Genomic DNA, 144,179 nt, shown 5'->3' with positions numbered 1-144,179 from the left:
ACACAATCCAAGTTATAGCCTAGGGAAGATATTCCAACTGAGATCCCCTGGAGTTTGGTCCATGTATGAATTTGTTTCACATGAGAACACACCGTTGCACTGGCAGCTGTTCCTCTTGGTTTACCTTCTCTCCTTTCCTATCCAATCCACAACAAATACAGCAAGCAGAAGCCTTGTCTTATTTCTCAACTACAAATATCCTTGGCTATGCCCCCAATCAGTTCTCTAGTGAAGTATCTAATCTTGTCATAATGACTGATGAAACTCTACAGGTTGTGTTTGTTATCAACACTGTTTTATATGCTTCCTTTACAAACAGTAAAGAGGGATGTTTACTCTGAAAGATCTCCATGTTTCCCATAGTCATAATTCATCTTTGATAAAGAAAAAATGTACTGAAATATAGTGGTGCTACTGACATAAATAGCATTGAGAAGGCAACTATGCAAAAGGTTTAAAATGAAATATGACTTTAAATACTTTTTCATTTGTGCTGGAAACATCGAACTAAGATGATCCATAGAGAGACCTTGTCATTATAGCTGAGTGATTCATAGCTGGATACATCTTCTCAAATTACTAAGTTGATAAATGTCAGTAACAGCAGTTAATGGTGTAAATTATACACATAGGAACATGTGATTAAGTCACAACCTTGTGGCTGGTGTGAAGCAGAGAATCGTAACTGGAGCCTATTCTCAAATCCATCAATCCCAAATATAATTTCTGAGTTGTCTTTCAATTTCTAGACCAGGTCCATCTCCTTAGTACTTCTTAATGCTTACATTGTACTTGTCACCATGCCAGGCTGTGTGCTGAGGACTTTTTTATGCTTTTCCTTAGGTTCTCTTTTTGAGTTTGATTTTTTTTTTTTTTATGATAATGGGCTTGCCTTAGTGGTAGACAGGTCGTGTTCTCCTCTATCCCAGTGATATGTTATGATTTTTATAGCTGAATTATATAAATCACACAGAAAATTCTTATGAGCGTGCTTCATATTTTTCATGTTAAAAAGTAAATACATCAGAAAAATACTGAGCACTCTACTCCTGAATCTCTTCCTGTAAGAATAGGTCTCAGTTTGTTGCTTTCTTCATGCTACATGTGGCAGCTCCTCCATCTCCTTGATGCATGAACTTCATGTCTGTCTTCTTTCTTTTTGCTTAACTTATTTCCTATTGCCTGTTGCTTCCACATATGTTGGATAGGCTTGGAGCGACACAAAATTTTTTCATCACCATGTTGTGCTCTAGTCTTTTGTACTAAACAATTGTACTGTATAACAATGGTCTGTAATGTTAACACACAAAGGCAGTCACTGTCAATAAGATTGAATTAGAAGATTGGCTCACTTAATCTTTATTGAACTCCTTTTAGAAACATGCTAAAACATTTTTTTCTCTAGTTCTGGAGCTTGGCTCCTGCTCACCTTTGCCAACTAGATGAATTACTATAACATTTGAATTCAGAAAGAAAACATAAAAAGAGATATGAGACCTTCCCCCACTCCACTGAAAAATTACAGATATGTTTTTCTGCCCAAAATGCTGGAGGAGAAATCTCAGTTTATCGAGGTGACAAGCAGTTGCTCTTAAAGCCAATGATTATGCTACTGCCTGTCTCATTCCTCAATACCTGGCTGATAAAGGTTTAGGAAGTTTTCTTAAAGGCTTCCCATTGAGTCTTCTTTCTATATTTCTTCTCATTTAACGCACTAAAAATATCCAGAAGCTGCCTCATCACTGAACACAATATTACTGATCAAGAGAACAGTATTATCATTCATTGACAGTTTTTCTTCCTACTTATTATATATGCAAAGCTTTTATGAAACAAGGAAGACTATTTCAGTAACTTGTGGACATAAAAACAAAGCAACATATAAAAACATATTCTAAAAAAATCCTTTTATTCACAACTACATACTGTGAAAATAGGTTAGGTTTTAATTGTGTGTTTGAAAATACAGAGGCTTTAAATAACTTTAAAGGAATGCTTAACTCCAATTACCATAAAACATGAACAGTACATTGAAAAAAATTCCCTTCAGACACAATAAGAATATTAAGTATACTCATAGAATAGAAACTAACATGCATGTCAATACTCAATACTCATGCATGGATGGCAAAATAAATTCAATCTATGTAATCATATTTAGAAATTAAAATCCTGTCATATGAATTAAGTCTATCTAAATGAATACTTTGAGAATTTTAATAGAAAAGATTTACTCTACAATTTCTCTGTGCATTTATTACTGGCAGCACGAGTTAAGTGAGAGTTTAATTAGATTAAGAAATTATCTTTCAAATTAACTGAAGAGGAAAATACAGAATTCAGAAAGAACCACATGTGATAGAATCCTTAATCTGTAATTATCTTCTAATATGTATATACTTTAGTAATTTCAACTACATTGTGCCTTAAAACTAAGGTGCTTTAAACAAGTCATGAAGAATTATAAGGATGAGTACAAAATTGTTTTTGCTAAAGTCAGGAAAAAAAAATCCATCTTTAATACTTTACTGATCACTGTATATTTTTGAACTATGCATGCATTTTTACAATTTAGTATCCTAATCGTAGTTCAGTCAGAACAGGAAATACGTGTCAGGGTTAGGGCATGGTGTTGAAATGTGATGTATCAAATAATCGGTGATTTATATGTATGTTTACATTCATAAGCATCATTTAAATGAATTGTGATTCAGAAACAGCTTTTGAGGAGTCCTTAAAGAATATGGTTTCCAGACACTGTGAGGTAAGAAGAACAGTATAATAAATGGGGAAATTTGGCCTAAAGACCCCCCCCCCCAGCTTGTTTCAGTCAGCTCAAGTATCTATTTTTATTTTTATTTTTAATTTTTTTTACATTGAGATTCAAGGAAAGTTTTCTGTGGAGTATAAAGTCTCATAACAGAAGTTGAGAATGACTCTTAGCAAAACATTTTTAAATGACTGCTAAAACTCAAGGCTTATATTTTTAGGGGTGCTGAGTCACTAATCCTTTGATTCATGTGGAAGAGATTAAAGAACCTTGACAATTCTCATAATTGAGAATGGTAAGCATTTGAATTTGCATTCTACCATGTCCCTGCCCTGGAGCATGTGACCATGACACCCCATTAAGAGGACCATGGCAACAGGTGGTAGAATAGAGCCAGAGTTCTCCGTGCTAATGAGGTATCTAGACGGTCCTGCCTGAGGGTATAGCCAATAAGCTTCCCTTCCTGGACATTCATTTAATCTCTGGTCCACCCTGAGTAAGAGATATGCATCCACTTTTGCATCGTGAATAAAATAAACAGTTTGGACAAGCAAGGACTGTCTCCTTCCTCAAGGACTGCTGTGTAGAAGGCTTTCATCTGGAGCTGCTGGCCTGCCGAAGGTCCCTCTGCACTCCTGACATTCACCCTGACCTGGATTCCCCTGGCTCCCGGGTTCATAGCCAGCCCCAGGCCTTTGGTTTTCATCTCCTCAGGGTTCTCAGAGGTATTTGGGTGCACAGGAGCATGAGAACAACAGCCTCGGCCCCAGGTCTGCACCATACAGGCTGACCACCATATTAGGCTATGTTCTGCCTCCCCTCAGTGGTACATTCATGTTTCCCTTGAGCCCAGTACCCTGATGGTGCTGGCAGCGAAGGAGGAATGAATAGCGCCTGCGTTTAGTCTCCTCGAAAGATGTACCTCCACCACAGCAGTGACGCGAAACGCAGAGCCACAAGCAACATTTCTTTTTTTCAGGATCCATTCTGCTTTATGAAGTACAGCATTGCTTTTCTTCACGCTTCTATTTATTCATTCATATTTTATTCAATTTATTTTAAAAACATCAAGCCTCAGCTATATTCCATGCACAATGCTAAGCACTAGAGACATGGAGATGAATAGTGCTCAACTCTCCCCTCAAATTCTCAGTTTAGAAGACAAGTACTAAATATAAATTTTCAAACACGGACGCAAATGCTCCTGTGATGTTCAGCATACGCAAACAGAACGAAGGCTTTTAAAAAACAGAATTACTTCAGCATACTCAAATAGAATTAAAGCCTTTGAAGGCAAAATTATTCTTGCTTTGTTCACTCGGATAGCAGATCTTGATTCTAGCATAAATGCTCATGTTGTTCGTCATATATCAATATGCAACAGTATGTGAACTTGTTCATTTTTGTTTTAACGGAAACCTTTTTGAAGTTGATAAAAATGACTTATGTTCATTTATGAAAACCATTTAGAATTCATTGTGCTATTAGATATATATTGAACTGTAAGAAAGGATTTCTTGTCAATATCTAGTTCTTCATATTCATTAACTAGTAGTATATTTATGGTTTTTTTAAACAACAACAAACTTCTGTTCCAGGTTTCGCTCCCTCCTCTGTTTTCCTATGAACAGCCTTTAGTTCTTTCATGTCTTTTGGATTATGCTGAAATGTTCCTATTACACTTACAGAATCTTTCTACCAAATACACAATAGTAATATATTTCTGTTTCATCTTGGATAATCAGTGTCTGTTCTCCCAGGTATCATTTTCTGTCTGTTAGCTGAAATGGGGCACCTTAGGATCTCTACTGCTATAATAAAGTATCATAACCCAAAGCAAATTAGGGGAAATGGTGTTAATGCTTTTTATCGTTCATGTGACATTCCATCATTGAGGAAGTTGGAACAGGAGCTCCAGACAGGAAACTGTAGGCATGAACAATTGCAAGAGTGTTGCTTACTGGCCTTTTCCCCATAGCTTACTCAGTATGCTTTCTTCTACCACCCAGGAACACAAAATAGAGAAGCACTGCCCAGAGCAGCCTGGGTTTTCACACATCAGCCATCAAGAAAATGTACCACAGGTTTGCCCAGAGGCCATTTCATCAACTGAAGTTTCCTCTATCCAAAGGGCTCCAGCTGTGTCAAGTTGACACAAAAATGGTGAAGATGATGGGTTTTATTCAAGTCTCTTTGGCTATAAGATTCTCCTCTTCGAAACCTGGAGCCCACATTTGCATATTTACCGGTTCCATGGTTACCAACAAGAATGCTTTACATCTGACCCTTTAAACATGTTTTAGTCAATAGCACATGGACCACATGCAAGGTTAATTCAATTTAAATATAAATTATCAGAATATACAGCAGGCATTACAGGAACACTGTCCTGCTGGGAAATCTTACAACCTGAGAAAGACTTCACTGTTTAGCATAATAGTAGCTTCAAATATCTTTGAGGTATTACCAAGTATTTATTTTACTACCATAGAGTGGCTTAAGGCTTCAGAGACCATAGCTTAATATTTGCTTATATGATTGATTTTTTTCCTTTGTACTATTCCCTGTAGTCATATATACTGCTTGTATTTCTAGGCTTGATAAATTATGTTCATCTCTATAACACAGTGGCCGTTTAATCTTGCCTCTGTGTAAGCCTGTGATGACTCTGATGAGAAAATCTAATAAAGACACTTGAACTGATGTGAGACTGACTGCTTAATTAATAAATTCTGATATCCTGAATTTAATCTGCAATCATAGAGTCCTGTTAATGAACCCATGCATGTAATAAGCAAATTAGGAAGAACAAAGGAAACCATGGAGGGGTTATTCTTAAATCTAGATGGCAAGAGTACTTTCGCTTATTTAAGTATTCATGCTTCATGATTCTTTATGACTACAGAAATCAATGCTTCCTGTACCATTAATATACAATTTGCAATTTCCTTCTTTGATGTTCTTCTAGCATCAGTGTTACTTAAGTAAAGCAAATGTGCTCTTAGCTTTAAGCTGCTATTTCAATCCTTTGAAGTATGGTGGCAAGCAGTAGGGCTTTATAGCTAGGAAGTCTGAGATTTAAATATCATTTTTGCTATTAGATATTGTGTAACCTTAGGCAAGTAATTCAACTTCTCTAGGTTTCTGAGACACCATCAAGAAAATTACGATACTAATGTCCAATATCTTTCCAGTGACTGATGTAAATAATAATCCCATGCAAGAAAGCAACATGATCCCATCAAAAACAATTATCACACTAATAGCAGCTATTATCGTTTTTATCTGCTGGCATACTAAATCTTAAGATGTTTTGAATGTAAATATTTCAGAATAATCTATTGAATATCAATGATGTTTACTTAGAATATTCTAGAAGAGTCCAATTAGTCTTTCATAGATGTTTTTTATCTTGTTTCTCAAGTTGTCTTTCAATTTTGAAGTATATGAGCTTCTTCTTTCTTACATGGAAAGCTATGCAATTATAAAGACAAAACAGGAGTCCTAAACCAGCTTTCCAAGGATGACCTAGGTTTGGGAAAACACGCGAAATAGATGCCATTATAAAGGCATTTTACTACAACAAAAGCAATTTTATACATTATAATAAAATATGTGTTATAATAAAATACGATGAGACAAATATATTTTGAAGAATTTTAAATTTATCTTTTAAATTATTTTATTTATTTACATACCAAATGTTGCCCCTCTTCTTGGTCCTTCTTCCCAGACTTCTTCACACCATCACCCCTCCCTTTTGTCTCTGAAAAAATTCTCCCTCATGAACATACTGACTCCCCTCACCCATCCACCCACTCCTACCTCACCACCCCCAGCATCTTCCTTCTCTAGTGTGTCAAGTCTCTACAGGATTAAACACATTCTTTCCTCATGAGGCCAGACAAGGCAGTCCGCTGCTACATATGTTCCAGGACACTGACTAGGCCATGTATGCTCTTTGGTTGGTGCTTTAGCCTCTGGGAGCTTTGAGGAGTCTGAGTTAGTTTGCACTGTTGTTCTTCCTATGGGATTGCAATCCCCATTCAGCTCCTTCAATCTGTATATTTATGGTTTTGATTATTATGTGGTAGAAAGAGTTTCCTTTTTAATCAAGTGTATTTGGTGTTCTGTAAGCTTCTTTTATGTTTATAGGCATCTCTTCTTTCTTTAGTTGAGGAAAATATTCTTTCATTATTTTGTTGAAAATATTTATTGGACCTTTGAACTGGGAATCTTTTTCAATTTCAATTATCCTTAGGTTTGGTCTTTTCATAGTGTTCCATTCTTTCTCAATTTTTTTTTTCTCAGAAACTTTAGGCTTATCATTTTCTTTGATGTATCAATTTCTTCTATAGTATCTTCTGCACCTGAGATTCTCTCTTTCATCTCCTACTATACTACTATGGCAAGCATTGGATATCCTAACACAGCTGAAACACAAGAAAATGATCAGTAAATGATTATTCATTTACTTTTTAAAGGCCTCTATCATTTTTGTAAGATTGGATCAATGTTTATTTTCTTGTGCTCCAGCTGTGTTAGGATATCCAGTGCTTGCCATAGTAGGATAGTTAGGCTCTGATGGTGCCATAAAGCTTTGGTTCTTGTTGACTGTATTCTTCTTCTGGCCTTTAGCCATCTGGTTGTCACTGGTGCCAGCAGTCCTCTGGGAATACAGGCAGAGTTGTGACCCAGAAACTCTGGAGCTGGGGCAGTTCATTGCTGTTGAGTGTGCTTTAGGGGGATTTCGCAGGCAGGCAGGTAAGGATATTAGGGAAAGGGAAGAGTCCTTACCTGGTTGTCTCTTATACCAGCCATCCTCCCAGAAGGCAGGATGAGTTGTGGGATGGAAAATGGAATGCATGGCACATGGCACTGCTTTCTGCTGCCAGGCTTGCAGTGAGGGGACCTGGTTTTCCTTGGTGCAGGCAGGCCTCCAAGAATGCATGCAGAGCTGTAGAGTATTACATTTGTTTTTAAATGATATTTTATTAAATCGTGGACAATTTCTTAAACCATGTTTGATTATATTTGAATTAGTTTTCCCAGAGACTGCCAGATCCCTACTACCTCCCCACCTATATACTCATCAGACTTCCTCTCCTTTTTATTTATTTTCCTTTTCTGTTTTTGTTCTTGTTTCATTACATGAAATCTAATTTGTGCTCACCACATACATTTAGGTGTAGTGCTATCCCCTGGCTTATGGTCTACCAGTAGGGGTCCAAGCCTTATAGAAAATTTTCTTCTGGTGTCTTCCAATTGCTAATGGCTTCTCAGATAGGGGTGGGAGTTTGTATTCACCTCTGCGCTCCAGAACAGAATTTTGTCTGGCTTGTACTATACAGGTCTTACATCCTTATCTTCTTGAAAATATTTATTTGAAATATATCAGTATATCATGTAATTTATATATGGTATTAAAATATTGAAAGAAGAAGAAGAATGAATATGATCAAAGTACATAATGCACATGGATAAAATGTCAAGATAAAATCTTACTTTGCTCCTATTTTCTAATAAATAGTAACTAATGTAATAAAGATAAAATTAAAGAATAATAGTGTGTATCTCACAGGTTGTGGACAAACCTGATTGTTTCTGTAATGTTGGTGTCCTCAATTTTTGGTGATGATGTTGACATAAAACTGCATTTAAATTTTTATTCTTATTTGTGCTTTACTTAACTTTTTCTACTTACCTTTTTAAGGCAATTTTTATTAGATATTTTCTTCATTTACATTTCAAATGCTATCCCAAAGCCTCCTATACACTCCCCCCACCCTGCTCCCCAACCCACCCACTCCCGCTTCCTAGACCTGGCATTCCCCTGTACTGGGGCATATTATCTTCACAAGACCAATGGCCTCTTGTCCCATTGATGGGTGACTAGGCCATCCTCTGCTAAATAAAACATAGTTTAAAATTATACATAAATTTCATTTTTCCATGCCAATAAACCATTATATAAAGTAATTATTGTATTCATTATACAAAGGTACAGATTGACTCCTTGAGACTTCATAGTTTGTTTACAAGAAATTTCAAGATTATCAACAAAGGAATTTCTCATATTAATTACTAAAAGAGCAAAAACTTACTTTGGGACTTATTATTCCTAATTCTACACAAGATGCTTTGTTCAGGTAGCTTTCATGATCTTTTTTTCTGCTTAACTTGGCTTCTGTTTGTCTTTAGATATGTACATTTTTACAGTGTATCAGGTCTGGTAGGTGCTTCTACCTTACTGCACACCTTTATTAGCCTATTTCATTTTAACTTATTCTTGTGAATTTCATACATGTATAAAATGACACATAAATACATCTTGTAACCTCAGGCATTTCCACACATGCCCAATTCCCAAGGTAATGACTGTGAGACTTAATTATATATAAATGATAAATGTCTAGTCTAAAAGCTTTGGCCTGTTCCCACTAGCTCAGACCTTAATTATCCTGTTTATTTTATGGATGTGACATGGCTGATGTTCTCAGATTCGTGTTTGTCTCCTCAGAGTTCAAGACAACCCTTCTGACCTGACTCCATCCCAGAATGTCAGTCTCTCTACTGGATGTACCAGCTTCTAATCCTGCCTCAACTCACTGGTCAATCAGCTCTTTTATTAACAAGTGCTGTTTCCATCCAGTGAACAATAAATTATCCTTACAATATCTTACCCCAATTTTCACTGGCCAACTTCTTCTGGATTCTCCCTCTCCCAAGTTCTTGCCTGTGTCAAAAAAAACAAAAACAACAACAAAAAAAACAAACATCAATTAGTATTACCCATATGTGAATGGGGAAGGCCATCAAGTGGAGGATGGGCAACATAGCAGTGGCCACACCCACTGGTTGATCTTACTCCAGTATCTCTCAACTCCCCATACTCCCAGATAAGGGTGGGTTGTCATTAACTCTTTTCAATTCAAACTGGAATTTACACTGAATTGTTACTGCACAGGCAATTGGAATAACTTTAATCAGTGCAATAGTCATGCCATGTCTAGAAGACTGACTCCGTCTCAGTCCTTCCCATCCTCACGCTCCTTCTTCTTTACCATATAACTTGGAGAGACTAGTTATTAGTCTGCACTAACTGCTAGTCACTGCAATATGAAGCTTCCCTGACTAAAGCAAGAATAGCACATGTCTATAGAAATAAAGATTGAATATTTATAAAGTGTTGAATAGCATGGCCTTTAAACTAATTACTCATGATAGGTTTCATGCTAGCACCTATGACTTCCTCATTGATGGCTTTTGACAAGAAATGAACTCCTTCCAATGGCACATATCTCAAACATAATCAGAAAAACAGTTGGTTTCATATAACAGTCATGCAACTATTGTATAGTTGGGCCCATCTTTTGAGGCATAAGTATCATAATAAACAAATCAAGCACTTGGTAAGACTGTTCTATTTCCCAGGAGTAGCCTCTTCTTGCACTAGGGAATCTAATTAGCACAAAAGAATTTTGGGGGTCCATTTGAAATTATTTTCTATGTCCTACAGCCAAAGAATATGTTACCTCAGTAATAAGATCTTACCATGTAGTTATTAGAGAAACAGCTGGCAACCACAAAATCTGGTTTATCTGGAGACATATGTATCATCCTTGACTAAGCACTTATGTGGGGTATTCTATGGTAGGCGCCCTTGTTTTTGTTTAATAATCAATGTTTTCTAGAAGCACATTTGTTCACTCATGTGAGATACCTCAGTTTAAATACTTTATATTCTTATTTTCAAATTATATTTTGAATTATAATAATTAATACATTTGCATAAGTTTTTTCATACATACTCATTTTGGATTGACAAATCTTTTGGTGCTTTCCCCCAACTCCCTCCTGCCAACTTCTCTGTCACTGTGTACACTTAACTCTTGACACAAGTTACCCTTTTTTGTATGGCAAGTATTCAACTATGTACTTCAATTATAAGATAAGATACAGATTTAGAGAAATATTTTGAAATCATGTATCCATTAAAATAAATATATTTAGGTCACACACACACTTATAGTTCTGTAATTAATTTTATTCATTTTTTTCTAATGGAAAATAAATTGAGCATATAGGTCACCACAGAAGATATATGCATGGTAAATAGTATATCCCAGGAGTTCAACAGCATCATTTATGAAGGGAATGCAAATAAAACCCACAAATCAACTTTATAATACTCAAATATGTTTATCTAAAACATAACAATTGTGATTAATAATGAAGATTCAGAGAAATCTTATATAGAGTTGACAAAATGCAAAGTCCCACTGGAAAGCAGTTCAATAGTTCAAATGTAATATATGAAATATATCCATGTGATAATATAATGTGGGACCTATAATTTGCCCTTCTAGATATCTATATAAGAGGAAGAATGCATTTGTCCATAGGTGAATTATATTTAAATGCTTGTAATATTGAGGTAGATGACAACAATCTATTGTGATTGAATATATCTTATAAAACATATACAATTCAAAACTGTAACAATAAAATAAGCAGCATATTGATGCCTAATAAATTAGACATGAATTTGTGCTAAAAATTGCTACATGTACTAAATACAAAATACACATGCATAACACTGCATAAATTACACTTTGTTTGAGTTCAGAGTAACACATGAAAAACTACACACTTATAAATCACACAAATAATTTCTGGGTATTAACTATGGCAGTGAACTGAATATGAAGGAATATAGTGAAAATTATGGGTTATAAAAATATTTCACACCTTCCTTCAGAGAGAAGTTTTGTATCAAAAACAGGCTACATTCTACACTTGTAAATTATTTTTTGATTGTCATTATGCCATTTAACATCATGCTTTCTCTACTTTTCCTTGTTAGACATTTAACATTAAAGAGGTTTCTTTTTTTTTTCTCAATAACATTTAATTAACTTATTTACATCCCAAATGCTGCTTCCTCTCCCATCCCCCTTCCAGGGTTCCTCTCTCTCCCCCCCACCCCCATTCACTTCTGAGAGGGTGCCATCCCTCCAGTATACCTGCACCCTGGTGCAGCAAGTCTTTACAGGATTGGGCACATCCTCTCCCAAAAGGGCAAGACAAGGCTGTCCTCTGTTTTGCTAGAGGCCTCAGACTAGCCTGTGCATGCTCTTTGGTTGGTAGCTTAGTCTCTGGGAGCACTCAGCTGTCTAGGTTAGTAGAGACTGTTCGTCTTCCTGTGGTGTTGCCATCACTTTCAGGGCCTTCAATGAGTCTCCTGACTCTTCCAAAGGGGTCTCCAAACACTGTCCAAAGTTTGACTGTGTGTATCTGCATGTGTCTCAGACAGCTGCTAGGTAGAGCCTATCAGAGGAGAGCTATGTTAGGCTCCTGTTTGTAAACGGTACTGCTCATGGGATGGGTCACAAATTGGGCTGGTCAATGGTGGGACATTTTTTCAGTCTTTACTCAATCTTTGTCCCTGCATTTCTTTTAGACAATACAAATTTAGGGTTGAAAGTTTGTAGGTGGGTTGATATCCCCATTCCTCTACTGGGGTCCTGTCTGGTTACTGGAGGTGGTTTCTTCAGGTTTCATATCCCCACTGTTTGACATATTAGCTAAGGTCACCCACACTGAGTCCTGGGAGCTTCCTCCATCCCAGGTCTCTGGGAGGTCCTAGAGATTTCTCCCACCCCAGCAGCTGCATATTTCCATTCACTCAGCTGGCCCTCTGGACCTCTCTCTTGTCTCTCCCCATACTTGTTTCTTCCCCCATTCCCCTCTCCTTCCTATCTCTCATCCAGTTCCCTCCTTCAGTCTGCCTCCTATGACCATTTTGTTCCCCCTTTTAGTTAAGATTCAAACATCCTCACTTGGGCCTTCCTTCTTCCTTAACTTCTTTGATTCTGTGAGGTTTATCATGGGTATTCTGTACGTTTTGGCTAATATTCACTTATCAGTGAGTAAGTGACATCACCTATTCTTTAAAGGGGAACTTTCTAGGTCCTTAGTTTTTATCATTTTGAAAAAGGTGTCTTTTAGTTTACCTCTTAGTTGAAAATCAAATAGTCTTTGATGTTTTTGTAGATTAGAGTTACCAAATACAACATTGAAATACTCTCTATTAGACACTGAAACTGTAACTCATTACATTGAATTAGCAGCAAGTCCTCTCAGAGTACTCCAAGAATGAAGAAGCCTGATGACTTTATCTATATCCCCATCTTAAATCCCTAACCTAACGACCATTATGACGAACATTTTTTCAGGTGTTTCTCAGCCATTCGGTATTCTTCAGGTGAGAATTCTTTGTTTAGCTCTGAGTCCCATTTTTTAATGGGGTTATTTGATTTTCTGGAGTCCACCTTCTTGAGTTCTTTATATATATTGGATATTAGTCCTCTATCTGATTTAGGATAGGTAAAGAGCCTTTCCCAATCTGTTGGTGGCCTTTTTGTCTTATTGACGGTGTCTTTTGCTTTACAGAAGCTTTGCAGTTTCATGAAGTCCCATTTGTCAATTCTCGATCTTACAGCACAAGCCATTCTATTCTATTCTATTCTATTCTATTCTATTCTATTCTATTCTATTCTATTCTATTCTATTCTGCTGTTCTATTCAGGATTTTTTCCCCTGTGCCAATATCTTCAAGGCTTTTCCCCACTTTCTCCTCTATAAGTTTCAGTGTCTCTGGTTTTATGTGAAGCTCCTTGATCCACTTAGATTTGACCTTATCCAGGGATCCATCCCATAATCAGCCTCCAAACGCTGACACCATTGCATACACTAGTAAGATTGTGCTGATAGGAACCTGATATAGCTGTCTCTAGTGAGACTATGCTGAGGCCTAGCAAACACATCAGTGGAAGCTCACATTCAGCTATTGGATGGATCACAGGGGCCCCAATGGAGGAGCTAGAGAAAATACCCAAGGAGCTAAAGGGATCTGCAACCCTATAGGTGGAACAACATTCTGAACTAACCAGTACTCCAGAGCTCTTGACTCTAGCTGCATATTTATCAAAAGATGGCCTAGTCTTTTGGAAAGAGAGGCCCATTGGACTTGCCAACTTTATATGCCCCAGTACAGGGGAACTCCAAGGCCAAAACGTGGGAGTGGGTGGGTAGGGGGGTGGGGAGGAGGGTATGGGGGACTTTTGGGATAGCATTGGAAATGTAAATGAGGAAAATACCTAATTAAAAAATTTTAAAAAGACCATTATGACAAAAAAGAAGAGAAAAATATGATTTTATGTCAGATTTAAATTATTATGAAAACTAATATCATGTGACCTTGTTCATTTACCATACCAAAAACTTTTTTTCTTATTGGTGGAAAGGTTTGTGGTAACTTCATTGAAATTTGAAATATCAATATTGTAGGCTGTTAATATATAGTAAAGATCAATAAACATAGAAATTAATCACTATATGAATATTGACCATTGGTTACTAACCACTGTTGGCCCCATTATTTTCAATGATAAAAATATGAAAACTTTTCCTGAAAAATTAAATGTATGAGTAATACTGTATGAGACTATTAATCTCATCCATCTTTTCATTAAAAAGTCAACAAATCCTCAAAAGAAGTTCAACAACAAAATTTAAGATGTAGGGAATATTTAATGTTTTCAGAAAAATAATAAATTTACCATAGCCATAGTCAGTTCTATTATGTATTCATTGTTAATTGTCTATGTAAACTAAATTTGCGGCTATAGATTATATCTCTGAGTTGAAATGTTTTAAGTTATGTTTATATAAGACTCTCTTGAGGAGGCTGGAGTGATAGGTTAGCTGTTAAGAGTATGTAGTACTCTCCCAGAGGCCCCAAGTTTGACTTCCAGCATACACATCAGGAAGTTCTTAACCAACTCTAACTTCTGCTCTAGTGGATCCAATACATCTAGAATTTGCAGTCACCTGTACACACATGTACTTTGCCCTTATACATGTTTTATGAAATAAAACAAATATTTAAGAATATTTTGAGAAATGCCTGTCCTGTGATATATGCGTTCAAGATTCCACCTGCACAAACTGTACATCAGATCATAAAAAGATAGAAACATTTTTTGTTGTTTAAAGTCTTTACTGGGTCTATTTGATAAATTCAAATTTGTAATATAATACAAATATAAGTATTACAGAAGTTTGCATTATACACGCACACACACACGCACACACACACACACACACACACACACACATATATATATATATATATATATATATATATATTCTTTTGAATTTTTATCATGTACTCCTGTCAAGTATGAGACTGTCTGATTTGTACTTTATCCCCTTTACCAAAAATTATATTACTGATGAAAAATATAATTTAAAAGATCACGGAGGACGATTTTATTTCATAATAATCATAAAGGAAATTGTTAGGGCAGGATAATTTAATGGTGCCTTTAACAATAATTAGAGTTCCATTACAGAATGTAGTATTGACTTCAAAGTTAGAAGTAAAATTCATTTTTTCAGAAAATTTTAAGTTATCTACTTTTCAAAATTCCTATAGACAGAGCATATCCTTGAGCTTGTCTAGATTTGAGAATTTTAGTCTCAGAACTTTTAGGTAAATTCCTGGGCAAAGAATTTATAATATCTTGTTATGTTTTAACAAAATCTCTCATAAATTTATGCTCTTTATTGACATCACCTGGAATCTTTTCTAGTGAATTCTATTTGGGTCTAAATTTTGCCTTATAATGTTGCAGACCTTAATTATTCATATTTCTGATTTAACTCCATCTATAATATAATGAAGAGTAGCATCATTCTTTGGACAAAAAGACTAGGAAGTAAATTTACAGGATAATGTTTTTTGTCTATATACTACACATGTCTCCTTTCATAAGTCTTGAAAAGGTGAAACATATATAATGGTCTGGAAGTTATAATAGGTATTTAATTATAGATTTACTTACCATCCTTTTCCTCCTCTACTGATCAATAAGGCTACAGAATGATTATTAACTTCAGTTCAAAGAACACTAACAATCAAAAATTATCAGAGTTTGAGCTAGTATAGCAGAATAAGAATGAGACAATTACTTAAACATCATATATGGGTTTCTTATAATCCTGTAGGCTAGGATAAACAAGATCATGAAACCATCATGCCTGTTGTCTGATAAAAGGCTATCTTTCAGTTGTATACTCATATGACCAAGCCAAACTTTCTTTCCCATATTTCTTTTAAAAAGGCACTATTTTCTGTTGACATGGTTTCATCATTATAGTGTATTAAATCACAATCATCCCACTTTTTATATCATCACATTGGGCATAAGAATCAGTCATAATGGTTTTTAGAAAAAGAGAAACCCTAGGGTAATTACATGACTCTTCCTGGAGCTAAAGATCAAGCCCATGGTCTTAAGAATGGAATACCAGCATTCTAATAAATGACTTATATTCCCAGCCACATATGAGATACTTTGGTTCTTTAAAATATCATCACTATTTTGAGTGTTCTGTTGTGCATTGATGCAACCAAATGCACATTGGCTTTGACAAATTCTGCTATGTCTGCAATTCTCTAACATCACCATCCTAATAAATGCTGTGGACTTCTTCATACTGACTCTCAGGAGTATTTCCCTTTGGCAGTCTTGATCTGTGGGCAATAATTGTCACAGGGCTTTGAGAATCTGCTGGGACATGTTTCATAAAATCATTTAGACTAAGGAAGTATATTTAGAAAACCCAAGCATTGATATGGGCATTGCTTAGCAAATCTTATAGGACTTGAACATGTAATCATTTATTCCAAGAACTATAGACATTGACTTTATATTCAATAACATTTCAATTTAGTTAACAGAGGTTACCATAGAACCATTAGTGAAGCAGAAAATCAAACTCTTAAAAGACACTCTAACTCCTCGAATTAATTTGTTATATTTTTCAGTACTAAAGCTCCCCAGTGATTCATGTGTTAAAATGTATTTCTTAGCTTTTGCTGGTATACTGAGATGATCTGGAAACATTTGGAATTCTGGTGTAGGTGGAAGAAACGGTTCATTAAATCTTGTGTTTTACTCATTTCATCCCAAAGTGAATGGCCAGCTCCTCAAATACATTTCCCACAATGGTATATCTTCTGCCTCTCTGTGAGAGAAGAATCCATGGAGCAAAGGGTTAAGCACTAACATTTTTTAAAATCATAAGCAAAAGTAACTATTCCTCCATCAAATTGATTAAGCTAGATGTTTTGTCCCAGTAATACAAAAGTAACACAATTTCAAAACTAAATTCTTTACTTCATCTCTTCACCCCTTCAATCATTTTGTCAACCAAGTATTATAATCTTTTTGTGTTGATCAAATATTTTATACATAATTCTCACAAGAACTTCCAAGATTTCTGTGTATAAAGATTAGCAAAACTTTGGTGTTTATGGTATCTCCTTATTGGAGTAAGAAGGGACTTGATAATAATAAATATGTTATCTCAACTTTTATGTAGTTATTTTGTTCCTCGGTAGAACAATGACAGGACAAATTTGAGGAAAATATAAAGTAGAACCTCTCTCTCTCTCTCTCTCTCTTTAGGTTTCCCTTCTTCATTGTTTCTCTGTTATAATGATCATGAGAAATTATGTTATTCTTCAGCTGCTAGTCAAAGTCGCACAGGTAGACTTATTATGGGCTATAAACCTGATAACTAGGGAGTTAGGTATTGAATAGGACCATCTACATCTGCCCTGGGGGCTACTATTTCAATGTAGAGCTGATAGCAAGACATTTTAAAAATAAAATATATTAGGCTATATACGAGGTGAGTTGAGTAACTATATAATAAATCCCTGAGGGTTTTCATGAAATGTCAGGCTGCAATAAATCTTTAAGTACTGGACCCCTTTCCTACAAGTGTCCTGTACCTTACACAAGATTATATTCCTTTGAAAAATAGCTGATTGAAGGTCATTCTTCAGAAATTCTTTCTCACTTTTGACATTTTTATGAGATGACCCTTTAAAGTAAAATATGAAAGGTTTTTGTGTCAAATATGTACTAAAATGTAGCCACTGAAATAACAGTATCAGTTAACCAGAGTGGAAAATATAGTGTTGGAAGAAATATGAGCCATTTCCTTAAAGGCATGTGCCATAATTCATTTCTATAGGGTACCATCATGCAGCAATATCAGATGTGGATTTGGAAACCTTACTCTCTATGTTCAAGTCCTGCTTCTGCCAATCAATTAATAACCCAGGAAAATCAATTCTCTGTCCTCAGATTTCTCACGTGGGGAATAAGGAAATAGCAATAATAGCCAATAGATAGGGCTTTAAAATATATTTAAATATGCCAGTCTCTCCAAATAAAATAAGGGAACCAATCCTCAGAGATCGATGAATATTAACCAATTGTCAGCTCTTGAAAGTTTGGATTTCTGAAGAGAAAATATAATACTATGATAGTCTAGAGGATAAATGAAGGCTGAATTAATTATTATGAACATATTCTAAAGTTAAAAATATAATTTAAAAATACGATAGAATATGAGAGAATGTTATTTTATTTATTTTGGTGTCTTTAGCATAGTGAAGAGTGCTTGAGTCCCAGGTGCTCTGTGAATTCTTGAATTAACTGAATCAATGAATTATTATAAAACAGAGTAGTGTTAGGAAGGAAATGTGTTGAGTGCCATTGGATGTTGTAATTGGACGATTAATTCATGTTGAGAAGTGAAAGTTTCTTGAAGGACATGTTCTAAGTACAGAAAAGGATTGAGTACTTTAAGCAAAATTAAAATTTCAGATTTTTGCTTTTTAAATAAAAGTACACACACATGTACATATACATACATGTATGTATGTATATGTATGTATATATGTGAATGACAGATAAAGAGACAGTGTTTGTAAACATCTAAGTAGGAACTGAAGACATTTGGAGTAATTGTCAATAGAGGTCTAAACAATTGTGTTACAATACTTATAATTAATTAACATAAATGCATATATTCATATAGATGATATTGGCAAAGGTAAAATGTTGATATACTAAGGAAATAAGCTGAACTTATGTTTCCTGAAGACAATAGTAATGATAAGAAGATATTTTATGAAGCCTGAAAACCTAACCAAGGCATGGAGAGAACATACTGTGATATACAGGATTTTGAAAATGGGGAGATTGCTAACTGGATCAGGTGCACACAAGAGATTACATTGGGACTATCTGCTGGTTTTATCAACAGAGAAGCATTAGTGTCACAGAGACAAAAGCCAAATGAGAGTGTTTAGAGAGTGAAAGTAAGATGAAGCAGCAGAAATGGCTATGGATGAGAGTCACGCTGTCAAAATGAATAATGAAGGGGATTTTTTTTTTTAATTTTTGAGATTACGATCTAATTACATAAGCTTTCTTCCTTTCCCTCCTTTAAACACATATATGTAGCACTCCCCACTATTCTTCAAATTCACGATGGAATGGACTCTTAAAAGCCAGGTATTTAAATATTAATGGTATTCATAAAGGCATATTTGTGTGTTAGTTAGAATATTAGACAGAATAAAATAATATATACATATACATACATACACACACACATATATATGTATGTATGTTTAAAACATTGGTCATTACCAATGTTCTTGATTATTCTCCAGAAATTAATCATAATATCTTATTGCTAAAGACAACATAATCAAGTCATAAAACAGAAAATTCTAGTTGGTACTGATGAGGGAAGTTTTCCTTTACAATCTAGAAGGTACTATGAGTGCTATTTTCAGATGAAAATAATCAGTTTTGCCTAGGCCTAAACTATTAGAATGACCATTCTGGTACACTAGTGACACTTTTTAAATTGAATGCCTGGAATGTTCTTCAAGATAGAACCAATACCTGCCATTATTATCGAGAATCAGTGACTAGATAGGTCGTAGACCCTAGGGAAACACCTTGTACGATTATTCTGTTAAAAGAACATAGTATTCAAAAGACACCTAGTGACTTACTGCTCTACCAATAGACTAGTACATCTTTCAACCCTTATTAAAGAAAATCCTTTCTGCTATCGATTGCAATTAACACAAAGATTTAAAAGTAGTCAAGATTCAGAGAACCAGAAAACCAAGTGTTCTCAGTCCTAAACAGGGCATATGTAACACACCCCTTTTCCACAAAGCATAAAGAATATCACAAAAGATGGGGCAAGTTGGTTTTAAGAGTCAGAAATGAACCATTATTTTATGGCTAAAAGTGGCGACTTCACAAATTATCTCATAGCATTGGTGACAGAATGTGCAAAATCTGAGCAACATGGAGAAAGGAGGTGAACTTGAATTTCAACACCTAGATAGAGTTTAGCAGAGATAGAGATAGCTATTTAACATCTGTCTATCTGTCTGTCTATCTATCTATCTATCTATCTATCTATCTATCTATCATCTATCTAGAAGAATAAAAGCCCATTATAGGAATGGGTTATCACTCATATAGACAGATGGGTAGATAGATAGATAGATAGATAGATAGATAGGGAGAGAGGGAGGGATAGTTTTCTTTTTCTTTAAGGGCATAGCTTTAAAGCAACTTCTCATCATAGAATATTTGGTTAACCAAAATTGGATTCTATGTGTCAAGAAAACAAAAGGAATACATGAACTTTGGTGAGTAGAGAGTTGGGGTAGAGTAGGGAGAGGAGTTGAATTAAGGAAAAACACTAAGCATCCAAAATAAATTTTATGAAACTTTCAGAGAATTAATAAAAATATTATTTAAAATAATCACACATAATTTCAAATGCTCATGAGTTGAAGACTGGTTCTTGCTTGGTGAATGTAATCATTAAAATATTCCTGAAACCTGAGGGCTCTTACCTAATCAGTGGAATAAGCTTTTAGTAGGTGCATAATCTGACACAATTATTAGGAGTGAGTAGAACTGCTAGGTAGAGTCTGGTTTGAGAACTAGGTTATAGGAGCCTACGTTTGAAGACAAAACTCTGATTTTAGATTCTTATTGCCTTTTTCCACATGGGGACTTTATTTGTTTTGTTCCCATGGTAAAAATAATGTATGTTTTACAAGTTATTTATTACAATTTTTTACTTATTGTGGGGCATGTGCATGCCACAGTATAGGTATGGAGGCCAGAGTCTAACTTGCTGGAGCCAGTTAAATTCCTCAAGCCTATGAATCTCACGAATCAAATTTAGAACATCAGGCTTAATGACAAAATTTTCTACCCAGTGGGCAATCTTGCCCTGATGTAACTTTTCATAGTATCAAGGTACTTGCTTATTTATAAAGAAAAGGAAAAAGACAAATATCTTTCTCAGCATTGTATCAGCCTTTGTACCTAAATCATAGTTTATGAATGACAAGTTGGATCCTCTATGGTTGTTGTGTGCTAGTGTCAAAGATGCACATAGCATCATCAAACTGTTGTATCACTAGTCTGTAGGGGAATATTACTCCAGGAACATGACTACTCTGCAAGTTATCATGTCAAAAGACATATCTTTAATCCCAAACGATGTAGAGATGTAGATAACATCAGTTTTAACAGAAAGCAACCATTGTTGAAAGTGACATCTAAGCTGTGGGGGCAGAAAAAGTGATGAATGAAAGAAATATTTGACAGATGAGTGAGGATAGGATACATTCATCTTGGTTTGTTGATGTCTAAATTATTGGGTTCATTATATATTTTGGATTTTAGTCCTATGCTATATGTAGGGTTGGTGAAGATCTTTTCCCACTTGTTGACTACTCTTTTGTGCTATTGATGGTCTAGAGGATAAATGCAGGCTGGATTAATGATTGTGGACACATTTTAAAGTAAAAAATATAAAAATTTAAGAAATATCATAGATTGGCAGGATTAACATTGTAAAAATGGCTATCTTGCCAAAAGCAGTCTACAGATTCAATGCAATCCCCATCAAAATTCCAACTCAATTCTTCAACGAATTAGAAAGAGCAATCTGCAAATTCATCTGGAATAAGAAAAAACATAGGATAGCAAAAACTCTTCTCAAGGATAAAAGAACCTCTGGTGAAATCACCATGCCTGACCTAAAGCTTTACTACAGAGCAATTGTGATAAAAACTGCATGGTACTGGTATAGTGACAGACAAGTAGACCAATGGAATAGAATTGAAAACCCAGAAATGAACCCACACACCTCTGGTCACTTGATCTTCAACAAGGGAGCTAAAACCATCCAGTGGAAGAAAGACAGCATTTTGAACAAATGGTGCTGGCACAACTGGTTGTTATCATGTAGAAGAATGCGAATTGATCCATTCCTTTCTCCTTGTACTAAGGTCAAATCTAAGTGGATTAAGGAACTTCACATAAAACCAGAGACACTGAAACTTATAGAGGAGAAAGTGGGGAAAAGCCTTGAAGATATGGGCACAGGGGAAAAATTCCTGAATAGAACAGCAATGGCTTGCGCTGTAAGATTGAGAATTGACAAATGGGACCTCATGAAACTGCAAAGCTTCTGCAAGGCAAAAGACACCGTCAATAAGACAAAAAGACCACCAACAGATTGGGAAAGGATCTTTACCTATCCTAAATCAGATAGGGGACTAATATCCAATATATATAAAGAACTCAAGAAGGTGGACTCCAGAAAATCAAATAACCCCATTTAAAAATGGGGCTCAGAACTGAACAAAGAATTCTCACCTGAGGAATACCTAATGGCAGAGAAGCACCTGAAAAAATGTTCAACATCCTTAATCATCAGGGAAATTCAAATCAAAACAACCCTGAGATTCCACCTCACACCAGTCATAATGGCTAAGAACAAAATTTCAGGTGACAGCAGATGCTGGCTAGGATGTGGAGAAAGAGGAACACTCCTCCATTTTTGGTGGGATTGCAATTTATTGATTATTGCACCCCATAATCAGCTTCCAAACGCTGACACCATTGCATACACTAGCAAGATTTTGCTGAAAGGTCCCAGATATAGCTGTCTCTTGTGAGACTATGCTGGGGCCTAGCAAACACAGAAGTGGATGCTCACAGTCAGCTATTGGATGGATCACAGGGCTCCCAATGGAGGAGCTAGAGAAAGTACCCAAGGAGCTAAAGGGACTGCAACCCTATAGGTGGAATAACATTCTGAACTAACCAGTACCCTGGAGCTCTTGACTCTAGCTGCATATGTATCAAAAGATGGCCTAGTCGGCCATCACTGGAAAGAGAGGCCCTTTGGACACACAAACTTTATATGCCCCAGTACAGGGAACGCCAGGGCCAAAAAAATGGGAATGGGTGGGTAGGGAATTGGGGGGGGAGGGCATGGGGGGCTTTTGGGATAGCATTGGAAATGTAATTGAGGAAAATACGTAATAAAAAAATATTAAAAAAAGAAATACCATAGCATATGATAGAATGGTATCTTATTTATTTTGGTGTCTTTAGCATAGTGAAGAGTGCTTGAGCCTCAGGTGGTCTGTGCCTTCCTGAGTTGATTGAATCAATCAATTATTATAAGGCAGAGTAGTGTCAGGAAGAACTATTAATTCATGTTGAGAAGCAAAAGGTTCTTGGAGGACATGTTCTAAGTATAGGAAAGGATTGAATACTTTAAGCAAAATTAAAATTTCAGTTTCTTGAAGTTCCATTTATTGTTAATCTTAGTGCCTGACTAATTCATGTTCTGTTCAGGAATTTGTTTCCTGTGCCAATGAGCTCAAGAAAATCCCTTGCTTTCTGTTCTATTAGATTTAGTGTGTCCAGTTTTATGTTGAAAACTTTGATCTACTTGGACTTGACTTTTGTGCCAGGTGATAAGCATGTGTATATTTGCATTCTTCTAAAATACAGACATCCAGGTAAATCAGCATTATTTGTTGAAGATGCTCCGATTTTTCCATTGTCTGATTTTGGCTTTGTGAGTGCCCGTCTCGCCAGCAAGTAAGACGCCACAGCAGGATCCTTCTGCAACACGTTTATTGGGCTGCGCATTGACTGTGTAGTCGAAAGACACCGAGCTCTGGTCCTCTCACTCTTATATAGTATATGTTCTCATCCACACACAGCAGGCCATGCCACCTCACCAGGCACGAAGCTTCAGCTAATCAGGGCAGCAGGGGCATATCTCCACCAAAATGGCTTCGCCAGTAACCTGGTACACCTGTGCAGCTCTCACGATGTTTGTGGCTTATATCCAGATGTATGAGGAAGTCAGGTGCAAGTCATAATACTTAGCTGCAGTCCCTGGTGCCTTCTTGGGACTGCTGCCACACCTGCTCCTCACATGGCTTCTTTGTCAAATATCAACTATCTATAGGTGTGTAGATTTATTTCTGGGTCTTTGATTCTATCCCATTGATCAACCTTTCCATTTCTTTAATGCCAGTACCATAAAGTTATACAACTATTGCTCTGTAGTATAACTTGAAATCAGGGATGGCAAAACATCCAGAAGTTCTTTTATTGTTCAGGATTGTTTTAGCTATCTTGAGTTTTTTGTTTTGTTTTATTTTGTTTTGTTTTTCCATACCATGTTGATAATTGGTCTTTAAAGGTTTGTAAAGAATTGTGTTGAAATTTTGATGGGAATTGCATTGAATCTGTATATTTCTTTTGTTAAGATAGTCATTTTAGCTATGTCATTTTGACTAATTCATGATCATGGGAGATCTTTCCATCTCCTTGTATCTTCAATTTTGTTCTTTAGAGGCTTGATGTTCTTATCATACAAGTGGATCACAATGATGGATTTTCATAAATTGAACCATCCCTGCATCCTTTTTATGAAGCCTATTTGATCATAGGTGATGGTGTTTTGAATGTGTTCTTGGATTTAGTTTTAAGCATTTTGAGTATATTTGAATCAATGTTCATAAGAGAAATAGATCTAAATTTTTTATTTTTTTAAGTGTTTATATGGTTTCAAGGTATCAAGTTTACTGTAGCCTCATAGAATGAGTTTACCAATGTTCCTTCAGTTTCTATTTTGTGAAATAATTTGAGGAGTATTGTCATTAGCTCTTCTTTGAAAAATCTATTAGAATTCTATACCCATCTATACTATTCCTGGGCAATACCCAAAAGACATTTGCTCAACTATGTTCATAGCAGCTTTATTCATAATAGCCAGAAGCTGGAAACAACCCAGATGTCCCTCAACTGAAGAATGGATAAAGAAAATGTGATGCTTCTACACAATGGAATACAATTCACCAATTTAAAAAAAAGACATCTTGAAAATCAAAGCCAAATGTATAGAAATAAATAGTACTCATCCTCACTGAGGAAAGATAAGAGAAGATGCAGAGAGACACTTATGGTATGTACTTACTTATACTTGGACATAAGACTTAAAGTTGAAGATACCCATGCTACTCTATAGACCTAAAGAAACTGGGTAATTAGGGAGGCCCAAAGGAGGATGTGTGATTCTCACTCAGAAGGGGAAACAAAAGAGTTATCAAAGGTGAATGGAGAGAGTTAACTGGTTGGGAAAGGAGGTAAGGAAGAATACAGCAATGGCAATCAGGTGTGGAGGAAAGGGTTTGGAGAGGACTGGGAGTAAGAATGGAAAGCAGCAGAAGGTATCTCTGGGACCAGCTGGAGTTCTGGGATGGGGGAATTTATGGGTAGATTATGGAGTGACCCTATCTGAGGTTTCTCACAGTAGGGGACATCAAGACATAAAAGGCCACCTCTTGTAGCCAGGCAGGACTTCCAGTGGAAGGAGGAGTCATCAACTCACAAACAGAACCTTCAAGCCAAAATTGTTTCTGCCAAAAAGATGTTTAGGAATAAAGATCAGTAAAGACTGAGGGAATGACCAACAAATGACTGGCCAAACTTGAGATCAACCCCATGAAAGCAAGCCAAACTCTGATACTATTAATGATACTCTGCTGTGCTTACAGACAGGAACCTAGTATAACTGTCTCCTGAAAGTTTTCATTCAGCAGTCAATGGAAGCAGATGCGCAGACACACAGCCAAATATCAGGTGGAGCTTGAGGAGTTGTGTGGAAGATTTGGGGAGAGAATTGAGCAAGCAAGGATATAACAAGAATATCTACAGAATCAACTAACCTGGGATTTTGTTGGCTCACAGAGACAAGAAACAATTTGTAACTCATAGCTGATGGAAGAGAGAAATCAGTATTAAACAATGGTTTGTTACTGGTTATATGAACCCTACTTCATGTCATGTTCCATGCTCTGACCAACACAACTGACTCTATATCACATTTTCTCCCCTCCCCTCCCCTCCCCTCCCCTCCCCTCCCCTCCCCTCCCCTCCCCTCCCCTCCCCTCCCCTCCCCTCCCCTCCCCTCCCCTTCCCTTCCCTTCCCTTCCCTTCCCTTCCTCTCTCTCTCTCTTCCTTCCTCTTTCTTTCTTTCTTTCTTTCTTTCTTTCTTTCTTTCTTTCTTTCTTTCTTTCTCTCTCTCTCTCCCTCCCTCCCTCCCCCTCTCTTTCTTTCTTTCTTTCTTTCTTTCTCTCTCTCTCTCTTTCTCTCTTTCTCTCTCTCTTTCTTTGTTCATTAACAAACCTTAGTATAGGTAACTCTTTTGTAGAGCTTTTTTGTTTAGTTTGTTTTGATTTTTTTGTCTATTTTTTTAAAAAAATGAAAAAAACATGAAGTTGGTGGAAAGAAAAATGGGGATGATCTCAGAGGGAACATATGCTCAAAACACATTGTATATTTGTTTAAGTAGATAATTGCAACACAAAACTTGCAGGCAATGGCTGTGGCTCAGTCATTCAAAAGAATGCATAAGAAAAGGATGACTTTAATGACAGTCAATGAAAAAATATTTATAACTGTGGTCAAGTCTAGTTACCCATCCTCTACGCTCAGAGCAAAGGCCTTCTTTTCCTTGGCACTACTGAGAGTTCACACTTGAATTTTTCAGCATAAGAGGAGTTTTTGTATATTTCAGAGTACAAAGCAAAAAAAAAAAAAAACATTCAGTAACCCACTTCAACCATACCTCACTCCACAGTTGCAACAAGGAGAAATAACTCCCAACATTACCGAATCTCACGTGAGCAAATTGTCCTGAAGTGAAAAGAAGCCCCACAGTGGACTCTCTCCAGTCCTTCACTCATAGCCACTTTGCACCTCCTAGACTTGAGTCACTAGGACATATGGTCTGTTCTTCCTAAGTGTGTGCTCTGAGATCCAGAAGTTTGTTTGAAGGGTACAGCAGGTCATTTTGGATTTATTTTTCAGAATCTAGGCTCCATAATTACCATATTTGTATGGACATTTTATCTTGTCTAGAAAAAGAAACAGAGTTAAGTTGCCAAGTGGTAGCTAACACACAAACTTATCATGTCTTTTTCCTTTTTCAGGTTGCAAAGTGCTTACATCTACTTTGCATATAGAGTGAACTGGAATTAGCCATTGTAGCAAATATTAAGATTTTCGAGAGGAATACCTCAGCACATATTGGGAAAATTGTGTTTTGGAAAACACAAAAAAACCCTATCATAGTAACCTTTTCCAGTTGTGACTGTAGGTAGACATCTTGCTACTATCCAAGGAAGCATCTTTCACTATTCCTTTCCATTAATTTCTTATAACTGCTGTCAGAACCATCCAGTCAGATATAAAAAGAAGAGCAAGGTGTATTTGAAAGTTATTGGTAGGAAAGCATAAGGTTACTGCTGTAGAACATTAGATGGTATCATATTTAGATAAAAATGTGGAGAAAATCCGTTTAATATTAGCCAAATGCAAGGAATAACCAGGAAGTGTTTGCTATTCATTATGTACTAGAAGTGAATTAATTCCTGCTGTATTGTTTAGTCAGATTCTTGAATGTGTGTGTGCATCCTGTGAAACCGTTAAATAATCCTTCACAAACACTGTTAAATGACAGAAAGAAAAAAAAAAAAGAACAACTTATATTTATATTGACGTCATGGACCACCTAAATGCACTTGTTTCGCAATCTATTCTAATGTACTTAATTACTCTTTGAATTATTAGATATGAGCTGCTTTAATTAACATACTTTATGGAAGAGAAATATGCTAAATAGTGTGGAGTAAGAGAAAAGGAACGAGGAAAGTCAACACACATTATCAGATGACGAGGAGTCAAAAAGAAGAAAAAAATTGAAGCAATATATGCTATTCTGAGCAACGTGGAAGAAAGGAAAAGAAGAGGGAAGAGAGACAAAGAGAGAAAGTCAGTCTCTAGCCCTGCCATGCTCATCTGGTTCTTTTAATGGATTTCAGTGGCTATTGTAGCAACAGTTCCCTTACCGCCCTGCATGCACAAGCACTGTTACTTCTGCTTCAAACTGTTTGCTTCTCACGTGAGTACATGGTACATTTCACTTCATTTCTGAATTTGGGCAATTCCAGGTGGTGTGGAGTGATTAATGATGCAGCCTAGGACCCCATCCTTGGGCGACATCCCTGGGAAGCACGGATTTATCAAGGCGTAAAGGCAGAAGATGGCTGGGCACTGAGCCTGTTTCTCCACAGCCACGGGTCTTTGCAGTACAGTTGTTCCAGCTGCCAGAGGCTTTCTGGTTGCCATGGTAACCCTTGGGCTCTCTGTTGAGAACTCAGAGCCGAGCCTCTGAAGTTAGGAACCAAACATAGGAGCTCCACAAATGCAAATGAAATGTACTTGGGCAGGAGTAACGCAACAGGATCACCCAGGCCAAACGTTACAACAACGCCTTTGACTGAAGGAGCTAGTACAATCAGTTTTATGGGTTTTGTGTTTGTAAAATACGAGAGTACTTGCCTGGTATTCTCCGTTACTGTCATTTTCCTGACTGAAGAGAGATGTACATTGCAAATCGGCACACTAGAAACCAGGCAGCAGGAGGGGGTGGGGACGGAAACGTGCTTAAGGGGAATGAGTCCAGCCTGCTCTTTCATTCACTGAGTTTTACTCTCCCCAGCTCTAGAGAGCTCATCTGTGCAGGGCATTGTGTCAGGTCCTATGTCTGCAAAGAGAAACAAGACACTGTCCGGAATCAAAATTAAGTAACAATAATTAATTATAATAAAAAAATAACAATATTCTCTTCAGAGCAGAAAGAGTCAATTGGGCTCTGTCCACAGGGCACTACCCGGGGCTCTCGATTGAAGGCAAATTAAAATAAATAAATAAATAAATAAATAAATAAATAAACAATAAAAATAAACAAATAAGTGATTCTTAGCCAAGGAAAGGGAAGAGGTAGTGGCCCCGATATAGAACATCAGGGCAGCGGGAGAAGCAGCATTTCCCTCGGGAGTCCGACTCTCAAGACCACACCAATGTTTCTCAGGGACTGGAACTGAGAAGAGGTTTATTTTTCTTTTCCAAAAAAACCGAGCCCTTTTCCCCACTGGGCTTGATTTCTAGTATGGGAAACCCCGCCTTTGTGGAACGCTGATTGGTCCAACTCTTTTTGAGATAATTTATGCCGCATCCACCCGGTGTGATTGGCTCTTTAGCTCAGTTCTGCTGGGAGTCGCATCCTACCTGCTTCGGAGGTGTACTGCCTATCCACTCCTTGTACTCACTGTGCTGCTGCTGTGGCTTGAGGCAAAACTCTGGGCTTGGGGACTGAGCTTGTGGAGGAAGGACCTTAAAAGCGACCCCGATGGGTTCTGGGAAAGCCTTCCTCTTCTCTCCTTCCCTCCTGTGGAGTCAAACTAGAGGAGTGAGGTTGATATTCTTGTTACTAACCCTGCATCTGGGAAACTGGTGAGTAAATTCAAGGACTTGAAACTGTCTCTAATTTTCTTTTCTTAAAAAAAAAAAAAAATCATTCCAAGCAATTTGCATTTTTCCGGGACATGTGCAATGTTTGCCATCATTGTATTTTCTGAGTCTGCTTACTTGGAGACTGCATGAACTTGGCCTATTTCTGGAGAATAGACGTTAGTTCATTTGTTTTTAAGTTTTACAGGATTATAAACTAATGTAGGCTTCATTTCCACAAAGGAGATTAGGAGTAGAAATGACTTTGCCAATATATTTGGGATTGAATGGTGCTGATGAACTTTCTAGATGATTCTGCATTTTAAAGACAAAGTTATTTCAGAAACTTTGTGTTAGATAGCATGTTGTTTATGCTGTTTGTGTATAAGCAAATATTATGGTTTTTTTTTTTCTCATTTGTTTTTGGGTAACATTCTTGATTGAGCTGTTCTTTTATAAGCTAGGTTTGATTATACATCTATCATAAATACACACACACACACACACATATATATACATATATATACAGAAAAAATATCAGAAATAACTATCTATTTTATTAGAAACAACTTTGAAAGTCTTTCAGGACACTCTGAATGTCTTGGCTGTATTTGTGTGTGGTACTACCATACATAAATCTTCAGTGTGGCAAGAGCAACACTGGACTGTAAAGCCTTTCAAAACTTTGAAGTCATCCTGCGAGTGAAAGAAAATCTCCCACTTGGGCTGTGAAGGAGACAGAATATAGATGTTGTCACATTTGGTTAAGGCATAGACACTTTAAAAGTTTTTATGCTTTTCATTCATTGTTTCATTTGCTTTAAATGAATTTGCATTCAGGTTATAGTATTCTATGCTTTATTGCTGCTTAGAATCCCAGTAAAGCACAATTACTGTGAAGATAATTTTTGTATATGAATTTTTGTTGTCATTACCAATAGCTGAACATCTGTATATCCTCAGAATGTGAGCACTGGATATGAGCATAAGCAACACTGGCCTTTCTGGATTAAAAATCTGATATTTAGTATGCTTAGGTTTCATAGATTCTGCCCGTCCTTTTGCCTTAGAGTTTTAAATGTCCTCTATGTACAGACAATGTAATGAATGATTCATTCTATACCCTATGTTGTAATGGTTTATGTCCTTGACTATATCATGTTTAGCAGAAGATATTTAAGGAGAAATGGTAATTTTATACCATTGCAAAAGAAACCTCAGATTGGCTCAGTGCTTTTCTGGAGTAACAACCTGCATGCTCTTTTTAGCTTTATAACTTCACATTTCTATTTCAGTCATGTAGGGATAACTGTCTCACAAAGAGCATATTGTCTATCCAAATAGATGTTTCGTTCGGAGTAGATTCACATTTCATTCATTGTAGCTGGCTCGCAAACTCTCACCATGCTGCTCAGGGTAAAGAGCTCTGAGGTGCTGTGGGGAGGGAACTCGTTGTATGCATGCTTTCACCTGACACATCTCTTTAAACTCAGTGGCTACAGTAGTTTCATCTACAAAATGTAGGATAGCAATAAACCCTGCCTGACTGCTTCAAATAGTCATAGTCAATACATCCGAGATTTGAAATGACATATTCTGTGATTTAAAGGTATTTTCATGGGTTTGAGTAGTACTGAAGAGGAAAATTCTAATGTGACCACCATCTCCTTTTTATTGTGTGTGAGAGAGAGTGAAAATAAGTTACAGGGTTCAAATTTATAAATAATTCATTTATCATTATTATATAGATAAATTGGATTACTATTGTCAAATCAACAAATGCATATTGAAACAAATCTAAATATTGCTACGATTCCATGGTTTGAGTGTCTCAATTATGAGCATTTATGGCTATATTTTATAAAGCAGGCAAAGTTGTGATGAGTTTTATATTTTCTCAATGCACACTCGTAGAAAATTGTCATCGCTACTTATAAACTATACATGATCATAAAAATACTCTCCCCTTCCCCATTAACTTAAGGTTTCTCTTCTCAACACATCAAAGGTTCTGCCTATAAGAATTTCAGTGTCATACTAGTTTCTAAAATACACTTTCAATGTCATCTATTTAGAGATTTACTAACTTGGGTTATATTACTTTTTATATCAAATCAATGGGGAGGTCTTGTTTCCACATTAGTTTCCATAAAGAGCAAAGAGAGACAGTATATTGGCTTTCCATATTGCTGAGTTATTAAAGCTCATAATCTTATTGTATCTAAAAAGCTCTGCTCATAGATCCTGGGTTTCATCCTCCAGGAGAGGCCGTGGCATCTTGAAAACTTAGTTTGATGCTTCGCCAGCTTCATGTCACTTTTGTAATGTTAGAAAAAACAATAAAAGGAAAACAATCAAGTTCACATGGAGTAAAAAAAAATCTCTTAAAATTTTAGCAGTTCTAAAAGGTAAGCCATTGTAACCTTTGAGAATTTACATTTTTGGAAACCTGAAGAAATCTATTTAAACATTTCTAAAAGTTTAAAAAGTCCACTGCAGCATTCAGTTTTCCATATTAAATGCAACCACTTTTAAAATATATTATTTTAGGTAATTTCAGGAATAAATTTATGAGTGTGGTAGTTAATAAAAGATTTTTTTATATGTTTCTAGCATTTAGGCTTATTTTTCTAGTACAATACCAATGGTAACCATGTAAATGTTCCATGATTGAACATACTGAAAGGACTCCAGAGACCAATTGATTGTGAAATGAGAATATTATAGTTGATGAAAGTTCTGGATAAAGAATCTTTTAGAGTATCTAAATACAAACTTACAGTTCAGTTGTTCTCCATTCTGTATATTGAAAGACTTTGGGCTAAGCAATAAAGGAAATGCTTCATACTGCAATTAGAGGTCAAAGACATTTTGTATTTATATACATGGGATTCTATGTTTTAGGAGTATAAGAAAGAAGGTATAGTCCCAAGAAGAAGGAGTCAATGTAGGATAGAAAATTGAATAATGGCAGTTGAGGTCTTAGGAAAATGAAGGTCACATGTAGCAAATAGCTTCCAAGAAGGGCGGGAATTTGTAGGAACAACTTAAATGAAAGATTTCCAGTGAATATTCCTATATAGGAGGTATTAAGAGGGAATCCTGGTCTTCATCATCAAATTTCAATTTCAGTTTCAGCTCTCATTTGATGCACAGAAGACTAAGTTTCCAAAATCAATTCTGAGATTAAAAATATTTGGGGAAAATCCCAGCACATAATAGTATGAGAAGGACATAGTAGCAGATATTGTGTAGACTCATCATAATTCTAATATTATTTAACTTTTAAAGTGGTTTTAAATTCAGCAGTATTAAATATTGAACCACTACATATTCTTAAGTATCATTTAGATTTTAATGAGATCATCATTTATTTATTAAAACATAGTTATTGATATCAATACCAATTGATTACAAAGTAATTACTGGTAGGCTTAATCTAGCAAATGAGGTAAACACAATGTTTATATAAATGAAGCTTATCTTTCTGCTAAGTTCTATATGTGCTATATTAAAGAAAAATGTATAGCCCAAATAAGGAAACAGAATGTCAAAAGTCCAAAGAAAGTCTGCTTATAGTTCTTCACCTAAGGGTAAGACCTTGAGAAATTTCCTCCTCCCATGTTACAATATCAAATGGCATTTAGTTATTAAGTTTTGTTTAATCAACTATATTGTAGAGATTTCATGTGTATAGCTTCCATGTCTTATCTAAAAAACATGGCTATCATAGTGGTTCTCAATTTATGGGTCAAAACTCCTTTGTGTTTGCATATCAGATATACTACATATCAAATATTTACATTATGATGCATAACAATAGGGAAATTACAGTTATAAAATGGCAACAAGATGATTGTATGGTTCTGGGTCACCACAACATGAGGGGTTGTATTAAAGGGTTGCAGCGTTAGGAAGGCTGAGAACCACTTGTCTCCTGCTTGGAGCCATTGGCCTTTACAACTTTTCTACATCCTCTTCTTCAGTTTTCCTTTAGCTTTCAGTACAAGGGTTGCATTGTAGATGTATAAATTGAGGATGGATACTCTATGGATTCTGCATTTTGACTAATTTTGGATCTCTGAAATCCTCTCTATTTGTTGGAAAGAGAAGCTTCTTTGTAGAGAGGTTAGAGTTACTCTTATCTGTGAATACAAGAGTAAGTGCTGAGACTACAGTTGACAATTGTATTGGTTTAGTAGAAGGTTCTCCTCTAGGGTGTATGACATCTCTTGTCATGGTAGTTGGCAAGTTTGTAGAATCAGCCATTAGTTTCCTTCTATTGGTCATCCTTAAATTTAATTACGAAGCTGTTTGTTATCCTTCCATTAAATATTTTATTACTGTACCAGTGATAGTATCTCATTAGGTTGATAATTGTTATGATTCATTGGCTTTTGTGATGGGTAGAATTCCTTAGTCAGGTAACAGCCTTTTCTGATAATGTGGGAGCTAACACTCAAAGAGGAGGTTGCCACATCACTTCCAGCTTTGTTGCTTCAAGTTCTTTACCTGAAGTTTGTGGTATCTTCAGCAATAGAGTTTTGCCTTTGAATTCTGGGAGGCAACCAATGACAGTGGTAATAAAGTACACTGTTTTGATAGTCTAATGGACTCATCTGTCCAACAGCTCAATAGGCAGTTTTTCATGCCTGCTACTGGGTTTGCTAGATAGTCTTTAGCTTCTAGTGTGTGAATTCTGACCCCATAATGAGCAACTCCATTGATGTATAAATAAATTTCAAGTCAGAGAATGCAAATATCACATTTTCCAGTAATGAGCTGCCTGCTAGGTTATCTAATCCCATTGGTTAGTCACTGAACATTAAGAACAACACTAAATGATTCAATTGAATATACATACATGTATATTCATATAAGGGCTTGTGACCTTTATAGATATAACTAGTATACACACACATACACACACACACACACACACACACACATATATATGAAAGGAGACTAAACTCTAGCTACTTTGCCTCATTTTACAAATGAAAATACAAAGGCATAAAGACTTTTAGTATATATTAAGGGTCATTTTGCTCTTAAGAGCTAAATAAAAAAAATTCACATGTTCTCTGACCAGAACCTGCATTCTTAATACCAAACATTAACAAATGCACTGTAAGTCAAATCAATGAGTATGGTTCTTGATGGATGGGGACTGGAGAAGAAATAAAGAAACAAAGGAGCTATTATGTAATGAAAAGAGAAGAAAAAGAGACTGAAGAAAAGAAAGAAATGGAAAGTCATGGAAATATAATTGTGGGTTCAAAGAGTGAATAGAAAATCTAGTGCATACCTATCTTGTAGGTCATTTATGCTAGGTTCATTATTTTAGGGGAAAATATTAGGGAATGCTGAGTATTTGATGACTAAAAAAATGACATGGTAGAAAAGAATCAAAAGCAAGAACTTACAGTTTAGATACAATTTGTTTTAAGGAATAGCAACTTATTGTTTCATGGTTCTATAGAAAGTCACAGTGAGATTTATTATATATAGGTGTACCACACACTACAAGCAAGCAATGAAAGTCACAGGAAGCCACAGTTTTTCAACAAAGAGATAATAGATGCCTTATCACCAAATCCATTGAAGCAGAAGCTTGTTAGAGTGTTCTTGTACTCAGTGGGAGGTTGATGAGATTTATGGTTTTTATCTATTTTTAAGCAGTATCTAATTTTCTCCATACTAAAATAGTTTGGCCAATTGAATTCTAATGCTTTAACAAATAGCCTTAGCTCTTAATTCATTCAGTGAATATTTCTTGCCCATTATTCATCTAACAACTATTTACTCAGTGCTCACCATGTGTTAACCAGTGTCTTGGAACCTGGTGCTAAAGTGGTAAGCGAGAAAAACCTATGGCCCCTTGTGTTTGTAAGGTATAAAAAGAACATTGATATGACACAGGATGGATATATCAGGTCTTATTACAATTGAGTTTGAGTTCTGTTGCTCATTGTGTTGATAGTTTGTTAATAGAAACAAATAAATACAATAAAACCCTGTAAGTGGTGCTCCACCTGCTAAATGAGGTGCAGTGCTAATGGTTAATACTCTGGCATCAGTGCAAATCCAATCAGATACCATACGCTCCGGACCGGGTTAGACTGAAATTGGTCCAGAGTTACAGAATGAGTGCATGAGAAATAGGTCACAGCCATGTGTGTGTATGAGTTGCTATTAGGAAGTTTGATATTTTTTGGAAACATCATTTCTCTGATCACCTCCTGTAACATTGTAGTAGAAACAGCATTTCTGTAAAGGCTCTGTAATTTCCTATAACAGTGAAGTTCTGGATTATAGACATCATTTTCTCCCAGGAAACATGTAGTCTGTCAATTGACATGTCTCTTTATGTTTGGACAGCTGAAAAGCAATGTTAAGAGACTACCAAGCCACGGGGACATGGGAACACACTTAGAGATTCTAGATTCTAACTTGCAGCTGCATGGATAGATCATGGATAAATCGGGAAATCAATGCTTATTGAATGTTGAGTTTAACATGAACATTTTACTATTGGTGTGGTCAAGTTTCTGAAATAGATTTAGAAGTGTTAGAATTAAGGGTTCTGGCCGTTAAGTAATCATTGTTTGTACTTCTGAGATGATCACTACAAGCTAGCAATATGAGAATTTCTTAAATGCAGGATGCATATTTTCAGGATTTACAAACGGGTATTTCCAGGATTTACTTAGTAGCAATTCCATTTTAACAGCCCAGATTGTCACAATTAGCATGTAGAAGAAAAAAATGATCACTTCTTTCTGTTACAATCATTTGTCTCCTTTGCCTTCTGAGGATGTGTTCCACAAGGATCTTATATTAATGAATACTATACTCTTATTTTTGATCTCAGGACAGGAAACTGGCCTGGTCCTCTTATTTGGGTATACTACATCTGAATTCTTTCCTTTTAAAGGTGCTTTAAAATATTCTGTAATTGAATAAGAATCAACATGATGCCTTTACTTTGAAAAACTCTTGCAGATTTAAAGCATGTATCTGATGCATAGAGGCATCAAAGATTTAGGAAATGTAAACGTCTTGACAGATTGTGTCATATATAAATCCAATTTATGTCTTGTTAGGCTTTACGGATATAAATCAAAATGGAGACTTTAATGTTCCTTTTAATATAATTTATACACAGTGGCCACTTAAAATATACTGTACTGAAGATTATGCTTGCCTTGTTTTTCTAAAAAAAATCTCCTATGGAAGTAGCTACAAGGACATTCATAATCTTTGGATATTGACCATAATTCTGAAGACTGTTTCAAAAGATCATCGGTTCCTAGTTTCCTAAAGTCAATTTAAGGGGCTAAAGGGGTGGGTGACCCAGCATTTGGAGCACAGTGATTTCAGAAGACAAAAGTTTGAGTCCAGGTATTTGCATTGGGTGAGTGGAAACTGTCTGTAACTCCATCTTCAGGGTCTCTATCATCTTGTTCTGTTTTCCAGAGGGACATATGCTTGTGTGTATACCCCACCGCCACATACACACAGAGTTCCAAAATTTTAAGGACAGAGTTCATCCAGAAAATAAATAAATAAAACAGACAAAACCCAAAATGTTGGCACCTTTCATGTTTTATTAGTAACACTTGCAACTGTATTTTTTACTGTATTATGTATCAGTAAAAAGAAATATTTCAAAATAGATATCTCAAATATTATGAAAAATATTTTTATCATTTTATTTTTATCATCTTTCTAAATTTATGCTTCTAGTCAAGATTTTTTTTCAAAAATCTACTCTGCTATATTTCTGTCTCTTTCTTATTAGAAAAAAAGTTTTCAATCTTATAGCTCTAATCTGACTTAATAAACTATGTTGCAAAAGCTTAGGAACTGTTCAAAATATTTTTAAAAGCATAAATGACCTGAGAAGACCTCACTCCTATGGAAGGAGTTATGGGTGGTAGATAACAGGGAAGGGAGGGAGAGTCACTCACTCTCCCTTTGGGGACCTAGTTGCTGGTAGTTTGCTTCTGCTGTTGATCGAGTGTCACTAATGTGTGCAAGGATAGCCCTAATAGGACTTAGCAGGTTATTAAATATAAAAGAGGGCGTGAATCTCAGAAGGAGTTGGGGTAGCACTACAGGAAGTTGGTATGGTAAGGTTAGGTACTAAGGTAGTCTTTATGGTTATGATCCAAATATATATGTTCAATTTTCAAATAATAAGAATTCATAAGATAAACAGCAGCAACAAAACATAATGTGTGAAAAAATGAAATCTTTATAGATAAATACATTTAGCTATACTCTTTTTTTATTGGCTTAGTATTTTATACTAAAGATGAAATCTGGTTTATAAAGTATATATAAATATATTTTCTCAGTTTTATACACATGAATTTTGGGCTTATGTGTCCATGGGTAAATAATATACATGACTTTTATTACAATAAGTTAATCAATATTTCTAAATTACTTCACACAGAGCAAGTCTCAGAGTCCATTAATGGTTATACAATGCCATTTATCCATCTTCTTACTGGTGATGGACCATTTAATATTGTGTTAGTGTGATGCTTAAAAGTCTTGTTATATTTTAATGTATTTTACCAGTGAATGTTAACATAGAGTTTACTCTATTTTTTTTTTTTACAATCTTTGAATTCTCATTTGCTTACTGTGGTATGTATCTCTTTCTTGTCTCTAGTGAACTCTAAAGCGAAATTTGTTATATATATTTTCTAATTTTTTACTCTTTCCTATTGATGTTTTCATATGCTCTTTAAGAGCTGGCAGTTTATTACACTTCAACATTAATTCTATCAACAATTTTCTGTTATAAATCTGGTTTTTATTTCTCATAACTGAGTTAATCACAATTTCAATGCATTTTGCTAGATACAACACTATTTTATTTCTAAATATACAAGTAATTTTTTTCTACTCAACAAATTTCCACATCAGTGGATATGATTCTGGAAATTTAAGTATTTTCCATTGAGTTTATGTTTTTGTTTTCTTTTGCTAAGTTTGGTAAATTTATTTTTAAAATGTTTCTTATTTGAGAAATGTTGCATGCATACAACGGTCATGTGAATGAGAGAGATTTCCCCATGGACTCCAGGATTTGAACACTGTCTCCATGTGGTGATGCTGTTTCTGGAGCTTTAAGATGTATGTCCATATTGTTAGATATTAAGGCACTGAGGCAGGCACTCAGGTTCAAAGCCTCACACTATCCTAAGTTCAGTCTTTCTGCCTTGAGCTCTCTTCTTTCTGTTCCTATTTTAATCTCTGAAATTTGCTGCAATGCTTTCTGTTATCCTTCAGAAAGTGTCTAGGTTATCTTTCTTATATTCAAGTCACATTATCTAGGTCATGGGTCTGTCTTAGTCAGGGTTTCTATTCCTGCACAAACATCATGACCAAGAAGCAAGTTGGGGAGGAAAGGGTTTATTCAGCTTACATTTCCACATTGCTGTCCATCACTGAAAGAAGTCAGGACTGGAACTCAAGCAGGTCAGGGAGCAGGAGCTGATGCAGAGGCCATGGAGGGATGTTCTTTACTGGCTTCCTCCTCTGGCTTGCTCAGCCTACTCTCTTATAGAACCAAGACTACCAGCCCAGGAATGGTTCCACCCACAAGGGGCCTTTCCCCCTTGATCACTAATTGAGAAAATGCCTTACAGTTGGATCTCATGGAGGCATTTCCTCACCTGAAGCTCCTTTCTCTGTGATAACTCCAGCTGTGTCAAGTTGACAAAAAAATAGCCAGTACATGGGTCTGACCACGGCAGTGGAAAGGTAGCAAATATACATACAGTGTGTCTGATAAAGCCAATCCTCCAGTCCTTTTGCTCCAATTTCTACTTTGTCCTCCATCATGACTCCCTTTCAACTATATGCCTTCTGTTTTTCTCATTTCTACACCAAGTCCATGCAGCACTGCCAATGGGTATGTGCACAGCTTAATAACGTCTACTTGAACATGAATATCACTCCTAAAGGATCATTCCTTAAAAAAAATGGTCTCTGTTTCTCCCAGCCGACTTCACTCCTAAAGGATCTTCAGTGCGGAATGGGGCCTCTTGGAACCTCCCATGAGAAATTTATAACAGATACACATTTCCTTCTTGAAACCCGCCAATTGACATATTTACTTAATGGTGTTTTCTTATGTTTGTGCACAAAGGAAGAAAAAACTAATCACATTTTTAAAAAAATCATAAGGAAACCTACTACTATAGAACCATCCTAAAATCTATACACATACAAAAAGAACTTAAAAGGAGTTATCTTACAATTGAGTGACAAAGCTCTTACTAGATAGAATAGGCTAACAAATAAACAGTGTAGTATCAGAAATGGGTTACTGTTTTTTGAAGCTGTTGCTCAGCGAGGGCCCATATTTCCCCTTATATTGCATATTGGTACCAATGATCTTGGTTAACCTGGGATTGGTAAGACCCTATCACTGAAGATACCAGATGCTTGCGTCATAGAACAAAGAGAAATAAAATTAGAATTCACCTGAAAGATTCAAACCTATTGGCTAGTTTTCCTAGTGCTAGAAGGATCAATACGTAGAGCTAGAATATAAAAATAATCATCAATATTGCCAAGTACCAATAATTACTAGCATTGGAAACATGCTTAGTCTAGCATTAGAGACATGCTTAGTGGTATAATAGTGACACAACCATCATGAGAGTAGATATCCATCCATTTGTGGTTAGATTTATTACCAGCTCCACCAAATGAAAATCATACACTGTTGGGCTACCCAAGACTGTCATTATTCTGATAAATAGACATGTCATTAGACTCAATGACTTATTATACCCATATAGTAGTGTATCTTTTGCATTAGGTGATGAACAACACAGACTCTCAACTGGACAAAATCCAGAGAATGAAGGAATGTTGAGTGCTCAGTCATAAATTGAACATCTGTATCACACTCATTCTTAAATGCTCAAGGAACATTATAGAAGAAGGTGTAAAAGTTGTAAATGCTGGAAAGGGTGGATATAGAATTAGATATAGTGGGGAATTTACATAGAAGAGCTTTAGATGTTGTGCATGCACAAGATGAATCCAGACAAAACCCAGCATAGAACTCAGATGGAACCCAGATGGGCTTGATGTCCTACTTCAAATGTGGATCCATTGGCAACTGATAGTTGCAGGAAGAGGCAGAGTCAGTTTTCTTACAGGAGTTGGCCCTGTTATGTGGAACGTGCTCCAGTGGATGATCATACATCCAACAGAATATGAGCAGATCAATTTGGACTTGAAAAGGGAAAAAAGGAAACAGTTATTTAGGTAGGGAAGGGAATGGGTCTTTGTGGAACTGGGAAAGGATGTTGAATATTATCAAAATGCATTGCTTAAAATTCTCAAAGATGGAATAAAAATAAAAATATAAAGATTATTGAATGTTTCATGAGCAGCAGATCAAAGGTGGAACTTGTGTAGGCAATCCATATTTATGTTTACAACTTACATAAAATATTTATAAATTATCTGACATTTTTTCTGTTATTTTGGAGTTAATATTAAATAAGGGAAAATAATGTATGTACATATAGAAATATAATATATATGACATACACATAATTATAGAAATGCATAATATGTTTTCTCTAAGTCTTATATATAATTAAAATAAATTAAGTATTAAGTACTTATTTAATTATTTATAGATTTTTAGAATGATAATGTGACTTGAATATAAGAAAAATAAATACCCTTAGTTAAGGCTAGATTAAAATTTCACATAAAATGATCAGATAAGTCAAAACTATATAAATATATAAAGTATTATCCATGATAATTGGTAGAGGAGCAAAAGTTTAAGATGGCAGACCAGATGAAGGAACTGGTGATAGCCTTTCTGGATGCATAGAAAACCTTCAGACTAGGATCCAGGATTCTAAAAATGGAGTGTGTGTGTGTGTGTGTGTGTGTTTGTGTGCGTGCGCGTGCGGTATGCCCTGCATTTTTACAGTATTTCAGTGTTTGTTGTGTTGATTATTAAGTATAAGGATCCATGAGCTGAAATAACGAGATCTAAGAGAGTTTCTGGTGAATTCTGTCTTGAAATTAGAAGTATGAATATTGGAAAGTTCTTCAAGTCTTTCAGAAACTTACCTTGCACTGTAAAATGTGCAGTTAACTGTACATTAATTGTAAAAATGGCCATAATGGATACCTTACTTTAGGCACATGCCTATGTATTCAGTCATGGAGAAAATAATAATAGAGATACTATTTTCTGCAGTGTTATACTGTAGGTAATGGGGTTGCCTGAGAAAACAAATGAGGCTAATCCCAACAGTTGAAAGTTTTCTTTGAGAAAGCATGTTCTGGAACCAGGAGAGATGATCAGTAATAATTGTCTCACAGAAATTAGTTTCTTTCAGTTTAAACAACTCCTAAGATCCATAGGGAAAGGATTGTCCATCTTTAGCTACTACTTGATGGATGTGTACCTGCATGGCAGTAAAGAAGTACAGACTGAGTAAGATTGACCTGCAGTTACAAAGCCTGAGTCTAAAACTATTCTTCAGAGATTTATTGACTTAATGAGGATTACCATGACAAAAGTCATGTCACATTGAATGGGTAGGGCCTTACAAATTAGATTTACTCTGTCTATTTAATTTCTTTCTTTAAATAGGAACATCTACAAGAAAGAAATTCTGACACCAAATACTATTGAGCATAAAATATTGAGTATCATCAAGTTAGTTCATTTGAGCAAAAGAGAATGGAAACTGTTAAAATCAGATTAAGAAATGTATATAAAAGTATATAAATTCCTTTCCTTTTTTTAATCTGAAATTTTCCCCAGATATAGAAGACTATGTGTAATTTTTTTTTATTCCACACTTATCATTGTCTTTCACAGAAAAATCTTCCTTAAATATTTCCAATTTACAATGGCTTAAGGACAATTTCTAACATACACAAATTCACAAGATCTGCAAATTCACAAGACTTGTACAAATTCAGTCAAACTAGATCAAATCACAGCATAAAGAAGGGAAAATAGTTACAAAATTCCCACCCCAAACAAGAAACTACTGCAGTTTATTTTATAGATTTATGGGAGGAAAAATCAGTTTTCTCCACTGTGTTACATTGGATATATCAACACAATTTAGGACTGTCTTCATGTTCAGAAATAGCTGACCAACACAAAATGGATATCATGCTGCCTGCCTGAATTTGTGTTGTGTGTGTGTTTATGTTTTTATTTACTTATTTTGACTTTTTGTTCTTTGATTTTGTTGTTATGTTTATGAGGGAGAACATGAGGAAAAGTGAAGTTGGGCTGGCTTGAGACAAGGGATGATTTAAGAGGACTTTGGGAAGGGGCAAAATTATCATCCAAATATAGTGTATATAATGAAAGAAAACACTACCTAGTTGACACATGATAACAAAATCCTATATAGAACTTGAAGAGGAAAATATTCATTCTGGCCAATTCCTTCTTTAAATTTGATCTTTTGCAGGATCTGTTAAATTTTAATAATTATATACAATTTCACTTCTGTGAACTTTGCTAAGACTGAAGGTGTATGTATCTTGGAGGAATGTTATGTTACTGATCAAATCCATATTATTTTTACATGAATTGTGGTGATATTTACATATTTGCCATTCTTTGGGTGACCAAGAACTAAGATCCAAGACTAGATATCCTGGAGACTTTAGATAAAACCAAATGCTATTCTTTTAAAAGGAAAAAAATGTAGTAGTAATAAAATGACTACTACTAACATTCTATTATATCCTTTTAATGGCTTTGCTTAGCCATCAGAGAAGCTTCCTCCTGCAGCAGATGAGAACAAATACAAAGACCCACAGGCAGACTTCACTCAGAGAGTAAGAGACCCTGGAACACTCAGATCTTAAATGGATGCCTCTATCAGATCCTTCCCCTCAAGACTCAGAGAAATTGGCAGAGGGCAAAGTGATAATAGTGGAAAAGCCAGATGGATGGAAGACATCAAGAAAACAAGGTCCCCTGAATCACAATGATCAAAGAATATGTAATGAACTCACAGAGGTTGTGTTAATATACACAGGACCTTCACAGGAAGGCATCAAATCCCCTTTGTATATATTAGTATGGCTTTCAGTTTAGTGTTCTTATCAGATTTCTGAATGGAGAAATGAGCAGGTCTGTGATTTTTATACATTGTCCTGAGCCATATTCCTTCTGTTTATTTGTTTTGTTCAATTCCATTATGTTAGACTTTATTTTATCTTATATGCTATTGTATTATATTTATTATAAATTATTATGCACTCAAATTCTATTTGTTTTTTAATATGAGACAGAAAGTGTGCGGACCTTTGATGGGAAAGGAGGTGGGGAGGGGCTGGATTGATTAGATGAAGCTAAAGTGTAATCAAGATATATTATATGAAAAAAAAAATGAATGGTTTTCTCTTTAAAAAATCCTGCAGGAAAATAGTTGTCCTTAAAACATTGTTTTGTTTTGAATGTAATAATTACTATGCTTTTCCCAGCTACTCTCCACAGCACTTATGCAAGCAGGCAGTCAAGGCACAACACCTCTCTTGCTTCAGTAAAAACAGCTGTGTGTTCTATGGCTGTTATTATTTGCTGTTCTTTCAGCCTCACTGAATTGAATTACATTTTATTTTATTTTATTTTGATTTAGGCAAGTCAGTTCCAGAAAGGACCTGTATCTGCTGCCAAGCCATTTGTTTGAGTTTTCATGAAGAGTTTACCCATGACCATATAAAGGGCCATTTTCTAGATCCACAGATGTGTATAGCTCTATACTTATTGTGTAGTTCATGTTTGAGATGTCTCCTTACCCATGAACAGTGGTACTTGTGAAACCATCTCTCATTTTGCTACTTCTGTTTGGTTTCTGAGAAACACAGAGTACCAAACCAATGTACCCTTTCAAAATACAATATTTGTCCAGCATCCAATGATTTGCAAATAAATGAACTGTAAACTAAAATAACAATCTGGAGCAAAATCTTAATAACTTCTTTAAGCCCCACAGTTTTATTAACAGACCATTACTAATGTATAATCTAAACCTTCTATATTCTACAAGTTTTAATCTGGGGTCATTGCATTTCTCCTTCTATGCTCATCACCCAGAAAGATGCTAAACACATAGCAATCACTTGATAGTTATAGTAAATAAGATACCATCATTTACAAAGTAGCATTAGAATTGAAGCTAGACTATAATTCACAGCTCAGTTGTCTAGTAAATTTGTCCAAATCAGTAGGTGCTGTATCTATTCAGCATTCTTCTCTTTTACTCATGTATCATTATCAGTAACCTATTTTTCTAGCACTCATAGAGATTACATAGTATTTCATACTCACATTCTCAAAATGAATTATGTGATTTTTATCTACCAATATATAATAGATGCGTGTCATTTAGTGGTAAATTATATAGAGTAAAATAAAATAGCTGTAACATTATTAAATTTTATAGTATTCTAGCATTAATGAGAGAGTAAAGTAGATTGCTTTATACCTTAAATGCTTGCTGAATTCATACATAGTTGACTACTGTATTATTATCTATGGTTTTATAATTCCTACCAGATTTCTTTCTACCACAGTCTCATTCTCCTAGTTCATCATATGTTTGCCTGACTTCCAGACTGGTACAGCTCTACCTGTCTTATTTGAATGGACACCCTCACACTTGTATAACTAATATTTTACCCCTGGCTCAGCACCTTTGGAAAAAATTATTTGTCACTCATATTTATTAATATTTAAAGTAAATTTCATCATTTTCATTAAGTTAAGAGCTCTTAACTGGGCTTTATTTACTGAATGTTTTATGAAAATAGTAAAATATGTAAAATATGTATTTTGATAGCCACTTTCCCTTGAAAGGGTATTTAATCATTATGCCTTTTTAAGCTCAGTAAACCAACACTAATTATTATACCAAATAATCTAGCAAATTTTATTTACTCATATTGACATGGCAATATTTAAAAGTTCAGCTAATTAAATATACAGCATGATGTGGAAATAAGATCAAAACTTGTAGTCACAATGTCTGAGTACATATTATTTTCTTGAAAATATTAAATGGGGGCAACTCAGGTTTCTTGCCCAAGTACAGTTATCCTGTTGCATTTAATGTCTGTTGCTCACTCTTATTTCTGGAAAGCAGAGTTAGAATAATCACCCCATAATCATATAAGGTGCCATATTTGGTGTCTTTTGTAAAGGTGGTTTTAGCAGTGGTAGTAGGAGCAGCAGGAAGAGGAATTTTGCTTGTGATGAAGTAGTAATCAATTTGTTGGTTCCAAATTTTTGAAGTATAAGTAACAGTAGCAAAATATGAATTATATTTACTACACAGAGATGTTCTTCCATATATTTGCAGTACAATAAGTAATAGCCACCCTGTCCTTGTCCAGTAAATATATAGGGAATAGCTATGTAAAATTTATGACCCTGTCAGGGGAAATCACTTGAAATTTTAACCTTTCTTTTTCAATCCATGGGAAACAGGCAGATAATAGTCCTTTAGAGTTTAGAGACATTCCTTGGGCAATTCATTAAGATGGTCTGGATTACACTGTGTTTTTTTCTAGATTAATGGGAGAGACACCCTTGTGTGTCAGAATTAGAACATACTGCCCTTTTTATGTGAACTATCTATAGAGTTACTCTATAATTCATCATCTTAAGTAGGTCATTTTGTAAAAGAGAGGGATTTAAAAATAATTCCACAGCAACAGATTTGAAACGGGCTTGTCCTGAGAGAAGTTAAGGAATTTTCATCTTATGAATGAAAATTGGTTTATGGTGGTAGGTTGATATGCTTTAGGCACATGTATGTTATCATTATTTAAACATGGCTCCTCTTTTGAATGTATAGCAAAACCCACTTGTCTTTTCTTATATTATCTCTTAAATATTAGGTAAAAACACTTTCTACATGAAAAAAGAAAGTTATGTAGCCATCAAAGTACTTTCTGTATGCAGTAACGTGCCATCCGAGAACTTCCTGTATTGCACCATATTAAGTGTTCAGGAAAATATGATACATATGACATCAAAACATTCTTTAGTAACTCGTTACAGATAACTGTAGATGCAGAAGCTTCAGTGTAGGGTATAGAAGCCAAGATGAGCTAGGGCATGTTAAAGATATTTGAGAGAAAAATATAGGAAATGTTAATGTGAGAAGGGAAAATAGACAGGAGAAGCTTCGTGCCAAACAGTTGCTTGATGCATGTGAATCTTGAAAAAGAAGATGAAGTTTAGATGGACTGTCTTGAGAATACATTGCTCTTCTAAGAAAGGGAAGCATCAAACATGAATAGGTTCAGTACTGCCCCTGCATGTTCTGTTATTGCCTGAGAGCAACTGCTGGTAACTAGGGCCTGTATAGTTTCCGGGATGCTTCCAGGTGCCTTCAGCTGGATAACTTGGAGAGCAATGTTCCCAGGCTAGGGAATCTATCAGCAAATTTCAGGGCTATCATGATAATTAATCGACAGAATAATGTTCTATCTCTCCCCAGAAAAAGCTCCATTTAATTATTTATTTTTTATGATTAGAAATTCAATTCAGAACACTTTTTGGTATAGATGACAGAGAAGTTCATTCTTAGGCTGTGAATACTTCTATATTAGATGCTCTATTAATATTATAAATTATATATTGAAAAATTATATAATAATATTAAATAAAGAATAACATCTGTGGTTTCACTTGTATAAAATATTGAGTATACATGTCACCTGTTTTCTCACAAAATACTTAGACTACTTTATACATAAATGATAAACAAACTGCTTAATGTTATATTCATATAGTTTTGTGATCATAATGCCATATATTTCTAGTTTTGGTAAGTAATTTTTGAGATTAAATTCAAGACCTCATGCATACTAGGCACCTGCTTGAGTTCTCGGCTCCTCGGCTAAGTTCCTAACCCCCCTTTTCAGATGATTTATAATCATTAATTGGTTACATATGAACCATCTATTATGTGAATATTTAATCCTTTACTAAAGCATAGTCATAAAATGTCCGCTGTTTCTTAACTCAATAAACCCTGTTGTGTGTGATGTTTTTCAGTATTATTTGTTTGACTATATCTGCTCCATTTTAGGAAATATTCACTAAGTCAGGAATGTCATGCTATTTGTCATTGCATTTCCAGAATTTCACACAATATAAATACATGGTAATTTCTCCATAAATGAATGAAAACAGTGTGTTGGAGACCAATCTCCTTAGAAAGCCCTTTTCACAGAGAAGGTGTGATTCCTTTATATTCACATTTTCAGAATTGTGATTCCTTGAGGAATTTTTTATTCTTTGGAACCAAAAGATGCAGAAGGACGTATTCTAGACTTAGATCTTTCAATAAGCTTCCTGCATACCATGTAATGTGATCTTCTTCAAAGAAGCAAGTCTATATCCCACCATCTTTAGTAGAGATAAACCAGGTTATTCAGGAAACTTCAGAAGACACGATTTTAGCTTGTATAAGGTTTTAGAAACAAAAAATAAATTCACTTTGTATTTTTTAACACATAATGCATCCTGTAAATCAATTCCTTTCTTATCTATGAGGTAGTGATGTATGTGTTTTCCCAGAATTAATGCATATTAGATGACATAACATGTCAAAGGAACCACCACAAGATAAAAGTAGGCAAAGTTCCTTAAAACAATTGGTATTTAGTAGGCACAATTGCTGATAATAACAATGAAACCATTAATTATCAAAGTAGATAATTAGGAAAATTGCATAATCAAGACTCAAAGACTCATTGAGGTTACATTTACATGAATTTAAATTGCTTATATACTTCTTTGAGAATGAGTCCAGAAAATTTCTAATGTTAGTAAAGGAAATTTAGTCATGAGTATTTACTTCCTATTGTTACCCAAAATATGTCGATTTTACAGTAATCTCCAAACTGCTTACAAAACCTAAATAACCAGTAGAGCGTAAAAATTATGTTTCAAAAATTGTATTTTTACTTATCCAAGTAAGACCAACATGATATCAAAATACTTAACAAATATTCTGAAACTCATTTGGATAGCCTCAAGGAAGGTGTTGTGAAATTAGAATTAATGAAATTTCTTTTATATTATGAGATAAAATGAGAAAAATAGCTCTATAATATTAATAAGATCACTTTTCTGTGTTTCATATTGATAGGGGACTATAACTCACTATAAATGTTTGTTTTTGTTTATCAAAGTCTACCAGGCAAGCTAGGGTAAAAAGAGATTTACTGAGAGATTTGCCTGAGAGATTTGACTGCAATTGTGTTTCCAGAGAATGCTATCTACTTATATATTCAGCAGCTTTTTCATACCTACCAAACACTTCCTTCTCTATAGCATTGATTGAGACATGCAAGGGGGTTTAGAAGATAGCCTTTTAACAATGTCTCAGTCTCTATATGTTTACCAACTTACAATAATTGTATTCCAAGATGTCTCACCAGCCTGAGTTCTTAGAATTTCAGTGTTGTCAATGTCTTAGTTTGCCTAAGTGTATACTTATTTATTTTAGAGAAAACAATGAGAGGTGTTTAAGAAAATAACATCAGGATATATAAACACAAATTGCAAAATACATAAAAGACCATTGAAGCAATGAAACACTTGTATAAGATTCTAATAACTAAATATTCATGAAACTTTATCTTTTTACTATTTGCAATAGCTTTTGCTTTATTTGAAGTGTAGGGGAAAACCTTCATTTTCATTTGTAAATATTCCCTCAATGAAAGCAATATTTCATTATCTTTGCAGTGCAACTGTCAGAATCTCAGATCCACCAACAGATCAACAGATCGTAGTCAAATCAACTAATCCCTCAGGTGCTGTTCCCCATATGTACTAGAATACAGATAATGGCAGAAACATGGAGCTGTGCTCTGTCAATTAACTTGTGACTCTACAATGGAGATTTCCTAAAGTTTTTTTTTCCTATGTATATTCTCTTAATTTTTGTCATCACCATTTAAGTAGGATAAAATGAAAGGACAAAGATCAGACTAAATCTTCCTGGGTACAGGATGTTGCCTTGGTGAGAGAAACTGATGAAAGTTTGGAGAAAAGAATTGGAGGCAAGAGTCACAATTATATGTCTACTTGTTTCCTAAGATAGGGAATGAAGACCGAAAAGACTTTATAAATAGGAAAATGCCAGGTTAATGTGTGCTGGTTGCAAACTAATCTGAAATGTCTGTGGCTTACGAACCTAGGCTATGGACCACTATAGTTCTGTTACGACTTGTTCATGCTGACTCATTCTTGGACTGAAAATGTAAAGTACCCTTTCATACAACTAGTTATCTGCCATGTTAAATTTATATGATATTGGACTTTCTGTTTTGGGTGTGATTAATAATTTATTTTTTAAAACCATTTAAAGAGTCAAATATTAGTTCATGAGGCCAAGGTCTGTATAATTTTCTGTGGGGCACTGGGCTATGCACAGACAGGCTGGTCTCCAGTCAAGCTGAGATGCTGAACGCTGGGACCCGGTGGTCATAATTTACCTACATGGGATGGAAGGAGTTCTCTCATGTCTCCTGGTACTCTGGCTCCTGTCTAAGTTACTGCCCCCCACAACCCTCACAGAAGAAGCATGGCTAGTAGTCATGTAGGCAATGTCCCAAGCTTCTGACCTTCAGGCTAGACTCCTCCCTAATTACCTAGCAACAGAAAAGATAGTAGCTCACTTTAAAAGGGGCTGTTCGGCCCCTCCATGCTCTTGCATTCCTTTGTTCTCTTACCTGTCACTTCTCATTCTTCTCTCCTCTCTCTTTGTCTTCTCCTTCTCCTCTCCTCTCTCCTCCCCTATCTTCTCTCCCTCTTACTCTCTTTCTCTCTAGCCTTCTCTCTCTCTCTCTCTCTCTCTCTCTCTCTCTCTCTCTCTCTCTCTCTCAGTTCTCTCTTTCTCCATGCCTTTCTACAATACAGCTCTAAAACCATAGATAGTCTCTGTTCATCAAGGCTGTGCTCACTCTCGCATGTGTGGGAAGCTCTCTTCCCTCTCTCCCATAACCTTGGGGCTACAGGATGTGGCCCCAGGGTCCCCAGGTTCGGCTGCCCTTTGTCCACCTCCCAACCCCCTAACCCCCCCCCCCCCCGTGTCAAGTGGGTCAGAGGCTTGGATGCCCACTGGGGCCTGAGTGGAAAGCATCTGGCAGCCTTCCTGTGTCTGCCTGTCCAGAGCATAGGTGGAACTCCCACTCCTTCCCCAGGCCCCTTATTAGTTCCCACAATTTTCTTGCAGGAAGAACTGACCAAGTCAGAAGCTATTGGGCTGAGAAGTGTGCCTAAATAGAAAAGAACAAACACATTGCAAAGAAACTAAACACAACTAGCTATTAGCTCAAAATATCAGAATCATTGCAGAGACGAGTTAGGAAAGCAAATACTTTAAAATTAAGCTTCCCTTTATTGTTTTATTTAATGTTGCATTGCTCAACATTTTGTACTGTAAAAAAAACCAAAAAAAGTAAAATCAATGCATGTGGATAACATTCTCATTTTGGTCCATGATTTTGATTTCGTCCAGGTTTTACCATGTAATTGTTGATTTTATTGTGTAGGTTAGTAAAGCCACATGACAGAGAGGTAAAAGCAATATTGGGCAGCTTGTGTATCCTCTTTGATATCTGGAAGCAAGGGGATAGAGAGACAAAGAGTTTGGTGGTCCACAATGAGGTTCAAAAGCATATCCCAATTAGATAACTGCACCATTAGGATCTGTCTTCAAAGATCCTATTACCTTTTGGTGGTTCCTCAGGTTGGAGATAAAAGTTTTAATTATGGGTTATTAGAGGACACTGAACATATAATCTATAGATACACACACATTAAATTTACAAAAACAGAGTGTGTACTTACTAACAATTCATGTCCACAGTAATAGATATGTATTAATAGTGCATATTGATATAAATATACCAAGATAAAACTGATGTAATTTAGAACAGCACATTTCCTTGAGTTTTTCAATGTTAGGTTTAGGTGTTGGACCTTTTTCACTGATTAACTAAAGACTTAATAAAATAGAGTCTGTTGCCAAGTCTATAATGATTCCATTGAAGAAGAATAGAGTGGTTAAGCTCTCTGTAATAAAAATCAATCACTTCTATTTTCTATATTTTAATCTATAAATAAATATTTTCCCTGCATCTATATCTGTCTTACTTGCATGTCTCTACCACTATTTGGTAATAAACTGAATGCTTATGCTTATTATAAATGTATCTGTGTTTATCGGTATAGATGAAACCAAATGCACATAAAAGTACAGAATAACAGTGCAGAAAAGAGGACACTACAGAAAAGAGATGAGGAAATGTTAAGTGTCAGGAGGAGAGGAAGGACAGGATAGAGATAATGGGCATGAGTCAAGAGAAAGTTTAGAAAGCTAATTCTTTTTCTAGTTCTAATTCTGCCTTGGAGTTTTTGGTCTGGTAGTTTTTAATGAAAGGATTAGAAATACAAACTTTTACTTCTTGTTTAATAATATGTTTCTTTATATTCTCTCTTGATTCTTGTTTTAAATATTTTCCTAGAATATTATAAATTTCCTTATGATTATTCATTTTAATTTTAACCATTTACTGTAGACAATACCAAGTCACCACAAACAACCTTGGGTATTATATCTGAACAAGTCTAGGGAACAATATTCATACCTTTATTGAATAATCTCTATGTTATGAGCAGTTTAGAGACATTCAATATTTGGTTTAGCATGCTTAATGTGTATTATTTTTAATGTATTTCTTATTTTAGCATTATTTTGTAACTTATTACAATTTAAAGTAATGTATATGTTTGCCCTATTTTATACTACCATATAAGTTACAATTTTGAAGTAACTTACATATTTATAAATAAACATTTTGATAAAACTTTTTCTATACAACATTCTCTTTGAATCATTTAGTGTCGATAAAGCAGATGATGAAGATGATGAAGATTTAACTATGAACAAAACATGGGTCTTGGCACCAAAAATTCATGAAGGAGATATCACACAAATCCTCAACTCTTTGCTTCAAGGTTATGATAACAAACTTCGTCCAGATATAGGCGGTAAGTCTGATGTATCAATCTTGGGTTTTGATGACTTCACTGGTGCGAATTTAGTCATTATCTCATATCCAAAGAATGTTCCCGATTATTATTACTGAGGATTGTTAGTTTCTGTGGTCACACAGAGTTCATGGTCAGAGAGGAAACAGAAAACAAACACTTTTAATGTGGTTGTGTGTCAACTGGTACTATAAAAGGTGTTAGCTTGGAGATTTGTTGAAAATTTTTGGAAGACTAAGGAGAATCATAAAGTGATAGTATTGAAAAAATAATTGAAGGTTCTAAATTTCTGGCAAAGGAACACACTTTTTAACCCAGGACTAAAAAAAGTGTTGGTAAAGTTACTAAAGGAATCAACCCTGTTCAGCATTGTATCTCTAAAGCCCTGGCAAGTATATCTGCATTTAGCAGAACAATTATCTCAGAAGGTTCTCACATTAACTTCAAAACAAAACCAAATAAACAAATAAAAATTTACAAAAACATTACTTGAAATTATCTTGAATAATAGTTAACAATGAAATCCATACATTTTAAAAGAATTTCCTGACTTCATTACATTTAATGGTGTAAATTATTTTTCCTTAAAACTATAATAAAATATTATTAAATAAAAGTTTTGCTTTAATATTTTAAGAATAGTAATTGTATTTTTCTAGAATGTGCAATCAGTCTATAGCAATAAAATCAATTTTGTATATGTTCTCAAAATTGATTAACTATTATTTATTTTGCAATAACTCTGCACTTGTTTAAATAATATAAAGATGTGATTATCTTCACAAAGAGGACCATTTACTTCTTTAAATTCATTAAAAAAAATGCATGACAGGACTTGAGCAAATTGTACAATATTTTCAGTTTGTTTCTGACTCAAGAGGCCTAATTCACATTTCAGTTGTATAGATGAATGATAGTAGTTATGTGAAAATTTAAGATGCGCTCCTCGCTACATTCTCTTCTTATATTGCAAGGGTTTTATTTACCTAAAACTTGAAATACTTTCTGATAAGGAACATATTTTACCAGTATTTTCTAAAAGTAAGTTTTCATCCTTTAAAAGTTTTAGGCAAGCTTTAAATTTTATGTATATATATTAGGGTGCAGCTTTTCTATTCTTTAATCTATTCATATGTTTACCCCAGTGTGAAGCACACATTTATTTTCTGGATATCTAACATGAATATACATACTTCCTTAAATATTTAAAGAAAACCTTAGGAAATTTATGTTGGAATAGAATTTTATTTGTGGGAAATATCTGCAATACATAAAAGTTTTAGTAGATTACATGCAAAGTTAAATCTTGTGTGCAACTTTTGATGATAATCATTACAATGAATATGCTGTATTTTAAGTTATTTATCTTTTTTTTTCCTTTTCATTTCAATCTTTTTTTTATTACGTATTTTCCTCAATTACATTTCCAATGCTCTCCCAAAAGTCCCCCATACCCTCCCCCCCACTTCCCTACCCACCCATTCCCATTTTTGGCCCTGGCGTTCCCCTGTACTGGGGCATATAAAGTTTGTGTGTCCAATGGGCCTCTCTTTCCAGTGATGGCCGACTAGGCCATCTTTTGATACATATGCAGCTAGAGTCAAGAGCTCTGGGGTACTGGTCAGTTCAGAATGTTGTTCCACTTATAGGGTTGCAGATCCCTTTAGCTCCTTGGATACTTTCTCTAGCTCCTCCATTGGGAGCCCTGTGATCCATCCAATAGCTGACTGTGAGCATCCACTTCTGTGTTTGCTAGGCCTGCATAGTCTCACAAGAGACAGCTATATCTGGGACCTTTCAGCAAAATCTTGCTAGTGTATGCAATGGTGTCAGTGTTTCGAAGCTGATTATGTGGTGGATCCCTGAATATGGCAGTCTCTAGATGGTCCATTCTTTCATCACAGCTCCAAACTTTGTCTCTGTAATTCCTTCCATGGGTGTTTTGTTCCCAATTCTAAGAAGGGGCACAGTGTCCCCACTTTGGTATTCATTCTTCATGAGTTTCATGCATTTAGCAAATTATATCTTATATCTTGGGTATCCTCAGTTTTGGGCTAATATCCACTTATTAGTGAGTACATATTGTGTGAGTTCCTTTGTGATTGTGTTACCGCACTCAGGATGATGCCCTCCAGGTCCATCCATTTGCCTAGGAATTTCATAAATTCATTCCTATTAATAGCTGAGTAGTACTCCATTGTGTAAATGTACCACATTTTCTGTATCCATTCCTCTGTTGAGGGGCATCTGGGTTCTTTCCAGCTTCTGGCTATTATAAATAGGCTGCTATGAACATAGTGGAGCATGTGTCCTTCTTACCAGTTGGAACATCTTCTGGATATATGCCCAGGAAAGGTATTGCTGGATCCTCCGGTAGTACTATGTCCAATTTTCTGAGGAACCTCCAGACTGATTTCCAGAGTGGTTGTACAAGCTTGCAATCCCACCAACAATGGAGGAGTGTTCCTCTTTCTCCACATCCTCGCCAGCATCTGCTCTCACCTGAATATTTGATCTTAGCCATTCTGACTGGTGTGAAGTGGAATCTCAGGGTTGTTTTGATTTGCATTTCCCTGATGATTAAGGATGTTGAACATTTTTCAGGTGCTTCTCTGCCATTCGGCATTCCTCAGGTGAGAATTCTTTGTTCAGCTCTGAGCCCCATTTTTTTAATGGGGTTATTTGATTTTCTGGAGTCCACGTTCTTGAATTCTTTGTATATATTGGATATTAGTCCCCTATCTGATTTAGGATAGGTAAAGATCCTTTCCCAATTTGTTGGTGATCTTTTTGTCTTATTGACAGTGTCTTTTGTCTTGCAGAAGCTTTGCAGTTTCATGAGGTCCCATTTGTCAATTCTCAATCTTACTGTGCAAGCCATTGCTGTTCTATTCAGGAATTTTTCCTCTCTGCCCATATCTTCAAGGCTTTTCCCCACTTTCTCCCCTATAAGTTTCAGTGTCTCTGGTTTTATGTGAAGTTCCTTGATCCACTTAGATTTGACCTTAGTACAAGGAGATAGGAATGGATCAATTCGCAATCTTCTACATGATAACAACCAGTTGTGCCAGCACCATTTGTTGAAAATGCTGTCTTTCTTCCACTGAATGGTTTTAGCTCCCTTATCGAAGATAAAGTGACCATAGGTGTGTGGGTTCATTTCTGGGTCTTCAATTCTATTCCATTGGTCTACTTGTCTGTCAGTATTCCAGTACTATGCAGTTTTTATCACAATTGCTCTGTAGTAAAGCTTTAGGTCAGGCATGGTGATTCCACCAGAGGTTCTTTTATCCTTGAGAAGAGTTTTTGCTATCCTAGGTTTTTTGTTATTCCAGATGAATTTGCAAATTGCTCTTTCTAATTCGTTGAAGAATTGAGTTGGAATTTTGATGGGGATTGCATTGAATCTGTAGATTGCTTTTGGCAAGATAGCCATTTTTACAATGTTAATCCTGCCAATCCATGAGCATGGGAGATCTTTCCATCTTCTGAGATCTTCTTTAATTTCTTTCTTCAGAGACTTGAAGTGTTTATCATACTTGTATTTTATAATTTTGTATTTTAATGTTCCTGAGATCTTAGTATTTTCCATTTATTATTCATTTTATTAACAATCTATTTCTTATTAATATACTGTTTTATTCATGAAAAATCTTGAATAAGTTTTCAATTTTATTTTTATATGAGGTCCAGTTATTTCTTTGCCATTTTTTGTGGTGAATAATTGCAGAACCACTTCACTGCTGTAAAATGTTTGATTTCTTGCTTTAGACTATTTTAGTACTTATGAATTATCTCTTTTCCTAAGTTGTTTAATTTCATATTGAAATTGACAGAATAAAAATCAGTATGTATGCTTCAATAATCTGCATTGTTAACATTAGAATCTCAGTTTAAGAGAAATTATGAGAAGAACATTGACACAAGGCTACTATTTAAACATCAGATCTCTTAACCTTATGTCTCTTTGATATCCTGCAGTATTTGTGTTTATATGACCTTAGTAAATTAATAGAGAAAAAGATCAGTCTTCTTCTGTTATTCAGAATGAAGCAGTCAGCCCTAAAATCTCTCTCTCTCTCTCTCTCTCTCTCTCTCTCTCTCTCTCACACACACACACACACACACACACACATACACACATAAACTCTATGTATACATATGTATGCATATGTGAGTTAACTTTAGACACTAAGCAATCTAAGCAGAAGGTACTTATATGACTAGGCACTTACACATCTATATCACTCTTCCTTACTCTCCTATGCAGTTTTACACTCTTTCAATCTCTTGTTAGAAAACATGAATCCAAGCAATAATAATAAAATAAAATGCAATAAGATACGTCAAAATGAGCAAATCAGAACACAACGAAGCAACTAAATAAAAAAGCACAGGAAATGTATATAAGCACAGAGATATACATATTTGCACACACAAAAATCCCAGATAAACCCCAAACTGTAAACCAAACTATATGTCCAAAGACCTGTAAAGAAATTCAAAAAGAAGGAAAAAAAAAGGAAAAGAAGAAAAAATGAAGCCCAATATACATATGTAGTACATATGTATGTCTATACGTATATACATACATACATACATACATACATACATACACACATATATACACAGTACATTTATTTACATATTTATTCGTTGGTTTATGTGTTTGTAGTTGGTATCAGTCAGAAATAGCTTGTGTGTTATGCATAAGGTCCTGTGCCCTCTTCTTGCTGCACCCCTAGGACCCCATTTGCTTCAGCCCTAAGACCCCATTTGATTAAGACCCTTCTGGCTCTATGCATGCTGCGCCAGTCTGTTCATATCTGAACCATCTCTGCTGTATCTTGAGGGCTTTGGGGTCTTTGGCACTCCATCCACTCTGGATTCACCACTGCCTCTGTAGCAGAGTGCTCTGAGCCATGAGGGGAGGAATTTAATAGAGACATTCCATTGAGGATTTCAACTGGGAGCCAGGTGGAGTACACAGGAAGGATTCAAGGAAAGAAAGAGACAGTAGAAAATTAGGTAACTATAGTTTAATGTAAAGAAAGAGACAGCCGGGCGTCTCAGCACTCGGGAGGCAGAGGCAGGCGGATTTCTGAGTTCGAGGCCAGCCTGGTTTACAAAGTGAGTTCCAGGACAGCCAGGGCTATACAGAGAAACCCTGTCTTGGAAAAAAAAAAAAAAAAAAAAAAGAAAGAAAGAGACAAAGAGCACTGGCTAGTTAAGTGCCCTTAAGTTCGAATTTGCCTAATAGTTTTAGTATAGTTGTAGTAATCTTTTTGCCTAGAATCCCACAGCAGTGATCTGATGTCTTTCAGTACATTGCTTCAGGAAGATGTGGTACTGGTCAATCCTAGTCCAATTTATTTCTTGTGATATTAACGTTGTTAATATGCTTAAGTATCAAATCTTCCAATTTTTTCTACTTAAAAGGTACTATGTTCCCCTTTACTGACTAATTTATTTTAAAGTGATACATTAAAATTGTGTTAAAGTTTCCAGCACAGTCCTGTCCATTATTTGTGAATCATCAGTGAGTCATTTGTTACTGTCCTATTTTTCAAACAGACTCAATATTGTCATTATTCATTCTATGCATATTGACTATAATTATATCATAAGGTACGGTGGCTCTTCCTATTGCAATTGCTTACCTATTATTACTATCATCAACAAAACCATGAGCAATTATGTTGCCTTACACTTCATAATCCATCATTGTCATTATTCATTTTATTGTACAAGGTGAAACTGTCACCCACAGGAGCCTCTTATAATTTGTTCCCTTTGTTTGTGTAAGTGTGCCTATTGTTTTATAAGCTCATGATTTCTTTTCATCCCACCAGACATTCCAGCTCATCTTGACCTAGAACTAGAATTCACTCATCCTCCAAGAACATTGAGTTCTCTTTTACTTTTATTTGGTTTTCGGAATGGGCATTTAGAATTCAAGATCTAAACCTTAGGTGTATTCATTATTATTATGTATCACTCTCTCTCTTTTTTTTTAATCATCTCATGGGACTATGGTAGAAAATTACATGTGTTCTACACACATTCCTGGGCATCAATACTCGTAGATATCTCTTTTTTTATATATAGCATAGAACAGAGTTTATTCAGGGCATGGGGAGGGGAGTTGAAAGGGTGGAGACAAAGAAAGGCAGGGGGGAGGGAGGAGCAGAAGCCCACCATGAGCACATGGAAAGAGTGGGGGAGAGGAATGGGAGAGAGGGGGAAGGGGCAAGAGAACCAAACAAGAAAGCAAGAGCAGATATTTCTTTCATACATGCATGTATTATGAGTCATGTTTTTTTCTGTAGTTTTGGCTTAAATGCAAATCACAGCATTAAAATCTAGTCCTCCATTTACTCTCTCTCTCTCTCTCTCTCTCTCTCTCTCTCTCTCTCTCTCTCTCTCTCTCTCTCTCTCTCTCTCTCTCTCTCCCTCCCTCCTACTCTTTCTTTTTCTTCTTCTTCTTCTTCTTCTTCTTCTTCTTCTTCTTCTTCTTCTTCTTCTTCTTCTTCTTCTTCTTCTTCTTCTTCTTCTTCTATTTTCTAGCACATTTTTATTTGATATTTTATTTATTTACACTTCAGATGTTATCCCCTTTCCTATTTTCCCCTTCAGAGGCCCCCTGATACATCCTGCCTCCCCTGCTTCTATGAGGGTGCTTCCCCACCAAATCACCCACTCATGCTTCCCCACTCTTGCATTTTCCTACACTGGGGTATGGAGTCTCCACAGTACCAAGGGCCTCTCATCCTAATGATGCCTTACAAGACCATACTCTGCTACATATGCGACTGGAGCCATGGGTCCCTCCATGTGTACTCCTTAATTGGAGGTTTAGTCTCTGGGAGCTCTGGGGGTCTGGTTAGTTGATATTTTTGTTTTTCCTATGGGGTTGTAAACCCCTACAGCTCCTCCAGTCCTTTCTCTGACTCCTCCATTCAGTCCTGTGTTCAGTCCCATGATTCGCTGTGAGCATCTGCCTCTTTATTTCTTGCAGATTAGCTTCCTTTTCCAATTTTAGAGCATGATTCTAATCTGTTTACAATATATCCTCATACTTAGCCCTCAAAAGTACATATAGCTTTAGAACTTAATGTATCTATGCATTTTATGCTTTATATTTAGTTTACCCACATATTTTGAATTAATTCCTGGATTTAATATAAATTCTAAATCTAACTGAATTTTCCAAATTGTTATACTGTTGATTCAATATCATGATTTATTTTATTATTTTCTTTTTTATTAGATATTTTATTTATTTACATTTCAAATGTTATCCCCTTTCCTAGTTTCCCCTCCAAAAATCCCTTATCTCCTCCCCTCTTATCCTGCTCCCCAACCCACCCACTCCCATTCCTAGTCCTGGCATTGCCCTACACTGGAGCACAGAGCCTTCACAGGACCAAGTTATTTTCTTATTATTTATGATTTTAAGTATTTACTTTTTTCATTTTCGAACATATTTTATATACTAGAAATACTATAGTATATAATATATACATAACATAATATTATAGCATATAATATATAGTGTCTAATATAGTAATTATTCTAGCTCATCTCAACCTAGAACTAAAATTCACTCATCCTCTAAGGACACTGAGTTCCTTTGTACTTTATTAGGTTTTTCGAATGACATTTAAAATTTGAGATCTAAGCCTCAGATGTTTTCAAGACTATAATACTGTTAATATATAATATCTTTCAAAGCTACTGTCATCTCATAATTCTAGAGTGTCTTTAATTTTTAGAGTTACCTGAGATAACATGCATGTATGTTTGAATATATCAACTTTACTACCAATATGTTTGTTCTAAAATTTTGGTATTTTTTTATGGGAATTGTACTGCATTTGCAAATTTTCTTGAAAAAAAACTGACACCTTGATAAGATGGAATTTCCCAATAGAATGATGTGGAGTGATTCTCTATTCTTTCATATTTAGTTTGTATTTTCTAAGAGTAATTAAAATATTTCCCATGTGGTTTCTTTACAACTCCTCCATCTAGTCTGAGTTATTTATTACTGTTACAGGCAATGTTTTCTCAACCATCATATCAAGAAATATTGATTTATAAATCCTCATTATGTATTCTGGGATTTCATAATTTTTATTTTAAACCATTTTATGAATTTTCATGATATGCTATCAGAGAATATGTAGATAATTAACCCCCTGCTGCATCAGTTAATATGCAGTCCCATTTAATAATATTCACTAGTAGTCTACTTGTCTTGATATGTCTGTGATCTCACAGAAGACAGTATTTTCAATTAGTTTTCATTTGGGTCCAATATCTTATCATATTATTAAACTTAAGTTTTTATCCTTTTAATCAATATTCTTTCTTATTATTTTTGTTTTTGTTTGGTTTGGTTTTTCGAGACAGGGTTTCTCTGTATAGCCCTGGCTGTCCCGGAACACACTTTGCAGACCAGGCTGGCCCTGAACTCAGAAATCCGCCTGCCTCTGCCTCCCGAGGGCTGGGATTAAAGGCGTGTGTCACCATGCCCAGCTCGTTTTTGATATTTTGAGTTATTCTTTGTGTGGGTAGATTTTGCTCACATCATTTATAAGTGGGAAGCCTTTTCTATTGACTTGATCTTACATGTACATACAGATTCAAAAGCCTGGTTACACTCTTTCTTTACCTAGTTTTCCCTTAATGGCATCCTCAGCCTTTTCATTTTGAAAAGTGTGATGACAGTTCAATTTTTTATTCTTTGAAGCTTATTTGATTTTAAGCTGTTCTTTCTGTGATGGGCTCCTTTAATTGTTTTTTAATATTTCAAAAAATAGTTTTAATAATATATACCCAAGAATCATTCTGTTTACTTAGTTTTACCCCAAACACTTGATTGTCTTTTTTTCTTTTTCTTTTTCTTTTTCTTTTTCTTTTTCTTTTTCTTTTTCTTTTTCTTTTTCTTTTTCTTTTTCTTTTTCTTTTTCTTTTTCTTTTTCTTTTTCTTTTTCTTTTTCTTTTTCTTTCTCTTTCTCTTTCTCTTTCTCTTTCTCTCTCTCTCTCTCTCTCTCTCTCTCTCTCTCTGTCTCTGTCTCTGTCTCTGTCTCTGTCTCTGTCTCTGTCTCTGTCTTTTTCTTTTTCTTTTTCTTTTTCTTTTTCTTTTTCTTTTTCTTTTTCTTTTTCTTTTTCTTTTTCTTTTTCTTTTTCCTTTTTTTTTTGAGACAGGGTTTCTCTGTGTAGCCCTGGCTGTCCTGGAACTCACTTTGTAGACCAGGCTGGCCTCGAACTCAGAAATCGGGCTGCCTGAGTCTGTTTTTCTGTTTTTAATACTAGGCAGATTCATTGTTTGTTTAGTTCACATGATTCCATTGCTATCTCTATTCCAGTGCAATGATTTCTTTGTGGATTCAATTATCAATAAGTACCTCACACTTGCTTACCCTGCATTTATCATGTACTTGTTTCTCCTTGAAATCTATTACTAAATCTCTTTATAAACTATTACTAAATTTTGAAAGTATTCACTATTGGTCATCCTGTGATTCCATCTTTGTATACAAGCAACAGGCTTCTGCCTCTCTTTTTAAGGTCAGGGACTGTGCCTCAGGCTTACTATCTGAATTTCTGATTCAAAGTGATTAGTGTTCCTTCTAGAATGCTTGCTTGAATACAGGCAGCCATTCTGAGTATTTTCCTTTGAGGTCTCTATGGCTTACTGCTTGTAAGTATTTTGTCCCAAGTTGCATTATTGTGACTTTAAATCATTTTTTAAATAATTCTTTTGTCTAATTATTTTGTGATTTGTGGATACTTTACCCCAGCTTCAATCCATCAATGTTCTCATGTGGCTATACGTACAGCATTAATGGATTTAGTAGCCACGATTGTGATGTTTCTTTTGTGTTGGATGAGGATTGAATGACATTTGGATTATTGGATTCTGTTCCTTTGTAGAAACATATAATTCTCCTTTTGCTATTTTTCTCTTTCCCCATTCAATTTTTAAAGCATGTTTCTATTTTCACTTTTGACATTGGGCTCTGCCCAGAAACACCTTGTTTTGAAGAATGTTCTTTTATAACACACTTAGTCATAGATTTCTTTCTTCTTCCTATTTGTTCTAGTCTCAAAACACGTTCTTAAGTACTTTCAGATTGATGACACACAAGTTCACTTTAATGGGATTTTCACATCATTCTGAAGCTTGTTACGGACTTCCTTCTTTCACAAACCTTATTTTATTCTGTTAACAGAAGAAAGGTTGTGCACAGAGTGAGAAGATGTTTGAGGTATTTCTAAGAGAATCTGTTCTCAGTGCTTTCTCCCCCACTTCTTTCCTCTTTCTCCCTTTTTCTGATTTTCTCTAGCCCCAGAAAACCATTTTGGAATTTGAGCATAGATGCTTTCTTTCTTCTCTGCACTACTGCATTTCCCAATTTGTTGAAAATGCTGGAATCCCGGGCAGAGATATACACATTTCTTTCAGTACTACTTTGACCACACAGTTTATTCTTCTTTAATTTCTTCTTGGGAATATAGGAAATTAAGTGAATATTGCCTAATTTTAATAGCTGAGAAATGTTTTAGAATATTTTTATCACTGACTTTATTTCTACTGAGCAATAGTGATTTCAGTTGTCTGGGCCTAAGCCTTGTATTAAGAACCTGCTTCCTTGGTTGCACAGAAATACCTGGAGAAACTGAAAAATTTCCACAATATCATAAAACTTAGCACATTTTAATATTCAGTTTGTCAGTATAATATGTAAAACTTTGAGATACCAGATGCCTCAGGACACTTCATGCAAGATGCCCAACTCCACTCTATGTTATTTCCTTTTTGCAGATAAATCCTGGCTACCTCACAGCACTTACTCATATTTTTCTCCAACTTGGTAAGATAGTACAAGCTTCTTGATAGACCTGAAGTTTTCTTTGTTGAAAGATGTGCAATCACAATTCAATATCTTTAATAATATAGGAATTCTACAGAAATTCCTATGAGCTCATTTAAGGCGTTTACTGTCTTCACATTGCTTTCCTTTTAAAACACTTGTTTCCCAGATTTTTCCTCATCTTTGCAGTATTTTGCATACTTACATCCAAAGAATTTCAGAATTTCCATATACAAGTATATGAGGTTATTACCATATATTTGGGTGGATTCCTTAAAAGATCACTCTCCCTCAAACAATAAATGCTAAAGATCTGGACATGCAGGGGTGGCCCTAAGAATGTCATTAATGGGAGACCAATATAAAGGCAGTAACAGGTATCTTTATAGATCCAAATGCTTCATAATAATAGCTAAAACAATCACCAACTCTATTCCAATATTTCTCATCAATTGTCCCCTCTTGGGGGAACCATGGACAAATTTCTCCCACAAAGTCTAAAAATTTTATTAAATCCTTTTCCTTAACCCTAGTTCCTCATGTTTTGAGTGACTCTTGAGTCCTATCACGTAAAGTGACTGCTTCAACATGCTTGCCTCATGTCTTAAGGCATTTCTCCTAAGATCTGAGCTGCCTGTTTTTTGGTTTTTTGTTTGTTTGTTTGTTTGGTTTTTTTTTTTTTTTCCTCCTGGACTGTCTCACAGCGGGTTAATCTGTGGTGTCCTGACTCAACAGAAGTCATTCTCTGGCACTTTTCAAGATGAGCGGGTAGGCCTACTCTCCAATGATGAGGAGTGTTCTCTCCTCTATGATCCCCTGGGGTCCCTGATTGGGTGCCAGTTTGTCCCGGCCCAGGACAGTCATACAGGGTCTGAAGAACCACATGTGGAGATAATGAGGGGTGAGAAACAGCAAGTCTGATTGATCAAGCTGTCAAATTTTATTATTCCCAGGCAGGTTTTATGCCCACAGAAGCAGGGTATGGGGTGGGGGATGACACAGAATCGCTTTGTTCTGGGGGGAACACACCTATTCCCAAAAGCAGAATATTGGCTAGGTAAAATGTTCAGCAGAAGAAACAGACCAGAGTGGGTTGCTAGGTACCTGTCCACAAGATCTATAGCTATTTGTTCTTAACTGGGGGTAATACTTTCCCATAGAGGCCTCAACTTTTTCCCACAAAAATCTCAACTAAGCTAATACTTTTTCTACTAAGTCTAAGAGTTTATAAGTAAGCACTTATGGTTGACAAGGCAGTTAACATTCAAACAAGGTCGCTGCCAACATATTTGTATTTATTTTTATCTCATGGATACCCTATATATCCATCAGAACTATAATGATAACACTAATATATTGATATTGATTGTGCAGGTCCCATTTCCAATTATTTTGATAATGTGTTTACAGGCTAAGGATTCAGTGAAATAACAAATATAATTTTTGTCTCTATTTTTGAATTTACCAAATTGGTAATAAATGAATAATACTGAAAAAAATCTCAAAAATTAAGGTCCCTGACTTATTTCAGTAATTGGGCAAAATTCTGCTAAACAAACCAGAGTTAGACATATTCCAAAATAAGTTGAATAATAGCTCTTATAATTATCCAATGTGGGTAAAATAGTTCCTTGGAGAAGTAATTTTCAGATATTTAATTCCATAAAGAAATTTGAAGAAAACTTCATAAAACTCTGACCATGGTTTGGTAGCTAAAATTTAAATTTAGTCAGGAATATGATAATGTGAAAACAGTCATTGTGAAAAGTCCTTACACAATGAGGCTCTTTGTATGGAAATGGGTTTGTACCATTTGTAAACAATAATACATTTGGTTTCCTGATGTTATGTCATAAACATAGGTTTTAAAAATGTGTTGTTATACAAAAATGCCCCAATTAATTATATGGTTTAATTGCTTTAAAGACTATTTTCTGACAATAAGAAAAGTCTGTAAAACTATCTTCGTGTTGTACAGGTTTGACTTAAACAAACTGCCTTAATAAACTATAGTGGGTAAACAGATACATACAGATGAAAACACAATTATTATAAGATAAAATAATGTTCAAGTCAACATTATTAAAAAGATTGATATTCTGCTGAAACACTCTGAGAGGGACTGGGAAAATGTTTCCTGGAATGCATGATCAGAACTCTCTGTGGAGAAAAGACATCCTGAAGTCCCATTTTTAAAAACAATTTATTTTTCTTTATCTTATGTAGATGGTCAAGTTCACTTGAACCTCTGTTCTTTTGTATCTTTACTCCATCTGAGGTTCCTCATTCCATCTCTATGTATGTTTACAGAAATATATTTTGTCCAAATGTGAGCCCAAAGTGTACATGCCAAAATGGAAGGTATGAGGCCCATGAGGCTACAATCCTATGCAGAGATCTCTAGGCAACTGAGGGAATCTTGGAGAAGGAGATGATAATTCACAGGAAAAGCACTCAAAGTGGTTGTCTGGTGCCAAACGCTCATCCCTGAAATCATACATGCAAGCAATATTATCCTGAATTAATCTGAAACATTTTCGGCAATTTTCACATCCATATTTCCTCATCTTGTGTAGAGCTACAATTTAAAAGACCTTAACTAATCACCAGTCAGCTAATGTTACCAAGTGGTATTTTAAAAAGGACCCATAGCTAGAAAATACGCATCTCATGATTGTTAATGGTATACATTTCACCACTGAAAACAAACAGGAAACTGTGAACATTGTCCATATTCTATAAACAAACATGGAGACTGTTTTCTCATTTTAGTAATGTTTTCATCTTGGTATCTTTCCCCTTTTGTTCGGTCTTATGAGGACACAATTCTGAAAAATATATTGCACATTTCTTATACAAACTTAATTTCCTTATACAATAAACCAGTGGTTTAACTATTAATAAAATATTAAAGTAAGGCATGGAATATATACACCAACAGCAAATATTTTGTGTTGCACTGATGATGATCCTTCCACTGTGGGAACTTCAGTGGCCTTGCTTTGTGATGTTGGTCAGTAATTCTCCCAGTAACTGAATGCCATGTAGCCTGTGCACTAACACCAGAGTTAATATTTGACTAACATATACAGTTTCATCTTATAATTAGTTCAGAAATATTGATATTATGGAGTCAGGGTAACTGATTAATATGTAGAAGTTTCTACATTTTAGTATGATAAACATGTCTTGCAAAATAAATACCCTGTAGTCATTTGTTTTTACTGTAGACAGTAAGTGTTGTGCAGTAAATGAAGAAACCAAATATTTGTTGATTTATCAGTATAAATGAAAAGTATGATTATGAAAGAGTTGTGTGTTTAGATCAGTTGTAATTGCTTAGAAAATGCAATAAATATACTTACAAATTCAACTGAGGAACCTCTTATATTGTTAATTGGCTTCATAAAAATTATCCTTTAAATCCTAGCTGTAATTAGCTTAATTATCTATTTATTGCCACCAGTAAATAGTTAGCAGAAATAAATGACAATTAAAGACACTAAGATGTCATCAGGCGCATATAGATTCCAAACCTCTAAATCATGTGACCTATTTTTATTTAAAACAGCCACATGAAGCTAGCAATTTAAATAAGGCATTTTCTTATGTTAGTCTGGAAACTCAACTTTCTTTTAAGCTACTTTTCAATAATTTATTTATATTTCTGGTTAGGTAAATAGGTATAATAGTCAATAGTTCTTGTCAGAGAAAGCACATAAACAAATCTATGTAGAGAATGAGTGATTCCCCACCTGCAGGTGCTAATCATTGGCCTGTCTTTGTGAGCACTGGTTTGCAAAAGTACCTATGAATTTCTACTGAAAATTTGTAGCTTGAAGGCTTTGTTAGATAGACCAGTGAACAACAGCCTGAAAAACATCGAAACTGACAGATTTGTCACTGTGCAAAAGAGAAAGAGAATCCAGTGAAGATTAACACAACAGTTGAACATGAGTGATGTATATCAGGTTAGAAAAGAGAAAGCATGTAAGGGTCACAATGGTAGAAGTATGAACCGAACAACATGGTTCTGGCCATGCTGTGACTGCAGACACACTTTTAACTGCAAGGTGACATTTCTCCTCATTCATTTCCTATATCAATTTCTCTGGAAGACATGATAAATGGTCTTCCTGTAACTTTTTTTTAATTAGTTATTTTATTTATTTACATCCCAAATATTGATCCCCCTCTAGCCAGGTCCCCCCAATCTCAAAATTCTTCATCCTATTTCCTCTCCTCTTTGCCTCAGAGATGGTCTCCCTCCTTCATCCTTCTTCTCTAGGGCATCAAGTCTCTACAGAATTACGTACATACTCTCCCACTGAGGCCAGACAAGGCAGTCCTCTGCTACACATGAGACAGGAGCCACAGACCAGCCTGTGTATGCTCTTTGGTTGGTGGCTTAGTCTCTGGGAGCTCCCAGGGGTCCAGGTTAGTTGACTGTTGGTCTTTTTATGGGGTTGCCATCCCCTTCAGGTCCTTCAGTCCTTCTGCTAACTCTTCCATAGGGGTCCCGACCTCAGTTAAATCATTGGCTGTAAGTATATGCATTTGTCTCTTTAAACTCCTATCCCCTCATGTCTACTTTGTGAGTATGTTTTGCCTTTTTTCAACTAGAATCCAATGAAACAAAACAAAATGGTTTTTTCATTTTTTATTATGGAGATGCCAAGTAGCGTTAAAGAAACTATATAAAAATATTCTTTCTGGCAGAAAAACAATTGTCAAATATTTTTGTAAATCTCATTACAAGGAGGTTTAATAGGCACAAAAGACTTCAGTCACCATCAGATACAAGACTTTGGTGGATAAGATTTAATTATAAATGGTATCATTTTCTAACAATTTAAATGCAGACTATTCATGTGTATTTTGATAGAATATGCACAATTAGATACATTCCCTGAAGACTACCTGAGAAAACCCTAATGACAACATACAAAGCAAAATAGATGAGGACCATAGAAACATCTCTATAGTGATTAGTAAAAATGAGTATCAACAACATCACGGAACACTCTTACCAAAACAGGGAGTAAGGAATGAATGAATGTTTGTTAAGATCCTCATGTGAGTCAGGTATGGAAGCACCTTCTTACATTACCTCCTTCAATATGGATGCTACTTTGACACTCTGTGCCAAAAGTGGCTATAATTAGTAGACACTTACTTTATAACATCTCAACTCTGTATTTAGTGACTTCACATTGTCTCTTTAAATTAGCCATCATAGATTAAATAATCACTTGGAAAACAGCAAAAGTTAGAAGTCAATGCCTTTCCCTTACTCTATGAGAGCAAGATTGCTATATACTCCCTAACAAAATATTCATTAAATTTAAATATATACATAGATTATATATGTAAAAGTATAAATATATATTATTTATATATAGAAATATAGTCTAATCCTAAAGGCCTAGAACTAACCCAGAAAAAAAATCTGGTAAAGATTTTATTGAATATAAAGTTGTAATTTTGGTGAACAAAATTTTAGTGAACAATTTTTAGATATCTGTAATATTTTAGACTGTACTCATGAAATATTAACTCTGATTTATATTCATATAACTGATTTCAAATTAAAATTATTTTCAGACTTTGTAACAGGTTTTTGTTGATACATTTCATAACGAGTACATTACTATTGAAATAATTAAATAATATGATGCAAAACTAAGTTTAGGGTTTCTCTCAATCCTTGATATCATTAACCATTCATTCTGTGCTAATTTGCAGTGAGACCCACAGTGATTGAAACAGATGTTTATGTAAACAGCATTGGACCTGTGGATCCCATAAACATGGTAAGAGCTGTGACAATACAGGGTTCATGAATGTATGCCTCACAGCAGAATGAGGAAATGTGTGAATTAAGATGATTGATTGTGAAATAATTCTCTTTTAAGACATAAATTGCAGCCGGGCGTGGTGGCGCACGCCTTTAATCCCAGCACTCGGGAGGCAGAGGCAGGCTGATTTCTGAGTTCGAGGCCAGCCTGGTCTACAAAGTGAGTTCCAGGACAGCCAGGGCTACACAGAGAAACCCTGTCTCGAAAAACCAAAAAAAAAAAAAAAAAAAAAAAAAAAAAGACATAAATTGCTATTATCTTGATTAGTATTCAATTTGACACAGAATAAGTTCATCTGGGTAGAGATAACTCCAGTCGAGAGAAAATGACTCTATCAGGTTGCCCCGAATGCAAGTGTTTGGGGAATTTTCTTAATCAATGATTGATGTGGGTAGTGTCACACCTGGGCAGGTGGTTCTAGGTTGTCTGAGAAAATAGAATGAGCCGGCTCTGGGGAGCAATCCAGTAAGAAGCAGTCCTCCAAGGTCAATGCTTCATTTCCTTTTTAAAAGGTTTTGGCCTGCCTGCATTTTTGTGAAGGCTTTCCAAAATGATGGACTGTTGTCAGTAAGCCAATAAACACATTCTTCCTCAAGGTTCTTTTTTTTTTTTTTTTTTTTTTTTGATGTGGGTCTTTATCACAGCTATAGGAAACAAACTAGGAGTACTCTGTGTCAAATATAGGCAAGTGGAGATAAGACACTCATCATGGCAGAACTAGTAACACCTTATTCCAGTGGGTTCGATTTCTAGTGCATAAGTAATTATCACCCGATTTATTAAGAGTCAATCTCTGATGAAATCTAGGGAGAGAAAAATGAGAAAGCCCAATGTGAAAAAAGACTAAAATTAACAAGGCTTGGTAGAAAAACCAACGAACAAAACAGACATAGTATATGCTAGCAATTTTATGATTAATGGAACTAAGAATTTAGCCAAGCAGTGGTGGTGCATACCTTTAATCCCAGCACTTGGGAGGCAGAGGCAGGCAGGAGAAGAAGAAGAAGAAGGAGGAGGAGGAGGAGGAGGAGGAGGAGGAGGAGGAGGAGGAATTTTAATAGCTTTTACTCATTAAAAGGCTTTTATTTTAATACCTTTTATTTATTAAAGAATAAAGATTTGTAGCTTCTATGAAGCTACAAAACCCCATTCTACATCACATACTTCTGTGTATACATAATGGGTTCAGTAATATACTGTATTATGTAGATCCTCTAACACTGCCATCAGTGGTTAGTTTTCCAGGGTTTCTATAAGCATATAGAGACTATTGTGAGAGGAATTCAATCCACAGTTGCAGAAGAGAGAAGTATAAGATTTTCATGGGCATTGTTCATGTCCATGTTCCCATTGGATCCCAACAACGCTTCTGTATGCTTGCTTATTCTTGGTGTCTGTTTGAGTATATTTTTAAATATTTTTTATAAAATTATGTATATTCTTTAATGTGAATATAGTCTTCAGACATGATATGCTTAAAAAAGTAAGTTTACATTTAAAAGTGTATGTGTCTGTGTGCATATGTGTGTGTGTGTGTCTCTGTGTGTGTGTGTGTGTGTTTGTCACTGTCTGTTGGTCTATCAATCTGTGTGTCGTTGTGGATGTATGCTCATAAGTGGAGGTATCCTGGAAGCCAAAGACTTCAGATGTTCCTAGAACTGGAATTATAAATGGTTGTAAGTAGTTCACTGTTGGTTTTGAGAACTAAACTTTGGTCCTTTGGATCAGCAGTACATATTTCTCAGCACTGAGTGACTTCTTTAACCTCATTTTCAGTATCTTAATGTTCATTTTCAATTATATTTGAATTGAATAAGGATTGAGATTAAAAGTTTTATTTGCCCGTAGTATTTTCCTTAATGATTCCTGTTTGCGAATGCAGTCATGTTCTGAGCTACTGAACAAGTAGAATTCAATATGAATTTGAAGCATATACATCTCAATAAGAGAATCTCTAAATTTTTTTTCTTATTTTTTTCCTTGAACAATTTATTCAGTATCACAGAAGGAAAATTGTGTCTCATGGTAGTCCTTAATTGCTTTTTATATACAGTACTTACTAGGGTTTGAACTCAGAGCTCCAAACATGCTAGCCAAGTGCTGCACAAGTGACTTATGTGCATAGCTCATTTATTACTATGTACCAGGAAAACTATCATGATATGTACCTTTTGCATGTTTCTAGTCATCTGAGTCATACAATAGTATCCTTGGTTTCTCTCTTTCTCCTGGCTCAGCAGTTCAGCGCATTGATTACCTCTCCAGAAGACCCATGATTGATTCCTCACCTGTATGGAAACTCATAATCATCTTAATTCATATCCCAGGGTTCTGACACCCTCTTCTAGGGACACCATACGTGGAAGATATGGACATATATGCAAGAAAAAATACATCCATCCATACATATATACATACATACAAATGATAAAATATAATGAAAAATTCACTCTCTGAATATAATGTTCTCATGCCTAACACAAACTTCCACAGCTGCTGACCTTGATGGATGTAATGACAGAATTTTGACCATACCATAACTGATGTACTCGTAATCTTAAAGGAAGTGAGTATAAGCAGGCTGTTGTTAAATAAAATTTGAGATGATAATGTGGTTCCCCATTGGACTAGCCTAAAAGATGGTCTTATTTATGGGCTAATATGCAGGGCAAAGAGGACTATAGTCAGATCTTCAAAATTTTTCTAACCCTCTTTCTTCTTAAAAGGTAATTAAATGAAATTGCTATTGAATCTAAGGACACTAAAATATGTGGGGAAGAAAAATAAGGTCTATGGCGCAGAACATAGAATTTATTGTAGAAAAACTAATAAACAAAACAGAACACAAAACCAACCGAAAGCCCACAGTTACAGAAGGGACTAGCAAGAGCCTGTGTAGAAAATAATTTTAACTAAGGAATTCAGGACAAATAGAACCCACATTTCATGCAATGAACAGAATTGCTTTGCTGTGATTATAGTCAAGAAAGGGCACCTGAGCACAACTTACCAGATAAGAGCACAGCTTCAAATTTATCTCACTAATTGCCGATACAGTTGCAGGGAGAGAAAAGTCTTCATGCACTGTTATAACTGTTACATGGGACTGGTTTTCCTTTGTTATAGAATGTTATCTTTCTTTTGAAAGTTGCCTATTAAGTAGCACATTATAAATCCTAAAACTTCACTTCATAATTATTTATAGATTTCTTTCCTGTGTTTCACGATTGTATCACAAGTTTGAAATAAAATTTTATATTAACTCCATGAATGTTTCAGCCAATTAATCGATCCTTTCTTTAATTTTTCTTTTGAGAATTTACATTGAAAATATTCAAGAATGCACTAATGAAGGCTGAAAAGAGCTAAGTAATGTGAAGAAGTATTATAGTTTTGCTTATATTCTTATTAAAATACATAAATACAGGCAGAGGAGCAGCTACATCCAGATCTGAAGCAAGATAATATCAAAAGGGTTGCTATAATGGAAGTAAACTACTTTCCCCCTTGTAAATTTACTATCTTTGAGAAATGGATATGGTTTTATTTGGCTGATCACATACAGCTCGTCATTATCTTCTGACTAATGGGTGAAACAACCAAAGTTAAAGAATTCAGGAAGGGGGACAACACTTGAAATGTAAATAAATAAAGTAACTGGAAAAGAAAAATTTCTCCAGTGAAGACAAAAGAGAAGCAACCAGAAAGTGTTTGTGTTCAGAGACTAGAGCAGGACATTAGCAGGTGTAACAATACCGTCTCATTGAAAACTGCAAGCATGCACTGTATACGAGCCTTAGTGGGAATCACTGGAAATGAAAGACAGGGAGAAGTAAACATTAAAATCCTGACACAGGGTAGAGCCCAGACCACAACTTTCAAACATAATCCCTCTTCTCCCTGTTACCAGAGTGGCCTCTCACATAGTCACAGAACACAGTTTCTGAAATCCCATAGATCCTTCTTGCTAGAATTTCTTTTTTTATTTGATATTTTCTTTATTTACATTTCAAATATTATCACCTTTCCCAGTTTCTCCTCCAAAAACCCCTCCCCTCTCCTCCCTCTGCTCACCAACCCACCCACTCCCATTTCTTTTATATATATATATATTTATATATATATATATATAGTATTTTTTAATTAGGTATTTTCTTCATTTACATTTCCAATGCTATCCCAAAGTCCCCCATACACCCCCCCCACTCCCCTACCCACCCACTCCCAGTTCTTGACCCTGGAGTTCCCCTGTACTGAGGCATATAATGTTTGCAAGTCCAAAGCCATTTCTAACTGGCTCTGGTAACAGAGACAGGGCTGAGAACCAACGATCCAGATATGAAGTGTGTAATTTAGAGACAACTTGAAGAATCAGTGGGGTTATATTCCAAATACCAGACTGCCAGTGTAGGCTACATGGCTAATGGTACAAACAGAATTGGGTCAAGTTGGTAAATAAAGTGAAATTATATTAGTCAATATAGAAATATTTCACAAACAAGCTTTTTTTCATGTTAGTTTTAAAAGGAAAGGAAAGTCAAAAGAATTTTAGAACAAAGATACATGGAGAGCTGCAAAGTCAGAAGTTCTGTTCAAAAGGAGATGGGAATAAAGGCTGGTTCTCTTCAAGTATGAGGAAGACACTTTGCTCTGTTTAATTCTCATGAATTTAACACAATAGAAAACTGTTAAAGCTGTGTGTGTGTGTGTGTGTGTGTGTGTGTGTGTGTGTGTGTGTATCTGTGTGCTGGCAATAAATAATGTGTCTGTATTGTCTTATGAGTCAGTCTAGCAGATAAAATCTCTACGTTGCTTCCCCAACACTATTTTCTCCCTTCTCTTCTTCTCAGTTACTTCTACATTTAAGAAAAGGCAGGGGGACCCCATGAGATGTAGCTTTTACACATCAAAGAAAATATTCCCTTTTCTTTTATTATATTAACAGGAAACGTTTTTATGCCACGTGCATTAACTTGAGAAATTATGAACAGGAAACAATGGCACAAGAATAAAGCTTTGTTTCTTTTCTTAAAAGATTAAGTAGTCTGCAAGTGCTGTGAAGTGGAGAGAAAATAATTTGGGAATTGGGGAAGAGTTGTTATGTTTAAAGAAACCCACCTGCAGTTTTGACTTTTAAGTTTATTCCCTTGGTTTTTATGATCATTAAAATCTTGCCACCATAGTTTAATTTCCTTTCTTATGCACCAGTCATTATATTTTGTCACCAATTACTCATAAAAGTGAATTTAACCACAAATCATATTTTAGAACAATAGGGAACATTTTTAATATAACACTAGCAAAGAAAAAAATCAGTTATATATATATATATATATATATATATATATTATTTTTTTCTCTTGGACTCTATGATCTGGTATGCTCATTTGCAATGGATTTACTAATTACATAGAAAAATTAATGTTCAGGCACGCAAAATTCAAAATAAAATTTATCTTGCCTTAGATAAAACTTTTTTTTTTTTTTTGGTTTTATAAACTACCCTTTGTATAGTCTTGAAGTGTCTGTGTATGCGGGTTTGTGTATGCGGGTACATGCAACAAGGCATGCAAATGGAGGTCAGAGATCAACACTGTGGACGTAGTTTCTTTTTCCACCTATGACTTGGCTTCTCAGGCTCAAACTCAGGTTATACACACAAAGGACTTATAAATGATGAACCATCACACTGGTCCAATTTTGTTTTTATTTTATTAGGGTTTGTTGTATTTATTGTTGCTTACCTGATGAAAATTTGTGCAATCACTTCTCAGTTTGTAATATAGAGGTTCTTTCTGTGAGAGATGAAAAAGAGAAATGAGGAAAGATGCCACATTTTTGCAAATATTTGGGTTATTTTATTATCCAATCATTTATTTATTTTACTATTTTAGCAAATAGTTGTTTTTCAGTAAGTAGGAAAGTAAATAGATAAAAAGATCGATGTACAAATCCATATCAATTTAAGCTGTTAATGGTAAGCCCAGTGCCCTTTGCTAGAAAAGAAAAGTTGATAGGAATAGTGTTTTCCTATATTGCAAGATAATGTAGAGCCAGTGATTTAGTGTAATAATGCAATCAACAGTAATTCTGTTAGGGAGAGAGAAATAGTGGGAAGGAGAGGGGATAGAAGAAATGAAAGATGGAAAGAAATAAGCGGAGAAGGGAGAGAGGTAGAGAGGGAATGAAGAGACAGAAAGAGGCAAAAAGGGAGGGAATAAAAGAGGACAGGGCTAGTTCTTGTTGTCATTGTGAACTTACAGTGAGCAGAGTTGTGATCAAATTTTCCTACATGTTGCAGGCTTTTATGAATTTACTTTCTTGCATCACAATTAGGGTAAGAAAAATCAGGAGAGCATGAAAAGACTGAGCTTGAAAAATGTAGAATAACTATTTTGCAAAAAATTATAGACTCTAGAAAGAAATGAGAATGCTTTGAGGAAAATTATATTTAGCCATCTGTGCAATGAGATAGCTAAGTGTGTATATGAGTAAACTTGTATCTTACAAATGATGTTTCACATACTCAAATCTGATTCCTAATGGCTTTCCAAATCTTGTTTTCTGGGAATGTCTTTGAATACTACATGTCTTCAGGGTTAATTTCTTTCTAGAATTGATGATCATTTAGGTAAAACTCTGCATGCAGTGAAAATACAATCATGAGCCTATAAGTGTCAATTTTTAGTGTATTTTTCCATTCAATTGAGAAATATGAAACAAAGCAGAATTAAAAATAAGGTGAGACAACATGAAAACAAGTGTAAACACTCTTAGAAAACATGACATAAAATTCTTCCTCCCACCAAAATGACTCATTTCCCTTGTCTAGAAATAAGAGAAGAGGATATTATTTGTTAGATAGCTTTCATTCCAAAGCCAAAGAAAGCTAGCTATTCCTAGCATGATGGTACCCTGAAGAATAATTTCTATGTTATTTTGCCTTGGGTAAGATTACTAGTAATTTTTCCAAAATAACATTCCAGAACTTTTTGTTTTAAGTTTTATTTTAATGTCATTAACATATTAGAACATTTTTTAATCGAGGAAACTAGCTTCTACAATGGGAATAACTCTCCCTAAGTCACATGAAAGCTTAAGAGAACAAATTTAGTTCCTCCAAAGGTAACTTGGCCTCCAGAATGCTAAGCTTGAGCATGGAGCTCTAGCATCCCCTGCTCTCTGTCTGCCTGTCTGCTCTGCAGATTTTAGACTTGTCATACTTCCCAGGTCACATGAGCCAATTCTTTATGAAAAGCCTATCTACTCTCTGTCACCTGTCCCTTGGAAGTATCTGCTCTTTCTCTGCAAAAACTGCTCAGCACAAATCCATGGAGACAATTATGTACTGTTCTGGGTGCCAAATGGTTAGACATAGGAGTGAGTACTAGGTTCCCTGTTGTGCTCAAGTCTCCCTAAGGCTTGGGAAGTTCTTATTTTCTATGTGATGGCAAGAGTTTGGCTGTGGCTGTACTAAGTTGGATATTTTACTCTTTAAAATTACACGCAGACTATTATGAAACTTACACCTGATAGTAAAAATGTGTTTAAGCATCATATGGAAAATCAACAAATGAATTATTAGGATTTTAAGTTCTTAGCTCCAATTTTCATAGCATATGGATTTAGAGCCAGATTTCTTTTTTTTTTAATATATTTTTATTACATATTTTCCTCAATTACATTTCCAATACTATCCCAAAAGTCCCCCATAGCGCCCCCCACTTCCCTACCCACCCATTCCCATTCTTTTGGCCCTGGCATTCCCCTATATTGGGGCATATAAAGTTTGCAAGTCCAATGGGCCTCTCTTTCCATTGATGGCCGACTAGACCATCTTTCGATACATATGCAGCTAGAGACAAGAGCTCCAGGGTTCTGGTTAGTACATCATGTTGTTCCAACAATAGGGTTGCAGATCCCTTTAGCTCCTTGGGTACTTTCTCTAGCTTCTCCATTGGGAGCCCTGTGATACATCCAATAGCTGACTGTGAACATCCAGATTTCTATCTCAGAAAAAAATAGAGGATTTTATATTAAGTGGACAAAAGCTTACACATGTAAAATATTGTGTGTATTTTGTAAAACAAAAAAGGCATCTTTGACATACACACACACACACACACACACACACACAAAGACCATTCTTTTGCATGCACTTCTTCACTTAGAGTCACATTACCAATTCATTAATCAAGGTGTCATGTACCTTCCAAACTCCATATGTACCGATATAACTAAGTCTATGTAAATTACCTCTAGCTAAAAATAATTTCTACCAGTTTTTACCATTTATCTATACTTATTCTAACCTTTATTGATTTTTGAGTATTTATTAAGCTCATATTTATATCAAACAAAAAGAGCAAGATATGTAAAGCATCAAAAGTTGTTTGTTGAACAGGTTAACAAATTAATATTTATGATACTGTGATATTTGCAAACTACATTCACAGAAACAAAGCCAGAGCCGAAGGGTTCAATGTTGGATTCAGGACTCATGAGAATTTCTTGAATTTCTCTCATTTTATGGTTTTTTGACCTCCATAGTTTCACTGAATTTTTTTTTACAAAAAAACCATCAATTTTTTTTTACTTAATGTGATATTTTCATGTCTTCTGTTTTTATGATGATTGAGTGAAATACAATTGGTTCTGTGAAGTGTTACCACTAATACTCCTAGAATATGGGTTCACTGCTCAACTCTCTCCCTGTCTGTATCTTTATTGTAGCTTAGAGATAACTAGGTAGTTAAACAAAATATTAATACAAATGTATACAGACAAGATCAGGATAAATCAAACAGTACAATAACGTTATAACTATAGTAGCTGGGGAGATCATGCATTTTATGTGAATATTTTTCCATTCCGAAAAAAAAACAAAAACCAAACATACCCCCTGGCCCACCTTCAAACTGAGTTTTTCAAAAGGTAGCTACATTATACAACTTTGGTTTCTGTACTAATATTCTCTTATGATTTTGTCTTGCGCCCTTACAAATCAGTGTAGTACATTTTTCTCATGTATTCATTTTCTTGGTTAAGTTTCAAGGAGACAGTTAAGTATACACGGCATGGCCGATCTCAAGAAGGAGATGTACTGTTCCTTATCTGAAATGTTTCTGCTAGAAGCTATTGTACTTGTTCTGAGTCAATAGAAACTCCATTTCGGATTTTTTTTCTTATTTTTATGCAGATGAGTGTAACCTTTAAATAGGAACATAAAGTACAAGAACATAGTTTGATCATTTTCTGGAAATTACTCTAATATGAGTGAGTAAACAAAAGTGGACTTTTTGATTACATATAAAATGGCACAGACTTCAATAACCTTCTTATCTCAGTAAGACATTTATTAAGGATTAGCAGTTTAAAAGGGCTTGGGAGTACAGCACCTGCAGGGCTTTGTGCAGGACAAGTTATCAAGAAATATGCTCTGCATCTCTTTCTTTTGACCACAGATTAGTTTTGAGTAGAAACATTTCTCTTTTCTTTAATATTTTCTATTTAAAGAAATTTGACCTCTTTAAAACCGTAGCCCCTCCAACAGCGATGAACATATTTAGAATTACTTATAATGAAAAAAAGTTCCATGCTGAGACTATGACCATGAAGGTAAAAAGCCCTGGGTTAATACATTCCTTGAAGTTGCTGAATGGCATTTGTGTTGTTTCAACATTTCTATTACTGGGGAAATCATTCTCAAATGCAACTTTTGATGATATCTTAGTAATCTGGAATTTAAGTATATCTAAGAATCATGATGCTCTTTGTACTAGCCACATTTTTTACTTGGTTTCATATGAATTATCTGCCATATTTGCCCATCCAAGTGTGTAGGGAAAAATGGACTTGGCCTGGGCTAGCTGCCTTGAGAGGGTTCTTCAGGGTAGACTCATGGCTCCTGGGACACAAAGTGCTTACCAGTTCCTGAGATATCTATGCATTCCCTCAGGTAGTGGAAAGTTCAGACTGCTTTGTTTTTCTCTGTATGTTTCCTTAGTAGTAAAGGAAGCACGGAAGCTTGACAGGACAATCGGTCATAGATATTAATCTTGTGTATCCAGTGTAGCTTACAAACTTCATGTATATTGGCAATTACAACTGTATTTATCCTGGCCATTGACTTTTTATTCCATTTCTGATATAGCTAGAAAAGGCTTGATTGCTTTTAATAAAACTGCTGCAGCATCAGTTTTGCTGGGGACCCTTCAACTAGTCTTATTTTATTTTGTTCCAATAAGTAAGTACAAGTGAATACATGAATGTATGACTTGACTCTGCTAAATAGCATTGGCCACATCTCTTTCCAGGGTTTACAGAGCTTTCACTCTGTTTATATTTGCTGTTATAATTCAACTCTCTGTCATTGGCAAAGTTGGTGTTAGGCTTCAAAGAATTAATCATTTCAGTAAATGAAGAGGAAATATAGATAATTCTCATTGATATAAAATATCTATTAGGAACATTGGCCCTGACCAGTAAATGAGAAAGGGGTTAATTATAATAACCTTTTATTTTAATGATAATAATCATTTTTACACAACTTAAGGAGCAGTCAGTTCAGTGATAGTGTATTTAGAAGTATATTTGTTTTGCTAAAAATTTCTGAGATTCTGTAGCCCACCACTGATGATATTCAGTGAGATAATTAAGAATCTCTATCGTGTTTGTGATAAAATTAAGTTTCCCCTCTTAATTCATCTCTAGATTCCAGTAATCAAATGATAAATATTCTTCCTGCAATCTAGGATTTTATCCAACTTCCCTATTGATAAGATGGGTCCCAGACTGTTTACTCATTAGTCTCCCTGGCTTAAAAATAGATTTTAAATATTCATTAACCAAACTCACAGTCATACTTCCATTTCTCGTGGTAAATATTTCTTTTCAGGCAAACTGACCAATTGCAAATATCACGTCAAGAACGAGGCTGCAATCATCCTTTCTACTAGCCAACATGATACTTCCTTTTTTAAAACTGCTTTTACTTCATTTAACATCAACATTTTGTACACACACAAGCCAATGTCCACACAGAGACATATGTTTATAGTTCCTTTTCTGTATCATTTATTATTGTCCTTTCCATAATTTTTATGAAAATATTTAACACTCATGGCAGGAATTTTTCAGGTTCCAAAAATGGGTGATGTCTGATCTGATATGTGTGTGGCCATATTTCTCTCTCTTGGTAGTTACTTCCTGTCAGCAGATCTTTGCAACCCAGGTCTCAGTAGAACTCTAACAGGAATTTAATATTCAGCCTTGTAAATGACCACTGGAAATTATTAACTCTGACGTGGGGGAAAGTTCTTTATCTTTCGTCATTTGTGCATTTGAGAAATAATTATTGTTGTATATATTTCCCAAGATGTTAGAAAGTTCTGATAACAAGATAGCATATGGAACCATTGACGTGATATTTCAGATGTTATAATTGCTTAGTAGTCAATAAGGCACAACACTATTGAACTCAAATAATGGCAATCAAATTTCCAGACTAAGGATATTATGAGTGACTATTGATAGATTTGTGGATATTTGCCTATTGATTTTGGGCATGTTTATAGGATGCATGATGTAAATACAACCAAATTTAACACTGTTAACAATAGTTATTAACCTCTAAAACTGAAGATAATGGAACTGAAAAAAATTACAACAATTAATACTACAGAAGATATCTGGAATTTTTGGATTTCACGTTATGTGAGTCACTTGAAATCATTTTAAAGGAGGTTTAAAATACCACAATTATTTCTTCAAAGAGACAGAATCTAAGTGCTATTCAATTATAGGAAATCTGTACTATAAAATGCAAATTTCTCAGGAAAGCATCTGAAATGATAACATTATTAATATATTCCTATTGTTTAATCTTATAGGAGTATACAATAGACATAATTTTTGCCCAAACCTGGTTTGACAGCCGTTTAAAGTTCAATAGCACCATGAAAGTGCTTATGCTCAACAGCAACATGGTGGGCAAAATTTGGATTCCCGACACTTTCTTCAGGAACTCAAGAAAATCTGATGCACACTGGATAACAACACCTAATCGCCTGCTGCGGATTTGGAGCGATGGACGGGTTCTCTATACTCTACGGTAATACTGATTGAACCTATAGTTACTTTGTCAGCTACCAAACAGGCCTTCTTCATAACAGCCGAGCAGGACACAGGGGCCCCTTTTATTGGCTAAAATCTAAAATTGAGAACTGTTTTGGTGACACATTTCCATAAGCAGAGATTTTCTTATGTGAAAGGTCTGGGGAAAGCCGTTGATCTTTCTACTTGGAAGCAGAAAAGGTTTTAGCTAGTATTTTAGTATTCACTCATTTATTTATTTGATGTTTTAAGTAGTTTTCATTTTTTATGTATATTACTTTTGTCTGCATTTTATTGAAGCAGTGTTTCTTTGTGTGGCTTTGGCTGCCCTAAAACCAATGAAATAGATCAGGCTGTCTTTGTACTCACAGAAATCCACTTACTTACCTTTGACTCCTCGGTGCTGAGATTAATGGTGTGCATCAACATTGCCCAGCCTTGCTTACATATTTCCCACATTTCCCACATTCATGCCTAGTAGAAGCCAAAAGAAGCATTTGAATCTCCTAGAACTAGATTTATAGATGGCTATGAGCCACTATGTGGATAATGGGAACCCAAATAGGTGCTCTGCAAGATCAGTGAGTGTGCTTAGCTGCTGAGTCTTCTCTCCAGCCTTGGCTTATATTGCTGAATGTGTAATGAAAATTACTGTAATTTTTCCCCTTGGAATTTAATATTATTCTGATTTTTAGCACTGTGGCAAAACATGACAATGAAACAAGTGATGTGTGAGTTCAAATCTACTCAATTTATTCCCACCAACACATATGCTTATTAAAAAACATTGATTTTTACTGTTTTGATTTTACTTTTGAGAGTATAATATAGTTACATTTCTCTCTTCTGTGTTCTTCCTCCAAACCCTCACGTTACATGCATACACATATAAGTATGTGTATACATGTTATATGTACAAGCATGTAAAAATATATTCCTAAATGTGACTTTCTCGATCCATGTAGTGTGTTATTTTTATGTGTCTTCTCAAGGCTGACCCATTGGCCCTAGAGAGACTCTTTCTTGGGAACAATGGATATCCTCTTCCCAGGGAAGACCACCTCTCTTGCTCAGTGGATGTCCTCTTCCCAGGGAAGACCACCTCTCTTGCTCAGTGGATGTCCTCTTCCCAGGGAAGACCACCTCTCTTGCTCAGTGGATGTCCTCTTCCCAGGGAAGACCACCTCTCTTGCTCAGTGGACATCCTCTTCCCAGGGAAGACCACCTCTCTTGCTCTCAACATTTCTTAGTTGCTTGCATTTTTTGTGGCTTCAAGGGGTTTTCACTTTGCCATGTTCCTTGATGTTGTCTTTAAATATTATCATGCAAAATTCTGATAAAAAACCTCATACATAGCCATGTATAATGTATTACTTTCATATTCCTATAAATATATTTACATATATGCATTCATGAAGTTCTAGGAGGTATTTTAATGTAAATGTGGAGCTTCAAACATATAGAGTAGTAGAATAGCTATTTAGTTTGCTTAAGAAAAACTGTTTGAATTTCATACCCAATAGTGAAGAGTGTAGTACTTATTAAAATTTAAGGTAAGCTTAGTATTCTATTATACCATAGTCTATTACAGGAGGTCCAAATGCTGTTTTAAAACAGAAGTGTTTTTTTATGACAAATTATTTCCTTTTATGTAATGTCTTTTTCCATTTAAATAGATTAACAATTAATGCAGAGTGCTACCTTCAACTTCATAATTTTCCTATGGATGAACATTCCTGTCCACTGGAATTTTCAAGCTGTAAGTAAAAACCATTGATAATTTTACAAAGTTTAGCTTCAGTATACCTTATTAATATACAAAATGAAATAAAAATTAGTATTAGAAGTATGATGATTATTCTTCAACCTTTTAGTAAAATAAGAATAAATAGCACATTTGTTGATTGATTTCAAATGAAAAATTGAAAAAAATGTTTTGTGACTATATATGTGTATACATATATATGTGTGTGTGTGTAATTTTCAAAGATTTCAGCTTTATTTCTATATCTTTAACTTTTTTCCCTATGATTTTATTGAAAATTTATTTTAACAAACAATAGAGTTTTATACATATTATATATCCTGCTTGCAATTTTTCTCTCCCAATCCCTCCAAAATGCCATCCGCCACCCTTCCCATTTGAATCCATACCCATTCTGTTTCTCTGGAGAAAACAAACATGCACTGAAGAAAAACCAAAATAAGATAAAACAAACCAATATACAGAGAAAAGAAAAAGAAAAGCAAAGCAAACAAACCAAAACCATTCCTTATTCTTATCTTGGCTAGTCAAAGGCCCATGTGAATCTTGCTTGGCCTTCAAATGTTTCTCCACAACCAGAAATAAAGAAAACATTGTTTTAATTTTATTAATCTTCCTGATGCAATGCTTAACATTATTAACTTGTCTTTTAAACTATGTTTAAAATGGATTGAATAAGAAATATTTACTGTGTGAATAGCAAATATTAGAGAAGTCTGTAATAAATAAGCTGGAAAGCCAAGGTACACAGGACTTATATAATTAAGGAAAAATAGGTGAAATGTAGTTGAATGTTTAGATTTCAATAAATTGAAATTCAAAACCAATCTCCTCTATTCTCACAATGTGATAGTTATAATGTTTTATTGAAATATTTGTTACATTAAATAATTATTCATATATTTATACACATAAATACTATCTAAAAATACATACTCCTTTAAGTAATAATTAAGTCTTAGGAATATGTGGTCATTTTGAGAGTACCATAGTTTATATTTTAGGTTATTAAGATTCTTTCCCTTTTTACAAATCATGCTTTTGTTAAGAGTCTCAGCCATTCCCTACTGGAATGTTAGGTATATATTCCCAAGTAGTACCCAGCATTGTTTTTTCATTTACCTGTTAAATCCTTTGTAATTCAGTATTAATTTCTTGAAATATATTAATAAGTTTACCAAACTACAGCATAATTCTGTACTAATCAGCTCAGATCTCAATTTTTTTGCTTTCTAATCTTTATCTCAGGACACTATAATTGAATTTTCAGACAAGATATGATGACTCATGACATAATTTATAGCTTAATATTGATGGTATGACAATCGATGTTCTCTCTTAAAGTTTCAGTTCTTAACTCTGGGTATGATATTCACTTGACTTTGACTGGTATTACTTGGGACTACTACATCTTATATGATCAATTTGATGTCAATGACAAAAAAACTCATTAGATAACTAATGAGCTATTAGATAACTAATCAGCGATCTTTAGGTTGATCACAGAAGTCCAGGAGGGAAATTCAAATTTTCACTTCTGGTACTTTACAACAACGTATAGACGATTCTATTATAGTTTAAGTGTATTTCAATGCCATAATTCTGTGTTTGTCAATGCCCATGAGATTGTATAAAAATACTGTATGCTTTCTGTACCTATAATGAATATCAGAAAGCAACACACAATGTGATGAGACAAATGAAAAAAATGCAATAGTAAACACTCTTAAGTAGGCCTTCAAAGATGACTTATTTTATTGATTTAATAACAGAATATCCTGCAAAATAATGTATTTCTTTGAAAATATTTACAGTTACTAGTGCAAACTGGTTATATAATATGAATACCAACTCTCGTGTAGAAAGAATTAATTTTTTTCCTAAAATATTTTCAGAAGTTACAAATGATTAAAAAGACAAAAACATGTTAACCACAAGAATTTATATAAGAATTTATAACCAGAAAGTTGACTTGCAATCAACTTAGATTTGAGGATATTTTAAAAATACATTGATTTCAGGTGTGTGTTTGACAGTATTTCAGGAATAACGTCTAGTAGAAAATAGAAATTATCAGGTTACCATGATGTCAAATTATAATTCTAGTACATGAGTTTCTGATATGGCTTTCAAGTTCCAGACCAATGATATATGAGAAATACTGAGAGGACCATAGATCAACATTAACGGTGTTCCCTCATTCCAATACTAATGGTGTTAAAAGAAATCAAATGATACCTCTAATCATCATAACTGCTACACACACACAGAGAGGGAGGGAGGGAGAGAGAGAGAGAGAGAGAGAGAGAGAGAGAGAGGCACCTTTTATATTTGAGGAACCTTGTAATACTAAATGAGAGAAGGATTTCCAATAGCCATTGTTTGGATGGTGTTGCTATTGCAATGGTAACTTGTTTGAATTTTGCTATGCTACATATATTTTGTTACAATTTTCTCTCCAGATGGATACCCTAAAAATGAAATTGAGTACAAGTGGAAAAAACCCTCAGTGGAAGTAGCTGATCCTAAGTATTGGAGATTATATCAGTTTGCATTTGTAGGGTTACGAAATTCTACTGAAATCTCTCACACAATCTCTGGTAAGAAGGAAATATAGCTGTCTCCTAAGAGGCTCTGCCAAAGCATGACAAATACAGAAGTGGATACTCACAGCCAACCATTGGACTGAGCACAGGGTCCCCAATGGAAGAGCTAGAGAAAGGACCCAGGAGTTTAAGGGGTTTGCAGCCCCATAGGAGGAACAACAATATGAACCAACCAGACCTCCACCAGAGATCCCAGGGACTAAACCACCAACCAAAGAATACATATGGTGGGACTCATGGCCCAAGCTGCATATGTAGCAGAGGATGGCCTAGTTGGACATCAATGAGAAGAGAGGCACTTGGCCCTGTGAAGGCTCAATGCCCCAGTGTAGGGGAATTCCAGGGCCAGGAAGAGGGAGTGGGTGGGTTAGTGAGCAGGGGGAGGGGAGTGAGATGGGGATTTTCAGAGGAGAAACCAGGGAAGGGGCTAACATTTCACATGTAAATAAAGAAAATATCTAATAAAAGAAAAAAAAAAGTAAAAAGAAAAAAAGCCTGAGTCAATTGTAACTTACTGCTCCTAGATTAGTTCTCTGAATCATATATTTTCATGATGGAATTTCATTCTAAGGAATATTTGATGGCTCTTTACTAAAGCTCAAAGTCTGGTGCAAGTCATTTGATTTTTATTGGCCAATATAAAAGAATAAACCTGAACTATTAACTTAAAAAAAAAAGTCAAATGGGTAGTGTTAGCAGTAGAGGTCAATGTTACTAAGGTTTGTAAAGTAGAATCTACATTTTATATACTTTACTCACTTTAGAACACATCTATTTTCTTTTTTGCAGGAGATTATATTATCATGACTATTTTTTTTGACCTGAGCAGAAGGATGGGATATTTCACAATTCAGACGTACATTCCATGTATTCTAACAGTGGTTCTTTCCTGGGTGTCCTTTTGGATCAATAAAGACGCAGTACCTGCTAGAACATCCCTGGGTAAGGCTATGCTACTACATCATAAGAAGTTAAAGATTAATACATAAAACTTTATTGATGAATATGTTAGAAATATCCCCTAGACTACAGTGAGGTAATAATAAATAGAAAAGCTTAGTATTATACCAAATTGAAAGGACTTTTAAAAAGAAATAAAAACAAAACAAAACAGAAAACCCTACTGTAAGAACTTTGAATTCAAAAATTCATATTTTTCCTGTAGACAGAACTTAAACATATATAAAAATTAACACATAAAAAGCAGAGAGGGAAAAATATCTAAATTTCATTATATCATTATTTTAATTGCTTTATAACAAAAACTGTTTTGTTTTAGCAGAGTCACAAAAATGTCAATAGTAGCTCACTAGTGAATCCTGAAATCACAAATCAATACTCAGCTGTTCCAAGAGACAGATATCTGGAAAGAACATGACACTTCCTGGCTCCCGTACCAGTGATTCGTTCCTCTTAGAGTTTCCTGTGCAATAATTTAAAGAGGACTTGCTATTCATATTTTATAAAATAGATTTTTGTCTCTCTCTGTAAGAGTGTGTTGTGGTGAACATGCTATCTAAAAAAATAACTGATGTACCTTATATGTGATTATAAGTGAGAGAGAATCTATTGTCCTTGTAGTGATATACAAGGAAAACTTATTAAACAATTTATTCATTGACAGCATGAAGATTGAATTTCAATACAATTATAATGGTGTCGAAAATATAAAGTTAAGTTGTTTTTACTTTCTGTCGTCAATAGGTTTTGCTATAAGTTCTATGAGAGCTGTTAAACACATCCATCTAATAAACATAGTAAAATGCAAATCACATAAATGTGTCAGTAATAGAACCTGTAGATTCACATATCAGAAAACAATTAGGGGAGTCTTATCAAAGGTGCAGACGAAGTGAGTGAAAAAATGTACATATCTAAATTTTATTTATATTAATTATTTAAAAATATTTGATGGTCTTAGTTAAATTACTTAAGGAACTTTTTGTATGATAATAACATAATAACTTAGTTACTGGGTATGTTGATAGCTCTCATCTATAGGTATAAGAAAAAGTGATTAAGACATTGTTCTTAAGATCACATAGCAAATAAGAGAAAAGTCAGAAGGTGAACCTAGGTTTCCTTATATTTATCAAAATCCACCACATGTGTATCATTTTTATTTCTAACACTAATTATCCATGAAAGAAAAATGGTGTGCATGTCAGAGAATTATTTGTAGATGAATAAGGATGACTGTGTTTTAGACACAAATGATTTAGAGGTTCTTGTCATGTATGTGTCCTAAGACTAACAGAGAGTTCTCAGAGAGAAGACTGATATGTAAAAGTGAGAGAGGAAATGAGTCCAAAGGCCGATCGAAGGGCTTGGCTCGGATGTGTATTACAGTCACACATACTGAATTCTTGGAAATAAAAAATTCATTGTGTTTTTGAAATATAAAATTTATTTAATTCTGTCTGGATCCTAAATTTGGAGTTTTAAATAATAAGTCCAAGTTACGATATGAAAAATATTTTGCTAATATATTAGTATAGGTGATTTTCACTGGGTAAGGCAGAACAAAATAACACAAAAGCCTTTCAATAACTGTTGCTTCAAGTAAGTTGAAAAGTATTTGTTTTTTTTTTTTATTGTACAAGTCCAGTAGTTGTGGTTCATTGTGGTATATATAGTGTGGTAAGAAGGATTCAGGGACACTGGGTTTTCAGCTATGTTGTGGGTGAATTTCTGGAGTTTTCTCATAGTTTAAGGTGGCTATACTGGCTTCTGAATGACAGAAAAGACAGTAGGGCATCTCCAGCAGTGTAGTGTCTTTCTCTAGACATTAATTTGGCTTGGATCTTACTCTGCAGCAAAGTAGGTAGACAGTGAAAATGTTTTTCTGAAAGCCACCTATCAACAAAAATGATTATTTTTTTAACCATGAAGGAAGGTAAGACTGAATATTAGCAGTCAACCTGCAATTCACAGTAATTTAAATCATTAAAATTTCCTACACAAAGAACACAGTGAATGTAATGTAGCCATGGTTACTAGTAATTCTTTCTGGCAATCATATCCTTTTGTTTCTTTTATTTATTTCGGCTGGCAATATTGTCAAATTAGACAAAAGAATACAAATGTTCTGTTAAATTACTTTTAATCATCTATTTTTCCCCCTTTCTTCACAGGCATCACTACGGTTTTGACTATGACAACCCTCAGTACAATCGCTAGAAAATCTTTACCTAAGGTTTCTTACGTGACAGCAATGGATCTCTTTGTCTCCGTGTGTTTCATTTTTGTGTTTGCAGCGCTCATGGAGTATGGAACCTTGCATTATTTTACTAGCAACAATAAAGGAAAAACCACCAGAGGCAGGAAGCTGAAAAACAAGACTTCGGTACGTCTTATTTTTAGTTTTTAATATTGATATGATGATAACTTCACACAGGAGGGAACATTGAATATATTTATCACTCTCCTTTTTTTTTTCTCCTGCTCTTTTATCCCTTCCTTGTTCACAACCTCTCCTTCAACTCTTCTTGTTACATATACAAACATATTTGTACATAATATGTGTGCAGATGTTCACACAGCACTCTGTGTCCATTTACCATTGCTCTTATATGCATTTGTCCAGGGTTGCTCATTTGGGATTAGACATATTATGTGGGAGTCTGTTCCTGGGGCAACTGGTTCTCAGCAACAACTAATCCCCTGTAGCAATGCATCTAGGAGTGACACCTAGAATTTCTCCTGCCACAGCTGGTGTTGTCATGAGGGTCTTGTTCAGGCAAGTAGGCTGCTGAGAATTCATAGATGTTTACTTGTCACGTCTAGGAGATAAGGTCTCTCTACAGGCATCCTCAGCCACTATCTATACAGTTTTTCCACTCCCTCTTCCAGGACTTTCACTTAGCATCAGGGTTCGGAATTGAACCTAAGATGTATCACTTAAGATTGATCATCCCACAGTCAATAATTCTCTGCATGTTCACTAGATCTGTAGCTATATGTCTGTCTCCATTTATTGTAAAATGAAGCTTCTTTGAGGAGCAGTGACAGCTACACTTACCTGTGGATATGACAGGCATTTTCAAAATGGTTAGAAATCACTTTGGATTAGGAAACTGGCAGTAGCTTGTTTGGCTCTCAAGCCTATGACCACTTCAGCCACTGTTAGGAAGCTATGTTTATAGCACCATCATAAATTCTCTCCTTTCAAGCTGGCATTAAGTCCAATTACACAGCTGTTAGTTATTCCTGAATAAAAAGTACTTCTCTTTCACCAATGTGGGCACCTTACCAGTACCTCGTTTTAGTTAGAGATGCTTCTTCTGAACATCCATGAGGTTGCCTTGTTATAGAAAAGGGATGTTTAAGAACATATGATAAAAGATGAACAGAATTCAGGTCAAACTCGATGACTTATAACTGACCAGTCCAAAAATCTTGTTTATAGTTTTCTCTACTAGATATCCCTTACAAAATGACTTTTAAAGTATATATTGTATACAGCATCCAGTCTTGATATTACTATCCTTCACTACCCTTACTCAATCTCGCCTCCCCAGGACTGTGGCAGCACATTTTTATCCCAACTTCATGTTATTTTATTACTATTTATTTTTAAGTGCTTAGTCTTACCAGTCCTGATGATATGCATGTGTGTATGAGATCATCCTATGGGTCCTGAACAACCTTCTGATGTTCATTCTCCTAAAGAAAATGATGCCTTATCTTCGAGCAACTACACTCCATAGTTCCTCATCTAAATAGTGGCTGTGGAAACCACATCCAGTTTCTAGCTACAATTTTTAACTGAATGGATCCAAAGTATGCAATGGAAGATGCTGTTAATTCTTGTGTGGAAAAGCCATTTCCAGAGGACAGTATCTCACCACATCCTTCTTTTTATAATCCTTTTATCTCTGTTTCCCAAAATGTTCCGAGAAGCTTTGTAGGACTCATGGTGTTGATGTAGATGTTCTATCCATTATTGGTCACCTCACAGTGATTTCAAGCACTTTAAAGAGTAATGCGCCGAGATAAAAAGCTTCTCTGACAAAAGGTGAGGCCAGCAGAAAATTAAATATATGGAATATAAACATAAGGACTAATAAGGCAGTTTGAGAAAATGGCCATTTAGAAGAATGACATCGATAAGTTATCCTCTATAGTCTAAGAAGTCCATAGCCAAGAGTTTTGATCATGTTTTCAGTACCCCTTCTGTGAAGCAGTCTTCAAATCTAGTCAAGAAAGCAGTTGGTTAACCCAGAAATAGAATTTTATTATTGTACCAGTGAACAGATCCTGTCTAGCAGGTCAGTGTTGTGGCATTCAGGGACTAGAGATAGATAACACCATTGATGTCCTTTCTTCCCCAGCAGCCTGTATAACACCTTGTAGTGCTATGAAAGCAGGCAGCAGGTAGCTCAGGATTGATTTCTCTGGAAACTCAACCAAGAATGTGGTTTCTCCAGCGATAGAATCTAATTATGAGCAAACATGAGAAATGGCAAAAAAATCTATTGTTTAAGTTTGTATATAGGACTTCCTGACCTTAGGGAGGTAAACTATTCATTTAACTCAGACTTTCATTTAATAATCCATCTCTGTTTGTAGTAGTACTATTCACTAATGTGGAGTATTTCTGTTCTAATTTTTCTTTTAAAAGATTTTATCTTAAGTTAGCTTACAAGTGAATAGGGTTTCATGGTGCTTCTTTCTACATCCTTAGTTTTAATTAATTCATTCTCTTCTTCCAAATCTTTATAGTCCTTGTTTTAGTTAGTGGCCCATTGATGTGAAAAGATAACTTCATCAAAGCAACTCTTATGAAAGAAGGCATTAATTGGGGGCTATCTTAGGGGTTTTGATGGTTACTCCATGATCATCACTGCACAAACCTGACAGGCATGGTGTTGGAACAGGAGCTGAGAGCTTTACAACAGGAACCACAGGTAACACACACACACACACACACACACACACACACACACACAGAGAGAGAGAGAGAGAGAGAGAGAGAGAGAGAGAGAGAGAGAGAGAGAGAGAGACCCTGTCACAACTTTTGAATCCCCAAGCTGTCCATGAAACACCTCCTCTTACAAGGCACACCACCTTCTCCTTCCTAACAATTCACCAACTAAGAAAAAACGTTCAAGTCTATGAAGGTACTGTGTTCATTCCTTTTCAAGATACATCAACCCCCCATCTCCACTTACATCTTTATTCTCCCTCTTTTACCTCTTACCATATGTGTTCTATTATCCTCTCTCATTGTAGTTTTACTTGAATTGCAAGATCATAGGTTCTCAATAGGCTCTCATGCCTTCCAATTGGCCTTCCTGTCTCCAGTCTTAATTACTTCACCACCTACTTTCATGTTTCTGTCCCAAGAATTCCTCTTCTCTGTGTTTATTTCATATACACTCTACAACCCCCCTTTCCACACATGAATCTCCCTCATCAAAAGTCCTCTTCAAGTTCCCTAGTCTCCACATGTGCTACATGTTAAACATACAGGAAAAAACCAAACAATTGACAGAGAATATGTAACATTTGTCCATTTGGGTCCTAGGTCACTTCACTATGTACGACTAATTCCAGTTCCATTATATTTTACAAATTTCACTCTTTGCTATTCTTTAAATTGAGTAGTATCCCATTGTATTTATACACCACATTTTCATTTGTCAGGTGATGGACATCTGGGTTGATTCCATTTTCCATCTTTTGTGAACAAAGCAGCAGTCAGCATGAATGTACAGATACCTTTTGAGTAAGCTATAAAATACTTTGAGCATATGTGGAGGATTGGTTTACACTGTGTAGATCTCTTTTTATTTTTGGAGAAACCTGCAGGTTGTTTTTCAGAGTAGCTGAGCTATATTAGACTCCAATAAATAATGTGTAATACTGGCAAATGGAAATCCAAGATTCTATTAAAGACCAATCATCATACATACATGATTCAACATATATAAACCGTAAGTACTATTTATTCCCAATAGACCAAAAATCAAAAATTGTGTGATTATCTTATTAGGTACCTACAAGTTTCTTTGACAAAATTAATTCAACATGTCTACATGGTAAATGTTTCAGAGAGTGTAGAGATAGAAGAACACTTCTGAACCTAATAAAGCTCTCCTATATCTCTATCTCTATCTATCTATATCATCTATATCTATATATCATCTATCTAATCTATACCTATATCTATCTATCTATCTATCTATCTATCTATCTATCTATCTATCTATCTATCTATCTATCTTTCTATAACACAAACACACATATACCCAACATTCTTCTAAATGAAGAAAAACTCAGAGTACCTCAACTAACATCAGAAAAAGGACATGAGTTCGGGCCATTTCTATTCAATTACTGCAAGATTCCTTTATACTACATTATTTTATATAAGGATGGGAAGTTATTTAAGATACGTTTGAATATGGCTTTTTTTCACACCTGTTATTTCAGCAAGTGGAAGATAGAAGAGAGGGACTGTCATGTGTGCTGCACTATAAAATAAGGCCTTGTGCCAGCGCAACAAAGCAAACATTAATAACATCAAAGATTTCTCTTTGATTTCTATTTCACAATACGTTTGGATTTTCTACAATGAATGGCACATGGAATTAACTTACTTTTAGACAGTAAGGTCACTGTTGAGGTTAAAACCCAGCAGTAGCAGAAAATCTTAGCTGTTACATTCTTTCTTGTTTCTGTAGATTTGTAGACCTTCACTCCACATTCCCAATCACAGTGACAAAATTACAGACTGCATCAATTGATGCTAAAATTGATTTTAATGATTCTAATACATGTAACAACTTGATGACTGACAGTAATTTCATTTTACAAAAGCAATTATAATAACCTGAATCCAATTTCTAACATTCATTGAGGGTTCCAGGAACTGATTTGAGCATTTTGCATGATTTCATTTACACTCAAAGAAACCGTACAAGCACAGGTTCTGTGATTTTTCATGAGGACAGCTTTGCTAGTGTTTGCTCATAGACTAAATACACAGGACTTTTGAGAACCCCCAGCTCCAACTTTCTGCCCTTCATTTTAACATTTCTTCTGTTCAAAGTACTCATAAAAAGTATGCTTTCACTTCACCCAAATTGACAACATGACAGTACATTACTGATTCCAGTAAAAACTCTCAGAGCAGATTATGCTGAAGCTCAAATAAAGACACTGTAAAACATCTATTTTTGACAAGTAGCTTGTAACACTGCAGTAATGTGTGCACCATGAGAGTCATGGGATCAAATTACCCACTTTAAGTTTGAGGTCTTAATGTTTTGGATCTCTTTTCTTATTTTTTTGTGTTTGATTTATAAATTTGGACATAATTTTAATTGTATTTTAATTCCTTTATTGTATTACAAAAGGTAGAGCCTAGTAAACAGCTCTTTTTTTGTTTTTGTTTTGTTTTGTTTTTTTCGAGATAGGGTTTCTCTGTATAGCCCTGGCTGTCCTGAAACTCACTTTGTAGACTAGGCTGGCTTTGAACTGAGAAATCTGCCTGTCTCTGCCTCCCAAGTGCTGGGATTAAAGGTGTGTGCCACCTCTGCCTGGCTAGTAAGCTTTGCTTTTATGTCTTGTGATATTTAAGGAAAGAAGGTAGCCATAAAAATCCAAAAAGTTGCTTTAATCCACAAGTATGTAACTGTCATGAGCTCATATCATCTTAAAAGATGTTTATGACATGATAGCTTGCCCAAATAAACTTAAAAACCACTTACTAGATTTAAAATCAATATCATTATCATTATAACTATGGGTTACGTTTGGGTGTGTTCTTCCACCTACCAGAGGGTGTGTGAAGAGCTCTGAGGACAACATTTCGGCATAGGTCTCTTCCTTCCACCTTTGTGTGTATGTGGGCTCCAGAAATCAAATCAGATTGCCAGGTCTCCAAGGCAAGGATTTTTTTCCATTGTGACATTTTTGTCAGTTTTTCCACTGATAAAATTTAAATAAAGAAAACTGAACATTTTTTTCCTATGATTCTTCTATAGTCAAGGCCAAACATCCGGTTTTCTCTCTTCCTTTTGTCCTTATTTCAAACTTTAAATGTTCATACCTGTTATATTCATTGTGTTTTCTTTATTTGCTTTTTGAAAGTTTTATTAGAGGTTCTTTGAATAAAAATAATGGTTTTAACCCACAGGTAATATACAACGCCATGCGAGCTTTACAATTTCTTTCTACGGATAAGTAATGCAGGAGGCATATTACTAATCAATGCACACCTTCTGTGGAAGAACAGCTCCCTGGTGTAAGACCAGGACATAAAGAACTGAGTGTAGTTCCTGGGGTCAGGTTGACTGAGCAGAGCTGAAACTAGGTCTCTGTGGCAGGAGTGCCCTCATAGAGGCAGGGGGAGGGAGGAGGGGAGAGGGGGCTTTTGGAGGGGAAACTGGGAAGGAGATAACATTTGAAATGTAAATAAATAAAATAACCAATAAAAATGGAAAAAAGGGAAACTTTAAAATTTCAATTTTTTATCAGTTTATCACAATGTATTAAGAACTACTAAAGTCTAGAAATCATTTTACTGTAGTTATTTAAGTATATCATTCTTGTGTTTACTCTCTTAAATTCAGCAACAACTTCAGCAAATTAAACATTATAAATGGAAAAGAAACAGCAATGAGATGACAGTCTTGAAGTACTAAGTGGCAAACAGTAATAGCTCACCATTGATAATTTATAATTGACTGGAAGATGTAAAAATATTTTATAGACATTCAATACAATATTTTCTATCTTTCATGCTTCCCGAGTTTCATATTTTATTAACTCTTACAGATCTAAATTGAAATTTGAAAAACCAGGACAAACAATTAAATTTGTATTCTTGCCTGGTTTGTGTTCGGCCACATATCTTGTTAATCTGGTAGACAGAATGTGCTGATGTGAAGAATAGAGACTTCTGTCCATTTTGTTTCACATCTTCCATTAAGGCACATTGTGGAATCTACATTTTCCTTTTCTTCTAAGCCAACAATGCAGCCCAGACTCAGGTACTGCAGCATCAACACTCGCAGTAGATTCTCTTCTTTAGGATTACTGCTCTCCCTTCTCTCTAGTTTCTCTTTCCATAAATGACTCTTCCTCATGTTTTGTTTTATTTTTCATTTTACTCTTCTTATCTGTGACAGCTGAAGAAATCCAAATTCCATTAAATATGCGAGGTTTGTCCCTTAATAATGTTTACTATTTAATGATGTGCATACAGTTGTATCAAAAGAAAACCTTACAAGTTAGATTAGCTATGCTGGACTGTGAATCAGTACTCTTGTGGACGACGTGAAGACTGTAGACATGAAGAATCTATAAACCTGCCATCAGCAATGATTAACATTTCATGGTGAAGCCTCAATAATTATAGGTTATCAAAAATCTTATAAGCCACAAGATACCTGCACTTTGAGAGTGAATATAATACAGCTTAATTTTAGGCTCTCAATTTTGTTAAAGTATAAAATGATTGATATTTATTTCTATGTCATTGTAAAGGCAATTCGGAGACAAAAGAAATCAATTGTGTACTCTGCCCCTGAGTGTTTCAAGATATGTGTAGACAATCTTGACAGACTAGTATGGTATCCAGAGGGCTATACTCAACACTCATACATATACCAGGCATAGTGGTGTTTCTTGCCAAGAAGTCTTGCACCTTTACCTATATAAGATCCCAATGGTTAGGTATGGGCCTTGAATTCCTGATCTTTCCAAGACTTTTATCATGAATGGGTGTTGGATTTTGTCAAATGCTTTTTCTGCATCTAACGAGATGACCATGTGGTTTTTGTCTTTGAGTTTGTTTATATACTGGATTACGTTGATGGATTTCCATATATTGAACCATCCCTGCATCCCTGGGATGAAATCTACTTGGTCAGGATGGATGATTGTTTTGATGTGTTCTTGGATTCGGTTAGCAAGAACTTTATTGAGGATTTTTGCATCAATATTCATAAGGGATATTGGTCTGAAGTTTTCTATCTTTGTTGGGTCTTTTTGTGGTTTAGGTATCAGAGTAATTGTGGCTTCATAGAATGAGTTGGGTAGAGTACCTTCTGTTTCTATTTTGTGGAATAGTTTGTGAAGAACTGGGATTAGATCTTCTTTGAAGGTCTGATAGAACTCTGCACTAAACCCATCTGGTCCTGGGCTTTTTTTTGGTTGGGAGACTATTAATGACTGCTTCTATTTCTTTGGGGGATATAGGGCTGTTTATATCATTAACCTGATCTTGGTTCAACTTTGGGACCTGGTATCTGTCTAGGAACTTCTCCATTTCATCCAGGTTCTCCAGTTTTGTTGAGTATAGCCTTTGGTAGAAGGATCTGATGGTGTTTTGGATGTCTTCAGGATCTGTTGTTATGTCTCTTTTTTCATTTCTGATTTTGTTAATTAGAATGCTTTCCCTGTGCCCTCTAGTGAGTCTAAGCAATATACAGCAAACCAGTAGCCAACATCAAAGTAAATGGTGAGAAGCTTGAAGCAATCCCTCTAAAATCAGGGACTAGACAAGGCTGTCTACTTTCTCCATATCTATTCAACATAGTACTTGAAGTCCTAGCCAGAGCAATTCGACAACAAAAGGTGATCAAAGGGATGCAAATTGGAAAAGATGAAGTCAAAATATCACTTTTTGCAGATGATATGATAGTATATATAAGTGACCCTAAAAATTCCACCAGAGAACTCCTAAACCTGATAAACAGCTTCGGTGAAGTAGCTGGATATAAAATTAACTCAAACAAATCAATGGCCTTTCTCTACACAAAGAATAAACAGGCTGAGAAAGAAATTAGGGAAACAACACCCTTCTCAATAGTCACAAATAATATAAAATATCTTGGCGTGACTCTAACTAAGGAAGTGAAAGGTCTGTATAATAAGAACTTCAAGTCTCTGAAGAAAGAAATTCTAGAAGATCTCAGAAGATGGAAAGATCTTCCATGCTCATGGATTGGCAGGATCAACATTTTAAAAATGGCTATCTTGCCAAAAGCAATCTACAGATTCAATGCAATCCCCATCAAAATTCCAACTCAATTCTTCAACGAATTAGAAAGTGCAATCTGCAAATTCATCTGGAATAACAAAAAACCTAGGATAGCAAAAACTCTTCTCAAGGATAAAAGAACCTCTGGTGGAATCACCATGCCAGACCTAAAGCTTTACTACAGAGCAATTGTGATTAAAAACTGCGTGGTACTGGTATAGTGACAGACAAATAGACCAATGGAATAGAATTGAAGACCCAGAAATGAACCCACACACCTATGGTCACTTGATCTTCGACAAGGGAGCTAAAACCATCCAGTGGAAGAAAGACAGCATTTTCAACAAATGGTGCTGGCACAACTGGTTGTTATCATGTAGAAGAATGCGAATCGATCCATTCCTATCTCCTTGTACTAAGGTCAAGTCTAAGTGGATCAAGGAACTTCACATAAAACCAGAGACACTGAAACTTATAGAGGAGAAAGTGGGGAAAAGCCTTGAAGATATGGGCACAGGGGAAAAATTCCTGAATAGAACAGCAATGGCTTGTGCTGTAAGATCGAGAATTGACAAGTGGGACCTCATGAAACTGCAAAGCTTCTGCAAGGCAAAAGACACCATCAATAAGACAAAAAAACCACCAACAGATTGGGAAAGGATCTTTACCTATCCTAAATCAGATAAGGGTCTAATATCCAATATATATAAGGAACTCAAGAAGGTGGACTCCAGAAAGTCAAATAACCCCATTAAAAAATGGGGCTCAGAATTGAACAAAGAATACCAAATGGCAGAGAAGCACCTGAAGAAATGTTCAACATCCTTAATCATCAGAGAAATGCAAATCAAAACAACCCTGAGATTCTACCTCACACCAGTCAGAATGGCTAAGATCAAAAATTCAGGTGACAGCAGATGCTGGCGGGGATGTGGAGAAAGAGGAACACTCCTCCATTGTTGGTGGGATTGCAAGCTTGTACAACCACTCTGGAAATCAGTCTGGCGGTTCCTCAGAAAATTGGACATAGTACTACCGGAGGATCCAGCAATACCTCTCCTGGGCATATATCCAGAAGATGTCCCAACTGGTAAGAAGGACACATGCTCCACTATGTTCATAGCAGCCCTATTTATAATAGCCAGAAGCTGGAAAGAACCCAGATGTCCCTCAACAGAGGAATGGATACAGAAATTATGGTACATTTACACAATAGAGTACTACTCAGCTATTAAAAAGAATGAATTTATGAAATTCCTAGCCAAATGGATGGACCTGGAGGGCATCATCTTGAGTGAGGTAACACAATCACAAAGGAACTCACACAATATGTATTCACTGATAAGTGGATATTAGCCCAAAACTTAGGATACCCAAGATATAAGATACAATTTGCTAAACGCATGAAACTCAAGAAGAATGAAGACCAAAGTGTGGACACTGTGCCCCTTCTTAGAATTGGGAACAAAACACCCATGGAAGGAGTTACAGAGACAAAGTTTGGAGCTGTGATGAAAGGATGGACCATCTAGAGACTGCCATATCCAGGGATCCATCCCATAATCAGCTTCTAAACGCTGACACCATTGCATACACTAGCAAGATTTTACTGAAAGGACCCAAAGATAGCTGTCTCTTGTGAGACTATGCAGGGGCCTAGCAAACACAGGAGTGGATGCTCACAGTCAGCTATTGGATGTATCACAGGGCTCCCAATGGAGAAGCTAGAGAAAGTACCCAAGGAGCTAAAGGGATCTGCAACCCTATAGTTGGAACAACATGATGAACTAACCAGTACCCCGGAGCTCTTGTCTCTAGCTGCACTGGAAAGAGAGGCCCATTGGACTTGCAAACTTTATATGCCCCAATATAGGGGAATGCCAGGGCCAAAAGAATGGGAATGGGAGGGTAGGGAAGTGGGGGGCGGTATGGGGGACTTTTGGGATAGCATTGGAAATGTAATTGAGGAAAATATGTAATAAAAAAAAAAGATCCCAATGGAAGACACTGTCACAAATAAAAACATGTGGATTGCTCATAAGTATTAGCAACCAAGAATAACCTTTAACCTCTTTCCACACATACATCAGCCTTTCACAAAAGGTAGACTATGCTTTAGATGGTAAAGAGGCTTTCCTGTGTCAGTTACTATTTTCATTAAGTACATTGCTTCTTTAGCTGTTGTAATAGTCTCCATATTTATCACCTTAGGTGGTCAATGAAGGATACACATTATACATGCACATTCATTTATATACATGTGTTGTGCTAATATGTATACTATGCACACATGCACATAAAAACCACAATAATAAATAATTTGAAAATTCGAGGCTGGAGAGATGGCTCAGTGGGTAAGAGCACCCGACTGCTCTTCCGAAGGTCCAGAGTTCAAATCCCAGCAACCACATGGTGGCTCACAACCATCTGTAACGAGATCTGGCGCCCTCTTCTGGAGTGTCTGAAGACAGCTTATAATATCAATAAATCTTTGCAGAAAGCATTGGTGGTTCAGTGGTAGAATTCTCGCCTGCCACGCGGGAGGCCCGGGTTCGATTCCCGGCCAATGCACTCTCAGCTTTGCTGGGCGTGGTGGCGCACGCCTTTAATCCCAGCACTCGGGAGGCAGAGGCAGGCGGATTTCTGAGTTCGAGGCCAGCCTGGTCTACAAAGTGAGTTCCAGGACAGCCAGGGCTATACAGAGAAACCCTGTCTCGAAAAACCAAAAAAAAAAAAAAAAAAAAAGAAAAAAAAAAAAGAAAATTCGAAGTAATCAAATAGGGTACTAGAGAATTATCAGTGAGACCAGTAATTTCTAAAACTTTTTTCAAAGGCATCAATACCAATAAAGTGAAGGTTAATAGAAAAGAGTATGAGCACTCTTATCCCTAAAGCAAGAAACTACCCCAAGCTCAGCCTACAGGAGCTATGCCTAGCATCCATGGGCTGCTTGAGACACTATGGAAAGTGGTCTGTGAAGTATAGATTTAATAGACACATGGTGTTGAAAAGAAGGTTATGCGAATGTGGGTCACACGGCACTCAGGAAAATTTCCTTTCATTTCAAGTGGAAAGAATTCACTTGTAAGGCCTTTAAAAATAAGTCTTTAATTTGAAGTTTGGCAGAGAAATATTTCACTGTAGCAACTCACTATTGAAGTAGTTGTCTGGAGAATAAAATGTAGTTTTCAGAAGAATAAATTTGAGAGAAAAATTAAAACAGAGTAAAACCACATGAACTGAGTTTAGGCTTGTATTTTGGAATGAGGGAAGCCTAGTTTATGCCTAGAGGTATGACATCAAATGCAATGGCTGTTAGAAACTAGTTAGGTGGATTCCAACTGATATAAGCTGAACACAATTCAAAAGCAAAAGTCTTCATAGCATAGGGGCACTTCATGTTTAACATGTAGGTGCTATACTGGGTAGAGTTCATAGAAGGTATATTGCAGCTCCATTGGATACCACTGCTTACAATACAGGAGCTTTCAGGACAAAATTACCCATGTTGAAGATAGACATGTACTTTGTGGATCGCTTGTGCATTTCTAGCGTTGTGTTAAGATTATAGTTTTTGTCCTTTCATCCCTGCTGTGTCACAGACATTTCTAAACAGAATAGCATAGTGGCATCTATATACAATAATGATAATTGAAGTTAAGTACGTAGTGTGTATTCTTAAATTGCAAAAGAGGTGGGTGTTAAATCTCACAAGTATGGCAATCACTCAAGAAACAATGTACTACTGAAAATAAGAACTGGCATCTCAATGGAGGATAATGTGTGGAAGGGCTTTCCAACCCTCCAATTCAGAGTCTCCTTTTGGCAAAAGGCTAATATCCTTTCCAATCAGCACATGTCTGCATGAATAAACATTCAGATAGCCTTCAGAGGATGTAATGAAATAACAAACACTTGTGTTAATCTTCAATATCACAAATGATAAAAGATATTTTTTCTTTATAAATGGTGTTTGGCAAAATACCCAGGAGATATTTTATGATATTGGTGATACATAAAATACAACTACTGCAGGGACCTTTCATGACTGAACCCTGGAAGATCCAACAAGCAGCTAAAAGAGTCAGATGCACCCAACCAATAAACAGAAGCAGCTGACCCCTGCTGTTGAATTAAGGAAAGCTGAAAGAAGCTAAGGAGGAGGGTGACCCTGTAGGAGGACCATCAGTCTCAACCTGGACCCCTGAGATCTCTCAGATTCTGGACCACCAACCAGGAAGCATACACCAGCTGATATGAGACCCCCAACACACATACAGTAGAGGACATCCAGGTCTGTGTTAATTCAGAGATGATGCACCCAACCCTCAAGAGCCGGAGGCTCCAGGGAGTTTAGAGATCAGGTGGAGTGGGGGTGGGGCCATCTACGTGGAGATGGGTGGAGTGGGGAGGAGGTGTGGGGTGTGGGATATGGAACAGTTAGAGGGTGGATGGGAGGGGCGGGGAATGGATTATGGAGTGTAAAAAATAAATTACAAATTAAAGTAAATTTAAAAAATACAACTACCACACACACACACACACAAGGCAGCTTAAGTAACTACAAAATGTCAGTGGATGGTGGAATAAGATGGTAATCACTTAATGTAAATTGCAACATCAGTTGGGTAATGTGTATTCTCATGAATCTAGGTCCTACTCATAGTTAGCTTTCTATTTTGTCACCTTAATAGCATATGTTCATGTTACTAATGTTCTCAGACTAAATAAATAGATTAATCATTGAATAAGACTCTTGATAAAAATCTAAATTTATATTAACAGTAGTATTTGAAGCAGATGAATAAACATAACAATAATGTGTATGTTAAAAATGGATATCTTTGCCTAGCACACCTGGTCACAGATTTCAAAACTAAAATTTATCAAAATTCTCATGAATAATCTTATTTATTTCTAATATTTATACCAAATTTCAAAACAGCAATGTCAAAAATAGAAGAGTACTTATTTTTTACATGAAAGGTAGCTTTTCTACTGTCTTCTTTTCATAAGTATTTGAATATATTCATAAGAATAAATATATAATGTATTCATTCATATATTTAGTACTTTGTATGTTGTTTAACTTTATGTCTTAAATTTTAAATTCATATTTATAACCAATTCTGATGCCACTTTGTTTATTCTAGTATCTAAATTTTCTTACGTTTTATAATGTAAAAAAGTCAAATTTATGGTCCAGCATTTTATTTAATATTTTTCTTTTATTCATATGAATTTAATTCTTTTTCTAAAAGCTTCGTTTTATCATTTTTAATTATGTGTATGACTATGTACATGTGCCTATGAGTATAGGGTCCCATAGGGTCCCATAGATGGCACAGACTACCTGGAGGTAAAGTTACAGGTGTCTGTGAACATAGTGAGAACTAATACTCATGATTCTTATTTTCTGCCTATTTAACTTTTTTGAATTTTGAATCTCTGCAAAAAGAATCTTTTCTGATGAGGAAGTATCATGCAGTCCAGATTTTCTTTTTATGATCTTTCAGTTATATCTTTAGTTACCTTACAAAGTAGTGTTGTTTAAAAGAGCCTTTATCCATCCTACATTTTCTTTAACCCACTTCCTATCCTCTCCTTTCTTTTACTCTTCTCTCTTTGGCTCCAACCTTGCACTCATTCTGGCTTATAATTTTATTCCCCAATTTTGTCCCAACCCCACATCTTATACCACAGGTGTTCAACTATCACCATCTTATAAACTTTCCATGTGAGCCAAGATCATAGATTTTTCATGTAGCTTTCTTATAGACTGTTCACATTGTTAAGCCCTTACCGCACTCCTTGTCCCCCCATCTCTAACACTCCCGTCAACTTGAATCCTTCGGGCTCCAGCACTCCTCTTCTCTGGCACCATTTCCTTTTCTTCCTGTCTCCTCATTTGATTGAATCCTCTTCCATAGATAATTTCTAGTTTCCTAACTTCACATGTCCTTTGAAACAGAAGATAGGAAGCTAAGAACCTTCACTTTATTGAGTTGAGGTCTCTCACTGAACACAAGTTTTACCAGGTATGGTAGAGGAGGTAGACAGCGTACCCTGAGATCCTCTGTCTCTTGTCTCCAAAACACTGTTATAACTGGAAACAACCACACTGACCAGGCATTTGGGTTCAAGCAATGTAAGCTTGACAGGAGACCTGCAGGGCAAATGCTCTATCCACATAGGAATTTCTTCTCAGTATGCATCTTCTTAATTTTTAACATTTTAATTGTCTGTATTCTCTAAGGATTTAGAAAGCCAACAGCTTTGAATCAGAGTTCAAATTTGAAGAAACCCACAAATCATTTGATATTGAAGTTATTTTTCCTAAAATATATCATGTCTGTGAGATGTATGCTTTTCAAAATTGAATGCAAAGAAAAAATGTTAAGCATCTATGTGAGAGAGAATTAAGCCCAGTAAGCTGATTTTTATATTCTTGACTTCTAATTCACTGCTTATATGACCACAAAACAGGGCTTACAGTGAGATTTTCAAGCCACTGTTCACTAATCCCATGCCATCCAGAAGTCAAGGAGGACAACGGGTGACTAAGGCTGCTATCTTCCTGCCATTTTAAGGGATTGATTTTTTTCTCTAGTAACCACTCTTCTTGTTAGCAGAATGTGTATGTGTGCTCTGTCATGCATCTTATAGTCTGTTTGACATGCTCTTTTCAGAAAGCAATAGCAACATAGAAACAGCAGCTGTAGTATGGGTTGTCTACTTGCCATCAAATGTATGGTACACATGCTCTATCTACTTAAGCTGGTCTGAGCATTGCCACAGTCACTTTTCCTTCTGTGACAGGCATCTCAGAGAGAGAAGCAGTCCTATTTCCTCTTCAAGTTCATGCAAGCCCTGTGTTGTGGAAGACAAACAGCCCAAGTTTTCCTGACTCTAAACTACTTGCTTTATGTTAGCCCATATTTTGACTTTTTCCTGAACTATGACATTTTCAAATATTATTTTTATCACTTACAAATATTCATATCCTGAATCATTTGGATTTCTCAGCAGGTAAAAAACACATTTTACAAAGACTAACAACCTAAGTTCAATCTCAACTCTCAAGGACTCTACATATACCTTGTATATTCATTATGATTCAGGTGCACATAAACACACACACAGAAATATAATAAAAATAAAAAATAACGAGAAATTGTAATAAAGTATTAGTTTGACATGGATCTAAAATAATCCTTGAGTTATTATTATCATCAAAGTATTGTTATCATCAGAGTATTGATTGTTGTATAATAACTAATAAGATTTATGTAGCCACTAATGTGCTTTCCCCAGAGAGAAGATTGCCACATTCTTCATAATGGACCTAGTTTTATGCATCTACTGCTCCTAAAGCTGAGTTTATAAATTGTTTTGACTTGTCTCTATGCATTTACTCACTCATACACATGTGATATACATGTGATATACTCACTCATACACATGTGATATATATCTTTGTCTTTTCTGGTTCTTCAAAGAGTTTTTCCTATGGGAATGTCTTTTCTTGCTATTTATACTTATTATAACTAAGATAAGTAAATTATATAACACCCAACAACATTATAATTGTTTGAACGTTCAACACCATAGAAACATGTTTATTGCCCTTTTATACTTAGATTCATGGTTGACAATATTTTTGTAGATAGACTTTCCAAAGGTATACTGTAGGTTATATTTTCAAAGTTATTTTTCCTACATAATTTTCTAACTAGAAAAAAAGGTATATATAACAAAGTAGATTGAAATCTGAAAATACATTCTAATTGAATATAATACATTGTAATTGAATATAACCAGTATTTTGAAGTCAAGGGGTGTTTGTGTGTGTGTGTGTGTGTGTGTGTGTGTGTGTGTGTGTGTGTTTTAATTGATTACCAGTTTCCTATTGAGTCCCTGGCAGGTGCTAACTTATTTTCCTTTCTTCTGTTTTTCTCCTCCCCCCCCCCCTTATTTACTCAGGCTTCCCCAGGTCTCCATGCTGGATCCACTCTCATTCCCATGAATAGCATTTCTTTGCCACAAGGGGATGATGATTATGGCTACCAGTGTTTGGAGGGCAAAGACTGTACTAGCTTTTTCTGTTGCTTCGACGACTGCAGAACTGGGTCCTGGAGAGAAGGGCGGATACACATACGCATTGCCAAAATTGACTCCTACTCCAGAATCTTTTTCCCAACAGCTTTTGCCTTGTTCAATCTGGTTTACTGGGTTGGGTATCTATACTTATAAGTTCAGCCAATAGATTAAAAATAATCTTAAAAGTCTGGCTTAGTCCAATATAATCAGTTGTATTTCATAACATGAAGTTTAAATTAAAATGAAAGTCCACTAGTTAAAATATGAATATGATGGTTAAGTGACTAGGGCTTTCATAAATGAATAAGACATAATTATTCAGGTTAATCTATCTAAATAAACATGTAATTGATTGTCCAATAAGGCACAGTTATATCATAAACTTATATTTTTACTTTAATTTTTTATGTTTATTGTATAAATCTAATATTGGACTTAATACTTATGTGAGAAATATTTTGAATAATAAATAATTTTAACACATATTTTATTTAAATATACCTTTTGCTTATAATGAAAGACTACTGTCAAATATTAAAATGTTCTTTGCCTAGATTGCTCATTAGCTTGATTTTATTTTTTGCTTTGTATTTGCTCTGTTTAGGATATAGTTTCTTTAAAACAAAGCCATGATTTTCTTGGATTTATTCAAAGATATGTTATTCCCAAGAAGAAAATAATGTGTGTATTAATTACTTTTTAAATAATTTTTTGTGAACTGACAGTTTGTATACATTTATATATTTAAACACTGTCATGTCTTATGTTTGAAGTACAAAGGAATTAAATCAAGCTACTTGGAAACTACAGTTTTCAAATGGACAACTTTTATCTGTTATCCAATCAATTTTCTGCTCAATGTTAAACAGAAGTCAACCTACACTTATTTTGAGGATTTTTAAATTTGGAGAGGAAACACTAAAGTCATTTTTTGTTTTGTTTGTAATGCAAGTTCAAAAAACTCAAAGTTATTTTCTGCCTTGTAGGATTTATGAGGTATAAAGAGGTTAACACTAAAATGTTCAAATGTACTAACAATGAAATCAAATGGGAAATGTTTTGTTTTTCCTTTAAGTGCTACAAAAGGGATTCACAAGTTCAAAGAATCATTGAGTAAAAGAGCTTGATTTAACAGGGCTTAACGAGCCATCTGGCAAACTAAACTCTAGGTTGTCTCAAAATACAGACTTAAATACATGCTATTGATATTTTATAGAGTAGATATATTTGAAAAACATCAAAATTATGTATCTACCCACAGATTTCTTAGCTGATTTTTACAACTATATTATAATCGCCGTGTTCTCTCTTTTAGGCATGTGAAATTTCTCAAAACTCATTTTACAAGTGGACTTTGTAAGAGACAACTGTAATGAACTTGAGTAGGGACATCACAAAATCCATACAGTGAGGAAAGGACTCTAGAGACTCTCACTATAGGGAAAGCTGACACTGTTGCCAATGCTATATTTGTGAGAGGAGGCTTCCACTTGGAAATAAGCAATAGAAATATTCACCGTAGGTCTGGCAAGATGGCTCAGCACACAAGAGCATTTTATGCTCCTGCTGAGGACACAGGCTGAGTTATTAGCCTCCACAGGATAATTTACTAAGGTCTGTAATCAGGAATCTAAAGCCCTTTTCTGGCCTTTGTTGATACTGCATGCACATGGTTCATACAAGCAGAGAAACACTCACATAAAATAAAAATAATAAATCCGAGAAAGACATGTTCATTTTTGACAGCAGTTGTCACAATGAGAGGTCTGATCAACAAAAGTATGTTGATTTTAAGGAGGAGCTGTCATGTGGGTGTTAGACACACATACTTTTAATTCATGAATCGGTGCACCTGGTGTAGCAGTCACTAGGTGAAACTTTGATTGTATTATAGTGTGAGAATTATAGTTCTCCAGCTAACTATAACTTTCCACCTTCCTCAGAAACACACAAAATTTGAAGGAAAATAAAATATTGAGTTTTTTAACAAATGGAGGTCCAAATAAAATTTTGACTATGTGTATATTAATTTTTAGATAATCCATGCATTTATGTTGAAAATATTGAATATTGGTAATATGTTAATGAAATAAACATCATTTAAGGGATAAAAGAAGTATGGACTATCCGTTAAGGCGTAACATGCTTCACTATATTTTTGTGACTACTTCCATATTTGTATTGATGGCTTGCTCATTGTTAAAGGTGTTAGGGAGTTTAGAGGTTTTCAATTGTATCTATGCATGCATATTTGTTAAAATACTTTAAAATGCTTCATATGAGTATGATTAATTTTTTCATTGCTGTTTTATTAACTAGGATTTAAATGTTGACAATATTTACAAGTGAAAATAAAATTGTTAAAAATATCATGTTCTCTACATATATTCCATATATATATATCATCAAGTAAGCAATTTGCTTCAAAGCCAGTGGTATTTTATTTAAATATAATTATTAGAAGAACAGATGTGAAAATCTAATTATCTTCTAAACCTAGAAACAAAAAGATTATATTTTCATTTAGATCTTAAGAAATTCTCTAGAGCTTAGAGCTTATCTTCAAGGGAGTAAAACCCAATACTTGTTTTTATCATATTTCAAATTTAAAATCAACTATGTACTATTTAAATAAATATATCCTTTTTTCTAGATGACTTGAAATAATTTATTAGATTCATTTTCCTGTAGACATGGAAAATTGATTTTAATACTAACATAAACCAAAAATATAGTCACTAGGAATGACAAGAAATTGTCAAATAGGAAGATGTAAGAGCATATGAAAAGGTGTTAATTTATGTAGACCCCGTTCCTATTTACAAGACCAGGATTTAAATTGAGAAGCAGAATATGCATAGCAGCATTTTATTCTTGTAGACAAAACAGCATAGTAACCTTTATGTGCCCTTGAACTGCATCCTAAGCAGTTTTCTCTATAAGCTCCATTTTATCCCAGAACATTACTTTGAACTGTTATGTCGCCCTCACACATCTGAATGCAAACACAAGAAGATTTTAGCTTTGCATTTGCTAACAAAGCTGGGCCATTTGGAATGACCTTAGTAACTAAGTTGTGTTTTCTGTCATTTTAAAGTGGCATGTGCATACTATCCTGCAATAAAATAAACAACTGCAATCAGGAACACAATGCCAACTGAGTCTGCCCTTCATCTGGCAGGATTCTGAAGAGCTGAATTTGTGTGTGTGTGTGTGTGTGTGAGAGAGAGAGAATATACTTTGAAGAAAATGGTTCCAATTTCCAGTTTAACAAATACTAGACATCTTAATGTCTGTTGTGACACTTCAACCCCAAAACAAGTACCACCGTGAGATAACTATAACTGGGGCTTCCTACTTGAGAAAATGTGGCAAGGATAAAAGCACAGACCTTTGAGAAGTGTGTATCAAGGTATAGACATAAATACATAAATGCCAATTTCTAATTTGTTGTTTAGTAAATTACTGGTTGTTAATTTAAATTTTATTGACCCCACTTAATGCTATGTTCACACATAATCAAAGTAGGTCATACTTAGTCAAAATATATTTACATTAGCTACATTTACTGAGAGGGAAACCTTGGTGTAACGGACTGTCCATTCTTCATCTGATGCTGAACCATTGGCAAGAATGCAACCTTCAATCAAAAAGAACCATCCACTTTCTCACTGATCAAAGCTATCAGGATACAGGAACACATTGAAAGGAAATTTCTCCCTTACTTACTCAAACATACTTGCATTTCCAGTTGATGGCTTTAAAAAACAATTGTTCATTATACATTCAAATAATTCTGTAGTTTGGACATCAAAAGTTGGCTATTTTGGTTAGTTGGAGAATTTTCCCCTTTGTCCACTGAAATTTTAGATATTCTAATAGCTATTCTATTCAAAAAAAATCTTGAGTAGAGGGATTTAACTCAAATAAGATTAATTTAACATATTTTTAGATTAATTAAATTTCATATTAGTGAACATTGCCTTTAAATATTTGAGTAGAAAATGGCCATTACTGAAATTTCAGTGGGTTTACGCTATGAGCGAGCATGGGTATTGGAGTCATTAATTAATGAAGGACTGTCTAGGACTGAATTTGGAGAACACATTGTTGACAAAGTTACCAGTGATGACTAGATAGCATGGGATACAAGAAAAAAGGACTAGATATTAAAACATAAATAATTAGCAAAATTAACTAAGAGATATAGTGTGTTTGGGGGACCTGCATATGCACATCTTATGTTTAGTACTTGTGTGTTTTTGAATAAATAGTAAGGCAAATTCTGTCCTATTATTTTGTTTCCTGCTGTATTTAATCCTATTTTAATCTATATGATCTATCTCATTATGGATGAAGATGAAGGATTATATCCCAAAATACAAATGATGGGTGAACTACCTATATAATTATTATTTTATAATATATCATTATTATTAAAAAGTATGTGTTTGTAATCATAATTTTGAGGATGGGGACAGAGACAGGAAGGACCCTGAACTTCATTGACTAGATACTATGTTCAGTTCAGTGAACTTCAGGTTGAATGTGAAATCTTTTGTTAAATGATGAGGTGGAAACCAATTAAGGGAACCCCTGATGTAGACATGTGTGCTTTAACAAGCACATAATAACATACACACATGGATACATGCATACATCACATACACATATACAATTCCATCAGAAAAACACACAAACACATACACATTTTACTGTACATAAACCATTACTAGACTTGATAAAACCATATTGTTTTACATATAGACAACCTCTTCTCATAAGAATGGTGGGATTGCAAGCTTGTATAACCACTCTGGAAATCAGTCTGGTGGTTCCTCAGAAAATTGGACATAGTACTAACGGAAGATCCCGCAATACCTCTCCTGGGCATATATCCAGAAGATGTTCCAACCAGTAAGAAGGACACATGCTCCACTATGTTCATAGCAGCCTTATTTATAATAGCCAGAAGCTGGAAAGAACCCAGATGCCCCTCAACAGAGGAATGGATACAGAAAATGTGGCACATTTACACAATGGAGTACTACTCAGCTATTAAAAAGAATGAATTTATGAAATTCCTAGGCAAATGGATGGACCTGGAGGGCATCATCCTGAGTGAGGTAACCCAATCACAAAAGAACTCACATGATATGTACTCACTGATAAGTGGATATTAACCCAGAAACTTAGGATACCCAAGATATAAGATACAATTGCTAAACACATGAAACTCAAGAAGAACGAAGACCAAAGTATGGACACTTGTCCCTTCTTAGAATTGGGAACAAAACACCCATGGAAGGAGTTACAGAGACACTGTTTGGAGCTGAGCCGAAAGGATGGACCATCTAGAGACTGCCATATTCGGGGATCCATCCCATAATCAGCCTCCAAACGCTGACACCATTGCATACACTAGCAAGATTTTGCTGAAAGGGCCCAGATATAGCTGTCTCTTGTGAGACTATGCTGGGGCCTAGCAAACACAGAAATGGATGCCCACAGTCAGCTATTGGATGGATCACAGGGCCCCCAATGGAGGAGCTAGAGAGAGTAACCAAGGAGCTAAAGGGATCTGCATCCCTATAGGTTGAACAACAATATGAACTACCCAGTACCCCCCCGGAGCTCGTGTCTCTAGTTGCATATGTATCAGAAGATGGCCTAGTTGGCATCAGTGGAAAGAGAGGCCGGTTGGTTGTGCAAACTTTATATGCCTCAGTACAGAGGAAAGCCAGGGCCAAGAATTGGGAGTGGGTGCGTGGGGGAGTGGGTGGGTGAGCGGGTGGGGGACTTTTGGGATAGCATTGGAAATGTAAACGAAATAAATACCTAATTTTAAAAAAAAGAAATAAATTAATTTTTTAAATAGGCAGTGAAATTTACAAGGACTCGTTGTGTCTGTGAATAAGAAAAATTGTGATAACTGGAAAATAGGACTATGTAGATTGTAAAGAAGAATTTACTTCAGAGAAAGTAGTTTGTGTCTTGATAAGTCACTGTAATAACTGTTATTTGCATCCATTAAGTGTGCACAGCCACGTTGCATAATAAAGTTTCAGGCTCATGATTACAGTGACTTTTGTTCTGCTTCTGCCTCCTCATTTTTGTAGAACACTTGCAAATGTCTCACAAAACATATTGCAATTTTCAAAAACATTTTGTACCTTCCTGATTCTAAGTATAAAGTAAACCCAGTAGTGTTTTAAGGTGCAAAGAGTTCTGGATTACATTTTCATAAAACTTGTCCCTTGTGACAGTTGCATACATGCTCTGGTGACACCACATATGTTAAATTCTGGTTAATTAAATCTCAGTTAAAATTTTTTTTATTTGTGAGAGAAAATTTTTAAAAGGAATTAAACTATAAGAGTATGGGTAAACATATTTGTGCATGGTTTTCATTAGTAAGTATGTATTTCTAGATTTTTCTAACATTTGCTTTGTATTAGACCATTCTCAGTGAATCTAAAGAGAGGACAGAGGGTGTGGTGTTTTTATATCTCTGTGTTCTGGACTTTTACTGAGTCATTCGTTAAAGTTTTAGTTTTCAAGGAGAGGTCTGTTTCACAGGGAGATGCTCAGAAGAGGAGATTGGTTCTCCGAGCTTATGTACCTGGAAATAAAATTGAATTTATACACCTCTGCTTACATAAACTATCAGTTATAGCAAATCATACTGGTGGCAAAGTGACTACTCATTTTTTAACAATCAAAATGATGCTTTCACAACAGAGAAGTGGTTTCTGGAAAGAGACAGCTTGCTCCACTCTAAACAAAGGGTAAAACCAACATCCTGAGCTATTCATTGATAGTATATGGGGCTTCTTTCTTATTCCTTCCTTGTTATTTCCAAAAGTGCATTTTGTTTCATCTGAAATATACCTATAACAAGAAAGCTTCTAAAGAGACTCCCTGGTTGGAAATGGTAACACATGCTTTGAAACCTAGCCCTAGACAGTTTGAAACAAAGCGATTATGAGGTTGAAGGCAATTGGGTTACACAAGAAGATCCTGTAGTTGACTAAACAAAACCAACTAATAAAGCAATACAAAAGAAAAATCCTATGATACCAAATCAAACTACAGAAGCTCTGACTTTTTGAAAACAAAGACACTATAAAGTACAGGTTGCCAAGCTTCTTTGGTTATACACAGACACCTTCATTTGCACATTACTTAGGGCTGCATTTCATCCATTATGAGTTAGTTGGTAGATGAAAAACCAAGTAGACCAGACCCGTAGATTATTATTTATTCTCCAGCATACAAAAAAATTTTCCAATAAGCATTTCACAATGAATTTAGAGTGCCATTTAGAAAATGTCGTATTTAAAATATTTTAATAATTTTATTAAATTCCAAACCCTCAAAAGTAAAGATCCGGATTAAATTATATTTCCTGTAAAGTAGTGCAATTGACATTCACTTGCTTTTTAGTCAATCTAACAAATTCTGATTAATCACATCTAAACCCTTTTGAAAAGACCTGTAAATTGACATATGTGTCTGATTCATTAATAGAAAGAGTTGATTGGTTAAAACTATTTCAATATTATTTGCCCTAGTTAAATCAAGATAATCTAGAGATGGGCTCAAATGTTTTGGGCCACTGAAGTTGACACAATTATTTAAATGAAACATAAGTGATGACTGTAAATAGTAATTTTTGTATTTTCCCCTTGAAATAATGTTGTTTAATCATTAAAATTGGTTATGACAATATAAACTCTTCATAATTCATAATATTCTTTACGATATTAAAATCCAAGCAGCTATATATAAACAACTTCATTGACATAATCACTGCACATCATGCTTTTTTTCTCACTCATGTATATTTCAATTAATTCAATTTACATTTTTTTAAATTTTTATTTTATTTTTAATTTATTTTTATACTCCATATTCCATTCCCCACTCCACCCCATCCACCCTCCATCTGCTCCACATCCCACGCCTCCTCCCCACCCTACCCTGACTCCCCGTGGATCCCTCACCCCCACCCCTCCTGACATCTAAACTCCCCAGGACCTCCTGGCTCTTGAGGTTTAGGTGCATCATCTCTGAATTAATACATACCCGGAAGTCCTCTACTGTATGTTTGTTGGAGGCCTCATGTCAGCTGGTGTATGCTGCCTGGTGGGTGGTCCAGTGTTTGAGAGATGTCTGGAGTCCAGGTTAATTGAGTCTGCTGGTCCTCCTACAGGATAACCCTTCTCCTCAGCTTCTGTCAGCCTTCCCTAATTCAACAACAGGGGTCACCTGCTTCTCTCCATTGGTCGGGTATAAATATCTGCCTCTGACTCTTTCAGCTGCTTGTTGGGTCTTTCAGAGAGCAGTCATGACAGATCCCTTTTTGTGAGCTCTCTCAGTAATAGTGTCAGACTTTGGGACTTCCCCTTGTGCTGGATCCCACTTTGGGCCTGTTGCTGGACCTTCTTTTTCTCAGGCTCCAATCCATTTCTATCACTGTAATTCTTTCAGACAGGAACAATTATGGGTCAGAGATGTGACTGGGATGGCAACCCCTTCCCTCACTTGATGTCCTGTCTTCCTGCTGGAGGTGGGCTCTATAAGTTCTCTCTCCCTACTGTAGGTTGTTACATCTGTGGTCCCTCCCTTTGAGTCCTGAGAGTCCATCATGTATATTTCACCTGTCAATCATGTATATTTCAATTAATTCAATTTACATTTCAAATACAAAACATACCGTATTTAAAAAGAACAGACATTCTTAAAGTTAAAGCTATATGTTAGCTTCTTTATTATTATTAATTATTAATTTATTTATTCACTTTACATATGATCACAGTCTGATTCCCTCAGAATTCCTCCCAGTTTCACCCTCACAAATTCCTCCTGCAATTACCCCCCTCCCTTTCTCCTCAGAGAAGGGGAAGCACCACTTGGTTATTACCCTGCTCTGCGACATCTAGTCCTAGGACTAAGCATATCCTCTCTCACAGAGCCCCAACCAGGCAGTTCAACTACATGAAGTGCTTCCAATGGCAGGTCACAGAGGCAGACACAGCCCCAGCTTCAATTATCAGTGGAACTACATGAAGACCAAGGTGCACATCTGCATCAAATGCATAGCAGTCCTAGGCCCAGCCACTGCATGCTCTTTGGTTGGTGGTTCAGACTCTGTGGACCTAGGTTAGTTGACTCTTTTGGTGTCTTTGACCCCTCCAACTAGCTCAATCCTTCCCCAACTCTTCCACAAGGCTCCCCGAGCTCCACCAGAAGTCTTAGCTTCTTACTTTTGGATCAATTGGATAACTTTTTTGATGGACGAATGTTTTAATTCAAATTAAAATTATAAGAAATAATAAAATTAGCCATTTACAAAGGTTAATAGGAGTCCTAAAATCCACCACTAAGCTAAAAATATAAAATAATTATAATAATCAGATTTAGAGTTTATGCCAAAACCAGAGATGAGATAAATTCAAAACTAAACCCTGCTTTTATTCATCATTGTATAAGCCTGGCTCTTTCTTCATTTTTTCTTCTTTAGTTTTAATTATCTATAGTTATTTATTGGTTCATTTATAGATTCTTTTCTCCTACAATCTAACTTGACTCTAGCTTGCCCTTCCTCTATTGCTCTAAGCTCCTTCCCACCTCCCTTAATATCACATCTTTTCAAAAGCTTACTTGTAATAGAAAATTCAGAATTTAAAAGGCAGTTTGCATAAAATATTAATGATAAAATTTAACATACTGATTTAATACATTTGCTTTTTATATTAATGACTTCAAGGTACCATTAACTACCATGCAGTGGAGGATGAACCTATACTATGTAGTTCATTTGAAAACTAAGTAGGAAGCCTGAGGACTTACACAAAGTTACTGGAAAGCTGAAGGGCTTGCCTTGGAGGCTTTCGTGAAGCAAGGTTACCTTCCCCAACTTTGCTATTCAAGGATAAGGAACATTAGGAAATCTACACTCATCTCAAAAGGCTTTCAATGTGTTCTCAGGCGTTCCAATTGATGTTAAAATTGTGATCACACACTTAAAAGATGTAGAGAAGCCACACTGAAATTTCAGAGTCTGAAAACAAGATAACAGAGAAAAACTGGGACCAAGAACTAAAGGATAGCAAGTATAGCTCAAGAAACAGTTATGGTTCCTCAGTATTACACCTGAGTAGAACTAACAATTGCTTCTCTCCTTTGGGAACTTGCCTAGAAGCTTCAGATGCTATGAGAGTTGCCTCTCAGGGAGGAGGCTCACAGGTCAGATTCAGTCTTTTTTTTTTTTTGAAACCTTTCTTTCCAAAGTGTGTAATATCTTCAGCAATGAGAACTTAACTTCAAGTTCCAAAAGGCAACCAAAGGCAATAACTACTGCTGGTGGTTTTTTAAAAGACTCTTCTTTTGTTAGGCAGTTTACAGTTTGCAGGGGAGGGGAGCACTATTAGCACTAATATCCCATATAACATAATCCCATTAAACACACACACACACACACACACATACTTCTAGGTAGGCCTATAGACTTTTATATTTGTATGTGTTGTATGTCTGTGTGAATGTATGTGTGTGTGTATATATGTTTGTATGAATTAGTCAGACTATTGAAGGATCCCAAATGCTCATATAAGGCTGTTTATATATCCTAAATGTGAATTATATATCTGTTGCAAAAAGAAAATCAATGGATAATCCTATTGATATGATGGGCTTTATACAAACTTAAGAATTAAAAGTAAAATTTTGGCTGCAAGTGGCCAGGGTTGAGAACATGTTGGAAGTTTCAGTGTTCCAAATTACATATTACATATTTTAGTTCTTTGTTTCTGATTTTGTTTTGTGAGACAGAATCTTCTAATGTGACTTAGGCTACCCTTGAATTTATGAGCACCTGTATAAGGGTCCTGACCTTCTGAGATGACATACTTCTGTCCACATGCCTTGACTTATACATATATTTTTAATGTATGTATATAGGTATGTGTAGGCTTACATTTTTTCAAGACCTACTTAGGATTATTATATGCTTCAGTTCTCCTTTCAGTCCACCAACCTGTGGTAAAGGGAAAAGAAGATTAATAGGAAAAGAGTGTTGTGGACCTATTTAGAAGTAGTTCCTTGGGGCAATTCCACTCTCCATTGTCCACATACCAGAAGTTCCTTTAATATCAACTAACAAATATGAATCAGTAATGGGGCAAAATCTAGAAGATACAGCAAGACTCTGCCAGATCTGCATGTGTCAGTGGAAGTGGCAATAATCAGCTGAAATACTATGCGAAGTTCTTTGGCACATTTCTCTCTAGGAAGTAAAGACCAGTAAAGACCAGCAAAGATCAATAAAGTGTTGCCTATCATGGCAATGCAAGAGCATCCTCTCACTGTCTGTGGGGCTCCGTTTATATTCCTTTTTAATATCATGCACTTTTTCAAGTGTCTATTTTCAGCAAAACCTCACATGTCCTCTCACAAGAGAGATTCCAGAAAATCTTCAGGTGACACAACCGACTAGTTAAAGAAGCCAGAAATTTCCACTTCAGTTATGTATATATACTTATACATATACAGATACATATACATACACATCACATTTATAGACATATACAGATAAACATGCACATATCCATACTCTTTCTATACTAGATTATGCATGAATAATAAAAATATATGTTATATTTAATAAAATTACAAGTTTCTCTATGTAGCAAAAAAAAAAAAAAAAAAAACAAAGCAACTTTACTTCATTTAATTTTTTCTGCCACATATTAGGTTAAGCCCATGACTTTGTGATTATACACCAAGTGTTGTCCTCATAATATATCCATGATATCCCATTTCATGAAGCAACTTCCAAAAATTCAAAATTGAATTCTTATTGCTTTTACTATTTACATAACTTTGAACAAATAACCTAGCCCTTTATTTTTTTTAAACTTTAATTTATATATACATACATATGTAGAAGAACCATATATATTTATGGTACATATATATATATATGTGTATATATATATATATATATATATATATATATATGTGTGTGTGTGTGTATGTGTGTATGTGTGTGTATATATGGATATATATATGACTTTATATATCATATATATATATGACTTTAAAAGGCTAATATTTATGAAAATGTTCAATATCCTGTAGACAAACATTTAAAGTACCATCTCTAATGCTTTTGTGAGGTAAAATGTTAATGAAAATCTCTGGGAATAGTGGTCATTTGAATCAGAACTCAGATGAGTCAGCACCAAGAAACAAGTGGAAATGTGGCTGTGAATTCAGAATTTCATTTTGTACTGCACTTACTAAACATGTGACAATGCTAGGTAAACTGCTCACTGCTCCAAGCCACGCCCATCTTTAAAACATAGTTTGGTGACACAGTAATGGTACATTCCCTACAGAGCATGCAATGCACACTATACACTGAGTCTTAACCGGTGCATCCTCAGCTTTTCTCTAAAGAGAAGCAAATGAAATTTAGGTCTCCTAAACTTTTCCCTAGACACTGTGGACAAATCTCAGTTTGTACGGTGCTCCTCCAGCATGCACAAAGTCATAGGTTCATGTTCCAGTACCAATAAAACTGGTCATCTGGTATTTGTTTGAAATCCCAACATTAGGATGGCAAATACAGTATAAGCAGACATTCAAAGTCATCCTCAACTACACTGTTAATCTGAGGTCAGCTAGAGACAAACATTTACTGTCTCAAAATGTAAAATCAAAACAAAAGATACAGTGTCCTTTGTCTTACAGAAGCTTTGCAATTTTATGAGGTCCCATTTGTCCATTCTTGATCTTACAGCACAAGTCATTGGTGTTTTGTTCAGGAATTTTCCCCCTGTGCCCATATCTTTGAGGCTCTTCCTTACTTTCTCCTCTGTAAGTTTCATGGTCTCTGGTTTTATGTGGAGTTCCTTGATCCACTTAAACTTGAACTTTGTACAAGGAGATAAGAATGGATCAACTCACATTCTTCTACATGCTAACTACCAGTTGAGCCAGCACAGAATACCCAAGATACAATTTGCAAAGCACATGAAACTCAAGAAGAAGGGAGACCAGAGTATGGATACTTCAATCCTTCTTAGAAGGGGGAACAAAATACCCATGGAAGGAGTTACAGAGACAAAGTTTGGAGCAGAGACGGAAGGAACAACCATCGGGAGACTGCCCCACCTGGGGATCCATCCCATAAACAATTACCAAACCCAGGCACTATTGCAGATGCCTACAAGAGCTTGGTTGCAAGAGCCTGATAAAGCTCTCTTGAGAGGCTCTGCCAATGCCTGACAAATACAGAAGTGGATGCTCACAGCCATCCATGGGATGGAGCACAGGTTCCCCAATGAAAGAGCTAGAGAAATTACTCAAGGAGCTGAAGGGTTTTGCAAACCCATAGTAGGAAAAACAATATGAACTAACCAGTACCCATAGAGCTCCCTGGGACTAAACAACCAATCAAAGAAAATACATGGTGGGATTCATGGCTCTAGCTGCATATATAGGAGAAGATGTCCTAGTTGGTCATTAATGGGAGGAGAGGTCTTTGGTCCTGTGAAGATTCTATGGCCAGGTATAGGGGAATGCCAGGGCCTGGAAGCAGGAGTGGATAGGTTGGGGAGCAGGGGGATGGGGGAAGGGATAGGGGATTTTTGGAGGGGAAACTAGGAAAGAGGATAACATTTAAAATGCAAATAAAGAAAATATCTAATAAAAATATTGGTTCATAAGAAAAAACAATAAAGCACATTTGATTTAATTAACAGAACAAAACACCCCAAAATATACAAAATATAAACCATGAAAACAAGCTGTTTGATAACTGGAGTTTGATTTTCGAATCAAATAGTGAAGGATTAAAGGTAGACCTGCAATGTGTCTCTGAGCTCCACATGAGAATGCATATATATGCTTAGACACACACACACACACACACACACACACACACACACAAGTAAATGTTTATAATGAAAAGAAATAAACAATTTTATAGTGTAAGATTGAGCATATGATATAGTCCTCATTAACAGCCCATTAGGCAAGATCTAGGCTTTTATTTGTCTTAGTCAGGGTTTCTATTCCTGCACAAACATCATGACCAAGAAGCAAGTTGGGGAGGAAAGGGTTTATTCGGCTTATACTTCCATGCTGCTGTTCATCACCAAAGGAAGTCAGGACTGGAACTCAGACAGGTCAGGGAGCAGGAGCTGATACAGAGGCCATGGAGGGATGTTCTTTACTGGCTTGCCTCCCCTGGCTTGCTCAGCCTACTCTCTTATAGAACCCAAGACTACCAGCCCAGAGATGGCACCACCCACAAGGGGCCTTTCCCCCTTGATCACTAATTGAGAAAATGCCTTACAGTTGGATCTCATGGAGGCATTTCCTCAACTGAAGCTCCTTTCTCTGTGATAACTCCAGCTGTGTCAAGTTGACACAAAACTAGCCAGTACAATTGACCCCTTGTCAACTTGACACACAAACACATCACTAGTAAGCCTCAACCCTTACATTCTTATTCATCCCCAAGATCTAAATAACTTTAAAAGTCCCACAGTCTTTACATATTCTTAAAATTTCAATCTCTTTAAAATATCCATCTCTTTTAAAATCCAAAGTCTTTTTACAATTAAAAGTCTCTTAACTGTGGGCTCCACTAAAACAGTTTCTTCCTTCAAGAGGGAAAATATCAGGGCACAGTCACAATCAAAGCAAAAATCAATCTCTAACCGTCCAACGTCTGGGATCCAACTCACGATCTTCTGGGCTCCTCCAAGGGCTTGGGTCACTTCTCCAGCCATGCCCTTTGTAGCACACACGTCGTCCTCTGGGCTCCAGATGCCTGTACTCCACTGCTGCTGCTGCTCTTGGTGGTCATCTCGTGGTACTGGCATCTCCAAAACACTGCATGACCCCTTCAGTCCTGGGCCTTCAATTACAACTGGGGCTGCACCTTCACCAATGGCCTTCCATGGCCTCTCACAGTGCCAAGCCTCAGCTACTCTGCGTGACCCCTTCAAAACCAGTACCACCTGGGTGACCCTTACACATTACCAAGTCCCACTGCAGAAGGAATACAACCTTGCCTATCTCTGGAACACAGCCTCTTTGTGCTTTCAGAAAACACTTCCCAGAAGATGTCACCTCAACGATGCTGGTCTCTTCTTAATCACCGCTAATTTCTTAGCTCCAGCTAACCAGCATCAATAGTCCAGTAATGCAAAGTTTTTGCTTTAGTAGTTCTGGTATCTTGTTAATCACAGCTGATTCTTCAGCCCCAGCTAACCAGAACTACAAAATCTTCACAATAAAAACAGCAATGGCCCTGAAGAGAGTCTTTAATTTTCCCCCTGAAATTTCACAAACCAGGCCTCCATCTTCTGCACTGTTCTCAGCATTATCTTCCAAGCTCCTACACAACATCTGACAGAGCTCTTAACAACGAATGGATCTTCAAGCCCAAAGTTCCAAAGTCCTTCCACAGTCCTCCCCAAAACATGGTCAGGTTGTCACAGGAATACCCCACTCCTGGTACCAATTTGTCTTAGTCAGGGTTTCTATTCCTGCACAAACATCATGACCAAGAAGCAAGTTGGGGAGGAAAGGGTTTATTCGGCTTACACTTCCATGCTGCTGTTCATCACCAAAGGAAGTCAGGACTGGAACTCAGACAGGTCAGGGAGCAGGAGCTGATACAGAGGCCATGGAGGGATGTTCTTTACTGGCTTGCCTCCCCTGGCTTGCTCAGCCTACTCTCTTATAGAACCCAAGACTACCAGCCCAGAGATGGCACCACCCACAAGGGGCCTTTCCCCCTTGATCACTAATTGAGAAAATGCCTTACAGTTGGATCTCATAGAGGCATTTCCTCAACTGAAGCTCCTTTCTCTGTGATAACTCCAGCTGTGTCAAGTTGACACAAAACTAGCCAGTACACTTCTTCTTCAAGTTTTTATCATCATTATTAGGAATTTATTAGTCTGATTTCTAAAACCAGTTTTTAGAGCTATCAGCTCTTACCCTACCCTTTCATTCTTTCTAAAATTAAGATATATGTCCAAGAGGAAAAAGAGTGAATTTGTGCTACTATGTAAGGGCCATTTAAATCTTAGACTGAGTATTTCAGAATTTTTCTTCTCTATATATACTAAATAAATGTTGTGTGTGTTTGAAATAGCATAAGTCTACAAGATTAAAGGAAGCAAATTATAGAGAACACTTCATGCAGCGACTTAACTCACATCAACCACAGACAAGGATGCTAGTGAGTGCATCTCTCAGAAGTTTAATCTTTCACATGGTCTAATGTTGAGCACTGGTAAGAAAATGTGTTCAGAGAGAATCTACATTTACGTGATAATTCATATGTTTATTAATTTACTAACCCTTTTTAGTAATTGTGCCATGAGGAGTCAATTGTACCCTAAGTTTTATTACATCTCCTGGAGCTTAATTCAACCCATTATTTTGCTTTGAGTTTTTGTTGTACTGGATAGTGGTCCTAGGGCCCATGATCCAGATTGCTAGACCTTGTTTCCATGACATAATATTAGAGAGTTGTTCACAATGACTTATACTACAGATCTGTCTCTTTAGCCTCAGATGCACAGCTGTATTACCGCAACTGCCAATATAATCTGATTGATTCATTGGAAAGTTATGGAAACAGATATTCAAGGTCATGAAAATATAATGTAAACACCTCAAAAGGAATTGAAAAACTGTTCCTCATATGAGTCTTATTGATGTATTAAAATATTCAAAGTGCATCTGGTTTGGACTATTTTGGTGAATCTTAAAAATATCTTGTGGGAAGTAGAATGTCCTTGCCATATGTTCCAGCCTGAGATCATTGATTGGTTTATTGAGCTGTGCTGACTTCCTAGTGTAAAGCGGATTCATTTTATAATTTATCACTGGGAAAGCTAATGAAAACCTCATATGCCTTTTCTGCTCTTCTGGAATATGTGTCTTTCCTAATGGCTTTTAAATGGTGTGCCTCTCAACCATGACCTTGATTTCATCTCTCCAAGATGAAAATTAAGATAGCATTTAAATTAAAATGTGGTATTCATTGAAGTAAAGATGTTTCTGGTTCTTTGAGAGATGCATGGACCCTGTCGTATTTTAGAGCTCACAGTTTACTTAACTAGTCTGTCCCAGTGTGGTTGCCTGAAATGACTACAACAGTATTTCCCTATGCATATATACTAACAGTAAGACTGTGACTTGTCTCCCATTAACAGGTCAGTCTTGGGATGCTTCTCCAGAGTCTAGAGACTGGAAAGGAAGGCAAAACATTGCAGTGAGACAATGATACAACTTAAAGACTTTCCCAGGTTCTATCAGTAGCAATGAAATTATGAGGCTCCAGGATTCACATGACAGCATCAGCTGGAACAGTAACATCAGCAGTGTGGTTTAAGGGCCAAGGGCACTGATGCCAGAGAAATTCAACAGTTAATTATTACTAAATCTGAGTGAATAACTTAGGTAAGAACTTATAATCAAACAATTGGACTATCATGGCAATCACCTTCTAAAATACAACACAGAAAAATCAGCTCTAAGAAAACTTCACCCTGCTTCACCATGAAGCATTAATGCTTGTAGGTTATGCATCCTCATATAAAATGCCAACAGATAAAAATCATCAAATAGAGTTTCTTGGTAGACAAAGTGTTTGCTAAATATTTCCATGATCTTCTGGAATGATAATGAAGAAGTTTGTGACCAGCAATAACTCATAGAGATCACAAAGCTCTAGCTTCAGCAAACATATTCTTGAGGCTACATTTCTGACTCTAGGCAATGAATTCAAAATAACTTCTTATGCAAATGATAATTTAACCTTTAAAAAGCTATTTTATTTTACATAGTATGTGTGTTCATATGTATGTATATAAATGTATTTGTATGTATGTTTGTGTGTGTTTGTGTGTTTGTGTGTGTGTGTGTGTGTGTGTACTATGTGTACCTTACAATTTTAGGAAGTGGCCTCTCACTGAGTCCTGAGCTTACCAATTGACTACTATAGCCAGAAATTTGTGGGGTACTTTCAGCTGGCCTCAAAATTGGGATTATAACTGGCCACATACCATTTTCAACAAAACAGGATATAATATTTTCCCAGGTAGCTTCAACTGTTAACTAAAACACCCCTGAATATTTGAGACAGTGTCAGTTGATGTGTCAATCAGATTGGCCTACAAGCATATATGTGAAATATTTTAATTGCTGATGATATTGGAAGGTTCAGCTAGTGAGAAGTACCATTCACAGGTAAGTGGGCCAGTACTGCATAAGAAAGCAGGTCAGACTTAGCAAGCCAGTAATCAGTATTATGTTGTAGTTTCTGCTTCAGTTAAGTTCCCACTTGGATAACTGGCCTAATTTCTCTCATGATCTACTGGCTTGAATTTCAAAACAAGTAAACCCTTTTTTGCACAAGCTACTTATGCTCTCATGTCCTATTTGCTTGTTTGTTTGGCTGGCTGGCTTTTCTGTGGTTGTTTATTTTTAAAGAGAAAAGAAACTAGAATGGGCTCATGTACTTTGAAACTTGTTTAGTCCAATGTTTTGTCAAAACCTAAAATACTACCTAGTAGTCATTCCTGTCTCAGCAGGCATCCATTTAGATAATAATAGTAATAATAATAAATATCAGCATATTATGAGTGGTCATACAAAGTAGACCATCAAACAAAGATAATTGCTGAACAAACCTGAGTTTAATTCTTTAAGCCCACATTAAAGGTGGAAGGGGAAAAAAATGACTTCACAAAGTAATCTGCTGGTGACTACATGCACACCATAAAAAAATACATCTACCTACTCAATCATAAATATATATGCAATAATAAATGAATAATGAAATAATTATATTTAAAGAATGTTAATGTGAGAATTAAAGCACTACCCGTATTCCAAGCATTTAGGGGTTAGACATGGCAGGATTAGAAACTGGAAGACATCCCTGGCTACATAGCAAGGGAATGTGAGCCATGTACCCTAGAAGGTAAAAAGTAAACAAAAGTCAGTAAAAGTTAATAGAATCTACACGAAAATCTTTAATTCTTAGTTATGAGAGCCAACTTTCAGAAAAAAATCGAGCAATTCCATACATAATACATGTTTTTTGAGAATAGCATGATAAATTCATCAGACCAGAGCTTCAATAGTTTTGGATTTCTATGATTGCATTCCACACTCCTAGAGTATTTTACACATTTTAAAGGCTCTATGTTTGAGGTAAATTCTGGAAGTTCATTCTATAAAGTATTTCTTTTGGTTGGTGCATCTGCAGTGGTTTGGTGCCTGAGAAAAATCCATACCTTTGTTGCATTTGGGTTATAACATCCAGGAAGGTGCCGTGAGAATGAAGATGCATGTGACCACTGGGAAGAATGCCTAAGAAGCATCGACCAGAATGAGCAAGAGAAGAGAGAAGCCTCCAATCACCATGGATGCTGAACATCTGTGAAAGAAGTGGAGTGGGAAGAAATGGGTTGGAACCACTTAAAACTACAATACATGTCCAAGAAAGACTTGGCAACACTGGAGAGGAATGCTAAAACGATTTCATCAGTTAGAATAGATCTGACACTCAAGAGTGATCATCCTAATCCAGTGTATGTAAATAATGTGCAATTAGCACCAATTCCAGACTGGAAGATTTTTGCAGAGCACTATTAAAGTGTTTACAGTCAGGATCCATCCATATCCCTCAACTAAAAGCAGCTTTTAGTTATTTACTTATTGGCTTTTAGCTCTGTGTTGCACAGATGGACAAATTTTTGCTTTAATATATAGTTTGCACTAGTGCTTATTGGTGGAGCCAGATAACTTTGCAACTGAGAGATCATTGGATAGATAGACTGTTTAGGGTTCTATACCTCTACGATTTCATGAATATAAAAGTATTATAAATTGGTATACAATCCACATTAGAAATGTCAGCTATACCACCTTTTCCCCCTTGGCATTGTCCACATAATGCTTATTGAAAATCAGAGACGTTTCATTTATTTATGTGTAAGTATTGTCCTTTGGGGTATAGAATTTAAGATGACATTACTTCATAGAAAAACATCCCATTGGTGCTTGAGACATGTCCAACAGTTACCTGCACATATTGCTCTAATAGAGGACCTGAGACTGGTTTCCAGTACATATGACGGCCTTTTCACAACTGCCATCAAATCTAGCTCCAGAAGCTTCTAATGTCTGTCATCTCCGCAGACAGTGGTACTTACATGGTTTTACTGATGCAATGGCAGTAATTCTTTCTGTCTCTCTGTCTCCCTACACACACACAGGTGTGTGCACATGTGCGCCCGTGCGTGCACACACACACACACACACACACACACACACACACATACATGCACATGCACAAATGAATAAATGAAAGAGTTGTATCACAAAGGTGTAAATGTCATTATTTTAAAAAGTAATCCTGTGACTAGTAAATAGAAAAATCAAATGTACTTCAGCACCCTGGAGAGATCTATGTTATAAAAGAAGATTGTAAAACTGTTTATTTTAAAGTATAACATGAAAGTTTACATGAGAAATCTAGCAAATACAAATACTTTTTAAAAACTGGTTACTAAGGACACTTTGTGATACATAGCATGCATTCAATTAATATATTTCAATCTTTTACACCCAATTATTATTTTTCTTCAAATAGACTTGCTATCACATTATGTTTAAACTATTTCCAGAACAATATCTCATCCCTTTGTCTTGACTGTATTATTTGCCACAATGTGAAGATTCTAATATGAAAAGCATCCTTCCATGCACTGTGTCAGTTCTTTCTGTCAAGAACCTATGACCCCAAGGTCTAAACAATGTGGGAATTATTTATCATATTTCTTTTTTTTTGTTTGTTTGTTTTTTTAATATTTTTATTACATATTTTTCTCAATTACATTTCCAATGCTATCCCAAAAGTCCCTCATAGCGCCCCCCACTTCCCTACCCACCCATTCCCATTCTTTTGGCCCTGGCGTTCCCCTATATTGGGGCATATAAAGTTTGCAAGTCCAATGGGCCTCTCTTTCCATTGATGGCCGACTAGGCCATCTTTCCATACATATGCAGCTAGAGACAAGAGCTCCGGGGTTCTGGTTAGTACATCATGTTGTTCCAACAATAGGGTTGCAGATCCCTTTAGCTCATTGGGTACTTTCTCTAGCTTCTCCATTGGGAGCCCTGTGATACATCCAATAGCTGACTGGGAACATCCACTCCTGTGTTTGCTAGGCCCCGGCATCATCTCACAAGAGACAGCTATATTTGGGTCCTTTCAGCAAAATCTTGCTAGTGTATGCAATGGTGTCAGCGTTTAGAAGCTGATTATGGGATGGATCCCTGGATACGGCAGTCTCTAAATGGTCCATCCTTTCATCACAGCTACGAACTTTGTCTCTGTAACTCCTCCCTGGGTGTTTTGTTCCCAATTCTAAGAAGGTGCACAGTGTCCACACTTTGGACTTCATTCTTCTTGAGTTTCATGCGTTTAGCAAATTGTATCTTATATCGTGGGTATCCTAAGTTTTGGGCTAATATCCACTTATCAGTGAATACATATAGTGTGAGTTCTTTTGTGATTGTGTTACTTCACTCAAGATGATGCCCTCCAGGTCCATCCATTTGGCTAGGAATTTCATAAATTCATTCTTTTTAATAGCTGAGTAGTACTCCATTGTGTAAATGTACCATAATTTCTGTATCCATTCCTCTGTTGAGGGACATCTGGGTTCTTTCCAGCTTCTGGCTATTATAAATAGGGCTGCTATGAACATAGTGGAGCATGTGTCCTTCTTACCGGTTGGGACATCTTCTGGATATATGCCCAGGAGAGGTATTGCTGGATCCTCCGGTAGTACTATGGCCAATTTTCTGAGGAACCGCCAGACTGATTTCCAGAGTGGTGTACAAGCTTGCAATCCCACCAACAATGGAGGAGTGTTCCTCTTTCTCCACATCCTCGCCAGCATCTGCTGTCACCTGAATTTTTTATCTTAGCCATTCTGACTGGTGTGAGGTGGAATCTCAGGGTTGTTTTGATTTGCATTTCCCTGATGATTAAGGATGTTGAACATTTTTTCAGGTGTTTCTCTGCCATTCGGTATTCCTCAGGTGAGAATTCTTTGTTCAGTTCTGAGCCCCATTTTTTATTGGGGTTATTTGACTTTCTGGAGTCCACCTTCTTGAGTTCCTTATATATATTGGATATTAGTCCCTTATCTGATTTAGGATAGGTGAAGATCCTTTCCCAATCTGTTGGTGGTTTTTTTGTCTTATTGATGGTGTCTTTATCCTTGCAGAAGCTTTGTAGTTTCATGAGGTCCCACTTGTCAATTCTCGATCTTACAACACAAGCCATTACTGTTCTATTCAGGAATTTTTCCCCTGTGCCCATATCTTCAAGGCTTTTCCCCACTTTCTCCTCTATAAGTTTCAGTGTCTCTGGTTTTATGTGAAGTTCCTTGATCCACTTAGACTTGACCTTAGTACAAGGAGATAGGAATGGATCAATTCACATTCTTCTACATGTTAACACCCAGTTGTGCCAGCACCATTTGTTGAAAATGCTGTCTTTCTTCCACTGGATGTTTTTAGCTCCCTTGTCGAAGATCAAGTGACCGTAGGTGTGTGGGTTCATTTCTGGGTCTTCAATTCTATTCCATTGGTCTATTTGTCTGTCACTATACCAGTACCATGCAGTTTTTATCACAATTGCTCTGTAGTAGAGCTTTAGGTCCGGCATGGTGATTCCACCAGAGGTTCTTTTATCCTTGAGAAGAGTTTTTGCTATCCTAGGTTTTTTGTTATTCCAGATGAATTTGCAGATTGCACTTTCTAATTCGTTGAAGAATTGATTTGGAATTTTGATGGGGATTGCATTGAATCTGTAGATTGCTTTTGGCAAGATAGCCATTTTTACAATGTTGATCTTGCCAATCCATGAGCATGGGAGATCTTTCCATCTTCTGAGATCTTCTATAATTTCTTTCTTCAGAGACTTGAAGTTTTTATTATACAGATCTTTCACTTCCTTAGTTAGAGTCACGCCAAGATATTTTATATTATTTGTGACTATTGAGAAGGGCGTTGTTTCCCTAATTTCTTTCTCAGCCTGTTTATTCTTTGTGTAGAGAAAGGCCATTGATTTGTTTGAGTTAATTTTATATCCAGCTACTTCACCGAAGCTGTTTATCAGGCTTAGGAGTTCTCTGGTGGAATTTTTAGGGTCACTTATATATACTATCATATCATCTGCAAAAAGTGATATTTTGACTTCATCTTTTCCAATTTGTATCCCTTTGATCTCCTTTTGTTGTCGAAATGCTCTGGCTAGGACTTCAAGTACAATGTTGAATAGGTATGGAGAAAGTGGACAGCCTTGTCTAGTCCCTGATTTTAGAGGGATTGCTTCAAGCTTCTCACCATTTACTTTGATGTTGGCTACTGGTTTGCTATAGATTGCTTTTATCATGTTTAGGTATGGGCCTTGAATTCCTGATCTTTCCAAGACTTTTATCATGAATGGGTGTTGGATCTTGTCAAATGCTTTTTCCGAATCTAACGAGATGACCATGTGGTTTTTGTCTTTGAGTTTGTTTATATACTGGATTACGTTGATGGATTTCCGTATATTGAACCATCCCTGCATCCCTGGGATGAAACCTACTTGGTCAGGATGGATGATTGTTTTGATGTGTTCTTGGATTCGGTTAGCAAGAACTTTATTGAGGATTTTTGCATCAATATTCATAAGGGATATTGGTCTGAAGTTTTCTATCTTTGTTGGGTCTTTTTGTGGTTTAGGTATCAGAGTAATTGTGGCTTCATAGAATGAGTTGGGTAGAGTACCTTCTGTTTCTATTTTGTGGAATAGTTTGTGAAGAACTGGGATTAGATCTTCTTTGAAGGTCTGATAGAACTCTGCACTAAACCCATCTGGTCCTGGGCTTTTTTTAGTTGGGAGACTATTAATGACTGCTTCTATTTCTTTGGGGGATATAGGGCTGTTTAGATCATTAACCTGATCTTGATTCAACTTTGGTACCTGGTATCTGTCTAGGAACTTCTCCATTTCATCCAGGTTCTCCAGTTTTGTTGAATATAGCCTTTGATAGAAGGATCTGATGGTGTTTTGGATGTCTTCAGGATCTGTTGTTATGTCTCCTTTTTCATTTCTGATTTTGTTAATTCGGATGCTTTCCCTGTGCCCTCTAGTGAGTCTGGCTAAGGGTTTATCTATCTTGTTGATTTTCTCAAAGAACCAGCTCCTTGATTGGTTGATTCTTTGAATAGTTTTTCTTGTTTCCACTTGGTTGATTTCACCCCTGAGTTTGATTATTTCCTGCCGTCTACTCCTCTTGGGTGAATTTGCTTCCTTTTGTTCTAGTGCTTTTAGGTGTGTTGTCAAGCTGCTAATGTGTGCTCTCTCTAGTTTCCTTTTGGAGGCACTCAGAGCTATGAGTTTTCCTCTTAGAAATGCTTTCATTGCGTCCCATAAGTTTGGGTATGTTGTGGCTTCATTTTCATTGAACTCTAAAAAGTCCTTAATTTCTTTCTTTATTCCTTCCTTGACCAAGGTATCATTGAGAAGAGTGTTGTTCAGTTTCCACGTGAAGGTTGGCTTTCTATTATTTATTTTGTTATTGAAGATCAGCTTTAGTCCATGGTGATCTGATAGGATGCATGGGACAATTTCAATATTTTTGTATCTGTTGAGGCCTGTTTTGTGACCAATTATGTGTTCAATTTTGGAGAAGGTGCCATGAGGTGCTGAGAAGAAGGTATATCCTTTTGTTTTAGGATAGAATGTTCCGTAGATATCTGCCAGATCCATTTGATTCATAATTTCTCTTAGTTTCTCTGTGTCCCTGTTTAGTTTCTGTTTCCATGATCTGTCCATTGGTGAAAGTGGTGTGTTGAAGTCTCCCACTATTATTGTATGAGGTGCAATGTGTGCTTTGAGATTTACTAAAGTTTCTTTAATGAATGTGGCTGCCTTTGTATTTGGAGCATAGATATTCAGGATTGATATTTCCTCTTGGAGGATTTTACCTTTGATGAGTATGAAGTGTCCCTCCCTGTCTTTTTTAATGACTTTGGGTTGGAAGTCAATCTTATCAGATATTAGAATGGCTACTCCAGCTTGTTTCTTCATACCATTTGCTTGGAAAATTGTTTTCCAGCCTTTCATTCTGAGGTAGTGTCTATCTTTTTCTCTGAGATGAGTTTCCTGTAAGCAGCAAAATGTTGGGTCTTGTTTGTGTAGCCAGTTTGTTAGTCTATGTCTTTTTATCGGGGAGTTGAGTCCATTGATATTAAGAGATATTAAGGAAAAGTAATTGTTGTTTCCTGTTATTTTTGTTGTTAAAGTTGGCATTCTGTTCTTGTGGCTGTCTTCTTTTAGGTTTGTTGAGGGATTACCTTCTTGTTGTTTCTAGGGCGTGGTTCCTGTCCTTGTATTGGTTTTTTTCTGTTATTATCCTTTGAAGGGCTGGATTGGTGGAGAGATAATGTGTGAATTTGGTTTTGTCGTGGAATACTTTGGTTTCTCCATCTATGTTAATTGAGAGTTTGGCTTGGTATAGTAGCCTGGGCTGGAATTTGTGTTCTTTTAGTGTCTGTATAACATCCGTCCAGGATCTTCTGGCTTTCATAGTCTCTGGTGAAAAATCTGGTGTAATTCTGATAGGCTTGCCTTTATATGTTACTTGGCCTTTTTCTCTTACTGCTTTTAGTATTCTATCTTTATTTAGAGCATTTGTTGTTCTGATTATTATGTGTTGGGAGGTATTTCTTTTCTGGTCCAGTCTATTTGGAGTTCTGTAGGCTTCTTGTATGTTCATGGGCATCTCTTTCTTTAGATTTGGGAAGTTTTCTTCTATAATTTTGTTGAAGATGTTTGCTGGTCCTTTGAGTTGAAATTCTTCATTCTCATCCACTCCTATTATCCGTAGGTTTGGTCTTCTCATTGTGTCCTGTATTTCTTGGATGTTTTGAGTTAGGATCTTTTTGCATTTTACATTTTCCTTGATTGTTGTGCCGATGTTCTCTATAGAATCTTCTGCACCTGAGATTCTCTCTTCCATCTCTTGTATTCTGTTGCTGATGCTCGTATCTATGGTTCCAGATTTCTTTCCTAGGGTTTCTATCTCCAGTGTTTCCTCATTTTGGGTTTTCTTTATTGTGTCTACTTCCCTTTTTAGGTCTAGTATGATTTTGTTCATTTCCATCATCTGTTTGGATGTGTTTTCCTGTTTTTCTTTAAGGACTTCTACCTGTTTGATTGTGTTATCCTGTTTTTCTTTAAGGACTTCTACCTGTTTGATTGTGTTATCCTGTTTTTCTTTAAGGACTTGTAACTCTTTAGCCATGTTCTCCTGTAATTCTTTAAGTGAGTTATTAAAGTCCTTCTTGATGTCCTCTACCATCATCCTGAGATATGCTTTTAGATCCGTGTCTAGCTTTTCCGGTGTGTTGGGGTGCCCTGGACTGGGCGAAGTGGGGGTGCTGGGTTCTGATGATGGTGAATGGTCTTGGTTTCTGTTAGTAAGATTATTACGTTTACCTTTCGCCATCTGGTAATCTCTGGGGTTAGTTGTTATCGTTGTCACTGTTTAAAGATTGGAGCAGAAGCTGTGTTCCACTCACCAGCAGTCTCAAAATCCTGCGGCGGGGGTCGTGGGAAGCTGGAGGTACCCCGGTGCTGGTCCAGCCGGAAGAGGCCTGTGGTCCTACTCAGGCCGGTTTTCTGCTTCCCTAACTAATGCAGTCTCTGGTCCCTAGTGCAATTGGATTGGAGCAGAAGCTGTGTTCCACTCACCAGAAGTCTTAAGATCCTGTGGCGGGTGTTGTGGGTAGCTGGCAAGTGTCAGCCGACCCTGCGCCCTAGCTACCCCGGTGCTTTTCTGACCGGAAGAGGCTTGTGGCCCTACGTAGGCCGGATTTCTGCCTCCCCAACCAAAGCAGTCTCAGGTCCCGCGTGATTGGACTGGAGCAGAAGCTGTGTTCCAGTCACCAGCAGTCTCAAAATCCTGTGGAGGGGGTCGTGGGTAGCTGGTGGGTGTCAGGCGACCCTGCGCTCAAGCTTCCCCTGTGCTGATCCGGCCGGATGAGGCCTGTGGCCCTACTCAGGCCGGTTTCTGCTTCCCTAACTCTATTTATCATATTTCTTACAGAGTATGTCCTGAAAAACAATAGTTCTTATTGCTGCACAAATTCAAAACTGTGAGGATTACTGCTTTCCCTCTTCCTATTAAAGCCTGTCTGTTTGCCCTGGACTGTTCTGCTGTAAAACTTGACTTGTTATCTATTTTATCTGAATAAGAAACATCTACTGAAAGTATTAAATAAGCATTCATATGTTGTCAAGGACTGGCCTCCAAACTTTAATTAGAGAAACAATCAGTATCATATCATCAATTATATATATATATATATATATATATATATATATATACACACACACACACGCACACGGCTGGTATCTATTGCTATCTATTACACAAAACCTTAATATATTCACAAATCACAAAGTTTACCTACTGCCACATATTAATATTTATAGAATATATATGCTCTATGCATTGGTATAGATGAGTGAACGGTGTGCAGACATCAAACAATACCAGAATTCTGGGTAGTGATTGAAAATATCTTACTCTCAGACTATAAAACCTGTGTTCTTTGTAGCTAAACATGAATCCATGTTAACAGAGTAGCAATCAAGTAAGCATTGTTTGTTACTGTACTGTGGAAAAATTATTTCTAGAAAAGTGTAAAAAATACCATGACAGTTCTTACTACCTGTATCTTGCATTCTTTTAGTGTACACTTTCCTTTGTTTGAGTATATAAATATTTGAATTGCTGGCATATTTATTCCTCAATTATCAAAAAATGATTACTAACACTACTCAGCTAAATATACCTCGATCCATAGTTTTATTTTTTAATGTTATTCACTAGAGTCAGCAGTTGAGAGTTTTTCATTCTGTTTTGTGTCTGGAAATGCTGTCTATGTTAAACACATGTATACATCTTCCTAAGCCTGGTGGAATGCTGGAGCATCTTCAAGGGCCTTCTTTTATGAAAGAAGATTTTTCCCTGAGGTCTAATATCCTCACACATTTCAGGTTTTTTGCTAATAAAAGATATTTTAGAGAAACACATCATTTTAATACTGCCAGCAACACATATAATTATTAGTAGCACACTCTACAATCAAGCAAATAATAAATAATTATTTTAAATTTCTTTTTCTAAAGTTTGTTGAGGACTTTAGACACCAATTCTGGTGTCTAGATTTGGTGTTTGGTGGTCAGTTTTGTTATTTTTCCACAATACCACTTCCCCTTGGTTAATGAGCTTTCAATTTAACCTGGTCAGCTAATGTGTTCTTGAGGGATAAATCCATAGAATCAAGGAGGAGATTACCATGGGTGGATACAGTAAAAACAAGAGAAAATAAATGCTAATATCATAAAATAATATCTAAAGTAATTATACTTTATGGAATATAAGGTGGGAATATAGGGAAGTAGAGCTTACAATCTGAAAACATAGTCTAATCATTGCATCTTGGGAAACCCAATACTTCATTCCAATAAATACCTTAAAAACTGATCCTAAGTGAAAGTAATACTATGTTGGGTAGCATAAGATAATATGAATAATAACATTAAAATAAAATTTATTTTTGAGATATGGAAATTTGACTCAGAGAGACCCAGCTATTTTAACAAAATTCATTTGCTAATAACTTTCAAAATGAGGCAGAAAAACACACTTTGACACCTATTATCATTTAACTTTATCTTGCATAAATTTCACTAAATTGTACATATCATGCCTAAAACATTTTGCTGGCTTGACTCTTAATGACACTATTAAAATTATAGCAGAAGAAACTTTTCAGAACACGACAATGACATGAGCAAAGGCCCTTCTGACAAATGCACACTGTGGTTTAGCAGGTTTTGAAAATCAAGCATGATAGTTAGCTTTGATTGACAACTTGACTAGGTTCCAAAGACACTGATGTTGTTGATGCAACACATTACTGTGGGCTTCTTTCCAGACAGGAGAACTGAACAGAGGAAGACCTGCATGAATGTAGGCCATGCATGGCACCACACCAGTGACAAGTCATTAAAAAGAGAAAAAGGAGAAGGATAACTGCAGCTCAACTCTGCTTCTTGTTCACCCATGTGAGCATGTTTCTGCCTGTAGAGTTTTCAGCCACTCCTATCACTGTGCCTTCCCACCAGGACAAACTCTTAAACCATAAGTCAATTAAGTCCTCCATCCTTAAGTACTATCTTGTCAAGTGTTGTGTCACAGCAATGCATTGCTGTACAAACAAAGCTAAAGTAGGGTGGATAAGGAAGTAGGGAGGTCACAATACATTAGTTCATAAAACACTGTAGAACATTTTAAAGAACTTGGATTTTGATGTGAAAGAGATAGCAAGTCATTAAGTGTTTGAAGAAAAGGTTTAGAATTATCTGATTCTTCGCATAGCCATATCTGACAGGAAAAGCAAAAGTCATAAAATCAGTACTCCTGCTTGTCAAATATCCAACAAGAATGAGCCCAGTGATGCAATTCCTGTTTTGTAGTCTTGCACTTTGGTCTTGATCTCTACATGTTGCCTGTTTTGGGTGATTTTAATATTTGTACTACTTGGGATGTTAAGGTTGATGGGAATGTTCTTATGAATCATTTATTTCTTCTCCCAGAAAAACTGCTTCCAAGTATCCTCAAGAATGTCCTGAGCATACTGCCCCTCCAGTTTTAAAGAAATTTCCTTATCTGGCCCTACTTGGAGGTCTTCCTATCTCATGGAAGTTGTGTCTCAAACAAAGATGCCAGAGATCTCCTTATGAGGCTCTGACTTCAAGATATCCTTTCAAAGATGCCTCTGTACTTACTCAGGAACAGGATAATCAGAACAAAGTAAACACTATTCACTGGACTAGAGAAGTTGACATCAGATCAAGTTGAAAGCCTCTTCTTACCATACACTCAAGAAACTATGTGTCATTTAAAATTGGGGAATGCATATCATATGCCCCTATAGAAAAAGGTACAGCAACAAAATTTTATTGCCTTAGTTATCTCTGCCCTACAAAGGGGCTTATATTCATGGACAAAGAATGTTGTGGATAAGTGATAAATTAATACACTATTAAAACTGTCCATTTATTAAAAAGTGAGGTCATGCAGGGTTATTGTAGTGTCATATGACCAAGGAGCAAAAGAATAACAGGATTAGACATATGAATAAATTCTACAAAGTCATAAAATATCAACATTGTTTTATGAGAAAATTTGAATCATAACTGCAACAGCTTTGTCCTGAAGATTTTTCTTTAGCCTAATGACAATTAGCACTCTGACCATTAAAATTTAATAATAAACTGCTTGGGGCATGACAATATGACCAGGCTGGCATGGAGATTTTCTTTCTCTCTAGCACCCTTGAAACTACAATATTCTTAAATATTGGGTTACAGGGTTAAGGGGAGAAATCCCAGTAAAAGATAACTCGGTTCTGTCACTGTTTATCAATGATGACTAAAGTTATGACCAAGAGGACATAAAGATGCATGTCCAGGGACAAAAGTGATAGGATTTATGTTTTGGAACAATATGAATCTATCCCTGCCGACTGAGTTCTGTCTAAATCCAGAAGCACTTTGACTGTCTGTCAGTCAGGATGTAAGATTCCACTGAACACAATGCCTCTCTCTGTCTCCTCCCTTGCTGAGCCCTAATTTCCTCTCCAGGATCTGGTGATAGCTGGATCTGGCACAAGGAAGACTGACAAGTACTTCAGAAGGCAAATTTGTACTATGCCTTAAAAAAAACAAGATACATCCAATCTAGAAGTTTCAAATTGACGCCCTGTTGACAATGTTAATATAAGAAAATATTACCTAGCACTTGGGAGGCAGAGGCAGGCAGATTTCTGAGTTCGAGGCCAGCCTGGTCTACAAAGTGAGTTCCAGGACAGCCAGGGCTACACAGAGAAACCCTGTCTCAAAAATCCAAAAAAAAAAAAAGAAAATATTATGATCTTTGTTTTTAAATTCTGATAGATAATATGTGAACTGATAACATGTAGCTGTGTACTCTAAAATTTAAATAGGCGTGTGCTTTTAAATTAAAAAAAAAGAAAATATGTTCTGCTAACTAATAAAATACTTTTTGAAAAAGTATACCTATACAAAATGTTTTGAAAGAATGGATAAATTTTGACCTCATTAATTCACCTAATTGTGATTATATTATATAGAAAAATAAATTTCTCTGGGAATATATATATTTTTGTCTTCTTTGTTATAAGCAAAGCCTTTAGAGATAGAGTCCTTTCTTCAGACCTAAGCAGACACATTTTAGTCTACAAGATTATAATTTTTGAGAAACTACTTTCAAACATCTTAGTGTCTAACCTCACCATTTAATAGAGAAAAGGTAAATTTGATAAATCAAGGAGTTACATAACAATTTTACTTTGGGCCAGATTGATTCATGCTGAAATAAATAATTCACACTCTTTATTTTGTTCTTTTAAGCTTTTCTGTTAATAGCTGCAATATTGAATTTTATCTAAATTTAGCATTAAGTGAGGACAAATTACATGTCCATTTGACAGAATGCCTGAGAAGCTCAAATAGTATATTTTATTATATTTTATATTCAATTTGTTATATTTCTCCCATTTTAACATTTCTTTGGGAGACATCATTTGTTTTAGAGGTGATCAAATAATTCAGTACCATGTTTTCTGTGTATATTTTAAAACAATCCCTTATTATTGAGTAATCAGACACTTTCTGGCTCTCTAAGATATTTCTGAAGTATATTTTTTGAGGGGGAAACAATATTTTGTGACTGAGACACATTTGCGTTGTGTGCTGACTCTTACTGGAGTCCATTTGTTCTAAATCATGTAAAAATACAAAAGTCAAAACTTTGGTAGGTATGTGTTTATGAATGTGTGTTCTTGTGTGTCTGTGTATGTGCATGTGTCTGTATGTCTCTTTGTGTGTTGTGTATGTATGTCTGTCTTGTGTGTCCTTGTGTCCTTGTGTGTGTGTCTGTGTTATATGTATCTGTGTTTTGTGTGAATATTTATGCACGTGTGTGTGTGTGTGAGAGAGAGAGAGAGAGAGAGAGACAGAGAGAGAGAGACAGAGAGACAGAGAGAGACAGAGAGAGAGACAGAGAGAGAGAATGGAGCAAACACATTAATTCAGTGAGTGGTTTTACCATGATAGAAATGACAATGAACACAAAAGGGAGAGTGAACTCAGCTTATTGTACTGAGGTGAGTTTCAATATATCTGTGCACAGTGTTAATTTTTTAAAGAAATGTGTTAACTTACCTCAGTTTTTTCAAGTAATGTTGCTCTTTTCCTTTCTATTACCATTGACATGAAGTTTATTCTAAGTGTTTTTAATGTAATACTATTCCCATAGGACATTGTCAGGCTGAATTGCAGTTATTAAATCCGGGGAATGTGTTCTCTCTTCCCTCTAAAGATAACAACAGAGCCAGTCTAACCAAGCACCATGAAAGATTTGATTACAGAAGCATCTTCCTCCATTTTTGCAAAGGGAGAATGGCATAGAAGCATTTTGAAAAATGGCAACCTAGAACATTAATACAGAAAAATGTCCTAGATGGAGCAAAACTGAAAAGAACCTAGCTTGTTCATATGTCAAATTGTACATGAGAATTCCATTTTTGCCTTGGAAAAAGTAGGATATTAAATGAATTTTTTCAAGAAAAATTTAAGAAGGGACTTAGCCAGGGTGTGATGAAGGGCTGGCTCTTCATTGCCTCTTCTTTACAACAGGTAGATTATATTCTGTGTTTTATGGAGTTCAATATGCTTGCATTAAGGCCATTTATATGGCAATTCTTATTTCGAATCAAATTGAGGAGACAATTTTTTATGTTCTCCCTGCAGAAGCATTCATCTTTCTTTATATAGCAGCAATGATTCAAGCTACAAGGACTTGGACTTACAATGGGACAAATTTTCCTACATGCCTAGAACTATTTTCACAAAGTATTTATCTCTCTGCTTCAATTTTTGTTTGAGGTTTGAAAAAAAAAAGTGCTTGAAATAATTCCAACAAACTACTACATGGGAAAAAAGAGGATGCACATGAAACCATCCTGGGCTCAGTTTGTAAATGAGACCAGACCATAAAGTGAGACTTTATACACAAACACACACACATACACAAACACACACATACATACACAAACACACACACACACACACCTTTAAACAATATAATGACATTTTATACATATATAAACAGATGACATTACCTAGTGTGATTTATTGCTTTATCCCTTTTCCTTTTTAATAAAAAGGATGTGGAACACATTGAAAGCACACAAAGACCTCAAAAATCTTATAGATATCATTAAGCACAAAATTTCTAAATTCTGATTTCTAAAAGCAAGCCTTAGTCATATGAATTTACAAATGATTTATCTTTTAAATTTTTTTGTCTAATTGTGTTAGGAGATGGATGCACATCTGTGGGCCCACACGCATGCATGCAGAATCCACAGTAGGATGGTAAGTTCCTTCCTCTGGTACTCTGTATTATTCCTTGGAGACAGGATCTCTCAAAGAACTTGGAACTTAAAGTCGTTTGTCTACAGGCCAGCAAAGAGCAGCAATTCTGTGTCTGTATTGTTTCTCCCAGCACTGAGGTGCATGCACAGATGGCCACATTGTCTTTTTATGTAGTGTCTCAGGATCCAAAAGCAGGTTCTCACGTTTGCTCAGTCAATGGTTTACTAGCTCAGCCATATCCTTAATCCTTGTACGGTTTCTTTGATTTAATATAGATGACTTCTTTCAGTATTTGGAAATATACCTTCTTTCTTCAAATATCCATGTTGTCTTCACATTTTGTCAATTACAATGTCAATCATCTGAGATACAAGAATGAAGAATGCATAGGTCCAGCTAATGAGTTGCTTATGATATAAAATAAAATGAGGCATATAGTAAGGTATGTGATAAAATATTAGAAGAGTAATAACCATATATATAATGAAGTAGAGAATTTCTTGATAATAATACCAGTGATATTTTAGTACATAAAGTTCAGAATGGTAAGAGATATGCTATATCCATGGAAAAGAAGGGGTGGCTATACTGATGGAGGCTCCTAGAGTGAGATGAGGCAGGTAGCACCTTTGCCTATCTCTTCAGGTCTGCTTCAAGGGGAAGTTTGAGAAAGCAGTGGGTCCTATGAAATTGCAACTCTGTTGATTTATACAAAGGATCAAAAAGGTCTTCCAAGCAAGTGGTTCCAAGAAACAAGCTGGAGTTACCATCCTAATATCCAATAAAATAGACTTTCAACCAAAATTTTTCAAACGTCATGAGGAAGGATACTTCATATTCATCAAAGGAAAAATCTACCAAGAAAAAGTCTCAATTCTTTTTTTTTAAATTTTTAATATTTTTATTACATATTTTCCTCAATTACATTTCCAATGCTATCCCAAAAGTCCCCCATAGCGCCCCCCCCACTTCCCTACCCACCCATTCCCATTCTTTTGGCCCTGGCATTCCCCTATATTGGGGCATATAAAGTTTGCAAGTCCAGTGGGCCTCTCTTTCCAGTGATGGCCAACTAGGCCATCTTTCGATACATATGCAGCTAGAGACAAGAGCTCCGGGGTTCTGGTTAGTACATCATGTTGTTCCAACAATAGGGTTGCAGATCCCTTTAGCTCCTTGGGTACTTTCTCTAGCTTCTCCATTGGGAGCCCTGTGATACATCCAATAGCTGACTGTGAGCATCCACTCCTGTGTTTGCTAGGCCCCGGCATCGTCTCACAAGAGACAGCTATATTTGGGTCCTTTCAGCAAAATCTTGCTAGTGTATGCAATAGTGTCAGCGTTTAGAAGCTGATTATGGGATGGATCCCTGGATACGGCAGTCTCTAAATGGTCCATCCTTTCATCACAGCTACGAACTTTGTCTCTGTAACTCCTTCCCTGGGTGTTTTGTTCCCAATTCTAAGAAGGGGCACAGTGTCCACACTTTGGTCTTCATTCTTCTTGAGTTTCATGCGTTTAGCAAATTGTATCTTATATCTTGGGTATCCTAAGTTTTGGGCTAATATCCACTTATCAGTGAATACATATTGTGTGAGTTCTTTTGTGAAAAGTCTCAATTCTGAAAATCTCTGCCCCAAATGCAGGGGCACCCACATTCATAAAAGAAACTTTACTACTGCTTAAAACACACATTGAACCCCATACAATATTAGTGGACAGGTCATTGAAACAGAAACTAAACAGAGACACAGTGAAACTAATAGAGGTTATCAACCTAATGGATTTAATAGATATTTACAGAACATTTCACCCTAAAACAAAAGTATACACCTTCTTCTCAGCACATCATGGTACCTTCTCCAAAACTGATCCTATAATTGGTCACAAAACAACACTCAACTAATACAAGAAGATTGAAATAATCCCATACATCCTATTAGACCACCATGGCCTAAGGGTTGTATCAAAAACAACAGAAATCGCACATACATGTGGAAACTGAACAACTCTCAACTCTTGATGACTTGAGTTATCAACCACCCACCCACTCCTGACTCCCTGCCCTGGCATTCCCCTACACTGGGACATTGAGCCTTCATAGGATCAATGACCTCTCCTCCCATTGATGCCAGACAAGACCATCCTCTGCTACATATGCAGCTGGAGCCATGGCCCCTTCTATGTGTACTCTTTGGTTGGTGGTTTAGTTCCTGGGAGCTCTGAGGCAACTGGTTGTTTGATGTTTTGTTCTTCCTATGGGGTTTCAGACCCCTTCAGCTCCTTGAGTCCTTTCTCTAACTCTTCCATTGGAGACCCCATGCTCAGTCTAATGGTTGGCTGCATGTACCTGCCTCTGTACTTGTCAGGCTCTGGCACAGTCTCTCAGGAGACAGCTATATCAAGATCCTGTCAGCAAGCACTTCTTGGCATGCACAATATTGTCCAGTGGGGGCTGGGGGGAAGATAACATTTTCAACAAATGGTGTTCGTTTAACTGGTAGTCTGCTTGTAGAAAAATGCACATTGATCCATTCTTATCTTCTTGTACAAAGTTCAAGTCCAAGTGGATCAAGGACTACCACATAAAACCAGATACACTGAAACTATAGAAGAGAAAGTGGGGAAAAGCCTCGAACCCATGGGTAGAGGGTAAAATTCCCTGAACAGAAGACCAATGGCTTATGCTCTAAAATCGACAATAGACAAATGGGACCTTATAAAATTGCAAAGCTTCTATAAGGCAAAGGACACTCTCAATAGGACAAAATGGCAACCAACACATTAGGAAAAGATCCTTACCAATCCTACATCCAATAGAGGGATAATTTCCAATATTTATAAAGAACTCAAGAAGTTAGACTCCAGAGAACTAAATAACCCTCCTAAGAATGGGGAACAGAGCTAAACAGAGGAAACTAGAAGTGCTGAGAATCACCTAATAAAATGTTCAAATTCCTTAATGATCAGAGAAATACAAATCAAATCAACCCTGAGAATCCTCCTCACACCAGTAAGAATGGCTAAGATCAAAAACTCAGGCGACAGCAGATGGTGGTGAGGATGTGGAGAAAAAGGAACACTCCTCCATTGCTGGTGGGATTGCAAGCTGGTACAACCACTCTGGAAATCAATCTGGAGGTTCCTCAGAAAATGGGAAATAGTATTACCTGTGGACCCAGCAATATCACTCTTGGGATTATACCCAAAACATGCCCCACCATGTCACAGAAGCATGCTTATATCTGCCTTGCTTGCTTGCCATAGCCAAAGCTTGAAACAACCCAGATGTCCCACGACAGAAGAGTGGATACAGAAATTGTGGTTCATTTACACAATGGAATACTATTCAGATATTAAGAAAGAGGAAAACCTGACTTTTCAGGCAAATTGATGGGACTAGAAAATATCATCCTGCATGAGGTAACTCATACCCAAAAAGCATGCATGGTATGTACTCACTAATAAGTGGATATTAGCCAAAAAAATGTATAGAATACCCAAGTTACAGAGTTCATTGAACTCAAAAGGATCAATAAGCTGAAGGTCCCAAGTTAGGATGTTCCAGGCCCACTTGGGAGGGAGAAGAAAGCAACCACAAGTAGGGAGGGAGGAAGGGACTTGGGAAAGAAAGATGGTGTGAAGGGCAGGGCTAAGAGAAGAACATGATTGGGTGGGAGGGGAAAGGACTGAAGTCCTGAGGGCTTGCAGAAAGAATGGAAACTGGCAACCTTGGAAGATAGGAGGCAACCCTCCAGCATGCACCAGAGATCTGGGAAATGAGACACTCTCAGGACTCAAAGGCACAGACTTTAGATGAAGTGCCCTACAGTGGGGAGAGGGAACTTGTAGAATCCACCTCCAGCAGAAAGACAGGGCATCAAGTGAGGAATGGGGTTGCCATCCCACAGTCACAACTCTGACCCATAATTGTTCCTGTCTAAAATAACTGCAGCAATGGAAATGGAGAGGAGCCTGGGGAAAAGAATGTCCAGGAACAGGCCCAAATTGGGATCCAGCTCAAGGGGAGGTCCCAAGGCCTGACACTATTACTGAGGCTATGGAGCACTCAGAATAAGGGACCTATCATGACTGCCCTCCAAAAGACCCAAGGAGTTGAAAGAGTCAGATCCATAAATTTGTACCCAACCAATGGACAGAAGCTGCTGATATCTGTGGTTTAATTAGGGGAAAGCTGGAAGAATCTGAGGAGGAAGGCAACCCTATAGGAAGACCAACATTCTCAATTAACCTGGATCCCCGAGATCTCTCAGACACTGGATCACCAATCAGGCAGCATACACCAGCTGCAACAATTGTACAGCAGAGGACTACCCAGTTTGGATTCAGTCAGAGAAGATGTACCTAAGTAACCCTCAAGAGACTGGAGGTTCCAGGTTGTTTAGAGGTCTGGTAGGGTCGGGGGTGGAGGGGTTGGGAAATTCATGAGGAGACAGGGGGTGGGAAGGAGGTATGGAATATGGAACAGTTGAAGGGTGGACCAAGAGGGGAATATAATCTGGAGTGTAAAAAACTAAAAAGATTAAATAAAAAGAAGGAATATAAAAAAACAAAAACAAAAGGTAACTATTTAGACTTTGTTCATGTTTTAAGTCTTTAAGTTCTTCTATGTCTTATGACTTCATTGAATATCATGAGGAAAAAA

The 144,179-nt window shown here is 36.0% G+C and overlaps 1 protein-coding gene and 1 non-coding gene across 2 annotated transcripts; both read left to right on the top strand.

Annotated features, from left to right (window-relative positions):
* Window positions 1-29,171: 29,171 nt before the first annotated feature.
* Gabrg1 (gamma-aminobutyric acid type A receptor subunit gamma1) lies at window positions 29,172-108,209 on the top strand. Its single transcript, XM_021163034.3, has 9 exons — window positions 29,172-29,424; window positions 52,395-52,543; window positions 69,172-69,239; window positions 81,176-81,396; window positions 83,075-83,157; window positions 85,626-85,763; window positions 86,559-86,711; window positions 88,904-89,115; window positions 105,748-108,209. Exons 1-9 carry the CDS (start codon window positions 29,321-29,323, stop codon window positions 106,015-106,017), a joined length of 1,398 nt encoding a protein of 465 aa, XP_021018693.1. The 5' UTR covers window positions 29,172-29,320; the 3' UTR covers window positions 106,018-108,209.
* Window positions 100,265-100,335, top strand: Trnag-gcc (transfer RNA glycine (anticodon GCC)). The gene has a single exon. It is a non-coding gene; the product is annotated as a tRNA-Gly (tRNA).
* Window positions 108,210-144,179: the final 35,970 nt, after the last annotated feature.

The sequence above is a fragment of the Mus caroli genome, unplaced genomic scaffold (genome assembly GCF_978045245.1).
Source record: "Mus caroli unplaced genomic scaffold, Mus_caroli_1 scaffold_4, whole genome shotgun sequence".
Classification (NCBI taxonomy): domain Eukaryota; kingdom Metazoa; phylum Chordata; class Mammalia; order Rodentia; family Muridae; genus Mus; species Mus caroli.
This window is presented reverse-complemented; position numbering and strand designations above follow the sequence as displayed.

Bases quoted from the DNA above. Each gene is read 5' to 3' on its own strand.
- Gabrg1 (XM_021163034.3), top strand. From the start codon at position 29,321: ATGGGTTCTGGGAAAGCCTTCCTCTTCTCTCCTTCCCTCCTGTGGAGT. The intron at 69,240-81,175 runs GTAAGAGCTGTG...TTAATCTTATAG, and splicing joins CTGTGGATCCCATAAACATG to GAGTATACAATAGACATAAT. The intron at 89,116-105,747 runs GTACGTCTTATT...TTATTTACTCAG, and splicing joins AGCTGAAAAACAAGACTTCG to GCTTCCCCAGGTCTCCATGC.